Source organism: Peromyscus eremicus, unplaced genomic scaffold, assembly GCF_949786415.1.
Source record: "Peromyscus eremicus unplaced genomic scaffold, PerEre_H2_v1 PerEre#2#unplaced_110, whole genome shotgun sequence".
In the NCBI taxonomy this organism is placed as follows: Eukaryota; Metazoa; Chordata; class Mammalia; order Rodentia; family Cricetidae; genus Peromyscus; species Peromyscus eremicus.
In genome coordinates, this window is record NW_026734349.1 from 504,569 (window position 1) to 648,747 (window position 144,179).

Genomic DNA, 144,179 nt, shown 5'->3' on the forward strand with positions numbered 1-144,179 from the left:
TTCTCAAGAATCTCTATAGTAGAATCGGAGTCCCTCTTCAGGCATGCAAGAATATATGCAGAACACTCATACATAAAATATAAATAAAATTTTAAAAATCGCCATCTTGGGGCTGGAGACTTGGTTCAATGAATAAGAGCACTGGCTGCACTGCCAGAGGACACAGGTTCAATTTCCAGCACCTCCATGTCAGCTCACAGCTGTCTGTAACTCAGTTCCAGACAAGCATGACCTACAGGAGACCCTGTCTCAGGTGAACAAACAAACAAACAAACAAACCAACCAAAGTGGCTTTATCTGGGATTGGGAGGCTTGGACAAGCCCTAGGACCTTTCACACGCTAAGCATTCTTCCAAACTTGGCTGGCTATTTTTAGTTCAGTAAGATCATGAAGCAAATGAAAAGACAAGAGTGAAGTCCTGTTCCTTCTATATTTCTGGCCTGTGAAATCGAGCAAGACGAAATTTTAATGTTACTCACTTCTGGTCAAGGAATGAAATCATGCATCCAGACCTAGTAGGCAAATAATGGTGGTGTTCATTTACCTCTGATTGGCAGTGCTGGGATGGAACCCAGGGCCTCCTGCATGCTAATCTAGTACTCTAGCTACACCTGTTACCCATGCGCCTCTTGAAAAGATTGTCTTGTCTTTGGTTTTGAGACAAGATCTGGCTACATAGCATAGGCAGACTTCTGCTACCTCTGCCTTCTGAGTGCTGGGGTCATGGATGTGGGTCACCAGGTCTACCTCACATAGATTTATCGAAATGATATTAATTAAAAGTTTAACTAAGCACCTAGACAGCTACTTACTGACAAATAAACAGAATAGGAATGTATGCACAGATGATTCAGACCGAACACCACTGGAGTAACTGAGCTAAGGTCTACTTCTGCAAACAACACAAAACACCACGCAGGACCCAGAGGGAAAAGACCAACAGCACTTTCTGGGCCAGAGGGAAGACAAGGAGCTCTCACCATGCAGCAAAGGTGTTAATACAGGTGAGGGGTGGGAACACAGTCACAGCTGTGTAAGAGCCACATATCAGCCTCTCTGGAAATGAACTGGTCCGTTTATAAATGCATTAATTGGGTGGGTATGTGCCAGAAACACTTATATCAAAGCAAGGTTCTCAACTTCCATGTAGTTGCACTATGTAACCCTTTTATTATGGCTGACTACAAATGGCAGTTTCCTGTTAACTGAAGTTCCAAGCTTTGGGCAGTGTGTGTGTGTGTGTGTGTGTGTGTGTGTGTGTGTGTGTGTGTGTGTAAAGCAATGTTAAAGATTCTATGAATCCAATTAGTTTGTTGGAACTTCTGGCATCTTTAGGGGATCCTGAAAAGAAAAATTTTGAATTAATTGTCAAGTCCTGGGGGAGGTAGCTATATCATTTGTTGTCCAGTCTCTGCATAATGCAAACATGCAGGGCTTATCTCAAGTCCTTGTTCAAGGAGTCTGTGAGGCTGGATCATCGCAGATAGCCAGTTTGGAATTGTCCTGAGCAGTTTGGAGTCCAAAGCTGATCTTTGGGTGATGTTTGTCAGCTTAGTGGTATTGTTATTGTCCATGTGGAATAGTCATTGTGGGGCCCCATCATCTTTTTAGAGACTTCAAATTTGCTGTTAGGTGTGGTCGTGATTCCTTGCAGAAAACTGATAGAGACTCAAACACAAAAACATGTACAGGCAGCCCGCTATCTGTGTTAATTTAGATTTTTGGAAGTTGCTTACAATGCACTTCCTGTTTTCTTAGGTAATATATCCTACTGGAGTCATTGATGTAGTTGAAGAAAAGATAATTACAATTATAATTTTCCTTAGTTATGATAAATGATAAATACGAATCTTTAGACTCACAAATATAGGATAGATAAAATATTTTCATTGATTTTTGCCAAATACAAATCGTCTAGATATTATAACTGCAATTCTCTTCTATTATATGCAATTTTACTATGTGAAAGTTAAAACTTTCCTTTTTATTAGATAGAAAAGTGGAAGAGCTGTGGTATATTTCTGTATGCTGTGAATATGTGTTGCTCTGATTGGTTGATAAATAAAGCTGAATTGGCCTATGGCAGGGCCGGAAGGAGCCAGGTGGGAAAATCTATGGGAGATAGGGAAATGAAAAAGAAGAGGCAGGAGAGACACTATCTTGCAGTCTAAGAAGCAGCACATAGTGGCACACAGGTAAAGACATGGAACACGTGGTGACATATTGATTAATAGAAATGGGCTGATTGTAGTTATAAGAGCTACCTAGTAAGAAGCTTGAACCATAGGCCATCACCATACAGTTCATAATTAATATAAGCCTCTGCAAGTTTATTTGGGTCTGAGCAGCTGTGTGACCAGGCAGGACACAAAAAAACTTCAGACTACACACCTCTCTGTATGAACTAATATCCCTGTACTATCAAGTGAAATTCTCTTGGAATAAAGCAACAGATCACTACTTTCTACCCACCTAAAGGCTTAGAATATTATTAAATGATTATTGAGCTTATAATAGATTTTACCCAGCTAGCTTCGATCTCCCATACTTGATGCTCCCATCAATAGAACTGGGGCAGAGAGAGCAAGAGCATACAGGGCAGAGGTGGCAAATGCCATTAGAAATTCATTAATAATAGTTATGCAATAAGCAGGGAATTCTTTTTCTATGTTCTATCTTATGTCAATTGTTCTGGGTGTGCTACAAGCACATATTCATAATCCTATATTGTTAATGGAGCCAAAAGTTTTTGAAAACTCTAAATCAATATATGGCAAGTATATCATAGGATTTTATCATTCCTGGTTTTTCTAATAGAATTTCTAGCCAGGTGGTGGTGGCTCACTTCTTTAATCCCAGCAATTGGGAGCCAGAGGCAGGCAAGTCTCTGTGTTTGAGGACAGTCTGGTCTACAGAGCTTGTTCTAGCACAGTCAGGTCTACATGGTGAAACCCTGACTTGAAAACACACACACACACACACACACACACACACACACACAGAGAGAGAGAGAGAGAGAGAGAGAGAGAGAGAGAGAGAGAGAGAGAGAGCTACTTAAACTTAATACCAAAGATGAGAGGAGAAAGACCACCAACCCAAGTCATCATTGCCAAATTAATTAAAGCAAGCTTTTTTATTTTTATTTGTGTACATGGGCTGCCCTCCCCTAAGTTGGAGTTGAAGAGGCCAACAATGGACATGAGGAAGAAAAAGGTTTTGTAGCTTAGAGGTAGAGGTTTTCCAAAAGGGAGGATTTGGTAGACAAAGTAGGTGGGGTTACAGGAACAGAACAAAAGCATAACAAGTTAATCATAACAGTCTCCTCAAACAAAGATATAGTTGTAAGATGGGCATAACAATTTAGTTATAACAACAGGTAGTCATAACAACTTTTTCAAGCAAAGATATGGTTATCTTTTCTCAGAACAGGCCATAGAGAACCATGTGTAGGTAAGGTTACAGGTGAGATATAGCCCAATCCTTGAGAAGCAAAGGTTTCATCATAAATAGGAATGAACATAGTTTGTCTTTATTATAAGATGATCTTTAAATCTAATATGGAGGAAGGCTGATTCATCAGTAGCCCAGGCTATTCCCAAATTCACTATGTAGCCAAGGATGATCGTGAATTTCTGATCGTCCTAACTCTTCCTGGGGTTATATTCATGCACCACCATGCTTGATTTTTGTGGTGCTGGGAATCAAATCCAGCCAGGACTTCCTGCATACTCTATAAGCAATCTACCAAATGAGCTATCTCTCCACAAAAGCTGTTTTTACATTGACAGAGGAACATCCGGCTTGAACATTGAACTCAATTGTAATTTCTAGCTGGCTATAGAATGCTGTGGAACAATCTCTGTGCACTGTAAATATGTATTGCTCTCATTGTCAATAAAAACCCGATTGTTCGATACCTAGACAGGATTTTTTTGGGCAGACAGAATGCTAGGAGGGACAAGGGCTGAGTCTGAGTGTCATTGGCAAGATACAGAGGGAGCAGGACATGTAGGAAATGAGGTTACAAGCCATGAGCCATATGGCAGCACATAGATTAATAGAAATGGGTTAATTTAAGTTACAAGGCCTAGCTAAAATCAACCCTTAGCAATTGGTTGCACATTTATAATTAATAAGAAGTTTCTTTGTGGTTTTTTGGGGGGGAACTGGCTGGTGAAAAATGTAAGTCTGACTACAATAGACAGACACAGGTCCTCCTAGTAACTTTCTGAAACATGATGTGTTATGCACATCCTTCTTTGAATCAGGCAGTCAAACTGTTGGAGCAAAAAGAGTATTCATCCTGCCCTAATCCAACGCTAAGCCATATGTAGTTCCTTAAATGACATAGTGAAATAATAAAGAAATGTAAAGATATAGGGGCTAATGTAGAGATGTAGGAACTGGGGTATATATTCAGCATGAGGTTAAGTTCTCAGCACAGTCACCCAGAATGGGATGCAAATATTTAATGATATACAAATATGTTGTCAATATTTTTAGAAAATGAACAGAATAACTTACAGACCAACTCGGATAAGATACTTGAATTAAACTATTCCTCACTTGCTTGGCCTGGCGGTGCACACTTGTAACTCCAGCTACTCTGGAGATAAAAGCAGGAGGGTAGGAAGTTCAAAGCTGGCTTGCGCAACTTAGCCAAACCCTGTCTCAAAACAAATTTTTGATTAAAACGAGCTAGGGATGTAGTTCAGCCAGCTCAGGCTACAGTGTGAGTCCTTGTTTCAGAAACAACAAACTGAAAACATTTAAGCATTTTGTTTAAACATTCATCAGTCAATGGACATGTAGCTTGTTTCACACTTGAGGTCATGTGAAAAATGGTATCAGGAACATTCATGGAAGGAATTTTTAGTAGAATGGGCTGCTTTCAACCAAATAGGAGAAGGACTACTTGAGTGGAGGTACAGGACGATCAGATAGAAAGAGGAAATCAGGGGTACAGGGTAGAGTGGAGGAAGGGGGAATGAAAAAATTAAAATGAAACACATCTATAAAAATGTCATTTCATCAATAATGAAAGGCAACAATTTTTCTGCTAATTTAAAAAATTAACACTGGGAGGTGGTAGCACAAATATTTAGTTCCAGTACTTAGGCAGATGCTGGTCGATCTCTGAGTCTGAGACCAGTCTGAATCTACAGAGCGCGGTCCAGGACAGCCAGGGTTACACAGAGAAACTCTGTCTCTAGAAAAATAAAACAACAACAACAACAACAACTAAAACCTTTAGCAAGCACAGAGCACACATAAGAAAGGAATATCTCTTTTGGTTTCTTGGCTCTGTAGTAGAGAACAGGTGCCATGAAGACAGGAAGGGGAAATGGGGAAAAACATAAGTGGGGAGGGCAATGACGGGGGTGGGGGTGGGATTGGGGGGAGGGTAATGTATAGGGTGGGAAACCTAGCAGGAGAGTGAATGGATAAAGAATACTTTGGGTGTTTGAAAAAATCCATAGGCAGATCTATTTCTCATAGGCTTTCTTTAAAATGCATATACAAAATATGTACGTGTAGTTTAATTGAAAATATCCCATCCCGGGGAATAATGCCCTCCCCTGGAAGCACAGACATTAGGAGAAAAACTCTGGTGCCAGGTGTGTGAAACCTCCTTTGAGTTTTGTGGTTTAATGGTCCAAGAGATTTCCTCAGACAATATAAGCTGTTGCCATTGGTTTGGTTGCCTGCCAAAACTTGAGGACATGCCCCTCCTGAAGAGCAAGCAACCACTGCTCTTCCAAAGGACCCAGGCACAGTTCCCAGCACTTCTGCGGCAGCTCACAGCCATCTGTGTCTATAACTCCAGTTCCAAGGGATCCAGTGCCCTCTCAGTTCCTCTTTCTGTCCTCTGTGGGCACAAGGAATGCTTGTGGCACACACACACATATATGCAGGCAAAACATTCAAAGGGGTGTGGTGGCACAACATTTTAATCCTTATTAAAACATATTTAAGTTTGTTTCTCCCGTAAATGCTAATTTCCCGTTATATGGTTCCCTCAGTCACCCTGTGTCTCACTTAATGGAGTCAATGATTTTCTCAGGAAGTAGCAAAGAAACCCTCCCAGCTTTCCCAGGTCCAGAGCTCCCACCTCTTTGAGACTCTGGGATGGATCTAGGATAGATCAGTTATCCGCTGGGCGGGGCCAGCACTCAGAGGGACAGGAATTCCTTTTTTCTCTCCGACCGACCCTCAACCAAGAGTTGGGAGAGTGGGAAGAAGGCCCCAAGTGCCCACTGCTGGCGGTTGCAGCCCCCCAGAGGCCTGAGATCCGACCACAGGACGGCCCTGCCTGGACCACGTAAGATTCTTGCATTATCCCCACCTTCCTGGTAGCTTGAGTGATCTCTCTGGAGCCAGGGCCTCTCCAGTCCCTGAGTGTGTGACCCTGAGCCTGGAGCTTTGGGACTTGGCGCTCACTGGGACGGACCCTCTGGCAGGTGGAGGAGACACCACGTGGGATGGCCTTGTTCATGAGTTTAGGGACACTTGAGTTTGTGCACTGGGCAGCATCCGGAAAGCCTGGTGGAAGGGCCTCGTGGGGGACCCGGAATCACTTCCCTGGTCCAGAGGAGGCTGCGGGAGGCCGGAGAGGGCTCAGGGACTTAGCACTAAGCAGGGCCCCCTACTCTCTGCCTGTGCACCGCCATTTAGGCGCGGGTGCTGTGGTGGTTTGAGCTAAGGAATCGCTAAAGTGTGGCCGCCCTGTGCAAGGCTGTGCGGGTTCCCCAAACTTACTGCAAGAACGGTTACTTTAGTGGATGTTTCAGAAGGAAAAACATCACCAAAAACAGCTGCCTTTCTGAGTGTGCATTGGCAAGTTCTCACAAAATTTCAGGGGCATTTTGTTGATGTTGTTGTTAGAAAGACAAGGTTTCTTTGTGTAGCCCTGGCTGCCCTGGAACTCGCTCTGTAGACCAGGCTGTCCTCCAACTAAGAAATCCTTCTAAGTCTCCCAAATGCTGGGATTAAAGACATGCACCACCGGCCAGTCACATTTTCACTGCTCTAGACTCTAGAGTTTTGTGAACTGGAGAAGACATGAAGTCATGGTTATGAATATTTTACAGCATTGATTGTGGATACCAGTACCTTGCTCATGTGAGGAAAAGCCCTACAACCACTTGCTCCCTGGATTATTAAAGGAATAATGAAACTTAAAATTTAAAATTTTTAAGAAAAATTCTTTCCGATCCCAAAGTCTATAATAATACATAATATGCCTAAGAAGAGCAAGTCCTATTTAAAAAAACAGGTCAAAATGCAAATTATGTACAAATGAGAGCATTGTCTATATTTGTGGGTGTTCCTCTGTATCCTTGTATTTGTTGTTAATCATACTGAAGCATAAGCCTCCAATGCAGCATTATTTAGAACTTAAAGTTTCTGAAGAAATTGATATCATAGTTCCTACTTATTTACCACGATGAATATTATGTTCACATATAGCCACGGGCTATTTTTTTTTTGCTGTGTTTTTACTCAAATGTAGTAATACTTAAGCTTCCACCTCTATAGTCTAGAATGATAAAGGATTGACCTAATACACAAAACAACACAAAAGAAGTTACCTCTCCATTTAGTTTCTGCATCCCTACAAGGTTTATCAAGGTTTATCAGTGAACCAGGCATGGAACTAGGAACTTCCTGTACATAGCCATCGCTCTTTCTCAAGTCTGTGTATACTCCAAGGTGATTTGATACCTGAGAAGCTTCAGGTTCTCTTCCTCTATTATTTTTCAAACTAAGTGTCTTGTCCCCAACATCCTCCTGCTTTCATCACCCAAGGCTAAGATAAGAGGCCTTTTATAACACATTCAGCATGGCAGAATTATTTTTGAAGTTTACTTTATCTTTTAAATTTCTGTGTGTGTGTGTGTGTGTGTGCTAGTGTGTGTGTGTGTGTGTGTGTGTATATATACATATATATATATATATATATATATATATATATATATATATATATATATATATATATATATACACAAAGTGTGTATGTGTAGTGCATGAGGCACGTATACACAGTGGTTAGAACAATTATAACCAGTTGGTTTTCATTGTTAACCTTGTCTGAAACAGAGTCTCTCTTATTTTTGCATTTTCAGCGCACACTCCAAAATGATGGACCTAAAATTTTTGGCTTAATTCTCCTCGCTTCTTTAATTTCTGTCTACCTAAACAAAGGTAGAACAACAGGGGCACTATGGTTGACAGAGGATCTAGACACAGGTTTTCAGGCACACACACAAGGAAATGCTTTTATCTGAAACACCTCTGTGATCTTACAATTCTTCTTTTATGACTTTTACACCTTTTTATATGTCGACATCAATTTTAAGTATATTATTATGTCAAGGAAATTACTCCTTGTTTATATCCTTATAGGAAAGATACAGAGTGGGGTTTAAATGTCATTTGAAACTACAGGGGTCAGGATGGAATAATTAACATAATCACATATATATATATTGTATACACATTAAAAATAAAAAATATATAATATGTATGAATGCTGTATAAGATCACATGTATTTAAATTAAATATTCTCTCAGAAGAATTGCTGTCGCTGTCCCATGGAGAATCATGCCATTCTAGGCGGCATCTGGGTTGATGTGGGGAATTTCTCATGCCCTACTTCACAATATGCAAAAGGCCACATAATGACCCACTAAATATGGTGGAGCCTTCCCAACAGCACCCAGACTTCACTTCTGGAAACCACACACATACTACCAGGTATCTAGAGTGGTTCACAAAAGCTCAGGGACATGTGGTCAGTGTGGCCAAACGTCTGCCATCCATTTGACTCACTCCCTGCCATCCTCTCTAATCTCTGTCTGCCAGGCCTTCTCTCTGGTTTGCCTTTTGTTTCTTTTACAAGGCTTTCCCCTTGAACTGTGCTACAAGAGGAATTCAGGAATTCGGAGCTGTCCGAAAAATTTCCTGCTCCACAGCCACATCCCCACAACACTAAAAAAAGTCTGAACCCCCCCCCCCATCATCATCCTATGCTAGCTGGTTCTGGGTACCCAATAAGGCAGTGTAGAGGTTCCAAGTGAAACCCAGTAGAAGCATCCAGAGCAGGGTTTGAACTCAAGGGTGCTCACAATGTGGCCAGACAGGACTTAGGTACCACGGTGGACAGGTTTCACAGCCCCTGCCTCCCCTGACAAGCCTCCTCTGTGTCATGCAGGATACACATGCAGGCTGCATACTCCTTCCTGTGTTCATCTGCCTAGCTCCCTTTGCATTAAACCCAGGAATAACACCCAGGGTCAAAGATCCAAAAGCCCCTTGTCTTGCACTCCCCTGTCCAAGCATCATCTCAGATGGAAGAATACTTCTAGAAGGCTCTGAAATTAACAGAAAGCTCTATCTAGAGTCCTAGAACTGCTAAGCATGGAGGAGTGCTTGTGTGTTTGTGTGTTTGTGTGTTTGTGTGTGTGTGTGTGTGTGTGTGTGTGTGTGTGTGTGTGTGTGTGTGTGTTGGGTGTTTGTGTATACCTGGGATTTTTGTGGCCTAGTCCTGTGAGAAGCCATAAGCAGTGGCGGAGAAGCACAGTATATAACAGTTATGATGGTCAGCTCTGGGATGTAAGGGAAGGACAGGTTGGCATGTAGGGAAGCCTTTTAGGGCTCCATCCTTCAGCACCAGCTCAGATGAGCACAAGGTTTGGTGCCTCATGTGTGTGGTTTGGGGTCAGGGCTTGCCGGAGCATGATGGATGAGAGCATTGTGTAGGAGCCATTGGGAAGGTGGTGAGACCCTCCTTTGGAGTGGCCTGCCAGGCAGGTCTAGGAAGTCAGGACCTCCACTTTCACCCAGGAACAAGGAAGCTCCCTTTTTAGCCTAAGCAAATGTCTCCAGGAGGCTTTGTAGAGACGGAGATTTAGAAGACCATAGACAGGCTTGTCTCCAGGTGGCAGGGAGAGTGATTTTCTTCTAGGCTCCATCATTGAAGATGTCAGCATTGTGGAGGAGGGCCTCTGGAGTCTTTCAGTGCTCATGGAAGGAAGGCTTCCTGTTGAGGTGTGCAAACCATTTCCCAACTGAACATGGCCTATCTTCCGTGGACACCAGGGATGGGAATGTACATAGGAGCAAAGGATAGAGAAAGACAAAGATAGAGGTGGAGGTGGAGGGAGAGGAGGATAGATAAATGAGAAGCGGAGGGCAAAAGGGAGAGAGAGGGTGGAAGAGCCAATGAGAATCTGCATGTGGGGTGTTGGGTGTTCTCTAGTTTGTGGCTGTTTTTTTTTCATGCAGGCTGGTTTGCAGACCCACTCTGTCTATGGACACTTTTTTCTGTTCCATGGGTCTGGGCCCCTGGAGCGAATTTTGTGTAGGACACCTGGAATGTTGGGGAAGTCCATAAGGACAGACAGGGTGGGTGTGTGCTGCAGGCATCCTGGTGTTAAGAGTGAGAATTTCTTCTTGTCCCTCAGCTTCTATGTTGCCTGTCCTCGGTCCACTTGAATCTCTTGAGAGAGCGGAGTTCTGTGTGTTCCTAGGCCCTGTCACAGGTAGGTGGCTGTCCACAGAGGATACAGAGAGTTCCATGCCTGACAGGGTCTTGGGGAAGTTAGAGAACAGAAAGAGAAGTTTCCTGAGTGGTGCCTGGTAGTTGGTGTAGGGTAGGGTCGGGAGGTGGGAGGTTAGGGGTGGGAGGTGGAGGGCTGTGCAGAGGAGAGGGATTGTGACAGAGGTGGAAGTAGATCACAATGGTTGCCTGGTGCTGCCTAGGAGACGGTTAAGGTGGGGGCCTGGGCCCAGGGTTTGGTAGGCAAGAGGGCAGGTGAGTGCAATGTTTCTTCTTTTGATGTGTCCTTGTCTCCACCTCATCGACCTGGACGGCCTGCCTGTTGAGTTGAGGTTGTGGATGTCCCCGGCCCCTAGTGGTCCCTGCTTCAGATGATTTGGGGCAGCATCCACCTGAATGCACTTCACCACGGAGGCCAAGGTTTTGGAAGGAAGCCCTTCTCTTCTCATATCTCAATATTAGACCGTGGAACCATGGGACATTGGGCTCAGGCCACGACCCTGAAGTCCTGACCAGTTCCCACAGCTGCCTGTCCTTCTGCCAGGTGGGAAGCCCGTGCTGGGCCTAGGGTCCCATTGAGTTGGGTGGTTGTCTCCCTTGTGGTCACACCTTCACCTGCCTCTGGGTTCTGGGACACCAAAAGCCCACTGCCCTAGCAGGACTGGCATCAGCCTGGGAGGCCCCTCTTTCCTGGCACCTTGACTTGAAAGCTTGGGTCAGCAGACCCAAGGCCATCCTGGCAGCTGTACTGGTCACCCTGGTGGGTGGAGTCACGTAGACAACACTAGATCTCTGAAAGCTGCTCTGTGTGTGTGTGTGTGTGTGTGTGTGTGTGTGTGTGTGTGTGTCCGTCCGTCCATCTGTCTGTCTGTCTGTCTGTGTGTCTGTGTGTGTGTGTGTTAGGGGTGAGGGCCGGCAAGGGCTGGGATGCAGCTGTGAGAATACCCTGGTTTGGCAGCTAGGGGGCAACGGTCAGCCCCGGTCCCCAAATCCATGAGTAAGTTTCTGAGGCTCCTTCCCCTAGAAACCAGATGTGGTTTGTGGAGGATTCCCTTAGGGTCTGGCGCAGGCTCTCAAGTGCCTCTGAACCCACATCCACACACTCCCCCCTTGGCCCCCTCCATCACACCCTCTACCACCCACACTCTCTCCAGGTACCATATGATACCCTCAGGCGGGGCCTTCATGGGCTGGCATGCGTCCATAGCCCAGTGTCTCAGGGCAGTGGAGGAACCTGTTAAGGGTGGTAACCTCCATCTGCCCCATGCACCCCCACTTGCTGAACACCCTGGGATCCCTAGCAGCAGCCCTAGAGTCTCCTGTCTGTCCAGTCCCTGCCTACATGGTTGGCCTCCATCTTGAAACTTGGCAGAACTCTGGCTGTTTTTGTTCTAAATTTTTTTTTTTTTTTTTTGCTTTTTTGCTTTGCGAAGGGCGGAGGGAGGAGCATCCTTCCCCTTGGCGGTTGGCATTCTTGGTGCACTGCTGCCATCACGCGGATTCAGTTTGCCGATTCCGCCACCAAGTCCCTGTGCTTCCCTGGAAATGGGGGCGGGCTGGCTAGGGAAGGGCTCCCGCCTGGGTCTCCCAGCACCAAAGAGGTTCTCTTGCCCGCTCCTTGACCCAGGAGAGCTGGAGGAGGAAGCAGGGTCCAGGTGACCAGCTCCGGGCGGGGCCACGAGACTTGGCTTGCCAGTGGCAAGAGCACAGCCTCCCAGGTCCTGTGGCCGCCATGTCTGGCAGCAGCAGAGGACCTCTCCGCAGGGGATTGTGCAGCCTGGGCTGCATCATGGTCGTTTTGGGGAAACATCCTGTGTGCCAGCCTGCCTGCCCTTACCGTGGTGCACCAGGCCACGCAGGACCGCCCATCTTTTGTCTGAGCCTCCCTAGCAGTATCCACAGCTCACTTTGAGAAACCACACAAACTCTGCCCAGCATCTCTGGGAAGTGCTCAGGGTCTCAGGTCTGGTGCTAGCCACTGTGGTTAAATGTCTGTCATCCATTTAACTTCTCCTGAAAGCTCCTCTCCTTTCTGGCTGACAGGCCTTCTCTCTGGATTGCCTTTTGTTCCTTTGACAGGGTTTGCCTTTGAGCTGTGCTACAGGTGGAATTCAGGGACTGGAACCTGTCAGAAAAGCTTCCTGCTCCAAAGCAAAACCCCAGAATCCTACAAGTGGTCTGCGAGGTCCCTCCCCCCCCCATCATCATCCTATGCAAGCTGGTTGTGTGTACCCAGTGATCCAGGAGCTCAAGGCAGTGTGGTGGCTCAAGGGGAATCCCAGTAGAAGCATCCAGACCAGGGTTTGGACTCAGGGGTGCTCACAAAGAGGCCAGGAAGAACTTAGGTACCATGGTGGCCAGGTTTCATGGTCCCTGCCTCCCCTGACAAGCCTCCTCTGTCTCTTGCAGGATACATGCAGGTCGCATACACCTTCTTGTGTTCTCCTGCCTAGCTCCCTTTGCCTTAAACCCAGGGAGAACCTCCAGGGTCAAGTTCAAAAAGCCCGTTGTCCTGCACTGCCCTGTCCAGACATCATTTCAGCAGGAGGAACACTTAAAGAAGGCTCTGATATTAACAGAGGACACTATCTGTAGACCTAGAACTGCTCTGTGTGTGTGTGTGTGTGTGTGTGTGTGTGTGTGTGTGTGTGTGTGTGTATTGGGTGTTTGTGTGTTCCTGGTTTTGTTGTGGCCTAATCCTGTGAGTGTCCATAAGCAGTGCCTGAGAGGCACAGTATGTAAGAGTTATGGTGGTCAGGCCAGGGTTGAGGGAAGGACAGGTTGGCATGTAGTGGAGCCTTCTAAGGCTCCATCCTTCAGCTCCAGTTCTGGTGAGCACAAGGTTTTCAGTGGTGCATCCTGTGTGTGGTTTGGGGCTCAGGGGTGTGCCGGGGCATGGTGGCTGAGAGCATTGTGTCAGAACCATCGGGTAGGTGGCAGGACTGTCCTTTGGAGTGGCCTGCCAGGCAGGTCTAGGAAGTCAGGGCCTCCAACCTCACCCCCTGCACCAGGAAGCTCCCCTTTTAGCCTCACCAAATGTCTCCAGGAGGCTTTGTAGAGATGGAGAGTTGGAAGACCATAGACAAGCTTGTCTCCAGGTGGCAGGGAGAGTGATTTCCTTCTAGGATCCATCAAGAAGATGTCAGCAGTGTGGAGGATCACTTCTGGAGACTTTCAGTGCTCATGGAAGGAAGGCTTCCTGTTGGGGAATACAAAGCATTTCCCAAATGAACATGGCCTAGCTACCTTGGATACCAGGGACGGGACTGTACATGGGAGACAAGGACAGAGGGAGACAGAGATAGAGGTGGAGGTGAAGGTAGAGGAGGATAGATAAATGAGAGGGGTTGGGGGGGCGACAGGGAGAGAGAGGGGGGAGGGACAGGATGAGAGAGTGTGGGAGAGCAAATGAGAATCTGCTTGTGGGGTGTTGGGTGTTCTCTAGTTTGTGGCTGTTTTTCATGCAGGCTGGTGGGCAGACCCACTCTGTCTATGGACACTTTTTTCTGTTCCATGGATCTGTGCCCCTGGAGGGAATTTTGTGTGGACACCTGGAATGTTGTGGGACATCCATAAGGACAGACAGGGTGGGTGGGTGCTGCAGGCATCCTGGTGTTAAGAGTGAGAATTGCTTCTTGTCCCTCAGCTTTTATATTACCTGTCTTCGGTCCATTTGAATCTGTTGAGAGAGCTGAGTCCTGTGTGTGCCTAGGCCCTGCCACAGGTAGGTGGGTGTCCATAGAGGATACAAAGAGTTCCATGCCTGAAAGGGTCTTGGGGAAGTTAGAGAACGGAAAGAGAAGTTTCCTGAGTGGTGCCTGGTATTTGGTGTAGGGTAGGTCGGGAGGTGGGAGGTTAGGGGTGGGAGGTGGAGGACTGTGTAGGGAAGAGGGATTGTGACAGAGCTAAAAGTAGGTCAGAATGGTTGCCTGGTGCTGCCTAGGAGACGGTTAAGGTGGGGGCCTGAGCCCAGGGTTTGGTAGGCAAGAGGGCAGGTGGGTGCAATGTTTCTTCTTTTGATGTGTCCTTGTCTCCACCTCAGGTACCTGGACGGCCTGCCTGTTTAGGCGAGGTTGTGCATGTCCCTGGCCCCTTGTGGTCCCTGCTTTGGATGGTGTGGGGCACATCCATCTGAATGCACATCACTTCCAAGACCAAGGTTTTGGAAGTAAGCCCTTTTCCTCTCCCATTATATATTAGTCAATGGGACCATGGGATATGGGACGATACGGGACTCAGTCCCCCTATCCTGGAGCCCCGACTAGTGCCCACAGCTGCATGTCCTTTTGCCCTGTGTCCATCAGGGAGCAGCCTTTTGCCAGGTGGGAAGCCCGGGGGTGGGCCTAGGGCGCCATTCAGTTGGTTGGATGTCTCCCTTGGTGTGACACCTTCTCCTGTGCTCTGGGTTCTGGGACATCACCACCCCACTGCCCCCAGAAGGAACAGGGTCAGCCTGGGAGGCCCCTCTTGGCTGGAGCCTTGACCTGGAAGCTTCTTGGGTCAGCAGACCCAAGGCCATCCTGGCAGCTGTACTGGTCACCCTGGAGGGTGGAATCATGTAGACAGCGGTTGGACCTCTAAAAGCTACTCTGTGTGTGTGTGTGTGTGTGTGTGTGTGTGTGTGTGTGTGTGTGTGTATTGGGTGTTTTTGTGTTCCTGGTTTTGTTGTGGCCTAATCCTGTGAGTGTCCATAAGCAGTGCCTGAGAGGCACAGTATGTAAGAGTTATGGTGGTCAGGCCAGGGTTGAGGGAAGGACAGGTTGGCATGTAGTGGAGTCTTCTAAGGCTCCATCCTTCAGCTCCAGTTCTGGTGAGCACAAGGTTTTCAGTGGTGCATCCTGTGTGTGGTTTGGGGCTCAGGGGTGTGCCGGGGCATGGTGGCTGAGAGCATTGTGTCAGAACCATCGGGTAGGTGACAGGACTGTCCTTTGGAGTGGCCTGCCAGGCAGGTCTAGGAAGTCAGGGCCTCCAACCTCACCCCCTGCACCAGGAAGCTCCCTTTTTAGCCTCACCAAATGTCTCCAGGAGGCTTTGTAGAGATGGAGAGTTAGAAGACCATAGACAAGCTTGTCTCCAGGTGGCAGGGAGAGTGATTTCCTTCTAGGATCCATCAAGAAGATGTCAGCAATGTGGAGGATGGCTTCTGGAGACTTTCAGTGCTCATGGAAGGAAGGCTTCCTGTTGGGGAATACAAAGCATTTCCCAAATGAACATGGCCTAGCTACCTTGGATACCAGGGATGGGACTGTACATGGGAGACAAGGACAGAGGGAGACAGAGATAGAGGTGGAGGTGGAGGTAGAGGAGGATAGATAAATGAGAGGGGTTGCGGGGGCAACAGGGAGAGAGAGGGGGGAGGGACAGGATGAGAGAGTGTGGGAGAGCAAATGAGAATCTGCTTGTGGGGTGTTGGGTGTTCTCTAGTTTGTGGCTGTTTTTCATGCAGGCTGGTGGGCAGACCCACTCTGTCTATGGACACTTTTTTCTGTGCCATGGATCTGTGCCCCTGGAGGGAATTTTGTATAGGACAGACAGGGTGGGTGGGTGCTGCAGGCATCCTGGAGTTAAGAGTGAGAATTGCTTCTTGTCCCTCAGCTTTTATGTTACCTGTTCTCGGTCTACTTGAATCTGTTAAGAGAGCTGAGTCCTGTGTGTTCCTAGGCTCTGCCACAGGTAGGTGGGTGTCCATAGAGGATACAGAGAGTTCTATGCCTGACAGGGTCTTGGGGAAGTTAGAGAATGGATGTGTCCTTGTCTACACCTCAGGGCCCTGGCTGGCTTGCCTGTTGAGGCAAGGTTGTGGAAGTCCCGGGCCCCCAGTGGTCCCTGCTTCTGGTGATATGGGGCAGCATCCATGACCCAGGTGAGCTGGAAGAGGAAGCAGGGTCCAGGTGACCAGCTCCGGGCGGGCACTACGAGGCTTGGCTTGCAGGTCACGGAAGCACAGCCTCCCGGGTCCTATGGCCGCCATGTCTGGCAGCAGGAGAGGACCTCTCCACAGGGGATTGTGCAGCCTGGGCTGCATAGGGGGCCTTGTGGGGAAATTTCCAACTCTGTGCTGGCCCGCCTGCCCTTACTGTGGTGCACAAGGCCACCCCAGGACCCCCTAGCTTTTGTCTGAGCCTCCCTAGCAGTACCCACAGCTCACTTCCGGAGACCACACAAACTCTGCCCTGCATCTCTGGGAGGTGCTCAGGGTCTCAGGCCTGGTTGCTAGCCACTGTGGCCAAATGTCTGTCATCCATTTAACTTCTCCTGCCATCCCCCCTCCTCTCTGGCTGCCAGGCCTTCTCTCTGGCTTCCCTTTTGTTCCTTTTACAAATAGCTTTCCACTTGAGCTGTGCTACAGGTGGAATTCAGGGACTGGGACCTGTCACAAAATGTTCCTGCTCCAGAGTCACATCCTCAGATCCCTACAAGGGGTCTGAAAGCTCCTCCCGCCCCATTATCATCCTATGGAAGCTGGTTGTGTTTACCCAGTAAGCAGTGTGGTGGCTCAAGGTGAATCCCAGTAGAAGCATCCAGAACAGGCTTTGGACTCAGGGGTGCTCACAAAGAGGCCACGCAGGACTTAGGTGCCATGGAGGCCAGGTTTCACAGCCCCTACCTCCCCTGACAAGCCTCCCTTCTGGGATGCAAGACACATGCAGTCCAAATACTCCTTCCTGTGTTCTCCTGTCTAGCTCCCATTGCCTTAAACCCAAGGAGAACTCTCAGGATAAAGTTAACAAAGCCACTTGTCCTACACTGCCCTGTCCAGACATTATCTCAGCAGGAAGAACACTTAAAGAAGGTTCTGAATTTAACAGAGGACACTATCTGCAGTCCTAGAACTGCTCTGTGTGTGTGTGTGTGTGTGTGTGTGTGTGTGTGTGTGTATTGGTTGTTTGTGTGTGCCTGAGTTTGTTGTGGCCTAACCCTGTGAGCGTCCATAAGCAGTGCCTGACAGGCACAGTATTTAAGAGTTATGATAGTCAGGCCAGGGTTGAAGGTGAAGGACAGGTTGGCATGTAGGGAAACCTTTTAGGGTTCCATCCTTCAGCTCCAGCTCAGGTGAGCACAAGGTTTAGACTGGTGCATCGTGTCTGTGGTTTGGGTCTCATGGACGTGCCAGGGAATGGTGGATGAGAGCATTGTGTAGGAACCATCGGAAAGGTGACAGGACCATGCCTAGGAGACGGTTAAGGTGAGGGCCTGGGCCCAGGGTTTGGTAGGGCAAGAGGGCAGGTGGGTGCAATGTTTCTTCTTTTGATGTGTTCTTGTCTTCACCTCAGGGACCTGGACGCCCTGCCTGTTGAGGCAAGGTTGTGGATGTCCCGGGCCTTATGGTCCCTGCTTCACATGATGTGGGGCAGCATCCATCTGAACGCTCATCACTACCAAGGCCAAGGTTTTGGAAGGAAGTCCTTCTTCTCCCATCTTAGTATTAGACCATCGGATTTGGGCCATGGGACTAAGGCCACTGACTCTGCATCCCTTACAAGCATACACAGCTGCCTGCCCTTTTGCCTTGTGTCCATCCTGGAGCGGCCTTCTGCAAGGTGGGAAGCCCGAGCTGGGTCTAGGGTCCCATTGAGTTGGGTGGTCGTCTCCCTTGGTGTAACACCTTCCATCCCACTGCCTTAGAAGAACCGGGTACAGCCTTGGAGGCCCCCTTGCCGGGCCACCTTGACCTGGAAGCTTGGGTCAGCAGACCCAAGGCCATGCTGGAAGCTGTACTGGTCACCCTGGTGGGTGGAGTCATGTAGACAGCCACTGGATCTCTGAAAGCTGCTGTGTGTGTGTGTGTGTGTGTGTGTGTGTGTGTGTGTGTGTGTGTGTCTGTGTGTCTGGGGTGAAGGCTGGGCTAGGGCAGGGATGCAGCAGTTAGAATACCCTGGTTTGGCAGCTAGGGGGCGATGCTCTGCCCCTGAACCCCAACCCCATTATTATGTTTCTTTGGCTCCTCCCCTATAGTCCAGATGTGGTTTGTGGAGGACTTCCTTAAGGTGTGGCTCAGACTCTCAAGTGAGCCTGCCCCCACATCCACACACTCCCCACTTGGCCCCCTCCATGACACCCTCCACCACCTGCCCTCTCTCCCTGCACCCCACCAAACCCTCAGGCAGGGCCTTCAGGGGCTGGCACAAAGCCGAGTGTGTCAGGGAAGTGCAGTGCATGGAGGTTACAATGGAGGAACCAGTTAAAGTCTGTTACCCCCATCTACACACCACACCCTCACCTTCTGCACACCACTGAATCCCTAGCAGCAGCCCTAGAGTGGCATGTCTGTCCAGTCCTAGCCTAGATGGTTGTCCTCCATCTTGGAGCTTTGGCTTTTTTTTTTCTTTTTTTGCTTTGTGAAGGGCGGAAAGAGAGCGCCCTTCGCCCTTGGCCCTTGGCATTCTCGGTGCCCTGCTGCCATCCCGCAGATTCAGTTTGCCAATTCCGCCAGCAGGTCCCTGTGCTACCCTGGAAAAGGAGGCGTGCCACCTAGGGAAGGGCTCCCGCCTGGGTCCCCCAGGACCAAAGCGGTTCTCTGGCCCGCTCCATGACTCAGGAGAGCTGGAGGAGGAAGCAGGGTCCAGGTGACCGGCTCCGGGCCGGCGACACGTGGCTGGCTTGGGGTTCACGGAAGCACAGCCTCCCGGGTCCTGTGGCCGCCATGTCTGGGAGCAGGAGAGGACCTCTCCACAGGGGATTGTGCAGCCTGGGCTGCATTGGGGTGGTTGTGTGGAACTTTTCCTGCCTCCGTGCCAGCCCGCCTGCCCTTATGGTGGTGCACAAGGCTACCTGGGACCCCCTAGCTTTTGTCTGAGCCTCCCTAGCAATATCCACAGCTCACTTCCGGAGACCACACAAACTCTGCCCTGCATCTCTGGGAGGTGCTCAGGGTCTCAGGCCTGGTTGCTAGCCACCTTGGCCAAATGTCTGTCATCCATTTATCTCCTCCTGCCATCCCCTCTCCTCTCTGGCTGCCTGGACTTCTCTCTGGATTGCCTTTTGTTTCTTTTACAACTGGATTTTCTCTTGAGTTGTGCTACAGGTGGAATTCAGGGACTGGGACCTGTTAGAAAAGTTCCAGCTCCAGAGCCACATCTCCAGATCCCTGTAAGGGGTCTGGACCCCTCAATCCCCCATCATCATCCTATCCAACCTGATTGTTCGTACACAGTATGGCTGTGTGGTGGCTCAAGGTGAATTCCAGTAGAAGCAGACAGAACAGGGTTTGGACTCAGGTGTGCTCACAAAGAGGCCAGGCAGGACTTTAGGTAACATAGTGGCTAGGTTTTATGGCCCCTGCCTCCCCTGACAAGCCTCCTCTGTTTCATGCAGGACACACATAGTCCTCTCTTCTCCTGCCTAGCTGGACTTATCTTATACCCGGGGAGAACCCCCAGAGTGAAAGTCGAAAACCTCTTGTCCTGAACCCACATGTCCAGACATCATCTCAGCAGGAAGAATACTTAGAGAAGGCTCTGAAATTAACAGAGGGCACTATCTGGAGTCCTAGAACTGCTAAGCATGCAGGAGCGCTTTTTTTTTTTTTTGTGTGTGTGTGTGTGTGTGTGTGTGTGTGTGTGTGTTTGTGTGTTTGTGTGTGTGTGTGTGTGTGTGTGTGTGTGTTTGTGTGTGCGTGTATACCTGGGATTATTGTGGCCTAGTCCTGAGAGAAGACATAGCAGTGCCTGAGAGGCTCAGTATGTAAGAGTTGTGGTGGTCAGCTTTGGGACGAAGGGGAAGGACCGGTTTGCATGTAGGGGAAGTCTTTTAGGGCTCTTTCCTTCAGCTGCAGCTCAGGTGAGCACAAGGTTTGAAGTGGTACATCCTGTGTGTAGTTTGGGGCTCAGGGGGGTGCCAGGGCATCGTGGATGAGAGCATTGTGTAGGAACCATCAGAAAGGTGGCAGGACTGTCGTTTGGAGTGGCCTGCCAGGCAGGTCTAGGAATTCAGGGCCTCCACTCCACCACCTGAACATGGCCTAGCTACCCTGGATTCCAGGGATGGGACTGTACATAGGAGTGAGGGATAGAGGGAGACAGATATAGAGATGGAGGTGGAGGTAGAGGAGGATAGATAAATGAGAGAGAGAGAAAGTAAGGCGAGAGCAAATGAGAATCTGCCTGTGGAGTGTTGGGTGTTCTCTAGTTTGTTGGTGTTTTTTTCATGCAGGCTGGTGGGCAGACCCACTCTGTCTGTGGACACTTTTTTCTGTTCAATAGGTCTGGGCTCATGGAGAGAAATTTGTGTGAGGACACCTGGAATGTTTAGGGAAATCGTAAGGACATACAGGGTGGGTGTGTGCTGTAGGCATCCTGGTGTTAAGAGAGAGAATTGCTTCTTGTCCCTCAGATTCTATGATACCTATCCTCGGTCCACTTGGAATCTCTTGAGAGAGCCGAGTCCTGTGTGTTCCTAGGCCCTGCCACAGGTAGGTGGGTGTCCACAGAGGATACAGAGAGTTCCTTGCCTGAAGGTTTTGTGAAAGTTACAGAACAGGAAGAGAAGTTTCCTGAGTGGTGCCTGGTAGTTGGTGTAGGGTAGGGTCAGGAGGTAGGATCATAGGGGTGGGAGGTGGAGGGCTGTGCAGAGGAGAGAGATTGTGACAGAGCTGGGGGTAGGTCACAATAGTTGCCTGGTGCTGCCTAGGAGACGGTTAAGGTGGGGACCAGTCCCAAGTTTTGGTAGGCAAGAGGGCAGGTGGGTGCAATGTTTCTTCTTTTGATGTGTCCTTGTCTCTACCTCAGGGACCTGGACGGCCTGCCTGTTGAGGTGAGGTTGTGGATGTCCCTGGCCCCAGTGTTCCCTGCTTTGGATGATGTGGGGCAGCATCCACTTGAATGCACTTCACCAAGGATGCCAAGGTTTTGGAAGGAAGCCTTTCTCCACTCCCATCTCAATATTAGACCATCGGAGCATGGGACAGGAAGCTCTGGCCCCACCCTGGAGTCCTGATCAGTGTACACAGCTGCCTGTCCCTTTCCCTTGTGTCCATCTGGGAGCAGTCTTCTGCCAGGTGGGAACCCGGTGCTGGGACTAGGGTCCCATTGAGTTGGGCGATAGTCTCCCTTGGTGTCACAACTTCCCCTGTGTTCTTGGTTCTGGGACACCACCATCCCACTGCTCTAGCATGTCAGGGGTCAACCTGGGAGGCCCTTCTTTGCTCGCCGCCTTGACCTGGAAGCTTGGGTCAGCAGACATAAGGCCATCCTGGCAGCTGTACTGCTCACCCTGGTAGGTGGAGTCTTGTAGACTGCTGCTGGATTTCTGAAACGTGCTATTTGTGTGTGTATGTGTGTGTGTGTGTATGTGTGTGTGTGTGTGTGTGTGTGTCTGTGTCTGTGTCTGTGTCTGTGTCTGTATGTGTGTGTGTATCTGTGTGTGTGCGCGCACATGTGTGAAGGACCTCATGTAGAGGTTCAAGGACAGCTTTCAAGAGTCAGTTCTGTCCTTCCACCCTGGGACTTGGCGCTTACACTATGGTTGTTGGGTTAGCACAGCAAACTCCTTTACTTGCTAAGCTTTCTGTTGCCTTCTGTATCTTCATTTTTGTCAGTATTATGGTTTGTGTGGGTCAGGGGTTTTCAAGAGGGGACATACAGGTCAGGGATCATTTTTGAATTTAGTAATATTTTAAAAGTCCATCCCAAAGGTAAATAACTTAGCATCCTTGGTGTAGTAGACGAATGGAACTAAAGACTCCAATTTTCAGTCAAGGATCAAGTCTTCTTTAGATTAATTTTTATGCAGTGTTATTCTAAGTAAAGTTTCCCCTGGGAACAAGTTAGAATTCTCTACTGCAGACCTACCAAGCAGTTTACATTTGAACATCATTCTTCAGGGATTCATGTACGTACTCAGTATTAAAGTACTGATATCTAATTGTTATAGAATGATAGTTGCTGAGGTCATTTGATGGAGAGGAGGGGTACCATAATTGTGACTTTCGTTGTGGCTGATCATCTCTTAAAGGAGAAAAACTGCTAAACCTGATTTGTAAACCCAAATACCATTATTTAGAATAATAGTTACTGGTGATAGAAGGCACCATAAGTTAGTATAAATTCTTTTCATTTTTGTTTATACAGAAAATATTTATACAAAGATCAAGATCGTTAACCATAAAAAGTTCACATTTTAACTGTAAGTTGATCATTAGATCATTTCCTAGGATCCATGTAAGGGTGATGGGAAGTTTGGGGAAGAGTTTCTGTGTAAAAACCACAAGGCGGCGCTTAGGGCTGGTGGTGGGACTTGAGGGCCTATGAGGTTAGGGGGCTCTGAGAACTGCAGAGAGCAGGAAGAGAATGAATGTGAGGTCCAAGGGAGCTGATGGTTGGGATGCTTGGCCCATTGCAACTGGGCAACTTTCTCCATAAACTGGCCAAGAACGATGGTCCTCCTAAACCTAACCTAAGCTGGTTTATAAGGAAAAGACTTCATACTGAGAGGTAAAGAGGAGCCAGGGAGTCTAGGGATGACTTTGTCCTGACACTAAAAGGTACAAGTGGGAGAATAATAGACTTCTGCCTCCATCCACAGAGCAGTAATAAACAATGCCTGCCAATGCTGGGAGTTAGGCTGTTAGAACAGAGAGCTCTATAATGCTTTCTAAGGGGACTAACTGTTCTGAAGCAAGAATGAGAAGACTCAAATGCAAGGACCTATTAAAATGTAGATCTTGCTGGCAAGCAATCAAGAGAAGATTAGCCACAATAGTGCTGGTAGCAAGTGAAAACAATGGATAGTTCCTCTTTACAAACAAGAGCATCAAGCAGCTGAGAAAACCCCTCTTGATGTTAGGAGAAAACCTCAAAGACCATCCCTGCCTTAGAAAGCATCTGATTGAATTTCACTCTGGGGCTCCTGGTTTCAGAGTCAGCACTCAGACCATGACAGAATAGACTAGGTAGAATGATATGGTGGGAGAAGATGTGACAGATGTGTTAAGGTCTTAACGTATCAGAAAGCAGAAAGAGGACCAGAATCTGCACAGGCTCTGTCCTTCAAAACCCACCCCTAGTGATCCATATCCACCAGCTAGGAGACCCGTCTTCCAAATACTCCACAGCAGTACTATATGGGAACCAAGTTCTTAAACATATGAGCCTGTCGGAAGCAACTTAAATCCAAGTCACAGCATTCACATTTATTTATATCAGTGTGGATGCATACATGTTTATTCTATACTTTGTGTTATCATTCAATATGTCTATATTCATTTGATTGTGTATATTGCTGCAATTTGATAGAGACTTTTTTTCTTCCTTTGGCATACCTCCATCCTTGTAGGTGTGTGTGTTGGGGCGTCAATACTTTGGAGAAAGGTATGTCAATGTTTGGCATGGTAAGGGGTTGTCACACCATTTCTAATGTGGCATTCTTATTTTGAATTTCTATTAGAAATGGTTGTGTGTCCCTGTTGCTCTGTGTCTTAACAAGCAACTGACACAATATTTTATAAAAGATGACCATTTCTTTTCATTTTTGTGTCCTAGTACTGGAATTCAAGACCAGACGCTTGTATATGCCAGATATACTGTCTGATTTTTGGTTTTGTTTGTCAAGTTGGGATGAAGGAACATTTGTTTAAGAACTGCCTTTATTAGCTAGCCTTTGGGCATGTGTGTGGGACATCTTCTTGACTGCTGATTGATAGAGGAAAGGTCTAGCCCACTGTGAGTGGTCCCTTGCCTAGGTAGGTGGCCATAGGTTATATAAGAAAGGTAGCATAGTAAGGCAGAGCAGAAGCCAGCAAGCAACATCCATTCATGATTTCTGCTTCAGATTCGGCCTCCAGATTTCTGTGCTCAAGTTCCTGCCTTGACTTCCTTCCACAGTGGACTGTCACCTGTAAGCCAAATAAACCCTTTCCCAGAATTGTTTTGGTCTGTGCTTTGTCACAGCAGTAGAGAAAGAAGCTACCACACCAGGGAACCATTTTGCCACTGTTCTCCAGGCTCTGGATTGGCATTTCGTTTTCTTGTTATACATTTTATTATTTAAGACAATATTTAAATTTATACTTTGATCATGATTTTCCCATCCCACAAGTCCTTCCAAATCCTCTACCCTTCCCTACTTATCCAACTTTAAGTTCTTTCTCAAAACAAACAAACAAACAAATAAATAAACAAAAACCAATTCTTAGAAAGTATGTAGTTATACTTGGTTTCAATTTTATGGCTTTATTTTGAGAAGACATTAATTTTAGTTTGCCACTTTTTCTAACATTTATGCTGTATTTTATCATCATTATTTTCACAAGTATCTTATTTTTAAACTTTTGTTTCAGTAGAGCTAAAGCTTACCAGAAATTTGTTCGTATTTATAAATCCCTTTAATTTGTTAAATGAATCCTCTTCACGTACTTTAAGAAGGAATTGCTTTTTAATGAGAGACAGAAAGTGAGTGGATCAGGATGGGAGGGAGGTTGGGAGAAAAATGGGAGAAGTAGGAGAGGGGAAATCTTAATCAGGATATAATATATGAGAAAAATATTTTCAATAAAATAAAGGAACATAAAAAGAAAAAAAAGACAATACCCACAGATGGGCTGAAACACTTAAGAGGCGATGTTCCTAAAATGAATCCTAATCACTTTAACGTCTGTCTCCAGTACTGTATGGATTCTTAAAAATGGATTGTAGTTGTAAGTTGGCCTTTCCCAGTGGATCCTTCAACATTTAACTACTTCAGAAAAGAAAACAGAGGTACTTGTCTGAAACTGAACGTCCCTTAGGAAGCTTGAGTTCAAAGTGATTGCTACTGTGATGGCGCTGACATGTGGAACTGCAGATAGGGAAACTTCCCTCGCTCCTCCCTTCCTGCTCTTGCCCCCTCACCTGGCCTTTCTGTCCTCATGATGTATCCCAGAATGTTATAGAGCAGCAAGGCAGTGCTACAGCAGCCCGGATTGGGAGGTCAAGTCTCCTATCCTCCAATTCTATGTGTCAATTAATCTTCTGCTCAAGTAGTTTTCTGTGTGTCTGTTTGTTCTTTTGGGGATGCTTTCCCCTTTGTTTGTTGGTCTTATTCTGATGTGTTAGTTGTTTTTTTATATTTCATTTTATTATTATCCCCTAGATGTCTGTTTGTTTTCTAATGAGAGACAAAAAGGGGGTGGATCGGATGAGAAGGAGGTGGAAAGAAACTGGGAGGATTATGTAGACGAATTTCTAAGTGGTCTTATTAAATAAAGAACATGGAGCCAAATATAAGGGTGAAAGCCTTAGAGATCAGGGAAATAGTGAGAGCCACCAACCACCTTACCTCACCAGCTCTGTAGCTTCCAAAATGCCATGACTTCCTGTCTACCCAGGCTTTTATTGCCCTGCTCTTCTGCCCTCTCATTGACTATTAGACCAGCTAGCTCACTTGCCTATTTGTACACACCTCCAGGATCTCTATGGTTGGTACTGGGATTAAAGTTGTGTGTCACCATGCTTGGCTCTGTTCCCTAGCGTGACCTTGAACAAATAGAGACCCTGCCTGCCAAGTGATCGGATTAAGGGAGTGTGCTACCCCTGCCTGACTTTTGTGTCTACTTAAAACTTCATGATATTTCCTGTGATCTCCAGGCAAACTTTATTAACATGCAAATAAAATATCACCACATTTCAGCACAAATAAAATATCACTACAGGATTAGAGGGAGGAGAAACCTTAATCAGGATATATTTTGTGAGAAAAAGATCCATTGTCAATAAATGGGAAATATATAAATATATTTATGGGGAAAAAGAAGGATATTCTTTGGATTCATCTATATCTAAAAATATTTGGCTTTCTATGTAAGCAACACTTGCAACATATTGTCTTTTAAAGATTGCCTTGTTCATTGATGATTAGTGCTTCTAGATGAAGATTTGAAGTCAATATGATCTCCTTCTACATGTATGATTTTGGTCGGTTTCAATATATATCTTTTTGTGCCTTGTAAATCAATAAATTTATTGTTCAATATCATTTTTCATAGCATGCCATGTGTTTTTTGATCAAGTGTTTTAAAACATCAAATGAATCATATATCCTTTGATCCAATTTGATATTCAGTTCAAATAATCAAACATGTTGAAACTAAGGAAACTGTCTAACACAGATTTGAGTAATTTTTGTTCCATTTTGTCCTTGTCCCTTTTTCTGGAAAATCAATATGTATTGGATCTCCAATGTCTATCTTACAAAATTAAGTTCCTACCTCTTTTATATTTTTCTTTAATTTTTATATTGCTTTTCTCCAACCAATCTTCCCCTTTCTCCTTCTCTCCTTCTATAATCCAATCCACCTCTCATGATCTTAGTTATGTCTTTTCTTCTTTATGCTATCTTCATTAATATCTGTTTCTGTTTTTCTCCTTTTCATTTTTTCCTGAGCTCTCTGAAATCATTTCAAAATTTTCTATTGTTTTAACATTTCTTGAGCAATTTAATTTTGTTCTGAGTGTGTGTGTGTGTGTGTGTGTGTGTGTGTGTGTGTGTGTGAGTATGTGCGCGTGCGTGCACAATTTATGGAAATGGATTTTCCCCATTAACTTTTAAAAATTATTAGCACTGTGTTCACTCATTATTTGACTTTATTGCAGTGCAATTTGTTTCTTTGAGTAGGTCCTATCCATTATGCTATTTATTTCCCCCTTTCTTGCCTTTGTTTCTACTTGTAGCATATGTGCATATGCATTGGTTCCTTTTAAATTCTTTAGAGTAGCTCTTCCTAGACCAGTTATCTGTGTGAATATACAGGGTACAGAGGCCAAGATAGAGCTCTAAGCCAGCAGAATTCTCTGGACTCAGAGTGGAGACCTATAGAGTACCAGCCTTTTGTGTCAGGGTGTGTGCTTAACTGCCTTCTAGTACACAGCATCTTTCTCCTCTTTCTTGTCTATTTCTTGTCTCTCTATATTGAAGAGACTGGAAGGTTGGAAGAGCTGCTGCAAACCGCAAAAATACATGAAGTAGGATTCCAGCTGATTATGACAAGCTAATACCTGGAAGAAGCCAAGGGCCTTCCAGAGGTCAAGCTGAGGCTCAAGAGTCTTGGTGATATTGGCTTTTGATTATTTGCTGTTTCCTACTATGAATATCTCATGTGCTATTGTAGCTTTTCCATCATTCTTTTAGCACAATTTCCCCTCTACTAAAGGGATGTTTAGAGAACCTTCTGGGCAGTAACAGCCAGGATTCCTAATTTCAGGCCTTTCTGTACTTATTGTCATAAGCAGCATCTGGCCAGGACCATCCCCAGATGGATGAAAGTCTTATCAGACATACCTCTGTACTCTTTAAGAACAGAATTAAGCATCTAGACTATCTGTTTGAGAAGGCGTCGCAGATGTGCTAATTAAGTTTAACCTTCTCCTTTCCAAAATCTTACCTCTAGTTTTAGATCCACCCTTAACAATTAACTCAGAACTAAAGGGTTCCAACTTACATGTACATCTAGCTGTGATGAAAGTTGCCTAGTCAAGTTGCCTATCGACCGAGCATACTTGCCAGAAACTGTGGGAGCAGAGATATCTTGGAGAGATAAGAGTCAAAGGGATAAAAGGGCAGTTTTATTTTCAGAGAAGGACTAGATTTAAAAGAGAAAAGAGAATGGAAGAACTAGATGGGTAAGAACTGGAGAGGGATGGATTGAGATGGGAAAGAACTGGATTGAAGGGCTAGAAGAGAGTAATAGAGGAACAAGATGGAAGATGAGGAAGAGCCAGATGGGGAAGAACAAGATGAGGAGGAACAAGATGAGAAAGGAGGAGATGGGAGAGGAGCTGAAATGGGGAAGAACTAGATGGATGAGGACCTAGATGGGGCGGAACTAAGATGAGAGAATTAAGAGAGAGCTTAGAGGTTAGCAGGTAAATGTAGAGAGAAATCAGGCAAGAAAGGAGCTAGGCATGAGAGCAGAATTGAAGCTGTGTAGACAGAATTTTATCCCAGAGGAATAAGGTAGACAGACAAAAGAGCTCGATGTACTTAGATTCTTTGCCCCAAAATAATTCTCGCCATTCATAGCTTCTCTTATGGGCTCCTGGGAAGACGATTATTAAGGCTGGTCCTTAGTAATATTCAAGAAAAAGCATTTCCAATCTCGTTGACATTTTGTTAATAAGACAGGGGACATACAAACTAAACAGAAAGCAGAAGTATTTAATTTTTCTTAGTATTGACTGAAATGTTTAGCTTTTAGAGAGGCAACATTCAAATTCTCACATGACTATTCTACTTCAGTGAATGAGCCATTGAAACAACTCTCTCCCTCTGTCCCGCTCACTCTTTTTGGGAATACTGTCATCTGCTTTAAGCTTTCCATCTCTTTAGAAATTCTCTCTTCACTATTTCATAATCTCAGCTACTCTCTGATATTTATTAAACTTAGGAAGTCTTCACTGGATGTGTTGCATACTCTAGACTTGTTATGGACAAGGTGTAGATAGCAATCTATTTGTCCTTTTGTCTATGCTTGTTCTCTGGAGCCAGAGATATCTATATATCTTCTCTTGTTGCAGGATATTTGATCACACTGTGACACTCTTAGACTATGTTAATAGTGTTAATGTTGAATGAGGGGGTGGAACCAGTGGCTAACTGACTGGAATTAGCCATAGAGAAGCCAGGAGTACAGATAGAGAAGTTGGACAGGAAGGAGGAAGGAGGGACTTGGAACTCAAGAGCTCTCTTTGACCTGGGACATGTGGATAGAAGGTGTACTGGGTGGGTCTCTGGTAAGAAAGGGAAGGTCAGCTGGTCACTCCTCCTGTGCTTCTTTGATCTATAAGGTTTTGACCCAATATCTGATCCTCGAGTTTTCATTGGTAATGGACCCATTTAGCAAAACACAACATTCTCTTATCATTTCAAGATTTTTTGTGCTTATGGTAATACATTTTTTATAATCATTTATTCCTTCAACAAAATATTGTAAGTACTCACTATGTGTTCTACTATCTTTAAAATGTTGAGGTTATTTAAATCATCTTAATTTTCCAGAAAGTATATACTTTTCCCTATTTGCCTGGTCTTTACTCATGTGTTTAAACATTTTGTTTTCATTAAGCTATATTTAACTACAGTTTATGTTTCATATCTAATAATTCTAATGTATAATGATCCACTAGCCTAAATTTTCTATTGTCTTTTTCAGTCTTGTTTCCTAAATTAGGTAAGAATTTTTGTATATATAACATTATCATTTCTCAGAAAAATTTCAATGGAATGTTTGAGAGCTGAGAGAAAGGACATTCCTCTAAATGATATTAGTTTTCTTCTGTGAGTCTGGAATCTATATGAATTAAATTCTTGGTTTGAGGTTTTGTGGCACAATTAAGTTAGTGTGAATTAGACTTACTCATATGTACCTCTTTGTGGTTATGAATTCTGAGGCTTTATTTTTGTACTCACTAAAAAGGTTGATACTAGCAAATTTACCTGTAGTTCTCCAGGCTTCTCTCTTGGGGTTGGATTGTCCATGAGTGTTTACTTCTTAGTTTGCCTTATGCTGGAGTAAATTTTCCTGTCCTAGTCTTATGGGGGATCTTCTGTTGGGCTTTGAAGCCCTTGAATTTCCCCATGATTCTGAGAGTTAACTCAATCTCACCCAATTCTCTTGGAAGCAAGTCAGTTGAAGTTCTCAGAGATTTTACCATCATTCATTGCTTAGCCTAAATATTCTTTTGTTTTGTCAGTAAGCAGGTATCGGTGGAGACTTTAGGTTATTTTTTAGTATTTTTATGTTTTGCATTTGAAGGTTTATCCAGGTCATCTAATTCTCTATCAAGACCATTGTTCTTTTTTAATCCATCAGGACACTGTTGGTTTTAGACTGCATCACCATAAGATTCACCTTGTTTGAAGTCTAACTCTGAAATATCCACCCTTAATATGTTCATCAAGAAAGATCTCATTAAAGGGAGAATGATTTAACTCATCCTGTTCTCTGACAAGAGTAATTCAATAGACACAAGTACATTAATAAGTTTTGATTTATTGGCTAAATACCAAATTACCTGACATTGTTGTTCAGCAAACAGGAGTATCATAAACTCATATTAGCAAAGTTTTTTATAGACTCAAAAGAAGACAAATATCAGATTTCAGAAGCTTTCTGGTTGTAGCCACGACCGCGTTACTACCCATTCACCATGTCCGAGCGAGAGGCTGAGGATTAAAAAGAGAGACAAGACAGAGGGTCATTCCTCTCAGTAGAATGCCCCCTATTGAAGGAGGGAGGAGGCCTTAAATACAGACTTACAGTACAGTGGAAGAACCTGGGAGGGCAAAAGTAGGCTACAGGTGTTTTACATTCTAGCATTCCACCAGTATGCAGGAATGAAACCGGCAGGGAATTAGCATAGGGAGGACATCTGATCAAGGTCAGCAAGCAAGGTAATAGCTCCCCAAAAATGGGGGCCAGGGCCCAACATCTGGTTACTGTGTTCCAAATTAATTTCTGTCTTTTCTAGGTAAAACAAAACAAAACAAAACAAAAGCCCCCTATAAAAAACCCAAACCCAAAACAAAACAAAAAATAAGGTCAATGTTGGAAAAATCAGTCTGAATTCTAATCAATGAAAGTATCTGAACTCAACTCTGAACTCTGGATTCCTATTCCATTGTTTATACTACTTTGCATCTGAGGCAGTCTGTGGGAATTGCTTCATCTGCCATGTGGGTCCCAGGGATTGAACTCAGGTCATGAGGCTTGGCAGCAGGTGGGGGATTTGTAGCTTAAGTTTTTCTGCCTGGCCCACAGTCGGGGCAAATCTCTCTCACCTGCCAGTCCCACAGCCACTCAGACCCGACCAAGTAAACACAGAGATTTATATTGGTTACAAACTGTATGGCCGTGGCAGGCTTCTTGCTAACTGTTCTTACAGCTTAAATTAATACATTTCTATAAGTCTATACCTTTCCACATGGCTCGGGGCTTACCGGCATCTTCACATGCTATTTGTCATCGTGGTGGCTGGCAGTGTCTCTCTGACTCAGCCTTCCACTTCCCAGCTTTATTCTCCTCCTTGTCCCGCCTACACTTCCTGCCTAGCCAATGGCCAATCAGTGTTTTATTTATTGACTAATTAGCAACACACTTGACAAACAGACCATCCCACAGCAGGGATTGTGTGCCCAGCTCCCACTTCCATGCTGGGATTTGGTCTGCCTTGGGCTTGCACAGGTTTGTTTTCTTTTTCATGGTGTTGCAATTTGTGTGAGTTCATATGTGCATCTGCCCTACTGTGTCCAGATGTTCCTTGTATTTCTCCACCACCTCAGATTATTATACTCTTTCTTTGTCCTCTTCCTCAATGATCTCTGAACTTTGTGAGGGTAGGATGAGGAACATAGGTTCCCTTTAGGGCTGAGCATTCTTCTGTCTCTTATTCTCTGCACCTTGGCCAGTTGTGGGCCACGATGTTAACCACCATTTACTGTAAATCAAAGCTCCTTAGATGAGGGATAAGAGGTACATTGATCTATGGCTGTAATGATGAGTCACTTTAATACTATGTCCATTTAGCAGCATGATAGTGGTAAGTTCTCCCCTAGGGCCTGTGACTGCTAGCTGTATGTTCTTGGTCTGATAACTGTGCTAGTATGGGTTTCATCTTGTGGAGAGGAACTCAAATCCAATCAAAAATGGTTGGTTACACCAATACTGTTTGAGCTACTATTACACCAATGGACATGTGTCAGGCTGATCATTGTTGTGGCTCATAGGTTTGATAGATAGGTGTGACTGATGATTACTGCTCTCCTTTGGTAGCTTGCATAGCACCTTCCTGCACATAGCCAGCAGGGATGAAACATTTAGGTCATTACCAACTTGATTCTGCCATGTTCTATGACTCAAATATGGGTATCTTCAGCAATAGGGTTAGTGAAAATAAAAGACCACATTGTTATGACATTACGATTTTTTCCTATTATATAAATTAATTTTAATTCATTTTACATTTTCAATATTTTAAATAAATATTTTATAAGCTTGTATTTTAAGGTACTTTAATTTTTTCACTAGTGGAATTTATTAGAATATTATGATTTTTTGCTATTATATAAATTAATTTTAAAAATTCATTTTACATTTGCCTCTATCGTGCGATTAATCTTTCTTAGATGCATCACCTAGAAGTCTAATGGCTTTCAAACATCATTTCCATTTCTAATGATGATGTTGCTGCCTGTGGCTGGAGCAATACAGTAATGCTGAAACAGCCTCTATGCAGTCCTGTTAGTGTTGTAAAGAACCTAAAAGCTGGGGCCAGTAAAATCCACAGAAATTCACTCTTGCCTTTAAGAACTTCTGAAAACTGTTTTTTGTTTTAAAAAAGGGGGAGGGGAGAAAAAAAAGAAAAACAACAGGGCAGGAACCTAAATTCTGAGACCAAATATGAAAGTCAAATTTGCTGGTTCTCAGTGACAATGGGGAACTTCCCAGGGAAGCGGAGGGGAGGGAGGGTGGTCAGAGATGTGTTCTCTTGTTGGCTTTATTGTGTCTCACTGATTTTCACCTTCCACATACTGCAGCACTTCTTTATTCTGCTCTTCACCATCACCCTGCATGTCTGAGGTCCAGAGCGTCAGGTTATCAGGTAGCAGCTGCATGAAAAGCGTAGAGTCCTTATAGCTTCCTTCACTCAGTGTGTCCAGTTCTGCAATGGCGTCATCAAAAGCTGCTTTTGCCAACCTACAGGCATGGTCGGGGGAATTAAGAATTTTATAGTGGAACATGAAAAAGTTGAGAGCAAGACCTAAACAAATGGGGTGCTTTGGAGGGGGTTCTGTCATGGTGATGGCACTAGCAGCTTAGTAACCCACGAGGGTGTTTTCTGCAGCCTCCTTCCTGTCATTTCCTGTGGCAAACTCGGCCAGATACCTGTGGTAGGCCCCTTTCATTTATAATAGAAAACCTTGGACTCACCAGTTTTAGCTGCTGGAATGAGGTGTTTGTCCAGTACATCCAGGATGTCACAACAGATTAACTTGATCTCAGTTTTAACCATTTGCTGGTACTTCCGAATCATCTTTAGTTAGTCCTCTCCTCCCTTGTTTTCTTCCTTCTCTTCAATGCTGCTGATTATTCTCCAGGTTGCTCTTCTGGCTCCAATCACATTTTTATATGCAACAGATATAAGGTTTCATTCTTCAACTGTCAGCTCCACGTCCATCCCTGCTGCTTTCTTCATTGATTCCATCATTTCATCATTTCGCCAGGCCTGCTCTGCCAGCTTTGGCTGGTACACCAGATCCTCCAAATCATCCATAGTGGCAGCAGCTCCAGCAGGGTATGCACAAAGGATGGAAGCAGATAACTTCAACTCTCAGCTTCTCGCTCCTAGACTGAGCAGTAAAAATGGCGGTGCTTCGTATATTTATGTCTTACTTAATTTTTAAAATTTTAGAAGTGAAAATACAATCACATCCTTTCCTTTTCTGTTTAATTTCATTCCATATCTTCTCCTCCTGGGTGCCTCTCAAATTTATGATCTCTATTCCTTAATTTTCACACACACACACACACACGCAAATATATAAATACAATCTTCTGAGTCTATTTAATGTTGCTTGTATATGTATATGATTTCAGAACTGACCATTTGATATTGGGAACCAGTTAAAAGGATCATCCCTGGGGAAGACTAATTCTTTAGCAGCTGTGGTTCTTTTTTTTTTTTCTTTGTTTACAGGGGTTTTTTTTGTTTATTTTTATTTATTTATTTATTTTTGGTTTTTTGAGACAGGGTTTCTCTGTAGCTTTGCGCCTTTCCTGGAACTTACTTTGCAGACCAGGCTGGCCTCGAACTCACAGAGATCCGCCTGCCTCTGCCTCCCGAGTGCTGGGATTAAAGGCTTGTGCCACCACTGCCCGGCAGCCTGTGGTTCTTTGTTTAGGGGTAGAACCTTGTGAGATTTCCCACTTTCAACTTAGCATATTGATTGGTATTGTCCCTGTTCAGTTTTTCTTTAGGCAATCATATTGTTGAAATATCGTGAAGCTTCCCTTTCATTTCTGGTTCCTACAATCTTTCCTCCTCCTCTTAATGATGCTCCCTGCACCTTAGGCACAGGAGTTGTGGAATATATATTGGGGCTAGATGCCCCACAAACACTTGTTCTCTGAATTTGAGTGGTTGTGGTTTACTGCAGTGGTCTCTCTCTGTTGCAAAGAGAAGCATTTTTGGTGAGGGGTGAGAGCGACACTTATTTGTAGTAAGTGGAATTCACTTAGGAATTGTACTGATTTAGTCAAGTAGTAGTACTGCATTCTCCTCTAGGACGCATGACCTCACTAGCTCCAGCTAATTTCCTAGCTTTCAAGCACCTGGCATGATTTCCCTGCTGTTGAGTGGTCCTAAGTCTAATTAGAGAGCTCTGGTGGGGTTTCAGCAGCAGCGGTGGAACGTGCGTGTTGGAGAGTTCCAAGGACGAATTTTTAGACAATAACAGATTCTTGAACTGAGCCATGAGTATGGTTAGAAATTGAAAGTGAACAGGAAGGGAAGTACACATTTCTGTTGGCAGAAGTCCAGTGGCTTCCACGAGATGAGATGTGGTCTGAAGGATGGTGTGACTACAAGCGACTTCCAGGAAATCAAGCACAGGGATGGTATCACTACAAGCGACTACCAAGAAAACAAGCACCTCCTTGGAACCATCCCAGTGATGGCAACCGTTGTGCCAAAGAGACCGCCTCTGGGAGACAAGAGATCGTCTCTGCTAGCCAGACCTGATGAAGGAGGCTACAGTAGATACTACTGTCACGTGGATTACCAAAAATGGGATGAGGGCCGCTGTTTTTCTCAGAATCCAAGAAGTGGTCCACCCTACAAAAGAGGCCCTTATGGCTCCCAATGGTCAAGAAATGAGTATGCCACAAGCCGACAGCCTCAATACAGGGCCATGAGAAACGGCTTTAGAAGAAGACTTTTCTATTCTTCCCATTATTCAAGACAACGATCTCCCCATAAACGGGGCGCTCCTTTTTTGAGAGAATCACATGTGGGCGGGAAGGACTCCCTACCCAGCAGATTTGGCTCCAGTCTCAGCAGTAGAAGCAGGATGTGCTCCTTCCATCAGTCTCGACATCAATGTAAAGAGAGAGCCATCCAGTTTTTGAAAACATCAAGAGATACTGTGCCTTCAGGTTCTTCATCCAAGGTGTTAAAAAGCCCCAGCCGGCTGACTGAGAAGGAACAGGCTGATGCTGCAAGCAAGTGGGCTAATGAAAATCCCAAGAAGTCAGAAGAAAATCACTTGGCTGAAATGTCCGAGGTTGAGACGGGATCCAAGGCACCATTATGTATCAACCAGACAGAAGAACCCGAGTCCAACACAAGAGCTGGCCCAGAATTGTGTGAAGACAGCCAGCTTAGCAGTCGCTCAAAAGCGATTGCATCAAAAATCACGGAGATTGAGAAGGTTTACCGACAAGTCTGTGAAACTTTCCGGATGGTGGTGGAAAGGCTGATTGAAAAGGATCGTTCGTTAGATAAATCTATACAGTTTGCAATGAAGCAGAGTTTGCATGAAATAGGTGAGCAACATGTTGAAGAACTCAAGCATTTCATTATGGAGTATGATAATTCTACTCCAGATTTTGGAGACCCTTTTGAGAAGAATTAGGGCTCAGTTCAAACAAATTTTTAAAGCTTCTAGATTTTTCCCTTTGGACTTTTGAAATCCTTACTATTTTGTGATAAAGAGAAATACTTTATGATAACTGACAACGTTGCTAAGATCAAATAAACATCTACAATAGTTTTTAAAGTCTCTTAACTAGAATGTTTTTCCTATGTGTAGAATCGTCTAATCCATCTTCATACATCTCCTCCCTTCCAAATATAATGTTCAATTAATTTTTTAATGTTTGAAAAGGCAGTTCTGGAGAGCAGCTCGCTGTACTTAACTCATGATCAATAGTCTTCCATGGTGTGCTGGTCTCCGGGGTATAATTTGTAGTTAGAGATCATTCCAGGTTGCATCATAGGCATTGTTAGCATTTTGAGTTGAGTTTGACTTGCTGCCTGCTTTTTTTCTGCTTTGTAACTTTCAGTGATGTCAAAATATGCTATCTTAAGGAAGTAGAACTTAGCTGTCTTGCAATATTTGCTTTGAGAATAATTCTTCTTCTTTTTTTTTTTTTTTTTTTTTTTTTGGTTTTTCAAGACAGGGTTTCTCTGTGTAGCTTTGCGCCTTTCCTGGAACTCACTTGATAGCCCAAGCTGGCCTCCAACTCACAGAGATCCACCTGCCTCTGCCTCCCGAGTGCTGGGATTAAAGGCATGCACCACCACTGCCCGGCTAATTCTTCTTTTGTATAGGAAAGAAGCACTTAAAAAATCTCTAAAGGACACATTAAAACAAAACCTTCTTCTCAAGTCTTTGAACATAGTGTGTCTCTTCTATGAAGTGAGGCTCCTAACTGCTCTCTCTGAACAACATTATATAGATAAGACTGATAGGAGGGGGTAACCTGAGATAAAAATGCATTTTAATTTGAAGTTTCTCAGAAACCCTTCTGGTAGTGATAAAAAATTAGACTATACAACAACCTGGAGTTTTATTTTAGGCCTGTTCTTTATCAAAGAGGGACCTGACAAGGAGCTCATGATTGGGATAAAATGATAGATTTCTTTGTTAATTTCCGTGGTCTTAGTTCTGTAGAGTTAGAGAATCTCCCTCTTCACAAGTGTTATCAAAGAAACAAGGCAGAGTAAGGCATCACACCACAGGGAATGGGCTCTAAAAAGGCAGTTCATAAGCTAGAAAACAAGGAAGACCCTAAGGGGGGCACATGAATCACCTTGGGAAGGAGAAACAGAGGATATCTACATGAGTAAACTGGGGGTGAGGGGGGAAGTGGGGGAAGGGGATGCGGAGTGAGAACATGTTCAAGCTGGGGCAGTTGGATTGGGAGAGTAATGAAAGAGATATCTCAATAGAGGGTGTCATTATGGCGTGAGGGAGAAACCTGGTGCTAGGGGAATTCCCAGGAATCCACAAGAATGACCCCAGGTTAGACTACTAGCAATTGTGGAGAAGGTAGCTGAACTGGCCTACCCTGATAATCAGATCGGTGAATATCCTGTCATAGAGCCTTAATCCAGTAACTGAAGGAAGCAGGTACAGAGATCCACAACCAAGCACCAGGCTGAGCTCCAGGAGCCAGTTGAAGAGAGGGAAAAAGAATGAGGAAGACGGGGTCAGGATCATGATGGGGAAATTTACAGAGGCAACTGGACCAAGTTCGTGGAAACTCACGAACTTTAGACCAACAGCTGTGGAGCCCTCATGGGACTATACTATCCTCTGCATGCGGGAGAAACTTGGTCTCTTTGAGGGGCCCCTGGCAGTGGGATCTATCCCTGGTGTATGATCTGGCTTTCTGGATCCCATTACCTATGGTGGGACACGTTGCTCACCCTTGACGCATGGTGGAGGAGCTTGGTCCTGACTCAACTGAATGTACCAGGCTTTCCTGTTCCCACATGGAGGGACTAACCCTTTTGGAGGAGAGGATGGGGCATTGCAGGGGAAGGAGGAAGGAGATGCAGTAGGGATGAGAGGGGGATCTGAGGTTGGTATGTAAAATGAATTAAAAAATTAAAAAATAAGCCATTTCGTGTACCCAGGATAAGATCTGTTCCCATTGCTAGGGGATAAGATGAGGAGAACTTGGGGGAAGCGGGAGAAGGGGAGGGAGGAAGAACTGGGGTTGGTAAGTAAAATGAATACTAAAACGTATGTAAAAAAATTAAAATAAAAAAAGAAACATGGCAGAAGACAGCAAGGCCAGCAGAGCTCCCCTCACCTTGTAAGTGAGTCAGTGAACAAGCGAAGAGAAAATTAGGACACTCCACTCACTTCTTGATCCTTCCCTGCATAGCACTGAACCACAATATACAATTTGTGACAATAGGTACATTAAAATCACGGTTTTAATTACTTCCCAATTTTTTTATCTCCTTTTTTTGAGTCAAAGTTTTATAGTCTACTCTTAGCTAGACTGAAAACCATTGTGTAGACCAGGCTGGCCTCAGACTCACAGACATCCCCCTGCCTCTGCCTCCTGCATGCTGGGATTAAACACATGTGCTACCATCCTCAGTATTCTGTTCGTTATGGCCAAGATGTAACAGTTGATGGTGCATACTTGTAGGCAGACTTTTTTTTTTCCTTTGGGCCTCCAGCTCACAATTTAAAAAATGGCATGGAGACATACTATTAATTATGAAAAGCTCAGCCTATAGCTTATGCTTGTCCCACTAGCTCCTATAACTTAAATTAACCCATTTATGTCAATCTATGTTTTGCCTCATGGCTTTTTACCTCTCTTCCTTCTTGCACCTCCTGTTTCCTCTCCATGTGCCCTGGTGTCTGTCACACACCTAGATGCATCTCTCTTCCTCACTTTTTGCCCCGAAGTCCTGTCTAACCTCTTTTTGCCTAGCTATTGGCCATTCAGCTCTTTATTAAAGACATCAGAAGGCGCCTTGGCAAAGACACATCTTCACAGTGTACAAAACAATTATTCCACAATATATACTTAGCAATATTTTGCCAAGCTCTTCATTGTGGTACTTTGTTGTCACAGCTGGTTAGGTATATTTGTTGTTTCCTTCCCTTGGCTGCTTGCACAGCACCCAGTACTATGAAAACTAGTCCTCAGGGTGCAGACATTCGGGTCAGATCCAGGTGGATCCTTCCAGTCCTGTGTCTGAAGCACATGGTATTTTCAGCAAGAGAGACTTACCTCCAACTTCTGTGAGATGGTCAAGGGCAATGTCAATACCACATATTGTTTTGGGACTCTCAAACTCCCCTTACCAACAACTCAAAAGGGAGTGTTTCATCCCTGGTACTGGGGATTTTGCTAGACAGTCTATGGCTTTTTGTAGAAACATTGACATCTGAGGTGGGGGAATTTTCATTTGAAGTACAGATGTATTCACACACACACACACACACACACACACACTCATCAACACATACATGTGATTTTAGATAAATAATCATTGTCTTATTTAGGGTTTCTGTTGCTGTGATGAAGCACCACGACCCATAAAACAAGTTGAGGAGGAAAGAGTTTATTTGGCTTACACTTCCATATCGCTGTGCATCATCGAAGGAAGTCAGGACAGGAATCTGGAGGCAAGAGCTGATGCAAAGGCAATGAAGGAATAATGCTTACTTGCTTGCTCCCCATGGCTTACTCAGCCTGCTTTCATATAGAACCCAGAACCATCAGACCAGAGATTGTACCCCCCACAGTTTGCTGGGCTATACCCACCAATCACTAACTAAGAAAATGCCCTACAGGCTTGCCTACAGCCCAATCTTTTGGAGGCATTTTCTCAGTTGAGTCTCCCTCCACTCAGATGATGCTAGTTTGTGTAAAGTTGACACAAAACTAGCCAGCACAATCGCTGTGGCTTTTTTCAAGTATCCTTACTGTTATTTCGACCTCTTCCCCTCCATCCCCATTTGTATTGACCACCTTCTCTCCACTCCAATGAAAACCTCCCCTGTTTTCACTATTTCCCCTCACATCATTTGTGTATTGTTATTCTTCACTCTAGGGCTCCTTCCCATGCCCTCCCCTGTGTGCTACCACTTGACTTTCATAGTATCTGCATTTACTCCAGGTTTCATATTCACATCTGAAGATTTGGAGGTAGGAATCACAGAAGAATGAGAACATGCGCCATTTGACTTTCTGTGTCTGGGTTAATTCACTTAATACAATATTTTCTAGTTCCATCCCTTTGCCTCTAGATTTCATTTTCTTTACAGATGAACAGTATTCCACAGTGTATATGTATTGCATTCTCATTACCTCTTCATTAGTTGAAAGCTATTTAGGTTATTTCCTTTTCCTAGTCTATGTGAATAGAGTGGTAATGAACAAGACTGAACAAGTATCTGGGGTAGGATGTCAAGAACTTTGGACACATGCCAAAGAACTGCATAGTTTGCTTATAAAGTACGTGTTTGCCTGCATGTGTGTTCACACTACATGTATGTCATGCCCACAGAGATCAGAAGAGGTGTCAGTTCTTCTGGAACTGGAGTTAAAGAATGTTGTGAGCCTCTAAGTAGGTTATGGGAATTGAAGCTTGGTCCTCTGCAAGAGTAAAAATGCTATTAACCACTGAGACATGAGCCATTTGTTATTGAGAACCGCTGGAAGCAAAAGTCCGTGAGAGCATACAGCATTGACAAGTAGAGTTGAGAAGGTCAACCTATCAGAACTAAGGGTTCTGTTACAGGAAACCGTCACTCAATGCATTATGAAATTCCTGCCTTTTGAATGAATTGGCTGTCACTTGTTATAAACTTCTTGGGCAATAACAGCTGTGATTCTCCCCATTTACCGTGCATCTCCATGTTATGTGTACATGTAATCTCATGATTCCATCTCAATCTTGGACACAAATTTCCCTATATATTTGGGGTAATTGGATAACTGTCCCCAGCTGTGTTTATTTTCATTAATATATATCTGGCCAGGGCCATTTTCTGGACAAAAGTATTTCAGCAAAGGTTCCTTTTTCCAAAGACAAATGCAGAGAAATAAACATTAGCTCCTCTCACTCACAGATAGAGAAAAACCACTAACAATTAAATCCTAAACACCTTACCTTCACCCCGGGTTACTTACACAAGACCCTAATTTAAGAGATTTACTGCTCACATTCCTGGGATGATGTTTTAGCCATTTGTTAGTTACTGAGTTAAGGCAGTTACTTCCCACTCACCCAAGGAGATTGCCTGCAAGGCAAGAGAGGAGATAGGTGCCAATCTTTTTTTTGTGCAAAATAAGTTTGAATTCCTCCTCAACCAGGTGCTATTCCTAGATTTTCTCCTCAGCAATTACTCTGAGTGAAAGTGCTTTTACTAACCAAATACTACATGCTCTGACATAGGTTGCTTAGCCACCTAGCATATGTCCCCCTTCCTATCAGAAAGCAGCTGCAGCTGGGACGAGCTGGAAAAGTGGCACCAAAGACAGTTTAATTTCTTGTGACTTGTTGACCACTAACAATCTACCTAGCCATTTCTAGATTATAGTTTGAGCACACAAATTCCCTAATTGATCTTAGCCTTTAGTTGACACTACCAGAGAACTCCCCTTTAGCCACTCCCATTTTGGGTTGTAATTGGAAGCTGACAATTATTGCTTTATGTGTGGATCCTTATCTCCTCTCTCTGTGACCCTGAAAACCTCAAGCCTTGCATTGCTTTGCCAAAGAATTACTGTGTGGGTATATATACTGGTTCTCTGAGAGCACTGGGGAGAATTGATTGATTATTGCTCAAGCTAGAACTTCAATTACTATATTGAATAAATATGTGGAGAGTGGACATCCTTGTCTTGTTCTTGCTTTTAGTGAAATCACTTTGAGTTTTTTGATATTAGCTGTTGGCAGCCTTTATTATGCTTAGGTATGTCCCTTGTATTCCTGATCGCTCCAAGAACTTTATCATGAAGTGGTGTTGGATTTTGTCAAAGGTCTTTTCAGCATCTAATGAGATGATTATGTGATATTTTTTCTTTCAGTTTGTTTATATGGTGTATTACATTGACAGACATCAGTATGTTGGACCATGCTTGCATTCCTGGGATGAAGCCTACTTAATCATGGTGGATAATTTTTTTATGTGTTCTTAGATTCGGTTTGCCAATATTTTATTGAATATTTTTTGCATCAATGTTCATGAGGGAGATTGGTCTGTAATTCTCTTTCTTTGTTACATCTATGTATGGCTTGGGAATCAGAGTAACTGTAGCCTCCTAAAAGGAGTTTGGTAATGATCCTTCTGTTTCTATTGTATGGAATTCTTTGCAGAGTATTGGTATTAACTCTTCTTTGAAAATTTGGCAGAATTCTGCATTGAAACCATCTTGTCCTGGGCTTTTTTTGGTTGGGAGACTTTTAATGACTTTCTATTTCCTTAGGGGTTATTGGTCTATTTAAATAGTTTATCTGGTCTTGATTTAACTTTGGTATGTGGTACCTATCTAGAAAATTGTCCATTTCTTTTAGATTTTCCATTTTTGTGGAGTACAGGTGTTTGAAGTATGACCTGATGATTCTCTGGATTTCCTCGTCTGTTTTTATGTTTCCCTTATCATTTCTCATTTTGATAATTTGGATGCTCTCTCTCTACCTTTTGGTTAGTTTGGATAAGGGCTTGTGTATCTTGTTGATTTTCTCAAAGAACCAACTCTTTGTTTCATTTGTTCTCTTTGTTTCTATTTTATTGATTTCAGCTCTCAATTTGATTATTTCCTGGCATCTATTCCTCCTGGGTGACTTTGCTTCTTTTTCTTCTAGAGCTTATAGGTGTGCTGTTAAGTCACTAGTGTGAGATTTTTCCAATTTTTTTATATGGACATTTAGTGCTATGTGTCTAGCCAACACATCAAGTCCAATACAGAGAAACTCAAAGTAACCCCAATAAAACCAGGAACACACAAGGTCGTCCACTCTATATCTATTCAATATAGTACTTGAAGTTCTTGTTATAGCGTAAAACAGCTAAAGAAGATGAAGGGGACACAAATAGGAAATGCAAAAGTCAAAGTATTATTTCCAGATGATATGATTCTACCAGGGAACTCCCACAGCTGATAATCACCTTCAGCAATGTGTATAATACAAAATTAATGAAAAATAATTAGTAGCCCTCCTATTTACAGCTGACAAACTGATTGAGAAAGAAATCAAGGAAACAACAAGCTTCACAATAGCCACAAACAATGTAAAACATATTGGAGTGATACTAACCAAGCAAGTGAAAGACTAGTACGATAAAAATATCAAGCCTTTAAAGAAAGAAATTGAGCAAGGTATCAGAGGATGGGAAGATCTCCCATGGTCATGAATTGATAGAATTAAGGCAGTAAAAATGGCCATCCCACCAAAAGCAATCTACAGGTTCAATGCAATCCCCATCAAAATTCCAACACCAAGCCGGATGGTGGTGGCACATGCCTTTAATCCCAACATTTGGAAGGCAGAGCCAGGCATATCTCTGTGAGTTCGAGGTCAGCCTGGTCTACAGATTAAGATGCAGAACAGGCACCAAAACTACACAGAGAAACCCTGTCTCATAAAAAAAATTTCCAACACCATAATTTACACACCTTGAAAGGACAATAATCAATTTCGTATAAGAACAGAAAAGCCAGACTAGCTAAAAATCCTGATAGCATAGAAGAACTTCCAGGGCTATCACCATCCCTGATTTTAAGCTGTACTACAGAGCCATAGGAATAAAAACCACATGGTATAAGCATAAAACCAGACATGTTAGTCTATGGAATTGAATTGAAAACCCAAACATAAATCCATATACCTGTGGACACCTGCTTTTCAATAAATAAGCCAGAAATATACACTGGAAAAAGAAAACATCTTCAACAAGTGGTGCTGGTCATACTGGATATCTGCATGCAGAAGAATGAAAAGAGATCCAGTGGGAGTGTCTAACTGGAGGCCCAAGACACAGGAGGGAGGCCATGCCAGAAACTTCCTAGATGGCCAGGATCTCTAAGCTGGATGGTTCAGAGACCTAGCATAGAACCAAACACTATTGGTCTAAAATAAAGTCAATGGAATGATTCCTAGTGATATTCCGTTATACTCATAGATTGATGCCTTGCCCAGTCATCATCAGAGAGGCATTTTCCAGCAGCTGATAGGAACAGATAAAGAGATCCAATGACAAACATTAGGGGGAGCTCAGCGAACCCCACAGAAGAGGGGAGGAAGGACTGTAGGAACCAATGGGGTCAAGAACACCAGGAGAGCAAGGCCCACTGGATCAAATGAGCAGGGCTCACAGGAGTTTACAGAGATGGAAGCAGCAATCACAGAGCCTGCATGGGTCTGTGCTAGGTTCTCTGCATACATGCTGTAGGTGTTTAGCTTGGGGTTTTTGTTGTACTCCTAACAGTGTGAGTGTGAGGGAGAGTGTCTCTGACTTTTTTGCCTGCTCATGGGACCCTTTTCATCCTACTGGATTTCCCCATCCTGTCCTACAAACAGCTTTTTTTTTTCTTTTTGCTACAACTCACTGGAATCTAAGTGCTAACTTAAGCTGGAAACCTTCTAAACTGCATGGTTACAGCTGCCCTCATTTAAGTAACAATGCCCTTAAATCACCCAAATATTAGTTATTTTTTAAAAAATCAGGCTTATAGACTGTTATAAGACCTTAAGAAGCCAGGCAGTGGTGGCTCACATTTTTAATCCTAGCACTCGGGAGGCAGAGGCAGGCGGCACCCTGTGAGTTCAAGGCCAGACTGGTCTCCAAAGTGGGTTCTAGGAAAGGCGCAAAGCTACACAGAGAAACCCTGTCTTGAAAAACCAAAAAAAAAAAAAGACCTTAAGAAATTAAATAAAATTTATTGAAGCCAAGGGTAATCTCACAGCCTGACTTGCCATCTCCCACGGCCATCCCTAGAAATCAAAATAGTAATTGTTATAGACTTACAAGATTGCTCCTTTACCATACCTCCTCACCCTAAAGATTGTCAGCATTTTATTTTTCACTTGCCATCTCTCCCTGCCACAATGGAGGCCAAAGCTGACATACAGTGCAGGAGATACAAATTCTGTTTATCCAGAATTCATTTTATTAGGCAGAGTTCCTCATTATGTGTACAGATTAACAATCAGAACTAACTGTCAATTATAGTTTCCTCAAAGTCACCCAACCCAATAATATATATATATATATATATATACATGTGTGTATACATATATATGTATATATATTTATGTACATATATTACAATACATTTATTGCACAGGTGATATTATATTATATTTAACTATGAAATTCATGAGCACATAGATTGGAAGATAACTCTACAGGATATACTGGCACTTTTTCATATGTCTGTCCAAGAACTACAAATTCTCTCCCTATGGGAGCTTACCCAGGAGGCCGATGTCCTTATGATTTAATGGCTATGAAATGAGAAGTAATACAACATTTGTATCACTGCTTTTCAATTTTAGGAATGCCTAGTGCTCATAAATGGACAACGGCCTTACATATACTTCAAAAGCTCTTAAGAACTGGTGTTCAACTTTTCATATCTCCCACTACAGGCATTCCTTATTACCTGCCAGGTCAAGATATGATGGAAGGATCTCATCATACTTTAAAAAGCAAAATATCCTTATTCCAAAGTGGAGATCTTAAATATTCATCTCCCCATATCTTAAATCATCTGCAACCCACAGATCCAGGGAGGCTGCCTAGCAGGGGGAACCCTAGGATGACTGTGGCTTATAATAAGTTTTGGTTTTGCCCAATGACTGGGCAAGGTTTAGTGAAACATTTCACTATTAGGATGAGAATTTGTACTGTATCATGCTGATGAAAGAAAATGCTGGCCATACTTTCAGGAGGGGAGGCTAAAATCTTTTTAGATTATGGATTAGCCTATAGAAAAATGTCTGCCATAAATCAAATAGTGAAGGGGAAGATGAATAGGAATCTCACTTACACAACTTAAATAAAACATAGCTCTCTGAACAGATGAAGATAGGTTTCTTCTGTATCCCAGAATCTAATCAATATTTATATGTATAATTCAGCTATTAATTGGCTTAAATGGGCTTATTGGGAAATGTTATCATTTTTACTATTTTCTACAGAGAAAATATTTTACTGTTTAAAATAACTCTAGACTTTTGAATTATAACCTGATTTTATGTTCAAGCTATCTGTGTATTACTTCTCATGCTCTGTTTGTAATCAATACATTCTGAAGACTATATGAGTTCTTTCCTCAGTCATTTCTCCACAAAGGTACAGCTAAGTCTCTAGGACTTTCTCCCTAGTAATTGGAAAGGTCCAGATTTTTTCATAATATCAGGAAGAAGATATGCTTACATATTTCCACAGGACACTGACTTGCCTTATGGATCCTGGATTGCCTGGTCACACCATATGAGCAGGCCACTGCAGGACAAAGGTGCTCTAAAGCTCTTAGTCTGAATACAGGCTGTTACTTACCTCTAGATTCTTAAATATTGGGATTTGACTTTAGGAATAAAGTGATACAATTCCAGATCCTTCTGATGAACTGTTCATCACTGATATCAAAACTTATAAAAATATTATTAGAAATAATAATTCTGCAAGGATGACTAGACTGCTACTCACATCACAAGGGGGCTACCTGGAAAACAGGACCCCAAGAAAGACAAAGGGATCACCCAATGACAGAGATATGGAATGAGATCTACATGAACAGCCTGGACATGAGTGGGGGTAGTGAAGGGCAAGGGTCGAGGGAAAGAGAGCTTGGGGGAGCAGGAGATCCCAGCTGGATCAACAACAGAGAGGGAGAACAAGGAATAGGAGACCATGGTAAAAGAAGACCACATGAGAATAGGAAGAAGCAAAGTGCTAGAGAGGCCCACAGAAATCCACAAAGATACCCCCACAACAGACTGCTGGCAATGGTTGAGATACAGCCCGAACTGACCTACTCTGGTGATGGGATGGCCAAACACCCTAATTGTCATGCTAGAAACCTCATCCAACTACTGAGGGATCTGGATGCAGAGATCCATGGCTAGGCCCCGGGTGGATCTCTGGGAATCCAATTAGGAAGTATGAGGAGGGTTTATATGAGCGAGAATTGTTGAGACCAAGGTTGGATAAAGCACAGGGACAAATAGCCAAATGAATGGAAACACATGAAATATGAACCAATGGCTGAGGGGTCCCCAACTGGATCAGGTCCTCTGAGTGGATGAGACAGTTGAATGGCTTGGTCTGTTTGGAAGGCATCCAGGCAGTGGGACCAGAGCCTGTGCTCATTGCATGAGTCGGCTGTTTGAAACCTAGGGCCTATGCAGGATCGCTTGGCTCGGCCTGGGAGGATGGGACTGGACTTACCTGGACTGAGTCTACCAGGTTGATCTCAGTCTGCAGGGAAGGCTTTGCCCTGGAGGAGATGGGAATGGGGGCGGGCTGGGGGAAGGTGAGGGGGGTGCGAGGGGGAGAACAAGGGAATCCGTGGCTGATATGTAGAACTGAATTGTATTGCAAAATAAAAATAAAAAAATCCTACTTAAAAAAATAATAATAATTCTGGCCTAAATATATTTTATTAATTTTGATCAAATAGTAAACAAAATTTGATATATGTAAATGACACATTTCAGATTCCATTCTCTGGCTATTCTGCTGTTTTGTTGAGACTCCAAGGATTCATAATTTTGCTTTCACAAAATTCACCACTGTTATCATATTGCTAATATGTCTAAAGATTTTGACTTTTTAAGAAGGTTATTATAAACTTCAGGAGATCAAAACTCACCAGCACTCACAAGCCAAGAAGGACTAGAAGAATTAAAACCTGACTACAGATTATTTCTCCCACATACAAATTTTCTGTGTTTCTTCAGCTGGGGGCCATTTCCTCTCACTCTGGGCTGATGTACTCTTCTCTCATCAGCTAAAACCATGCATTTAATATTCCATAGTTACACCTGTGGTGATATTTTATTTGTACTGAAATGTGATTTTATTTTTATGTTAATAAATAAAGTTGCCTGGGGGTCAGAGCTAATAGCAAGCCATAGCAGAATCCTGGAAGTGGGGGTGAACACCTTTAATCCAGATCACATGACAGACAGATCTCTGTGTGTTCAAGGACACAGGCAGCATGGAGACACATGTCTTTAATCTCAATACCAACCATAGAAGTCCTGGAGGTTTGTATAGACAGGCAGTGAAGAGGAGGTCATACGGTTGGGTTTACAACCAATGAGAAGGCAGAACAGAAAGTCAATAAAAAAACAGATACACAGGAAGTAGGTCTCTTTCTGAGGGGAAGGACAGTAGCAGCAGGAAGGGTAAGAAGGTGGTTTTTTTTTTTTTGGTTTTTCAAGACAGGGTTTCTCTGTGTAGCTTTGCGCCTTTCCTGGAACTCACTTGGTAGCCCAGGTTGGCCTTGAACTCACAGATAGAAGGTGGTTTTAAGTCTCAGCTCTCAGCTACTGCTCTGCCCTCTTAAGCTTTTAACTCTGCATTTGACTCTATGTTTCTTATTAAATAAGACTGTTCATCTACATCTGGTGCCCAGTGTTTGTGATACAAATTCATGAAAAAGCCACTTGCCTGTGGCCTTTCGGGCCCCCGCTCACACCTGAGTTACACATAGCCAGTTGTGGCAGCTTGGCGGCCTGCTAGCTGACTGACTCCCTAGCTGGGGACAGCTCGGCCTAAGCCCCAGGGCTGACCAACTGAATGTAGCTACACCAGTGCTATGAAAAACTCAGGCCTGCCAGAACTACCGCTAATTGCAGTAGCTACACGCAACTGCAGATAGAGCTGCTGTTGGCTGAAATGTCAAAGCACCTGGTCGGAGCTTAAGGAAGCCTGAGCCCAGGCTCGACTGGACTCAAGTGGGAACACATGGCTAGATATAAGCATTTAGACAGAACTCTTGGCTATGCTTTCTTGTTCTCTCTCTCTCTCTCTCTCTCTCTCTCTCTCTCTCTCTCTCTCTCTCTGGAATCACACCTCGGACACTCGGACACTAAGTAGCTGTTTTGAAATTCCCTCAGATTTCTACTGTTCTATGCAGACTTGGTAAGTCAATTAAGGTATCAGATATTTTAAAGGAAAAAACTATTTAAAAGAGAAAATTTTTTCCACATTAAAAAAAATGGGTTTTTTGTGTACATTGGTAGAAAATTGGGCTTTGTTTGATAAAATTTAGGCAGTCTGAAAATGGAACAACTATATGAGCAGATTAATGTTGATGGGATTATGCACATTATTACTTTCCTTATTCTTATTTTACTATTTAAAAAGATAGTCAATTTGAGTGCCAGGATAAAAGCTTCCAAAGACACCAACAGCTCTACCTTTAAAATTATTAACAGACAAGCCTGTATGGGTTCATCAATGGCCTTTAACAACAGAGAAACTGCAGGCTTTAGAAGAGCTGGTAGAAGAACACTTACATGCTCAGCATATTGAAGAATCAACCAGCCCTTGGAATTCTCCTGTATTTGTTATTAAAATACAGGAGAATTAAAATATTCTTAATTATGTTACATTAAATTAAATTATCATATTAATTATAATATTAGTATTATAATTAATATAATTTTGATTATTATAATTATCATAATAATATTAAACTATTATATTAATATTAAAATAATTAAAAATTAATATTAAAAAGAAATCTGGTAAATGGAGAATGGTAACAGACCTTAGAACATTTAACAAAGTAATTCATCCAGTGGGCTCTCTACAACTTGGAACTCCTTTGCCTACTCTGTTACCAAAAGGATGGCCTCTCATAGTAATTGATTTAAAAGACTGTTTTTTTTAATACCCTTACAAGAAAAAGACAGAGAAAGATTTGCCTTCATGGTGCCTACTTACAATAATCCTCAACCAGTTAAGAGGTTTCAATGGAGAGTCCTCCCACAGGGAATGTTGAATACCCCAAACCTGTGCCAATATTTTATACAACAGCCTTTGGAAGTGACACATAAAAAATTTCCTAAATCTCTAATTTATCATTATATGGATGATATTTTACTAGCTGACTCAAATGCAGATACTTTACAAAGAATGTTTGAAGAGGAAAAGAAAATTTCGCCTTACTGGGTATTACAAATTGCTCCTGAAAAGATGCAAAGAGGAGATTCTATTAATTATTTAGGATATAAAATAGGTCTACAAAAAAATTAGACCCCAAAAGGTGCAAATTAAGAGAGATCGACTACAGACTCTTAATGACTTTCAAAGATTATTTGGAGACATTTCTCATCTATGAAATATTGTTGGGGTAAAAAATGATGAACTGAATAATTTGTTCAAAACCTTAGAAGGTGACAAGGACTTAAGTAGTCCAAGAGAATTATCACCTGAGGCTGAGAATAAACTGGCCTTGGTAGAAAAGAAAGTACATGAAGGGCATGTATATCGTATTAACCAAAATGCAATCCAGCTTTGGATCATTTTAAACTCTAGGCATTCTCCTACAGGAATATTAATGCAGAGGGAAGATATTATGTTGGAATGGATATTTTTCCCAAACAAACCAAATAAAAAATTAAAAACTTATGTGGAAAAAAATCTCTGACTTGATTTGGAAAGGAAAATTGAGACTTCATCCATTAGCAGGAATAGACTGAGTAGAAATTATCCTACCTTTAACTAAGGAGGATATTGAAAAATTATGGACAGAAAGTGAACCTTGGCAAAGAGCTTGCAGTAATTTTTTGGGAGAAATTAATAGCAAATATCCAAAACGTGATAGAATTAATCAAATAAAGAGAGATGATTGGATTTTGCCTTGAATTGTATGGGAAATACCCATATATGGAATTCATACATTTTATACAGATGCCAACAAACAAGGAAAGGCAGGTTACAAATCAGAAAATTTAAGTAAAGTGGTTCAAAGTCTTTATAATTCAGTTCAAAAATCGGAATTGTACGCTATTCTGTTGGTATTAATGGATTTTTCAAAACCTCTCAACATAGTTACTGACTCTCAGTATGCTGAAAGAGTGGTATTACCTATTGAGACTGCAGAATTTATCCCTGGTGCTTCAGAACTAACTTCAATATTTATTCAATTACAAGATAGAATCAGGAAAAGGAGTCATCCTTTATATATAACTCAAATCCTATTCCATACTGGTCGGCCAGGCACTCTAGCACAAGGCAATGATAAGATTGATAAATTATTGATAGGAAATGTGCTGGAGGCCTCAGAAATTCATAAAAAAACATCATGTCAATAGTAAAGGTTTAAAAAAGGATTTTTCCATTACCTGGCAACAAGCCAAGGAAATTATAAGGAAATGTCCTACATTTTCCTTTTACAAACAGACACCATTTCCAGAACAATGTAACCCAAAGGGTACTCAGAGGAATGAAATCTGGCAGATGGATGTGTTTCACTTTTCAGAATTTGGAAAATTAAAATATGTACACCATACCATTGATACTAATTCAGGATTTCAATGGGCAACTGCTTTGAGATCTGAAAAAGCTGATTCTGTAATCACTCATTTACAAGAAGTTATGGCCATCATGGGTATACCTGCCCAAATTAAAACTGACAATGCTCCAGCCTAGGTCAATGTTAAAATGAAACAGCTTTTTGCTTATTACAATATAAAGCATATTACAGGTATACCACATAATCCTACAGGCCAAGCAGTTATAGAAATATCAAACAGAACTCTAAAGGATATGCTAAATAAATAGAAAGGAGTAACAAAAACCCCCAGAAATAGACTGCATAATGCTCTATTAACTTTGAATTTTCTCAGTCCTAATGAGAAAGGAACAACAGCTGCAGAGAGGCATTGCATAACAGAAAAAACTACAGAATTAAATCAGCCTATATACTTTAAGGATATGCTGACCTCAGAATGGAAACCAGAATATGTGTTCTGTTGGGGACGAGGTTTTGCTTTTGTTTCTACAGGAGAAGATAAGCTGTGGATACCATCAAAATTGATAAAGGTTTGATTTGAACAAGGGAGACCTCTTAGAGGAGGTGATAGTTCATCAACCAACATGACTATACAATTTAAACTAACTTACATCTTTAACACATACTTTTTCACTTAATCAGACAATAACTTCTCGAAAGGGAACCAGCCCTAAATTAGTCTTGGGGAGAGGTTTTCGTTTTTGTCTTTTAGGAGAATGAAGGCTAAGGAATCTGAAGAACACTGGACAAATGAGACATCTGAAGAAAAAGGACAAATCATCTGTCCCAAGAAAAAGAGTAAAATGGCCTATTGGTATATCATTTATAAAATTTTATAAATCTTCCTAAATATTTGTTTCTGCTCTTCTCTAAAGAAATTTAACACTATTGGTCTTCCTGTACCCCCAGTTCAATTAAAATTTAAAGCTGACATTGGAGTTGGAGAATGACTCTCTCCCTCTTTAAACTCAAGCAGGTTGTTAAAAGGAAAATGCAAACTCCCTGTATCATGCCAGAAGAAAGAGCCATCTTCTGCTATGGGACAGGAGAAAAACCAAATTAATTAAGGGACTATTCTATTACTACTAATCTCAATTCTTTGATTCTATTCTGATTTTAAACTTTTCTTAAAGTATGAATTTTATATCAAAGTTTACAGAATTTATATATATTATGTATATATGTACATTTTAAACTTTGTTAAGACATTAATGGTCATATAGAGTACTAATTCTAGAAAAAAGGCTTCAATTAGCTGCTTATACATGTCTTTGTGTTCGAGTCTCTTATCAGTTTTCTTGCAGGAAATCACAGCTAGGCCTATCATCAACTGAAGTCTCCAGGAAGAAGATGGGGCCCCACAGCAACCACAATTCCACATGGACAATAATAATACCACTAAGCTGACAAACATCATCTACAGTTCAGCTTTGCACTACAAAATGCTAAGAGCAGTTTTGAGAGGGCTAGCTGAGATGATCCACTTTCAAAGACTACTTAAATAGGACTTGAGATAAGTCCTTGACTTGGGCATTATGTTCAAACTGGACAACAAAGGAAATAGCTACCTTTCCTAGAATTTGACAATTAACCCAAAATTTTTCTTTTCAGAACAAAGATACATTCACCCACACCCAGCAGGAAGCAATTTTAAGAATACAATGCCCACATTCCCAAAGAGGTGGTGTGGAGCAGGTGGATTTTTGGTCTTTTAGTGAGTTTCGTGTCTGGGATAATTTTCATTGTTTAGGAGGGTTGGTTACAAGTTGTTGTTAAGGGTTAGGAAAAGGGCTAAACAAAGGAGAATAGATTTAAGGTTCTTGTTTTAAAAAAAAGACAGTTACTAGTTTTAAATACTTTACACTGGATTGAATTTTTTTATTGTATACAAATTATATATATTTAGATTGATATTGTTAGAGAATGATATACATAAATTTCTAATCTTGTTCAAGATATTGTACTTATACTGTTCATTTAACAATGTAATGCAATTTGCTGATCCTTGAATGTCATTTTTACCAACTATCAGGATATAAAGAAATGAAAGTTAGTAGTTAGACATTACAATAGAACTTGTAGTCATATTAGGTATGTTTTCAAGATTGAGCAGATATATTTTAGATAGACAGGTCCTCTTCAAACCCATCAGAGAGCTACAGAATATGGCATTTAAAGTGATTTAATAACTTAGAAAATTTTTCTTTTTTGTTATGACTATGAGACATATCGGCTCCTGACAGTACCAATCTACTTCAGAGAAAGTATAGGCATTGAAGAAACTGCATATGGAGTTAACTTTCATCATGGCAAAAGTTAGCCACTGGACAACAAAGTATCCTCAAATTAACTGCTGACAAATAGGACAAAATGGACAGACAGGACACAAAACAAAGGACTACCAATTCTTGCCAAGACAAGTGTGGTTGTGGCTTTAAAAAAAAGGCATCTTCTGAAGACAGGATAATATGGCACCATCCCTGAAGTGGCCTTTGCAATCGGGAAAAGGTACAGTGCCCTTTTCTCCAAAGACAACTGAACAGGCAGTGGGCCGATGGCTTCTGATGTGCAGTGGAACAGCAGCTGAAACAGTTATTCTTTTTATTTTATTTTACAATATAATTTAATTCTACAAATCCACCATGGATTCCCTTGTTCTCTCCCCTCCTGCCCCCCGTCCCCCCCCCCCACAAAACAGTTATATTTGAAGAGTAACTAAGCTCACACCTCTCAGTGGTAGACTGGCATTTAATAGAGGGATGTGGAGAAGAATGGGATGCTGAGATGAAGTCACACACACACATAGCCAAGAAGAATGGACAGCTGAATTAAAAAAACATCAACAATCTCCAGAATTTAAAATCCTGAATCATGATATGACACTATTGGAATTCAGGTGTTTCTGGTATGTTGACTGCTCTCACCAAATGTGAGGTCGAACTGTTGACGTTGTGTACATCCTAGTTCACAAATGAGTCTGTCAGATATGCTAAGCCTATAGGCTGAAGATGATGTCCCAACACTGTGGAGAAACCTCAGGTGACTGTCCAGGCAGCTGGCTGTTACTGTCAACTCACATGTTTTGGAAGTTGCTTGCATGCACTTCCTGTTTTTATTTTTGTTAGCTAATATTATTTCCTTCTTGGGTCTCGGAGGGAGTTGAAGTTTAGTTAGTTATAACTGAAGATTAGTTAGGATAGAAAGTGAATTAGGTACATTTTGCACTTACCAAAATAGGATAGATAATGGAATTATTTTCTCTGAATTTGTCAAATAAAAATGCACTAGACATTTTTTAGGTATCTATTGCTTGTATATATGGTATATAGTTATTGTACTTTTGTATATAGTTTTCTTATATTATTATATCTGTTTTATTAAAATAGAAAAGGGGAAATATGGTGATATTTTATTTGTACTGAAATGTGATTTTATTTCTATGTTAATAAGTAAATTTGCCTGGGGGTCAGAGCTAATAGCAAGCCATAGCAGAAGCCTGGTGGTGGTGGTGCATGCCTTTAATCCCAGCACTTGGGAGGCAGAGCTAGGTAGATCTCTGTGTGTTCAAGGATACAGCCAGCATGGAGACACTCACCATTAATCTCAATATGAACCATAGAAGACCTGGAGTCCTGTATGGATGGGCAGTCACAAAGAGGTCATGTGGTTGGGTTTACAACCAATGAGAAGGCAGAACAGAAAAAAAGTATATAAAGACAGATACACAGGAAGTAGGGCACTTGCTAAGGAGGACAGCAGCGGCAGTGAAGGTTAAGGTTTTTAGCTCTTAGCTATTGCTCTGACCTCTTGGGCTTTTAACTCTGCAATTGACTCTGTGTTTCTTATTTAACTCGATGGTTACATCTACAAGCTGCAAAGGAAAAAGTTCAAGTAACATATGCAGGAAGACCTATCAGAATTATACCCAGCTTCTCAAAGGAGATTCTGAAAGCAAGAAGGTTTGGACAGACCTTTTGCAAACATGAAGGGATCACAGATGCCAGCCCAGAATACTATACCCAGTAAAGTTTTGAATGACCATAGACAGAAAAGCAAAGTATTCCATGATAAAACCAGATTAAACAATACCTATCCACAAATCCAGCCCTATAGAAAGTACTAGAAGGAAAACTCCAACCCAAGGAAGTTAGCTGCTCCCACAAAAAAAAGGCAATAAATAGCAGCAAATCTCAAAGAAGGAAAATGCATACACACAAACACCACCAACAAAAAAAAAACAGGAATTAACAACCACTAGTCATTAATATCTCTTACTATCAATGGACTCAATTTGCCCATAAAAAGACACAGGCTAACAGAATGGATATGAAAACAGGATCCATCCTTCTGCTGCATACAAGAAACACACCTCAACTGCAAAGAAACACACTACCTCAGAGTAAAAGGCTGGGAAAAGAATTTCCAATCAAATGGACTTAAGAACCAAGCTGGTGTGGCTATCCTAAATTTTAACAACATAGACTTCAAACTAAAATCAATCAAAAGAGATTGGGAAGGCCATTACATACTCATCACAAGAAAGATCCACCAAGATGAAGTCTCAAATCTGAATATTTATTGCCCCAAATACCAACATATGTAAAAGAAACATTAATAAAGCTTAAATCGCACATCAAACTCCACACATTAGTAGTAGGAGACTTCAACATCCCACTCTCAATACTGTACAGATCTGCCACATTGAAACTTAACAGAGAAATAAGGGATCTAACAGATGCTATGACTCAAATGGACTTAATAGGTATCCACAGAATATCCCACCATAACAATAAAGAATATACCTTATCCGTAGCACCCCATGGAACTTTCTCTAAAATCAACCACATCCTCGGTCACAAAACAAATCTCAATAGATACAAAAAAGTTAGAATAACATCCTGTAGTCTATCAGACCACCATGGTTTAATGTTAGATTTCAATAACAACAAAAATTACAGAAGGCCTACAATCTCATGGGAACTGAATAACGCTCAACTGAATCACCAATGGGTAAAGAAAGAAATGAAGAAAGAAATTAAAGACTTCCTACAATTCAATGAAAATGAATGTACTACACACTCAAACTTATGGGACACTATGAAAGCAGTGCTAAGAGGAAAATTCATAGAACTAGATGCCCACATAAAGAAATTGAAGAAATCTCACACTAGTGACTAAATAGCACACCTATAAGCTCTAGAACAAAAAGAAACAAACTCACCCAGGAGGAAGAGATGCCAGGAAATAATCAAATTGAGAGTTGGAGTCAATGAAATACAAACAAAGAGAACAAACCAAAGAATCAATGAAACAAAGAGTTGGTTCTTTGAGAAAATGAATAAGATAGACAAGCCCTTATCCAAACTAACCAAAAGGCAGAGAGAGAGAGAGCGAATCCAAATTAACAAAATCAGAAATGAAAAGGGAGACATAACAACAGACAACGAGGAAATCCAGAGAATCATCAGGTCATACTTCTAACACCTGTACTCTTCAAAATTGGAAACAGACAATTTTTCTAGACAGGTACCACATACCAAAGTTAAATCAAGACCAGATAAACAATTTGAATAGACCAATAACCCCTAAGGAAATAGAAACAGACATTAAAAGTCTCCCAACCAAAAAAATCCCAGGACAAGATGGTTTCAACACAGAATTCTACCAGATTTTTAAAGAAGAGTTAATACCAACACTCTACAAATTATTCCACACAATAGAAACAGAAGGGACATTACCAAACTCCTTTTATGAGGCTACAGTTACTCTGATTCCCAAGCCAAACAAACATTCAACAAAGAAAGAGAATTACAGACCAATCTCCCTCATTAACATTGATGCAAAAATACTCAATAAAATATTGGCAAACCAAATCCAAGAACACATAAAAAAAAAGTATCCACCATAATCAAGTAGGCTTCATCCAAGACATGCAAGGATGGTTGAACATACTACATTTACTGTAAATTTATAATTTACAGCAAGAAAACAGCCAACATCAAAAAGTTCAAAGAGATTCTACTAAAAGCAGTAACAAGACAATGCTGTTCACTCTCTCCATATTTATTCAATATAGTACTTGAAGTTCTCTTGAGTTTCTCTCCATCAAGCTGTTGGCTTGCTGTAAATTGCCTTTATTATGTTTAGGTATGTTCCTTGTATTGCTGAACTCTCTAAAACTTTTATCAAAAAGGGGTGTTGGATTTTGTCAAAGGCCTTCTCAGCATTTAATGTGATGATCATGCGGTTGTTTTCTTTCAGTTTGTTTATATGGTGTATTACATTGACAGACTTTCATATGTTCAACCATCCTTGCATCCCTGGGATGAAGCCTACTTGGTCATGGTGGATAAATTCTTTGATGTGTTCCTGAATTCGGTTGGCCAGTATTCCATTGAGTATTTTTGCATCAATGTTCATGAGGTAGATTGGTCTGTAATTTTCTTACTTTGTTGCATCTTTGTGTGGTTTGGATATCAGGGTAACTGTAGCCTCATAAAAAAATTTGGGCAGGCTTTTGGGAATCTGGTGCCTGTGGTGTGATGCCTTGTGCAGCCTTGGTGCAGTGGGAAGGGGCTTGGACTTGCTCGGGCTTAGTGTGCTGGGCTCTACTGACTCCACATGGGAGACCTTGATTTGGGAGAGGTGGGGATGTCGAGTGGCTTGGAAGAGAGGGCTGGTGGTTGGAGAAGGAAGGAAGTGGGATCTGTGGGTGGTATGTAGAGTGAGTAGACAATTTCTTAATAAAGAAAAATGAAAAAAGAGAAAGAAATGGTTCATGTCTCAGTGGTTAACAGCATTTTTCTCTTGCAGAGGATCAAGCTTCAATTCCCATAACCTACTTAGAGGCTCACAACATTCTTTATCTCCAGTTCCAAAAGAACTGACACCTCTTCTGATCTCCGTGGGCATGACATACATGTAGTGTGCATATATATGCAGGAAAACTCATACCTTATAAGCAAGCTATGAAGTTCTTTGGCATGTGTCCAAAGTTTTTGACATCCTACCCCCAGATACTTGCTCAGTCTTGTTCATTACCACTATATTCACATAGACTAGGAAAGAGAAATAACCTAAATAGCTTTCAACTAATGAAGAGGTAATGAGAATGCAGTACATATACACTGTGGAATACTATTCATCTGTAAAGAAAATTAAATCTAGAGGCAAAGGGATGGAACTAGAAAATATTGTATTAAGTGAAGTAACCCAGACACAGAAAGTCAAATGGCACATGTTCCCATTCTTCTGTGATTCCTAACTCCAAATCTTCAGATGTGAATATTAAACCTGAGTAAATTCAGAAACTATGAAAGTCAAGTGGTAGTACAGAGGGGAGGGCATGGGAAGGAGCCCTAGAATGAAGAATAACAATATACAAATGATGTGAGGGGAAATAGTGAAAACAGGGGCAATTTTCATTGGAGTGGAGAGAAGGTAGTCAATACAAATGGGGATGGAGGGGAAGAGGTGGAAATAACAGTAAGGTTGCTTGAAAAAAGCCACAGCAATTGTGCTGGCTAGTTTTGTGTCAACTTTACACAAACTAGCATCATCTGAGTGGAGGGAGCCTCAACTGAGAAAATGCCTCCAAAAGATTGGGCTGTAGGCAAGCCTGTGGGGCATTTTCTTAGTTAGTGATTGGTGGGTATGGCCCAGCAAACTGTGGTTGGTACAATCTCTGGGCTGGTGGTTCTGGGTTCTATACGAAAGCAGGCTGAGTAAGCCATGGGGAGCAAGCTAGAAAGAAGTATTCCTTCATGGCCTTTGCATCAGCTCCTGCCTCCAGGTTCCTGTACTGACTGATGAACAGTGATATGGAATGTAAGCCAAATAAACCCTTTCCTCCTCAACTCATTTTTGAGTCATGGTGCTTCATCAGAGCAACAGAAACCCTAAATAAGACAATGATTATTTATCTAAAATTACTTGTGTGTGTGTGTGTGTGTGTGTGTGTGTGTGTGTGTGTGTGTGTGCATGTACAGCTGTACTTTAAATGACAATTCCCCCACCTCAGATGTCAATGTTTCTACAAAAAGCCATAGACTGTCTAGCAAAATCTCTAGTAACAGGGATGAAAAACTCACTTTGAGTTGTTGGTAAGGGGAGTTTGAGAGTCCCAAAACAATATGGGGTATTGACATTGCCCTTGACCATCTCACAGAAGTTGGAGGTAAGTCTCTCTTGCTGAAAATACCATGTGCTTCAGACACAGGACTGGAAGGATCCAAGCTGGAACTGACCTAAAAGTCTGCACCCTGAGGACTAGTTTTCACAGTACTGGGTGCTGTTCAATCAGCCAAGGGAAGGAAACAACAAATACACCTAACCAGCTGTGACATCAAAGCACCACAAAGACCAGCTTGGCAAAAAATCACTAAGTATGTACTGTGGAATAATTGTTTTGTACACTGTGAAGATGTGTCTTTGTCAAGGCACCTTCTGATATCTTTAATAAAGAGCTGAATGGCCAATAGCTAGGTGGAAAGAGGTTGGACAGGACTTCCGGGCAGAAAGTAAGAAAGAGAGATGAATCTAGGCATGTGATAGACACCAGGGCACATGGAGAGGAAACAGGAGTTGCAAGACGGAAAAGAGGTAAAAAGTCATGAGGCAAAACATAGATTGATATAAATGGAGTAAGTTATGGGAGCTAGTGGGACAAGCATAAGCTATAGGCTGAGCCTTTCATAATTAATAGTATGTCTCCATGTCATTTCTAAAATTGTGAGCTGAGGGCCCAAAGGAAAAAAACTAGGCCTATAAGTATGCATCATAACTCTTACATCTTGGCCATAACCAACAGAATACTGAGGATGGTAGCACATGTGTTTAATCCCAGCATGCAGGAGGCAGAGGCAGGGCGATTTCTGTGATTTTGAGGCTGGCCTGGTCTACACAATGGTTTCCAATCTAGCTAGGTCCAGACTGCAAAACCTTGACTCAAAAAAAGGAGATAATGAAATTGGGTTGTAATTAAAACCATGATTTTTAATGTATCTATTGTCCCAAATTGTATATTTTGGCTCAGTGCTATGCTGGGAAGGATCAAGAAGTGAGTGGAACATCCTAATTTTCTCTTTGCTTGTTCAGTGACTCACTTACAAGGTGAGGGGACCTCTGCTGGCCTTGCTGTCTTCTTCCACATTTCTTTTTTTATTTTAATTTTTATATACTTTTTTTTTTCATTTTACTTACCAACCCCAGTTCTCCCTCCCTCCCCTTCTCCTGCTTCCTCGCAAGTTCTCCTCATCCCATCCTCTGGCAATGGGACCAGGTCTTATCCTGGGTACACGAAATGGCTTTATTTTTTAATTTTTTTAATTCAATTTACATACCAACTACAGATCACCCTCTCAACGCTCCTCCAATTCCTCCCTCCTTTCCCCCCAACGACCCATGCCCTCCTCCAAAAGGGTTAGTCCTTCCATGGGGGAACAGGAAAGCCTGGTACATTTAGTTGAGTCAGGACCAAGCTCCTCCACCATGCGTCAAGAGTGAGCAAGGTGTCCCACCACAGGTAATGGGATCCAGACAGCCAGATCATGCACCAGGGATAGATCCTGATCACACTGCCAGGGGCCCCTCAAAGAGACCAAATTTCTCCCGCATGTAGAGGGTAGTATAGTCCCATGAGGGCTCCACAGCTGTTGGTCTAAAGTTCGTGAGTTTCCACGAACTTGGTCCAGTTGTCTCTGTAGATTTCCCCATCATGAGCCTGACCCCGTCTTCCTCATTCTTATTCCTTCTCTCAACTGGCTACTGGAGCTCAGCCTGGTTCTTGGTTGTGGATTTCCTTACCTGCTTCCATCAGTTACTGGATGAAGGCTCTATGATGACAGGATATTTATCGATCTGATAACCAGGTTACGCCAGTTCAGGCACCTTCTCCACTATTGCTAGTAGTTTATTCTGGGGTCATCCTTGTGGATTCCTGGAAATTCCCCTAGCACCAGGTTTTTCCCTAGACCCATAATGACACCCTCTATCCAGACATCTCTTTCATTACTCTCCCACTCCAAGTTCCCTAGGTTAACCATGTTCTCAATCCCCAAACCCTTCCCCCACTGCCCCCCTCACCCCCAGTTTACTCATGTAGATATCCTCTGTTTCTCCTTCCCAAGGTGATCCACGTGTCCCTCTAAGGGTCCTCCTTGTTTCCTAGCTCATGAACTGCCTTTTTAGAGAACATTCCCTGTGGTGTGATGCCTTATTCTGCCTTGTTCCTATGATAACACATGTGAAGAGGGAGATTCTCTAAGTCTACAGAACTAAGATCACGGAAACTAACCAAGAAATCTATCATTTTATCCCAATCATGAGCTCCTTGTCAGGTCCCTCTTTAATAAAGAACAGGCCTAAAACAAAACTCCAGGTTGTTGTATAGTCTAATTTTTTATCACTACCAGAAGAGTTTCTGTGAAATTTCAAATTAAAATGCATCTTTGTCTCAAGTTACCCCCTCCTATTGGTCTTATCTATAATGTTTTTCAGAGAGAACAGTTAGGAGCCTCACTTCATAGAAGAGACAAACTAAGTTTAATGACTTGAGAAGAAGGTTTTGTTTTAATGTGTCCTTTAGAGATTTTTCAAGTGCTTCTTTCCTATACAAAAGAAGAATTATTCTCAAAGCAAATATTGCAAGACAGCTAAGTTCTACTTTCTTAAGACAGCATATTTTGACACCACTGAAAGTTGCAAAGCAGAAAAAAAGCAGGCAACAAGTGAAACTCAACTCAAAATGCTAACAATGCCTATGATGCAACCTGGAATGATCTCTAACTACAAATTATACCCCGGAGACCAGTACACCATGGAAGACCATTGATCATGAGTTAAGTACAGAGAGCTGCTCTCCAGAACTGCCTTTTCAAACATTAAAAAATTAATTGAACATTATATTTGGAAGGGAGGAGATGTATGAAGATGGATTAGACGATTCTACACATAGGGAAAACATTCTAATTAAGAGACTTTAAAAACTATTGTAGATGTTTATTTGATACTAGCAACGGGGTCAGTTATCATAAAGTATTTCTCTTCATCACAAAATATTAAGGATTTCAAAAGTCCAAAGGGAAAAATCTAGAAGCTTTAAAAATTTGTTTGAACTGAGCCCTAATTCTTCTCAAAAGGGCTTCCAAAATCTGGAGTAGAATTATCATACTCCATAATAAAATGCTTGAGTTCTTCAACATGTTGCTCACCTATTTCATGCAAACTCTGCTTCATTGCAAACTGTATAGATTTTTCTAAGGAACGATCCTTTTCAACCAGCCTTTCCACCGCCATCCGGAAAGTTTCACAGACTTGTCGGTAAACCTTCTCAATCTCCCTTATTTTTGATGCAATCGCTTTTGAGCAACTGCTAAGCTGCCTGTCTTCATACCATTCTGGGCCAGCTCTTGTGTTTGACTCGGATTCTTCTGTCTGGTTGATACATAACGGTGCCTTGGATCCCGTCTCAAACTCGGACATTTCAGCCAAGTTGTTTTCTTCTGACTTCTTGGGATTTTCATTAGCCCACTTGCTTGCAGCATCAGCCTGTTCCTTCTCAGTCAGCCGGCTGGGGCGTTTTAACACGTTGGATGAAGAACCTGAAGGCACAGTATCTCTTGATGTTTTCAAAAACTGGATGGCTCTCTCTTTACATTGATGTCGAGACTGATGGAAGGAGCGCATCCTGCTTCTACTGCTGAGACTGGAGCCAAATCTGCTGTGTAGGGAGTCCTTCCCGCCCACACGTGATTCTCTCAAAAAAGGAGCGCCCCATTTATGGGGAGATCGTTGTCTTGAATAATGGGAAGAATAAAAACGTCTTCTTCTAAAGCCGTTTCTCATGACTCTGTACTGAGGCTGTTGGCTTGTGGCATACTCATCTCTTGACCATGGGGAGCCATAAGGGCCTCTTTTGTAGGGTGGGCCACTTCTTGGATTCTGAGAAAAACAGCGGCCCTCATCACTTTTTTGGTAATCAACGTGACAGTAGTATCTACTGTAGCCTCCTTCATCGGGTCTGGCTAGCAGAGATGATCTCTTGTCTCCCAGAGGTGGTCTCTTCGGCATGTTAATTAATCCACGGTTGCCATCACTGGGATGGCAACAAGGAGGCGCTTGTTTTCATGGAAGTCGCTTGTAGTCATAGCATCCCTGCGCTTGATTTCCTGGAAGTTGCTTGTAGTCACACCATCCTTCAGACCACATCTCATCTCGTGGAAGCCACTGGACTTCTGTGAAATGTGTACTTCCCTTCCTGTTCACTTTCAATTTCCAACCATACTCATGGCTCAGTTCAAGAATCTGTTATTGTCTAAAAATTTGTTCTTGGAACTCTCCAACACAAACGTTCCACCGCTGCTGCTGAAACCCCACCAACAGCTCTCTAATTAGACTTAGGACCACTCAACAGCAGGGAAATCATGCCCGGTCCTTGAAAGCTAAGAAATTAGCTGGGGCTAGTGAGGTCATGCGTCCTAGAGGAGAATGCAGTACTACTACTTGACTAAATCAGTACAATTCCTAAGTGAATTCCAGTTACTACAAATAAGTGTAGCTCTCACCCCTCACCAAAAAAGCTTCTCTTTGCAAAATAGAGAGACCATTGCACAAAATCACAACCACTCAAATTCAGAGAACCAGTGATTGTGGCATGTCTAGCCCCAAGATACACAGACACAGACACACACACACACACACACACACACACACACACACACACACACACACACATATACATATCAACTCCTTTGCCTAAGGCTCAGGGAGCATTATTAAGAGGAAGACGAAAGTTTGTAGGAACCAGAAATCAAAGGGAAGCTTCATGCATGATATTTCAACAATATGACTGCCTAAACAAGACCTGAATAAAGATAATACCAATCAATATGCTCACTTGAAAGGGGGAAATCTCATAGAGTTCAACCCTAAACAAAGAACTACAGACTGCTAAAGAATTAGTCTTCCCCAGGGATGATCCTTTTAACTGGTTACCAATATCAAGTCGTTGCTCTGAATCATAAACATATACAAGAAACACTAAATAGACTGGGAATGCTGTAATTATATATTTATGGTTGTGTGTGTGTGTGTGTGTGTGTGTGTGTGTGTGTGTGTGATAATTAAGGAAAAGAGATCATAAATTTGAAAGGTAACCAGGAAGAGAGGATATAGAAGGGAAGGAAATAGAAAAGGAAAGAATGTGATTGTATTATCATCTTTAAAAATTTAAAAATTGAATAAAATATAAATAAACATTGAAAACATATAAGGAAAAGAACATAAACACATAAAATATTTATTTAACAGTGAACAAATGTAAAATGATTTAAAATTAATTTATGTAATAGCAAAAAATCATAATATTCTAATAAAATTCACTAGTGAAAAATATAAATTATCTTAAAATACAAGCTTATAAATATTTATTTAACGTATTGAACAAATGTAAAATGAATTAAAATTAATTTATGTAACAGGAAAAAGCATAATGTCATAACATTGTATATAGTTTTTTTTACATTAGTTATAACTTTTGTCATTTTTTCTTTATATTAAAATAGAAAAGGAGAAATATGGTGATATTTTATTTGTACTGAAAAGTGATTTTATTTGTATTTAATAAACAAAATTACCTGGGGATCAGAGCTAATAGCAAGCCATAGGAGAAGCCGGGCAGTGGTGGCAGACACCTTTAATCCAGATCAAATGACAGACAGATCTCTGTGTGTTCAAGGATACAGCCAGCATGGAGACACATGTCTTTAATCTCAATACCAACCATAGAAGACCTGGAGGTCTGTATAGACAGGCAGTGATGAGGAGGTCATGTGGTTGGGTTTACAACCAATGAGAAGGCAGAACAGAAAGTCAATAAAAAGACAGATACACAGGAAGTAGGTCTCTTTCTGTGGGGAAGGACAGTAGCAGCAGGAAGGCTAAGAAGGTGGTTTTAAGTCTCAGCTCTCAGCTACTGCTCTGACCTCTTAAGCTTTTAACTCTCCATTTGACTCTGTTTCTTATTTAATAAGACTGTTCATCTACATCTGGTGCCCAGTGTTTGTGGTACAAATTCATGAAGAAGCCACTTGCCTGTGGCCTTTTGGGTCCCCGCTCACACCTGAGCTACACATAGCCAGTTGTAGCATCTTGGCGGCCTGCCAACTACCCGACTCCCCAGCTTGGGCAAGCTCGGCCTAGGCCCCAGGGCTGACTGACCGGCTGTAGCTACACCGGTGCTATGAAAAACTAAGACCTGCCAGAGCTACTGCTAATTGCAGTAGCTACACTCAACTGCAGATAGAGCTGCTGTTGGCTGAAATGTCAGCACACCTGGTTGGAGCTAAAGAGACTCAAGCAGGAACACATGGCTAGATTTAAGCATTTAGCCAGAACTTGTGGCTGTGTTTTCTTGTGCTCTCTCTCTCTCTCTCTCTCTCTCTCTCTCTCTCTCTCTCTCTCTCTCTCTGTCTTTGGATTCACACCTTGGACACTAGGTAGCTGTTTTGGAATTCCCTCGGATTTCTACTGTTCTATGCAGACTTGGTAAGTCAATTAACATATCAGATATTTTAAAGGAAAAAAATATTTAAAAGAGAAATTTTTTTCCACATTAAAAAAAATGGGTTTTATGTGTACATTGGTAGAAAATTGGGCTTTGTTTGATAAAATTTTAGGCAGTCTGAAAATGGAACAACTATATGAGCAGATTAATGTTGATGGGATTATGCACATTATTACTTTCATTATCCTTATTTTACTATTTAAAAAGATAGTCAATTTGAGTGCCAGGATAAAAGCTTTAGAAAAACCTGTTAAACCTGTTAAAATGAATTGTAGAGAAATTCAGATTCAGACAAAAGAAATTAACAGTGAAATTGTTTCAGGATTGGAATTTAAGGTTACAGAAAGAAAGCCTGTTTTCACACAATCACCCTTAATTTATCTGGTAATCATACAACAGCTACCTTAGGGCACTCGCTAAGGAGGACAGCAGCGGCAGTGAAGGTTAAGGTTTTTAGCTCTTAGCAATTGCTCTGACCTCTTGGGCTTTTAACTCTACAATTGGCTCTGTGTTTGTTATGTAACATGAAGGTTACATCTACAAGCTGCAAAGGAAAAAGTTCAAGTAACATATGCAGGAAGACCTATCAGAATTACACCCAGCTTCTCAAAGGAGAGTCTAAAAGCAAGAAGGTCCTAGACAGACCTTTTGCAAACACTAAGGGATCACAGATGCCAGCCCAGAATACTATGCCCAGTAAAGTTTTCAATGATCATAGACAGAAAAAAAATTATTCCATGATAAAACCAGATTAAACAATACCTATCCACAAATCCAGCCCTATAGAAAGTACTAGAAAAAAAACTCCAACCCAAGGAAGTTAGCTGCTCCCACAAAAACAAACAAAAAAAAAACAGGCAATAGATAGCAGCAAATCTCAAAGAAGGAAAATGCATACACACAAACACCACCACCAACAAAAAAATAACAGGAATTAACAATAACTTGTCATTAATATCTCTTACTATCAATGGACTCAATTTGCCCATAAAAAGACACAAGCTAACAGAATGGGTACGAAAACAGGATCCATCCTTCTGCTGCATAAAACAAACACACTTCAACTGCAAAGACAGACATTACCTCAGAGTAAAAGGCTGGGAAAAGAATTTCCAATCAAATGGACTTAAGAACCAAGCTGGTATGGCTATCCTAAATTCTAACAACATAGACTTCAAACTAAAATCAATCAAAAGAGATTGGGAAGGATATTACATACTCATTACAAGAAAGATCCACCAAGATGAAGTCTCAATTCTGAATGTTTATGCCCCAAATACAAGGGCACCAACATATGTAAAAGAAACATTAATAAAGCTTAAATCGCACATCAAACTCCACACATTAGTAGTAGGAGACTTCAACATCCCACTCTCAATACTGTACAGATCTGCCACATTGAAACTTAACAGAGAAATAAGGGATCTAACAGATGTTATGACTCAAATGGACTTAATAGATATCCACAGAATATTCCACCATAACAATAAAGAATATACCTTATCCGTAGCACCCCATGGAACTTTCTCTAAAATCAACCACATACTCGGTCACAAAGCAAATCTCAATAGATACAAAAAAGTTAGAATAACCTCCTGTAGTCTATCAGACCACCATGGTTTAAATTTAGATTTCAACAACAATAAAAATTACAGAAGGCCTACAAACTCATGGGAACTGAATAATGCTCAACTGAATCACCAATGGGTAAAGGAAGAAATGAAGAAAGAAATTAAAGACTTCCTACAATTCAATGAAAATGAATGTACTACATACTCAAACTTATGGGACACTATGAAAGCAGTGCTAAGAGAAAAATTCATAGCACTAGTTGCCCACATAAAGAAATTGGAGAAATCTCACACTAGTGACTAAAAAGCACACCTATAAGCTCTAGAACAAAAAGAAACAAATCACCCAGGAGGAAGAGATGCCAGGAAATAATCAAATTGAGAGTTGGAGTCAATGAAATACAAACAAAGAGAACAAATCAAAGAATCAGTGAAACAAAGAGTTGGTTCTTTGAGAAAATGAATAAGATAGACAAGCCCTTATCCAAACTAGCCAAAAGGCAGAAAGAGAGAGAGCATCCAAATTAACAAAATCAGAAATGAAAAGGGAGACATAACAACAGACAACGAGGAAATCCAGAGAATCATCAGGTCATACTTCTAACACATGTACTCTTCAAAATTGGAAACAGACAATTTTTCTAGACAGGTACCACATACCAAAGTTAAATCAAGACCAGATAAACAATTTGAATAGAAAAATAAGCCCTAAGGAAACAGAAACAGCCAACATCAAAAAGTTCAAAGAGATTCTACTAAAAGCAGGAACAAGACAATGCTGTTCACTCTCTCCATATTTATTCAATATAGTACTTGAAGTTCTCTTGAGTTTCTCTCCATTAAGCTGTTGGCTTGCTGTACATTGCCTTTATTATGTTTAGGTATGTTCCTTATATTTCAGAACTCTCTAAAACTTTTATCATGAAAGGGTGTTGGATTTTGTCAAAAGCCTTTTCAGCATCTAATGAGATGATCATGCGGTTTTTTTCTTTCAGTTTGTTTATATGGTGTATTACATTGACAGATTTTCATATGTTCAACCATTCTTGCATCCCTGGGATGAAGCCTACTTGGTCATGGTGGATAAATTTTTTGATGTGTTCCTGGATTCGGTTGGGCAGTATTCCATTGAGTATTTTTGCATCAATGTTCATGAGGGAGATTGGTCTGTAATCTTCTTACTTTGTTGCATCTTTCTGTGTTTTCGATATAGGGTAACTGTAGCCTCATAAAAAAATTGGGCAGGCTTTTGGGAATCTGGTGCCTGTGGTGTGATGCCTTGTGCAACCTTGGTGCAGTGGGAAGGGGCTTGGACTTGCTCGGGCTTAGTGTGCTGGGCTCTACTGACTCCACTTGGGAGACCTTGATTTGGGAGAGGTGGGGATGTTGGGTGGCTTGGAAGAGAGGGCTGGGGGTTGGAGAAGGAAGAAGGTGGGATCTGTGGGTGGTATGTAGAGTGAGTAGACAATTTCTTAATAAAGAAAAATGAAAAAAAGAGAAAGAAATGTCTCTTGTCTCAGTGGTTAACAGCATTTTTCTCTTGCAGAGGACCAAGCTTAAATTCCCATTACCTACTTAGAGGCTCACAACATTCTTTATCTCCAGTTCCAGAAGAACTGATAACTCTTCTGATATCTGTGGGCATGACATACATGTAGTGTGTATACATATGCAGGAAAACTCATACCTGATAAGCATGCTATGAAGTTCTTTGGCATGTGTCCAAAGTTCTTGATATCCTACCCCAGATACTTGCTCAGTCTTGTTCATTACCACTCTATTCACAAAGACTAGGAAAAGGAAATAACCTAAATAGCTTTCAACTAATGAATGGGTAATGAGAATGCAGTACATATACACTGTGGAATACTATTTATCTGTAAAGAAAATTAAATCTAGAGGCAAAGGGATGGAACTAGAAAATATTGTATTAAGTGAATTAACACAGACACAGAAAGTCAAATGACACATGTTCTCATTCTTCTGTAATACCTACCTCGAAATCTTCAGATGTGAATATGAAAACTGGTGTATGTGCAGAAACTATGAAAGTCAAGTGGTAGCACAGAGGGGAGGGCATGGGAAAGAGCCCTAGAGTGAAGAATAACAATACACAAATGATGTGAGGGGAAATAGTGAAAACAGGGGAGGTTTTCATTGGAGTGGAGAGAAGGTGGTCAATACCATTGAGGATGGAGGGGAAGTGCTGGAAATAACAGTAAGGATGCCTGAAAAAAGCCACAGCGATTGTCCTGGCTAGTTTTGTGTCAACTTTACACAAACTAGCATCATCTGAGTGGAGGGCGCCTCAACTGAGAAAATGCCTCCATAAGATTGTGCTGTAGGCAACCCAGTAAGGCATTTTCTTAGTTAGTGATTGGTGGGTATGGCCCAGCAAACTGTGGTTGGTACAATCTCTGGGCTGGTGTTTCTGGGTTCTATACAAAAGCAGATTGAGTAAGCCATGGGGAGCAAGCTAGTAAGAAGTATTCCTTCATGGCCTTTGAATAAGCTCCTGCCTCCAGGTTCCTGTCCTGACTGATGAACAGTGATATGGAATGTAAGCCAAATAAACCCTGTCTTCCTCAACTCAATTTTGAGTCATGGTGCTTCATCAGAGCAACAGAAACCCTAAATAAGACAATGATTATTTATCTAAAATTACTTGTGTGTGTGTGTGTGTGTGTGTGTGTGTGTGTGTGTGTACATCTGTACTTTAAATGAAAATTCCCTCAGCTGAGATGTCAATGTTTCTACAAAAAGCCATAAACTGTCTAGCAAAATCCCCAGTACCAGGGATGAAACACTCCCTTTTGAGTTGTTGGTAAGGGGAGTTTGAGAGTCCCAAAACAATATGGGGTATTGACATTGCCCTTGACCATCTCACAGAAGTTGGAGGTAAGTCTCTCTTGCTGAAAATACCATGTGCTTCAGACACAGGACTGGAAGGATCCAAGCTGGAACTGACCTGAAAGTCTGCACCCTGAGGACTAATTATTATAATACTTGGTGCTGTGCAAGCAGCCAAGGGAAGAAAACAACAAATACACCTAACCAGCTGTGACATCAAAGTACCACAAAGACCAGCTTGGCAAAAAAATCAATAAGTATGTACTGTGGTATAATTGTTTTGTACACTGTGAAGATGTGTCTTTGCCAAGGCGCCTTCTGATTGCTTTAATAAAGAGCTGAATGGCCAATAGCTAGGTGGAAAGAGGTTGGACAGGACTTCCAGGCAGAAAGTGAGGAAGAGAGATGCATCTAGGCATGTGATAGACACCAGGGCACATGGAGAGGAAACAGGAGTTGCAAGATGGAAGAGAAGTAAAAAGTCATGAGGCAAAACATAGATTGATATAAGTGGGTTAAGTTATGGGAGCTAGTGGGACAATCATAAGCTATAGGCTGAGCTTTTCATTATTAATAGTATGTCTCCATGTCATTTTTTAAATTGTGAGCTGGAGGCCCAAAGGAAAAAAACTCTGCCTACAAGTATGCATCATAACTCTTACATCTTGGCCATAAGGAAGAGAATACTGAGGATGGTAGCACATGTGTTTAATCCCAGCATGCAGTAGGCAGAGGCAGGGGGATCTCTGTGATTTTGAGGACAGCCTGGTGTACACAATGGTTTCCAGTCTACCTAGGTCCAGACTGTAAAACCTTGACTCAAAAAAAGGAGATAATGAAATTGAGATGTAATTCAAACCATGATTTTTAATGTACCTATTGTCCCATATTGTGTATTTTGGCTCAGTGCTATGCTGGGAAGGATCAAGAAGTGAGTGTAATGTCCAAATTGTCTCCTCTCTGTTCACTGACTCACTTACAAGTTGAGGGGAGCTCTGCTGGCCTTGATGTCTTTTGCCACATTTCTTTTTCCATTTTAATTTTTTATATACTTTTTTTTTAAATTTTACTTACCAACCCCAGTTCTCCCTTCCTCCCCTTCTCCCGCTTCCCTGCAAGTTCTCCTCATGCCACCCCCTGGCAATGGGACCAGGTCTTATCCTGGGTACACGAAATGGCTTTATTTTTTAATTTTTTAATTCAATTTACATACCAACTACAGATCACCCTCTCAACGCTCCTCCATCTCCTCCCCCCTTCACTCCCAATGCCCCATGCCTTCCTCCAAAAGGGTTAGTCCCTCCATGGGGGAACAGGAAAGCCTGGTACATTATTTTTGGAAGAGAGGAGATGTATGAAGATGGATTAGACGATTCTACACATAGGAAAAACATTCTAATTAAGAGACTTTAAAAACTATTGTAGATGTTTATTTGATACTAGCAACGGGGTCAGTTATCATAAAGTATTTCTCTTCATCACAAAATAGTAAGGATTTCAAAAGTCCAAAGGAAAAAATCTAGAAGCTTTAAAAATTTGTTTGAACTGAGCCCTAATTCTTCTCAAAAGGGTCTCCAAAATCTGGAGTAGAATTATCATACTCCATAATGAAATGCTTGAGTTCTTCAACATGTTGCTCACCTATTTCATGCAAACTCTGCTTCATTGCAAACTGTATAGGTTTTCTGAAGGAACGATCCTTTTCAACCAGCCTTTCCACCACTATCCCGAAAGTTTCACAGACTTGTAGGTAAACCTTCTCAATCTCATCTTTTTGATGCAATCACTTTTGAGCGACTGCTAAGCTGGCTGTCTTCACACAATTCTGTGCCAGCTCTTGTGTTGGACTCGGGTTCTTCTGTCTGGTTGATACATAACGGTGCCTTGGATCCCGTCTCAAACTCAGACATTTCAGCCAAGTTGTTTTCTTCTGACTTCTTGGGATTTTCATTAGCCCACTTGCTTGCAGCATCAGCCTGTTCCTTCTCAGTCAGCCGGCTGGGGCTTTTTAACACCTTGGATGAAGAACCTGAAGGCACAGTATCTCTTGATGTTTTCAAAAACTGGATGGCTTTCTCTTTACATCGATGTTGAGACTGATGGAAGGAGCGCATCCTGCTTTTACTGCTGAGACTGGAGCCAAATCTGCTGTGTAGGGAGTCCTTCCCACCCACACGTGATTCTCTCAAAAATGGAGTGCCCTGTTTATGGGGAGATCGTTGTCTTGAATAATGGGAAGAATACAAACGTCTTCTTCTAAAGCCGTTTATCATGGCCCTGTATTCAGGCTGTCGGCTTGTGGCATACTCATCTCTTGACCATGGGGAGCCATAAGGGCCTCTTTTGTAGGGTGGGCCACTTCTTGGATTCTGAGAAAAACAGCGGCCTTCATCCCATTTTTGGTAATCCACGTGACAGTAGTATCTACTGTAGCCTCCTTCAGAGGGTCTGGCTAGGAGAGATGGTCTCTTGTCTCCCAGAGGCGGTCTGTTTGGCACAACGGTTGCTATCACTGGGATGGTTCCAAGGAGGCGCTTGTTTTTGTGGAAGTTGCTTGTAGTCATACCATCCCTTTGCTTGATTTCCTGGAAGTCGCTTGTAGTCACACCATCCTTCAGACCACATCTCATCTCATGGAAGCCACCGGACTTCTGCAAACAGAAATGTGTACTTCCCTTCCTGTTCACTTTCAATTTCTAAGGATACTCATGGCTTAGTTCAAGAATCTGTTATTGTCTAAAAATTCGTCCTTGGAACTCTCCAACACGCACGTTCCACCGCTGCTGCTGAAACCCCACCAACAGCTCTCTAATTAAACTTAGGACCACTCAACAGCAGGGAAATCATGCCAGGTGATTGAAAGCTAGGAAATTAGCTGGGGCTAGTGAGGTCATGCGTTCTAGAGGAGAATGCCGTACTACCACTTGACTAAATCAGTACAATTCCTAAGTGAATTCCACTTACTACAAATAAGTGTAGCTCTCAACCGTCACCATAAAAAGCTTCTCTTTGCAACAGAGAGAGACCATTGCAAAAAACTACAACCACTCAAATTCAGAGAACAAGTGATTGTGGCGTGTCTAGCCCCAAGACACACAGCACACACACACACACACACACACACACACACACACACACACACATATATATATATATATATCAACTCCTGGGCCTAAGGCTCAGGTAGCATCATTAAGAGGAAGAGGAAAGTTTGTAGGAACCAGAAATCAAAGGGAAGCTTCACAGTTGATATTTCAACAATATGACTGCCTGAACAAGACCTGAATAAGGACAATAACAATCAATATGCTAACTTGAAAGGGGGAAATCTCATAGGGTTTACCTCTAAAGAAAGAACTACAGACTGCTAAAGAATTAGTCTTCCCCAGGGATGACCCTTTTAACTGTTTACCAATATCAAGTCGTCAGCACTGAATCATATACATATACAAGAAACACTAAGTAGACTGGGAATGCTGTATTTTATATTTATGGGTGTGTGTGTGTGTGTGTGTGTGTGTGTGTGTGTGTGTGTGTGTTGTGTGTTAATTAAGTAAAAGAGATCATAAATTTGAAAAGTAACCAGGAGGAGAGGATATGGAAGGGAAAGAAATAGAAAAGGAAAGGATGTGATTGTATAATCATTTCTAAAAATTTAAAAATTAAATAATATATAAATAAACATTGAAAACATATAAGGAAAAGAACATAAACACATAAAATATTTATTTAACAGTGAACAAATGTAAAAGGAATTAAAATTAATTTATGTAGTAACAAAAAATCATAATATTCTAATAAAATTCACTAGTGAAAAAAATAAAGTACCTTAAAATACAAGCTTATAAAATATTTATTTAACATGTTGAACAAATGTAAAATGAATTAAAATTAATTTATGTAACAGGGAAAAATCATAATGTCATAACATTGTATATAGTTTTTCTTATATTAGTTATAACTTTTGTCCTTTTTTCTTTTTATTAAAATAGAAAAGGGGAAATATGGTGATATTTTATTTGTACTGAAATGTGATTTTATTTGTATTTAATAAATAAAGTTGCCTGGGGATCAGAGCTAATAGCAAGCCATAGCAGAACCTGGGCCGTGGTGGCAGACACCTTTAATCCAGATCAAATGACAGACAGATCTCTGTGTGTTCAAGGATACAGCCAGCATGGAGACACACGCCTTTAATCTCAATACCAACCACACAAGACCTGGAGGTCTGTATAGACAGGCAGTGATGAGGAGCTCATGTGGTTGGGTTTACAACCAATGAGGAGGCAGAACAAAAAGTCAATAAATAGACACACAGGATGTAGGTCTCTTTCTGAGGGAAAGGACAGTGGCGGCAAGAAGTGTCATAAGTACATGAGGAGAGGCGGCAGGAGGTTTTTAGGTCTCAGCTCTCAGCTACTGCTCTGACCTCTTGGGCTTTGAACTCTGCATTTGGCTCTGTATTTCTTATTTAATAAGACTCCTCATCTACATACTCCTACGAGAAAAAGTTTCTTCCTTAAAACTCCTCAACTGCATGTTCTATCATTAATACAGAAATTCTAATCATTTAGAGAGTTACAGGTTGTCATGCTCTGGACCACAGACATGCTGTCTAGCTGCAGGTCTGCACCCCTTTCTCCAGCCCACACGGATGTGCTACCCAGCTCAGCCCTGCATCCCACCCTCCAGCCCAAGAGACAGGACACTACATGTCTCATAGAGCCTATGCTTCCTGGGCTTCCACAGCATTGTAGCCATCAGGACCCCCAGCTTCACACCCATATCAGCACGAAGCAACCAAGAATGATTTCTACAGCCTTTGTCACTTACCCATCTTTCTATATTGAACTTTCCAGCCTAGGGGTGGAATGTCCCTTTAAAAATGTTCTATTATTGTATAACTTCTGCCCATGATCCTGAAATATATACACTATCAGACATTCTCCTCATGTACTTATGACAATTATTCTGTATACAAGCCTTGCTATGTATACCCTGACACAGGTTATTACTGTCCTCACATAGCTCAATGGTTTAATATTGCCTTGATCACAAATTTAAACTAGGTAAGCTTCAACTGCAGCCTTGGCCGCACAGATGCTCGTGACTAACTCAGGTAACTCCTTATCTAACAATGCCTCTTGAAAATACAATTTAACTCAATTAATACCACCAATCAGAGATTAATAGAGTTAATGTTTCAAACTAATCATTTTTTTATAACAACTGAGACTCATAGTATTCAGACACACTTGACCATATTATATGGTACTAGTTAATGATAGATTTTTTACGTTATTCCGTTGCTCCCTTTTTGGGACAGAGATATTCTAACTTACACAACTAATCCTATTAGATAGTTATACTAATTCTCAGCTTACCATTTACAGAGACTATCAATTATAAATATATATTATTATTGATACAAATATTAAGTATCCATATTAATTAACCATTACTTTTTTTTTTCAAGTCAGTCATCTTCATATTTAAATTTATCCACTTTTTTACTGCCCTAGAGAGAATTAAACATTATCCTTTTTTTTTTTTTTTTACTAAACGCAAAAACCAGAACTTCTATAAGCCACAGGAAAATGTAATGGAATTCACCTACTATCACAAAAGCTACTACCTTGAAAAGTCAAGGACATTTCTAAAGGTCAAGCCGTGGCTTAAGAAATCTTGGTGACATTTTAGCTTTTGTATATATATTAGCTGATTCCTGCAATGATTTCCTTGTATGCTATGTATGCTTCCAAGAACTCATAACAGTGTATCTTATCTGAAACACCTATCAAACATCCAGGGTCAAACAACCTCCTGAATTAAGGTAAATTAAGCTCAGACCTTCCTTTCTTATACAACCTTAGTGGTATTCATACTAACATTTTAGACTCCTAACATTTACCTAACCACCTCTAGGAATGAAGTTTGAGCACATAAATTTCCTTTGTCTGATATATTGACCCATTTTAGCTCTTAGTAGACTTCCTCCTTTACCACTCCCCTTTTGAGTTGTTAAAGAAAGCCTGATGGTCACTGCCTGAGGAAAACTCTTGTCTTCTTTTATGACCCAGTAAGATTTCAAGCCTGGTGACCTGGCTTTAGCTAGAGTAGTACTATTGCATGGGTATATGACTGTAAACCTCAGAGACTTAGAGAGGACTTTTTGAGGATTTTGAATGGAGAGGATTTTGACTGGAGAACTAGATGGAGAACTTGAGGATGAGATGGAAGATGAAGAAGAGCCTCATGGGGAAGAACAAGACGAGTAAGAACAAGATGAGAAAGACCAAGATTGGGGTAAAACTAACATGAGAGAATTAAGAATTCAGAACATAGAGGGGGCAGTAGATAGAGGCAGCGAGAAATCAGGCAAGAAAGGAGCTAGGCATGAGTTTGAACTGAAGCTGTATAGGTAACAGTATAAGGTAAACGGACTAAGAGCGCAGTGTACTTGGATTCTTTCCCCAAAAATAATTCTTGCCATTTGCAGGATCTCTTCTTGGCCCCTGTGAAGAATAGTATTAAGGCTGGTCCTTAATAATATTTGAGAATATTCATTATTAAATTCACTATGCATAGAAGTTATTGTAGTAGAACAAGTTTATCAAAGGGAAAACTTGAAATTTCTTTTAAATATTACCATTTTAGAGCACTCATTCATGTATGTATAAACTACCCTATTTATCTTAAATAGACTACCTGAACTAAACATAGTCATTGTAAGATAAATCGAGAAAGTTATTTTGTGCTGACATTAGAATTGCCAAGCTAATTCTCAAAAAGTGTATATTATCTGTTTTGATATTCATATTTCCTGTCCATTTTACCCTACACCAAGTTCTTCATGCCTAGCAGCATTCATGCTGGTATGCAAATCCAATGTTTTCAAGGACCTCAAATGACCAACATGAAATTCAGATAAGTGAGTCAAAGATACGTGAGAGTTATGATATGTGATAGTATTCAGATAAACACAGGGAACTATAAAATTAGACAAGAAGCCAATTTACCCCAGATTGTAGGAAAGAAATGGGTTTCCTAGAGACAGATATATTTAAAATTGAAAGTAGTGGGATAAATTGGGGCTAAACAATGGAAGGCATTGTGAAGTGTTCAGAAACTCCAAGGAGAAAGCATGTGCCAAATCACTAAGGCAATGGCACAGGAAGATAATTTGAGGACAGGAAAGTGCCCCAGTGCTTCTGAATGATGCAAGCCTGAGTGTCTGTGGAGGCAAAGGGAAACAGAAATCCTTCACAAAAACAAATACAGCACTGAAATAATTAAACAAAACCTTTCACCCAGCAACAACAAAACTGCTCAAAGGAAAACTGGTAAAATGTGCAATAATCAAACCAAGTTTCTCTATCAGTAAGATAACATCTTCATCCATATCCTTAAAAATACACTTTCTCAGTATATTAATGGCTATATAAATCTGACCTCTCAAAGAATCAACTTGACCAAGGGTTTCAAAACTCATTCTATACAACTCTGCCACAGCTGGATCTTTAGAATGAAAGTGAAGGGCCCATGGGTAGCCACTAATTTCAACCATTATTTACTTGGTGCCTTCAGAAGATTGTATGACCTTCCAAAAGCAATCCAAATATGTAAATGTTATAGGACCCAACATGTAAACCGTGACAAACAGAACAATTGTTTAAGGCTGCATTCGGGAGTCTAGCTGTGTCTGTGTTGTGAATCTGTGAACTTAAGCAAAAGCAGATAAGAGTATTGGAAAAACAACTTGCATCTGTACTCTAAGGAGATTATTTTTCTTCTTTTTATTGTCTACACAATAAATATCTATATATAATAGGTACTTCCATAATAAGAGCATTGCAGTAAGTATTATTAAGCAATCTAGGGATGTATTTCAGCATACAGAAAGACATTCACAGATGTTGTCACAAATTTAGCTACAAATCCCAGGACAGGCCATGCTAAAAATGCAGAGTAGCATTTGTAATATCAATTCCAGGCATCCTCTGTTCTATTTAAACAACATTACTTGTTCTTTCCATAACACAATCAGCAGTGATTTCCTGGCCCGCAGGCTCTGAGGAGCAAGGGTCCAGATCACCCTTTCTCACTCAGTTAGGAGGCTCAAGCAGATCTCACTGCAACACTGATGGTAGCCTGACAACAGGTACCGTCCTGTTGCAAGAGGGACCTGAGAGCACAGTCTCCTAAGCACCCCTTGCCTTTCCCAATCATGGTGCCCCTTCCAAAGTCTTTATCATGGCCGCCAACAGTGGGCACCAGACTAGCTAGCACTCTTGACCCAAAGGAAGAGGAGAGGGTCCTCAGCGTCCCTCCTCATTCAGAAAACTTGGATGTTTGCCCTGCAGCTGCATGCAGAACGGCCAGGTGAGGCAGCTCGGGACTGGCCCATGCAGGCCCGAGGACAGTCATTCCAAGGGCCCCTCCTGAGAGCTGCTGGATTGCTGAGGCCAACTGTCACTTGAATTCTGTGTGCTCCTTCCGGACATGTCTGCAGTTCTCGGGAAACGAGAGCCTCTCTGACAAGATACTGCTTAGATGCCGCTTGCCATGAGTCACCATTGCCAAGTATATTCCCTACCCCTTGAGAGGGGTAATTTCCATTTCCCTTTTTCTTGTTCAACTACCTTATTGGCTAAATGGCCAGACGTGTGGAGAGAGGCCAGCGAGCCTCAGTCCAGACGTTGCCCTCTGACCGTAGACTGCAATTTTCCCAGCTTCCCCACCCTGGGACCGCCTTCACTGTCCCCCAAAGAGATGGTGACCATAGACCACAGTTTTCCCAGCCTCCCATGCCCTTCAGTGTCCCCCAAAAGGATGATTGTAGCTAGAGTTTTCCTGCCTGGCCCACAGTCAGGACAAATCTCTCTCACCTGCCAGTCCCACAGCCACTCAGACCCGACCAAGTAAACACAGAGACTTATATTGGTTACAAACTGTATGGCCATGGCAGGCTTCTTGCTATCTGTTCTTACAGCTTAAATTAATCCATTTCTATTAATCTATACCTTGCCACATGGCTCGTGGCTTACCGGCATCTTCACATGCTGTTTGTCATCGTGGCGGCTGGCAGTGTCTCTCTGACTCAGCCTTCCACTTCCCAGCTTTATTCTCCTCCTTGCCCCACCTATACTTCCTGCCTAGCCAACGGCTAATCAGTGTTTTATTCATTAATCAGCAACACATTTGCCATACATCCCACAGCAGATGATGACCATAGACCGAGGTTTTCCCATCCTCCCTGACCTGAGACCCCCTTAGGTGTCCCACAAAGTGATGATGACACCTCACCCCACTGGGGGAAGCACTGGACCAGCATAAAAGACCCAAGGGACTTTGCACCTCCAGGGCGGTTCAACTGACTAGACACAAGTTCAGGAGCCAGAAGCCCTATGAGGACAAAACATTCAAAGTCCCCGACTCGTGGACTGCATATAGTCTGCAGAGTCTTAGGACTTCTATAATGAGTACATCCAATAAGAAGACCCTGGACCCCATAAAAGAGCTGAAAGAGAACAAGGGAGGAAAAGTTCCACTTTTGCGGGAGGTTCCTGAGTGCAGGAGTAACCCACTGAGCAGGAAACCCAGACCATCTGCCTTACAGCCTGCCACCAGGCCCATACCTAGGAAGGTGAAAAGAAGCCTGGCTATGTCTACTGTGTTTGAAAAGCCTATGGACATTGACCAGTTGGACACCAGAGTAAGTGCAACATCTTCAGGACACTGTGCTGGAGATGCTAGTGAAAAGTTCAAAGATGACACAGTGCCTGGACCATCTTTTGCTGACTCTCCCACTGACCAACATGGACTGGTATTCTCCCCACTTATTCAAGGATCTCTGCAAACTTCCCCACATACCCATGGAGCTCTGGCATGTTCCCCTTCTTCCCAAGATGCTCAGGAACTATTCCTCTCCACCCAAGAGGTTCTGGGAGGACTCCAATGTGACCAAGGAGCTATGGGCCATTCCACATCTGCGCAAGAATTCCATAGACCTCCCACTTGTGCTCGAAGGAAAATCAAACATATCTCCTCTTCCAGAAGGGGTTTCAGAAGTCCATCCTCTAACCATGGGGTCACCAATTGTTCCAGTTCTTTCCCAAAGAGTTTTAGACAAGGCCCTTCTGATCAAGGGGGCCTCCAACAGGCCCCATCAGACAAAGAGGCTCCCAAACCTTTTCTAAAAGGGGGCCTCAGTGATTTCTCATTTTCCCAAAATGGATTGAGTCCCACCACCTCTCCCCAGGGGACTTTCACACCTTTGACAGCTGCCAAAGGTGGCTGGAGAGCTACTCCCTCTAATGAAGACAGTCAAGGACTTTTCCACTCTCCCCGAAAGGACCCTAAGCAACCCAATTCTGCTGAAGTGAGTTTGAGTCCTGCCTCCTCTGACCAAGGGAATTTCATAACTTTACCATTAAAGCAAGAGGGCTTTAAATGTCCTGCACTACTAAAAAATGAGCTCAGCTCTTCCCTTACAGCCAAAAGCCTTATGGCAAACACTATTCCCCAAGTGTGCTTCACACCACCCATCTCTGGCCAAGCACAAACAAAACTATCCACATCTATACCAGGAGCTCAAGGACCTTTGCCATCTTCAGAAGGGGTCCTAGAGGGTTCCATATATATGCATGAGGTGTTAGAAACTCCCAAGTCTGCCCAAGGGACTCTTGGGCCTTCTCAACACACACAAAGGGCTCTAGCGTTTTCACCATCTTCCTCAGGGGTTCTGAGTCCTCCCATATCTGTCAAGGGGACTCTAGGATTGTCCACATCTAGAGTAGAGGGTCCAAGACCTATTCTCTCTCACAAAAGGAGATTCAAACCTTCTGTTATGAAACGGGACCCTACACATTGCCACTGTAGCCAAAGGAGATGGAGAGATGCTCCCTTTAAACAAGGGGATTTCACAGTGTCCCTATCAGACCAAGAGGGCTTCAAATATCCCCTGCTGGCCAAAAAGGCCATCCTGTCTCATTATCGGGCCCAACATAACCAAACATATTCCAAGATATTTTAAGTGAGCCACACATTGCCACCTGCCCCAATGGCTCCTGGACATTCCTCATTAACATGAACAAGTCCATCCCCTTCCCCATCTTTGAAAAAAGATGATAAATCTCACCTATATACACAAGCATCTCTGGAACTGAGCACATCAGCACAAGGCTCTCTAGATTTTTTACTCAAGAGCCTGAGCAAGATCCCCTTTATGCAAAACCCACTTTAGAACAGCCCACATCTGCACAGGAGACTGAAGGACATTCAGTTTCTACCTTGTGGACTCTGGGATCTAATCAAAGTGCCCAGAAGGAACTAGGAGATTTTCCAACTGCCCAAGTACCTCTGATAATTTCCTTATCTATGCAAGGAACTCTAGCATTTGGTTCATCTTCACAAGAGGCTTTGGGTCCTTCTCTATCTGCCCAAGGGCCTCTAAAACTCTCCACACCCACACAAGGAACTGTAGAATCTCTTCCATCTTCTCAAATGGCTTTGAAACATCTAACTTCTTCCCAGGAGGTTCCAAGATATTTTCTGTCTGCCCAAAGTACTTTTCAAGGTTCAGGAACTTCCAAAAGAGCTATAGGACCTTTCATACATAGCCATGAAACTCAAGGACCTTTTTTGTCCTTAGCAGAGGATGCAGAACATTCACCATCTGCACCAGATGCTCAGGAATATCCTCTATCAGTTCCAGGGACTCTAGAACATTTGCTGTCTTCTAAAGGGAAGAAAGAACTCACTACAACGGCAGAAAAGACTTTGCCTGTGAAAACCTTCCAAAGGGCTCTGGAACCTTCATTACATTCCTCTCCTTCTGTCCATGGTCCTAGAGAGACTTCACTATATAACAAAATGCCTAGAGGACTTTCCTTACATGCTCCTGGTGATACAGCACTTCTGCTCTCTAATCATTGGCCTCTAGAACTTAGTATATCTGCCCAGGGTCCTCTGAGTCCTTCAGCATCTACCAAAGTAACTCTAGAGTCCTTGTCATCTTCTGGAGACATCCTAGGAACACTCTAATCTACACAGAGTTGTCATGGGCAATTGTCCCATGTAGGAGGTACTTTGGAAACTTCATCTTCTCTAGGGACTTCAGTGTATCGACCTTGTGCTCCAAAGCCTCTGTGACTTTCCTCTTTACAACAAGGGAATCAAGCAACTTCTCATTGAGCACAAGGATCTGTGGGTTCCTGCCTATCTACACAAGGGACTAAAATAATGTCCACATCTACACAAAGGGCCGAAGGACATCCTCCATCTTCTCAAGGGCTTTCAAGCACATCTTCTCACACATAAGGTAGAGTAGCACATTTACCATCTATGCCAGTGTCTTGGGGACCTAGCCACCTTGCCCAAAAGATGGTAGGAACTTTGAAAACTGCACAAGGGTCTCCAAGATTTTCTATAACTGCACAAGAATCTCTAGAACCTTTGCCACCTCCCTGGGAGACTCTAGGATATTCATCATCTGCACCAGGTGCAGGCAAATCTTTGACAGCTATGCCAGGATTTGTGGTATCTGATGAAGGGACTCTGAAGCTTTCCCTATCTGCCCAGGCAACCTTGAGTCCTTTCCTTTCTTCCCAAAGCCTTTGGGAAGCATCCCTGTCTGTAGAAGGGACTTTGAATCTCTCCACACATACACAAAATACTCTAGGACCTTCTGTTTCTTCCCAGAGACCTCTTGAGTCTTTGCAGTCTGCCCAAAAGGGTCAACAAACAGATTCATCAGCTGCAGATTCTTTTGGATCTATGCCTTCTTCAAAAGCGCACATGGTAATTTCTTCATCTGGACAAGAGACTCTAAGATCTACAATATCTTCACTGGGACCTTTGGTAATATCCTTATCTGTTCAAGTGAGTTCAGGACTTTGTTATCTTTACAAGAAGCTGGAGGACCTTGCCTGCCTTCACAGGGAACTCCTGAAGTTTGTACATGTACACATGGAGATCTAAGGATATCCACTTCTTCAATAGGAGATTTGGGGTATTCCCCATCTACTCCTGTGACTATAGGATCTTCTTCACCTGCCCAAGTAAATTTGGGAGTGTCTCCACCAGTATCATTGTCTCTGAGACCTCCCCTCTCTGCACAGGGTGTTCTAGGAACATCCACATCTGCCCAAGGGGCTATGAAATTTTCACCAGCAGGCCAGGGGAATAAAGAGCCTTTGCCATATGCCCAAGACAAGCTGAGACTCGAGTCTCCTTCCCTGAGAACTTGGGAACCTTCCCAATTTTCCCAGGAGAAAGAGTCTCTAGGATATTCACCATTTGCCCAATGGTCTCCAGAAACTTCCACATCTTCCCACAAAGTGCTAGGCCCTTCTTATGATCAAGGGACTGTAGCAAAGTTTCCATATGTCCCAGGAGATGGACTTTCTCCCTCTGCTCAGGGCATACTGCGAACTTTCCCATCTTCCCACATTAGTCTAGACACATCATATGTCCAGAGATCTGTAGAGGCTTCATTAGATGTGCACAGTGCTCTACCACTTCAGCCTCATTTTCCAGGATATGTGGGACTTTCCCAAAATATTCAGAAGACATCACAAAGTTTGCCATCTCCCCAAAAGGTTTCTAAATTTTCTTAGTCTTCATCAGGGACTCTAGGAAACTTGTCACATCTCCCAGGTTCTCTGGAACATTCAGTATCTGCCCAAGGTGCTGTGTGCCTACATGACTCTGACCAACCAATTTAGGCATCTTCAACAACTCTCCATGAAACTTTTAAATTTTCTCCATCTTCTGAAGGTTCAGTTGGACCTACTCCACTTGTATCAGGGACTTTGGAATCTTTATTATTAACCCAATTTTGTCTGAAATTGTCTAGATCTGCCCAAGGAGCTCTAAGACCTTCATCATCTCAGAAAGGGTGTTTAGGAGATTCACTATCAAGCCAAGGCTCACTGAGAAATAACCATAGCAGCACAAGAGTATATATGACATTCAAATCCTGATCAAGGGTCTCCAGAAACTTCCACATCTTCCCAAGAGAATCTTGGCCTTTCTTTAGCCCAAGAGACTTTAGCACATTCATCAAGTGTTTAAGCATATTGTGGACTTTCCCAATCTTCAGAAGGTACTCTAGGAAAATCATCATCCACCAAAAGTGCTAGGGAAACACCATCATCTGCCCAAGAGTCTCCAGAAATGTCCACATCTTCCCAAGAGTGTATAGTCCCTTCTTTAGCCCAAGATGCTTTAGCACATTCACCATCTGCTTCAGGAGGTTGTGGAATTTCTCAGTCTTCAGAAGGTACTCTAGGAATATCACCATCTACTCGAGTTGCTAGGGATACCACCTCATCTGCCAAAGAGCCTCCTGAAATTTCCACATCTTCCCAAGACTATCTTGGACCTTCTTCAGTCAAAGAGGCTTTAGCACATTCCTCATCTCCTCCAGGAGAATGTGGACTTTATCAATCTTCAGAAGGTTCTGTAGGAACATCACCATCTACCCAAGGTGCATGAGAAACACCACCATCCATTCAATGTTATACAGAATCTGCATCGTCTACTCAAAGTGTTTTAGGAATCCAGGCTCCTTTGGAGGGGTCTCTGTGTCCCTCCCAATTGCCACTAGAGACATCAGAAACTTTGCCATCTTACCAAGAGCTTTATAAGACTTTAGAATCTGTCTCCAGGTCTCTGGAAACTTTGGTCTCTGTCCTAGAGTCCATGAGACTTTCCCCTTCTGACCAAGGTGCTTCGGGCCCTTCTCTCCTAGAGACCCTGAGACTTTCCCCATCTGACCAAGGTGCTTTGGGCCCTTCTCTATCTGACAAAGTGATACTGGGATCATGAACAATTCCCCAGGAAACTGTGGAAACTTCTCTATCTGATCAAGGGTCTGTGAAATCTGCCCCATCTCAAATGGGGCCTCTAAGACCTTCACTAACAGACCAAGGTTTACAGGAAGTGTCTTTGGATGAAAGGAATCCTACAAGATTCACCACCTCAGCAAATCTATTTAGGAAATGCGTTGTCTACACAAGGGGCTCTGGGACTATCCACATCAGCACAAAATTCTCTTGGACATTCATCATCTGCTCAAGCATCTCCAGATACTCCCTTGTCATCCCAAGAGTCTCCCGGTCCTTGTTTGGACAAAGGATCTTTAGGACAGTCATCATCTGATTCAGGGGATCTTAGACTTTCTGGATCTACCAAGGGGACACTAGGAACATTGCCATGTACCCAAAGTACTCCAGACATACCATCTTCTACCCATGGGATTATAGAAACTTCACCACCTTCCCATGATTCTCTAGGAATTCTACCTCCTTCGGTGGAGACTCCTCAACCTTCCACCCTTATGCCAGACCCATCAGATATTTTCCCCCCTACCAAAGAGATTTGTAATATGTCAGACCAATCCCCAGGAACTTCAGAAACCTTGCCATCTACCCCAGGGTCTCTGGGACTCTCAATATCCTCCCAACATTCTGTGGGATATTCTGTCTCTGAAAAAGAAATTTTGAAACCATCAATATCTCCTAAGGAAACTCTGGAACCTTCTTCATCTGAACAAGGGTCTCTGAGACCCACTGCATCTGCATCTAGGACTGTACTATCTCTCTCAGAACAAGGTTGTCAGAAAATATCTTCAGGTGTACAAGGAGATTCCGATGTTCTCCTTCTGACCAAAGGGAATTCGGTGATGTGCCCTCTAATCAAGAGTAGGCCAGAACTTCAATTTCTGCCCTAACCAACCCCCGACATACGCCTCCTGCCCATGGTGGCTTCAGTCCTTACAAGCCTGTCAAATTGAAGTTCTGTTGATGTGCATCTCAAAAGGGGAGCCTGGGCCCTACTCTCTCTTACCATGGCATCTTCAGATCTTCTTATCCACAAGCTGGCCTCATATTTTCCCACTTTGTGTCCCACATGAAAATGGGAGTTTAGAATGTTTCCTTGTCATCAATCATCTGTCAAAACTTTGACCTCCATTCCATGCTATATAAAATGAATCTTTTTTAAAAACTTCAAAGGTTCCATGGACAAAGAAAAGTCTCATCTTAGTTTTTGTCTCCTCAAAAAGAAGGTATGCAGCATCAATGGGTAAAAAGAATCGAAGCCAGAGTATATGCTCTTCCCGAAGACCTTGTGGACGTAAAACCCAAGATGGTCATGACCGTGTTTGCCTGTTTGATGGGCCGGGGGATGAAGAGAGTGTAAAATAACCAATCTGAACAGAACCAAACTTACTCACAGGTGCATGATTAGCAAATCAGCTATTCCCAGAGGAAGTGCTCATGGCTTAAGGAATTCTTGGTCATTTAAAGGACTTTTTATTTTCATTAACAAGACTAGCTCATCATGACAGCCGTCGGGGAAAGACTTTTAGTAACAAGCAAATCCTCTTTCCCTTCGAGTGGGATCTGTTCAGGACACCTGAACATGCTCACAGCCGACCACATGCTCTTTCCTCCTAGAATGTTGCCCTTGACATTTCCTGTTGCTGTGTAATATCTCTCTGAGTACCGTTGCACTCTTAGGGTGTCCGTCTCTTGAGACTTCTTAGACAGGCACATTAGGAACAGTATCAGCTTGCCATTTTGCCTTCCTTGCTCAACCAGTTTTTGCTGGAGAACTGTGGGCAGACACCATGTGGAGATGAATGTCCCTTGTTCACTTGTAGTGCTGAAAATCTGCTGAAGTAACTGACTGTGCAGAATGGACTAGAAGTTTTCTCATTCTTTTATTCTTAAAATCAGTATCTTTTTACAGTATTCTTCCTACATGATTATTTTCTATACATTTAAGAATATTTTGATTACAGTCAACAAGACTGCTGATCTGCGACTTAATTTAAAGGGACTTCAAGATAGTAAAAAAAAAAAGAAAAGAAAAGAAAAGCATAAACCATAGACTCAGGAAAATGAACCCCACAGTTGTATTTCCCCCTCACACCCAGGCTTAAATCAGATAAAATATTTGGTCTTCAATGAGTCCATTCGACACATGCTTCTTTAATTTTGTAATCTTTATCACAAAACTCTCTTTCAATCTGAAATGCTGTTGAACATGACACTTTTGAGGAGAGAGTGAGCTCAGAGTTTAGACAGGGATTCAATGAGCAAAGTATGCTAAGTGTACCATAGAATTTTAAAGGTAACACCTGTAACAAGGAGACTTGGTCACACAAAAGGGAAAGTATGTATGTCAGACTTGATGTTCTCTTCCTTTGTCAATCTTTTTTGCTATAGTTCTCAAGGGTGTTATGTTAATCTTACTCTGAAAAGTGATGTAATCTGGTACCAACATAGTAGTCCAAATAAAGGCATTTGCATTGTAATTAGTCTCTCAAGTTTTTTTATTTGTTTTGTTTTAAAGGTTTGTTTTTAGTCCTATTGTGTTTTGGGTAGAGGGGTACCTATGTCCTCCATAGAGGGCATTGGTTTCCCTGGATCTGGAGTTTCAGTTTGTTGCAATCTACTTGATGAGGGTGCAGGCCACCAAACTTGAGTCATCTGAAAGAGCAGCCTGTGCTCTTAATGGCTGAGAGGTGGTAAGATGGGCCATCCTGAGCAATGCAGGGAGTATAGAAGCATCATGTAGCCTCTGTCTACACAACCATGCTCCTGGTTGTGTCCACCAAAAATATCTCAATCATGGCCTATTGTCCCCTGGGATAAAAAAAAATGAACCTCAGCTGACAAGCACAGGGTTAGATGCCCTTTTAAGGTTTTGCGTGATTAATAACATGAAGTCCAGTACTTTTAGAATCTAGTTACATGACAGCATTATAAAATAGTTTGGATAAACATGATGACATACACCTGTTGTTACAACGCTTGGGAGGCTGAGGCAGAAGCATGGCCAGTTCTAAGACAGCCTCAGCAGCTTGGTGAAACCGTGTCAGAAAGAAAGAAAGAAAGAAAGAAAGAAAGAAAGAAAGAAAGAGAGAGACAGAGAGAGAGAGACAGAGAAGGAAAGAAGGAAAGAAAAAGAAAGAAAGAAAGAGGCTTTGTACTGGTGACACATGCCTTAAATAACACCCAGCAATCAGAAGGTAGAGGAAAGTGGATCTTTGTGTGTTTGGAGAGTGCCTAGTCTACAGAGTGAGTTCCAGGACAGTCAGGGTTACACACAGAGATCTTGTCTCAAAAAAGGCAAAGAAAAAGATAAAAAGAAAAGAAAGCGAGAAACTTAGTTATACGTTCTATCTGAAAGTTTGACAAGGACTTTCTAAATACAGCACAATTTCTAAAGACATAGAATATAAGAATGAATCATTTGATAAATCTCCTTTAGGGGTGACAAGGTTTTTCTTTTCTTTATTTTTTATTGTTTTTGAAATTCACTAGTTAGGAATCTTAACAGAATGAGTGAAGGTCAGGGAGAGATTCTGCCTCAAAAAATAAAATAATTTGAAAATCTAGTAAATAGAAAAACTACATTAAGCAGAAGGGCAGCCAGGTATGATGGCATTTGCAGGTGGGGTATAGCCCAATCATTGAGAAACAGATTGAATCATCAACAGGAATGAACCTACTTTGTCTTTACTATAAGATGGCTTTCAAGCCTAAGATGGAGGCAGCCTGGTTCATCAGCTGGGGAGATGGTTCAGCAGTTAATAGCCCTTGACACTCTTGCAGAGGAGCAGCATTCCCTTACCAGCACACAAATGGCAGCTCCTAAGGGCCTAAACCTCCAGTCCCAGGTGAAAGGATGCCCTCTTCTTGTCTCTGTGTGAACTGCATGCCTCTGTTACAATTAGGGCCTACAGGGAAAACATTCAAACTCATAAAACAAATCAGATAGTTTTAAACATACAGAAAAATTAAAAATAATTAGCACATAAATTTTTATAGGGTGAATGTTTTACCATATAAAACATTCTGTATATTAGAGCACGGTGTATGTGCCTGATACCCACAGTAGCCTGAAGAGCTTGTCAGATCCCCAGGGACTAGAGTTACAAACAGCTATGAATCACAATATGGGTGCTGGAAATAGAACCTCAATCATTTGGATGAGCATCCAGAGCTCTTAACCACAAAGCCATCTTCCCAGGGCGCCCCCCATGCACCACATTACTATTTATTTATTTATTTATTTATTTATTTATTTATTTATTTTTGTTTATTTAGACAGAGTTTCTCTGTGTAGTCCTGTCTGTCCTGGACTCACTCTGCAGACCAAGCTGGCCTAGAACACAGAGATCTGCCTGCCTCTGCCTCCTGAATGCTGGGGTTAAAGGCATGCAGCACCCCTGCCCAGCCACATATTATTTTAAATTAATTATTTAGACAAGCTTTTGTGTATGCCAGGCTAGCTTCTGACTCACTGGGGGGTCATTGAAACTTCTGATCTTCCCTGCCTCTACACTCTAAGTGTTGGATTTATAAGCTTGTGTGACCATGCTTTGTTTACTTGGTACCGGGAATCTAACTCCAAGGCTCTGTGCTCCTGCACTATACCAAATGTGCTATTCTCAGCCCTAAGCATTCTCCATACTCTGCTTATGTGTATGGGTGTTTTGCCTGCATATGTCTGTGTACCTGATACTTACAGAGGCCAAATAGGGTGTCAGAGCCCCTGGGACTGCAGTTGCAAATGGTTGTGAACCACCTTGTGATGGCTGGGAATTGAACCTCGGTCCTCTGGAAGAGCAGTCCTTACTCTTAATTGCTGAGCCATTTTTCTAGCTCTACTAAGCATTCTTTTCTAGTAAGGAGAGAGCAAAGGATTTGTGCCACAGGAGACCCACGCAAAGCCATTTAGGTCTATGCCTGTCCAGGTGATCGACAGAGTAAAAGGCTTTTGACTTGTGAATGGCCATTACTCCCTAAGGAAAAAGAGAAGAAAAACTAAGCAAATCAGGAAGGGCTTCTGCAGACCAGTGAAGACCTCTTATCCAAGCCCAGGGGTCTCTGGGGAAATTTCCCTTGAGAAGTGATAGGAATTGAAACCACGGCCCCATGGTCCTGCATGCCTGGCAGGACACTTACTCATTTCCACCTAGTCATTTCTGGGTCATATGTCCTACGTGACCCATGACCCCGTAGTTGTGTAAGCACGTGGCACAGCCACGTGATCTATGGGCATGCGTGGAATAGCCACATGGGCCTGTGTGCACAGGTGGGACTTGGCCTTTAAAAGACAGCCCCTATGTACGCCACCCCGTTCACACATGTGTCCTTTCAGCAGGCCTGATCACACCTATCCTTTTTTCCTTGTCGTATAAAACTCTTGTTAGTGGATTCTGTTGTGTTTTGTCACTTTTCCTCGCAGGGTGAGAGCGCACCTAAAAACCATCAGGAGGAGTCTCAAGCTCCCTTCACTTCCCACTTCCTAAGAGATGTAATTGCACCTGAGTCTTTGCCCCTCCCCCAAGCATCCCTCTCCAGGAGAAGGCAATAGGGATATTGTGAGATTTCTTGCTGCCCTGGAAAGCAAAGAAAGACACCTCCTTGTCCAGGAGAAAGAACCTCATGGGCTCCAATGCTCTCCTTCCCCTCCCCTCTGAGTTATCTATTTCTACCCAAACAGTCAGGAAGTGAGTGAGAGATAAACAAGCCTGTGAAGTCAGGGCCTTTGAGCCAAGGCTGGGCACATCAGCAGGCCCTTGGTCAAAAGGGGAGCCTCAGCTGGGAAAGAATACTGGGGGTTGGGACTGTAGGGAATGGAGGCAGAAAACTCCACACTGATGGAGGCATTTAAAAGCCAGTTGAGGGGCTGCTGGTGTGGCTTGGCATGTCTGAGAACCTGGGTTCCATCCCCAGCTCATTAAGAAAAGGCCATTTTAAACCACTCCTGCCTTGGGATTTCAGTGCCTTTACTCTTTTACTTTCTACCATGGATCTGGTTTCAAAAGGATACTCCTGATTGAGACATCCCTAAGGAAAACAAATGAAGGAAATATTTTACAGAAGCCTGTTTCAAACAGGACTTTCTTTCTGTTGTAATTTTGATGGTGTGACCTCCTAGGCTTTTGCTGGTGCTGGAGACAATGCCCTGCCCAAGGCCTAGAGATAGTAAACACCTGCTTGGGCTACTGCCTTTCACATGTAAAATAACCAGAAGCTAACTCACCTTCCATCCCAACCCTTTAGGAGTATTTCCCTACCCTAATCTCCCTGGGGCCGGTTACTAGGTAAATCTGGCCTCACCCACTGAAACCATTCAAATTAGCCAGTCTTTAACCTGAGGACCTAGCCTAACCCCCTTCTTACCTATAGAAACCACAACAAAGGGGCTTTTCTACAGCCCCCAACCCATTCCTTCTTCATATCAACCCCCATCCCGCCCACCCTAGTGCTTCCCACTGTGGCCAACTTCTCTCTTAGGACCTACGAACTATATAAATGTGTTCTCAAGAATCTCTATAGTAGAATCGGAGTCCCTCTTCAGGCATGTAAGAATATATGCAGAACACTCATACATAAAATATAAATAAAATTTAAAAAATTGCCATCTTGGGGCTGGAGACTTGGTTCAATGGATAAGAGCACTGGCTGCTCTGCCAGAGGACACAGGTTCAATTTCCAGCACCTCCATGTCAGCTCACAGCTGTCTGTAACTCAGTTCCAGGCAAGCATGACCTACAGGAGACCCTGTCTCAGGTGAACAAACAAACAAACAAACAAACAAACCAACCAAAGTGGCTTTATCTGGGATTGGGAGGCTTGGACAAGCCCTAGGACCTTACACACGCTAAGTATTCTTCCAAACTTGGCTGGCTATTTTTAGTTCCGTAAGATCATGAAGCCAATGAAAAGACAAGAGCGAAGTCCTGTTCCTTCTATATTTCTGGCCTGTGAAATCGAGCAAGACGAAATTTTAATGTTACTCACTTCTGGTCAAGGAATGAAATCATGCATCCAGACCTAGTAGGCAAATAATGGTGGTGTTCATTTACCTTTGATTGGCAGTGCTGGGATGGAACCCAGGGCCTCCTGCATGCTAATCTAGTACTCTAGCTACACCTGTTACCCATGCACCTCTTGAAAAGATTGTGTCTTGTCTTTGGTTTTGAGACAAGATCTGGCTACATAGCGTAGGCAGACTTCTGCTACCTCTGCCTTCTGAGTGCTGGGGTCATGGATGTGGGTCACCAGGTCTACCTCACATAGATTTATCAAAATGATATTAGTTAAAAGTTTAACTAAGCACCTAGACAGCTACTTACTGACAAATAAACAGAATAGGAATGTATGCACAGATGATTCAGACCAAACACCACTGGAGTAACTGAGCTAAGGTCTACTTCTGCAAACAACACAAAACACCACGCAGGACCCAGAGGGAAAAGACCAACAGCACTTTCTGGGCCAGAGGGAAGACAAGGAGCTCTCACCATGCAGCAAAGGTGTTAATACAGGTGAGGGGTGGGAACACAGTCACAGCTGTGTAAGAGCCACATATCAGCCTCTCTGGAAATGAACTGGTCCGTTTATAAATGCATTAATTGGGTGGGTATGTGCCAGAAACACTTATATCAAAGCAAGGTTCTCAACTTCCATGTAGTTGCACTATGTAACCCTTTTATTATGGCTGACTACAAATGGCAGTTTCCTGTTAACTGAAGTTCCAAGCTTTGGGCAGTGTGTGTGTGTGTGTGTGTGTGTGTGTGTGTGTGTGTGTGTGTGTGTGTGTGTAAAGCAATGTTAAAGATTCTATGAATCCAATTAGTTTGTTGGAACTTCTGGCATCTTTAGGGGATCCTGAAAAGAAAAATTTTGAATTAATTGTCAAGTCCTGGGGGAGGTAGCTATATCATTTGTTGTCCAGTCTCTGCATAATGCAAACATGCAGGGCTTATCTCAAGTCCTTGTTCAAGGAGTCTGTGAGGCTGGATCATCGCAGATAGCCAGTTTGGAATTGTCCTGAGCAGTTTGGAGTCCAAAGCTGATCTTTGGGTGATGTTTGTCAGCTTAGTGGTATTGTTATTGTCCATGTGGAATAGTCATTGTGGGGCCCCATCATCTTTTTAGAGACTTCAAATTTGCTGTTAGGTGTGGTCGTGATTCCTTGCAGAAAACTGATAGAGACTCAAACACAAAAACATGTACAGGCAGCCCGCTATCTGTGTTAATTTAGATTTTTGGAAGTTGCTTACAATGCACTTCCTGTTTTCTTAGGTAATATATCCTACTGGAGTCATTGATGTAGTTGAAGAAAAGATAATTACAATTATAATTTTCCTTAGTTATGATAAATGATAAATACGAATCTTTAGACTCACAAATATAGGATAGATAAAATATTTTCATTGATTTTTGCCAAATACAAATCGTCTAGATATTATAACTGCAATTCTCTTCTATTATATGCAATTTTACTATGTGAAAGTTAAAACTTTCCTTTTTATTAGATAGAAAAGTGGAAGAGCTGTGGTATATTTCTGTATGCTGTGAATATGTGTTGCTCTGATTGGTTGATAAATAAAGCTGAATTGGCCTATGGCAGGGCCGGAAGGAGCCAGGTGGGAAAATCTATGGGAGATAGGGAAATGAAAAAGAAGAGGCAGGAGAGACACTATCTTGCAGTCTAAGAAGCAGCACATAGTGGCACACAGGTAAAGACATGGAACACGTGGTGACATATTGATTAATAGAAATGGGCTGATTGTAGTTATAAGAGCTACCTAGTAAGAAGCTTGAACCATAGGCCATCACCATACAGTTCATAATTAATATAAGCCTCTGCAAGTTTATTTGGGTCTGAGCAGCTGTGTGACCAGGCAGGACACAAAAAAACTTCAGACTACACACCTCTCTGTATGAACTAATATCCCTGTACTATCAAGTGAAATTCTCTTGGAATAAAGCAACAGATCACTACTTTCTACCCACCTAAAGGCTTAGAATATTATTAAATGATTATTGAGCTTATAATAGATTTTACCCAGCTAGCTTCGATCTCCCATACTTGATGCTCCCATCAATAGAACTGGGGCAGAGAGAGCAAGAGCATACAGGGCAGAGGTGGCAAATGCCATTAGAAATTCATTAATAATAGTTATGCAATAAGCAGGGAATTCTTTTTCTATGTTCTATCTTATGTCAATTGTTCTGGGTGTGCTACAAGCACATATTCATAATCCTATATTGTTAATGGAGCCAAAAGTTTTTGAAAACTCTAAATCAATATATGGCAAGTATATCATAGGATTTTATCATTCCTGGTTTTTCTAATAGAATTTCTAGCCAGGTGGTGGTGGCTCACTTCTTTAATCCCAGCAATTGGGAGCCAGAGGCAGGCAAGTCTCTGTGTTTGAGGACAGTCTGGTCTACAGAGCTTGTTCTAGCACAGTCAGGTCTACATGGTGAAACCCTGACTTGAAAACACACACACACACACACACACACACACACACACACACACACAGAGAGAGAGAGAGAGAGAGAGAGAGAGAGAGAGAGAGAGAGAGAGAGAGCTACTTAAACTTAATACCAAAGATGAGAGGAGAAAGACCACCAACCCAAGTCATCATTGCCAAATTAATTAAAGCAAGCTTTTTTATTTTTATTTGTGTACATGGGCTGCCCTCCCCTAAGTTGGAGTTGAAGAGGCCAACAATGGACATGAGGAAGAAAAAGGTTTTGTAGCTTAGAGGTAGAGGTTTTCCAAAAGGGAGGATTTGGTAGACAAAGTAGGTGGGGTTACAGGAACAGAACAAAAGCATAACAAGTTAATCATAACAGTCTCCTCAAACAAAGATATAGTTGTAAGATGGGCATAACAATTTAGTTATAACAACAGGTAGTCATAACAACTTTTTCAAGCAAAGATATGGTTATCTTTTCTCAGAACAGGCCATAGAGAACCATGTGTAGGTAAGGTTACAGGTGAGATATAGCCCAATCCTTGAGAAGCAAAGGTTTCATCATAAATAGGAATGAACATAGTTTGTCTTTATTATAAGATGATCTTTAAATCTAATATGGAGGAAGGCTGATTCATCAGTAGCCCAGGCTATTCCCAAATTCACTATGTAGCCAAGGATGATCGTGAATTTCTGATCGTCCTAACTCTTCCTGGGGTTATATTCATGCACCACCATGCTTGATTTTTGTGGTGCTGGGAATCAAATCCAGCCAGGACTTCCTGCATACTCTATAAGCAATCTACCAAATGAGCTATCTCTCCACAAAAGCTGTTTTTACATTGACAGAGGAACATCCGGCTTGAACATTGAACTCAATTGTAATTTCTAGCTGGCTATAGAATGCTGTGGAACAATCTCTGTGCACTGTAAATATGTATTGCTCTCATTGTCAATAAAAACCCGATTGTTCGATACCTAGACAGGATTTTTTTGGGCAGACAGAATGCTAGGAGGGACAAGGGCTGAGTCTGAGTGTCATTGGCAAGATACAGAGGGAGCAGGACATGTAGGAAATGAGGTTACAAGCCATGAGCCATATGGCAGCACATAGATTAATAGAAATGGGTTAATTTAAGTTACAAGGCCTAGCTAAAATCAACCCTTAGCAATTGGTTGCACATTTATAATTAATAAGAAGTTTCCTTGTGTTTTTTTTGGGGGGAACTGGCTGGTGAAAAATGTAAGTCTGACTACAATAGACAGACACAGGTCCTCCTAGTAACTTTCTGAAACATGATGTGTTATCCACATCCTTCTTTGAATCAGGCAGTCAAACCGTTGGAGCAAAAAGAGTATTCATCCTGCCCTAATCCAACGCTAAGCCATATGTAGTTCCTTAAATGACATAGTGAAATAATAAAGAAATGTAAAGATATAGGGGCTAATGTAGAGATGTAGGAACTGGGGTATATATTCAGCATGAGGTTCAGTTCTCAACACAGTCACCCAGAATGGGATGCAAATAGTTAATGATATACAAATATGTTGTCAATATTTTTAGAAAATGAACAGAATAACTTACAGACCAACTCGGATAAGATACTTGAATTAAACTATTCCTCACTTGCTTGGCCTGGCGGTGCACACTTGTAACTCCAGCTACTCTGGAGATAAAAGCAGGAGGGTAGGAAGTTCAAAGCTGGCTTGCGCAACTTAGCCAAACCCTGTCTCAAAACAAATTTTTGATTAAAACGAGCTAGGGATGTAGTTCAGCCAGCTCAGGCTACAGTGTGAGTCCTTGTTTCAGAAACAACAAACTGAAAACATTTAAGCATTTTGTTTAAACATTCATCAGTCAATGGACATGTAGCTTGTTTCACACTTGAGGTCATGTGAAAAATGGTATCAGGAACATTCATGGAAGGAATTTTTAGTAGAATGGGCTGCTTTCAACCAAATAGGAAAAGGACTACTTGAGTGGAGGTACAGGACGATCAGATAGAAAGAGGAAATCAGGGGTACAGGGTAGAGTGGGGGAAGGGGGAATGAAAAAATTAAAACGAAACACATCTATAAAAATGTCATTTCATCAATAATGAAAGGCAACAATTTTTCTGCTAATTTAAAAAATTAACACTGGGAGGTGTTAGCACAAATATTTAGTTCCAGTACTTAGGCAGATGCAGGTCGATCTCTGAGTCTGAGGCCAGTCTGAATCTACAGAGCGCGGTCCAGGACAGCCAGGGTTACACAGAGAAACTCTGTCTCTAGAAAAATAAAACAAAAACAACAACAACAACAACAACTAAAACCTTTAGCAAGCACAGAGCACACATAAGAAAGGAATATCTCTTTTGGTTTCTTGGCTCTGTAGTAGAGAACAGGTGCCATGAAGACAGGAAGGGGAAATGGGGAAAAACATAAGTGGGGAGGGCAATGACGGGGGTGGGGGTGGGATTGGGGGGAGGGTAATGTATGGGGTGGGAAATCTAGCAGGAGAGTGAATGGATAAAGAATGCTTTGGGTGTTTGAAAAAATCCATAGGCAGATCTATTTCTCATAGGCTTTCTTTAAAATGCATATACAAAATATGTACATGTAGTTTAATTGGAAATATCCCATCCCGGGGAATAATGCCCTCCCCTGGAAGCACAGACATTAGGAGAAAAACTCTGGTGCCAGGTGTGTGAAACCTCCTTTGAGTTTTGTGGTTTGATGGTCCAAGAGATTTCCTCAGACAATATAAGCTGTTGCCATTGGTTTGGTTGCCTGCCAAAACTTGAGGACATGCCCCTCCTGAAAAGCAAGCAACCACTGCTCTTCCAAAGGACCCAGGCACAGTTCCCAGCACTTCTGCGGCAGCTCACAGCCATCTGTGTCTATAACTCCAGTTCCAAGGGATCCAGTGCCCTCTCAGTTCCTCTTTCTGTCCTCTGTGGGCACAAGGAATGCTTGTGGTACACACACACATATATGCAGGCAAAACACTCAAAGGGGTGTGGTGGCACAACACTTTAATCCTTATTAAAACATATTTAAGTTTGTTTCTCCCGTAAATGCTAATTTCCCGTTATATGGTTCCCTCAGTCACCCTGTGTCTCACTTAATGGAGTCAAAGATTTTCTCAGGAAGTAGCAAAGAAACCCTCCCAGCTTTCCCAGGTCCAGAGCTCCCGCCCCTTTGAGACTCTGGGATGGATCTAGGATAGATCAGTTATCCGCTGGGCAGGGCCAGCAGTCAGAGGGACAGGAATTCCTTTTTTCTTTCCGACCGACCCTCAACCAAGAGTTGGGAGAGTGGGAAGAAGGCCCCAAGTGCCCGCTGCTGGCGGTAGCAGCCCCCCAGAGGCCTGAGATCCGACCACAGGACGGCCCTGCCTGGACCACGTAAGATTCTTGCATTATCCCCACCTTCCTGGTAGCTTGAGTGATCTCTCTGGAGCCAGGGCCTCTCCAGTCCCTGAGTGTGTGACCCTGAGCCTGGAGCCTTGGGACTTGGCGCTCACTGGGACGGACCCTCTGGCAGGTGGAGGAGACACCACGTGGGATGGCCTTGTTCATGAGTTTAGGGACACTTGAGTTTGTGCACTGGGCAGTATCTGGAAAGCCTGGTGGAAGGGCCTCGTGGGGGACCCAGAATCACTTCCCTGGTCCAGAGGAGGCTGCGGGAGGCCGGAGAGGGCTCAGGGACTTAGCACTAAGCAGTGCCCCCTACTCTCTGCCTGTGCACCGCCATTTAGGCGCGGGTGCTGTGGTGGTTTGAGCTAAGGAATCTCTAAAGTGCGGCCGCCCTGTGCAAGGCTGTGCGGGTTCCCCAAACTTACTGCAAGAACGTTTACTTTAGTGGATGTTTCAGAGGGGAAAACATCACCAAAAACAGCTGCCTTTCTGAGTGTGCATTGGCAAGTTCTCACAAAATTTCAGGGGCATTTTGTTGTTGTTGTTGTTGTTGTTAGAAAGACAAGGTTTCTTTGTGTAGCCCTGGCTGCCCTGGAACTCGCTCTGTAGACCAGGCTGTCCTCCAACTAAGAAATCCTTCTAAGTCTCCCAAATGCTGGGATTAAAGACATGCACCACCGGCCAGTCACATTTTCACTGCTCTAGACTCTAGAGTTTTGTGAACTGGAGAAGACATGAAATCATGGTTATGAATATTTTACAGCATTGATTGTGGATACCCGTACCTTGCTCATGTGAGGAAAAGCTCTCTGCCCTAAAACCACTTGCTCCCTGGAATATTAAAGGAATAATGAAACTTAAAATTTAAAATTTTTAAGAAAAAATTCCTTTCGATCCCAAAGTCTATAATAATACATAATATGCCTAAGAAGAGCAAGTCCTATTTAAAAAAACAGGTCAAAATGCAAATTATGTACAAATGAGAGCATTGTCTATATTTGTGGGTGTTCCTCTGTATCCTTGTATTTGTTGTTAATCATACGGAAGCATAAGCCTCCAATGCAGCATTATTTAAAACTTAAAGTTTCTGAAGAGATTGATATCATAGTTCCTACTTATTTACCACGATGAATATTATGTTCACATATAGCCACGGGCTATTTTTTTTTTTTTTGCTGTGTTTTTACTCAAATGTAGGAATACTTAAGCTTCCACCTCTATAGTCTAGAATGATAAAGGAATGACCTAATACACAAAACAACACAAAAGAAGTTACCTCTCCATTTAGTTTCTGCATCCCTACAAGGTTTATCAAGGTTTAACAGTGAACCAGGCATGGAACTAGGAAGTTCCTGTACATAGCCATCGCTCTTTCTCAAGTCTGTGTATACTCCAAGGTGATTTGATACCAGAGAAGCTTTAGGTTCTCTTCCTCTATTATTTTTCAAACTAAGTGTCTTGTCCCCAACATCCTCCTGCTTTCATCACCCAAGGCTAAGATAAGAGGCCTTTTATAACACATTCAGCAAGGCAGAATTATTTTTGAAGTTTACTTTATCTTTTAAATTTCTGTGTGTGTGTGTGAGTGTGTGTGTGTGTGTGCTAGTGTGTGTGTGTGTGTGTGTGTGTGCTAGTGTGTGTGTGTGTGTGTGTGTGTGTGTATATATATATATATATATATAAAGTGTGTATGTGTAGTGCATGAGGCACGTATACACAGTGGTTAGAACAATTGTAACCAGTTGGTTTTCATTGTTAACCTTGTCTGAAACAGGATCTCTCTTATTTTTGCATTTTCAGCGCACACTCCAAAATGATGGACCTAAAATTTTTGGCTTAATTCTGCTCGCTTCTTTAATTTCTGTCTACCTAAATAAAGGTAGAACAACAGGGGCGCTATGGTTGACAGAGGATCTAGACACAGGTTTTCAGGCACACACACAAGGAAATGATTTTATCTGAAACACCACTGTGATCTTACAATTCTTCTTTTATGACTGTTACACCTTTTTATATGTCGACATCAATTTTAAGTATATTATTATGTCAAGGAAATTACTCCTTGTTTATATCCTTATAGGAAAGATACAGAGTGGGGTTTAAATGTCATTTGAAACTACAGGGGTCAGGATGGAATAATTAACATAATCATATATATATATATATATTGTATACACATTAAAAATAAAAAATATATAATATGTATGAATGCTGTATAAGATCACATGTATTTAAATTAAATATTCTCTCAGAAGAATTGCTGTCACTGTCCCATGGAGAATCATGCCATTCTAGGCTGCATCTGGGTTGATGTGGGGAATTTCTCATGCCCTACTTCACAATATGCAAAAGGCCACATAATGACCCACTAAATATGGTGGAGCCTTCCCAACAGCACCCAGACTTCACTTCTGGAAACCACACACATACTACCAGGTATCTAGAGTGGTTCACAAAAGCTCAGGGACATATGGTCAGTGTGGCCAAACGTCTGCCATCCATTTGACTCACTCCCTGCCATCCTCTCTAATCTCTGTCTGCCAGGCCTTCTCTCTGGTTTGCCTTTTGTTTCTTTTACAAGGCTTTCCCCTTGAACTGTGCTACAAGAGGAATTCAGGAATTCGGAGCTGTCCGAAAAATTTCCTGCTCCACAGCCACATCCCCACAACACTAAAAAAAGTCTGAACCTCCACCCCCATCATCATCCTATGCTAGCTGGTTCTGGGTACCCAATAAGGCAGTGTAGAGGTTCTAAGTGAAACCCAGTAGAAGCATCCAGAGCACGGTTTGAACTCAAGGGTGCTCACAATGTGGCCAGGCAGGACTTAGGTACCATGGTGGCCAGGTTTCACAGCCCCTGCCTCCCCTGACAAGCCTCCTCTGTGTCATGCAGGATACACATGCAGGCTGCATACTCCTTCCTGTGTTCATCTGCCTAGCTCCCTTTGCATTAAACCCAGGAAGAACACCTAGGGTCAAAGATCCAAAAGCCCCTTGTCTTGCACGCCCCTGTCCAAGCATCATCTCAGATGGAAGAATACTTCTAGAAGGCTCTGAAATTAACAGAAAGCTCTATCTAGAGTCCTAGAACTGCTAAGCATGGAGGAGTGCTTGTGTGTTTGTGTGTTTGTGTGTGTGGGGGGGGTGTTTGTGTATACCTGGGATTTTTGTGGCCTAGTCCTGTGAGAAGCCATAAGCAGTGGCGGAGAAGCACAGTATGTAACAGTTATGGTGGTCAGCTCTGGGATGTAAGGGAAGGACAGGTTGGCATGTAGGGAAGCCTTTTAGGGCTCCATCCTTCAGCACCAGCTCAGATGAGCACAAGGTTTGGTGCCTCATGTGTGTGGTTTGGTGTCAGGGCTTGCCGGAGCATGATGGATGAGAGCATTGTGTAGGAACCATTGGAAAGGTGGTGAGACCCTCCTTTGGAGTGGCCTGCCAGGCAGGTCTAGGAAGTCAGGACCTCCACCCTCACCCAGGCACAAGGAAGCTCCCTTTTTAGCCTAAGCAAATGTCTCCAGGAGGCTTTGTAGAGACGGAGATTTAGAAGACCATAGACAGGCTTGTCTCCAGGTGGCAGGGAGAGTGATTTTCTTCTAGGCTCCATCATGGAAGATGTCAGCATTGTGGAGAAGAGCCTCTGGAGTCTTTCAGTGCTCATGGAAGGAAGGCTTCCTGTTGAGGTGTGCAAACCATTTCCCAACTGAACATGGCCTATCTTCCGTGGACACCAGGGATGGGAATGTACATAGGAGCAAAGGATAGAGAAAGACAGAGATAGAGGTGGAGGTGGAGGTAGAGGAGGATAGATAAATGAGAAGCGGGGGGGGGGGGGAAGGGAGAGAGAGGGTGGGAGAGCCAATGAGAATCTGCATGTGGGGTGTTGGGTGTTCTCTAGTTTGTGGCTGTTTTTTTTTTTTATGCAGGCTGGTGGGCAGACCCACTCTGTCTATGGACACTTTTTTCTGTTCCATGGGTCTGGGCTCCTGGAGCGAATTTTGTGTAGGACACCTGGAATGTTGGGGAAGTCCATAAGGACAGACAGGGTGGGTGTGTGCTGCAGGCATCCTGGTGTTAAGAGTGAGAATTGCTTCTTGTCCCTCAGCTTTTATGTTGCCTGTCCTTGGTCCACTTGAATCTCTTGAGAGAGCGGAGTCCTGTGTGTCCAGGCCCTGTCACAGGTAGGTAGGTGGCTGTCCACAGAGGATACAGAGAGTTCCATGCCTGACAGGGTCTTGGGGAAGTTAGAGAATGGAAAGAGAAGTTTCCTGAGTGGTGCCTGGTAGTTTGTGTAGAGTAGGGTCGGGAGGTGGGAGGTTAGGGGTGGGAGGTGTAGGGTTGTGCAGAGGAGAGGGATTGTGACAGAGGTGGAAGTAGGTCACAATGGTTGCCTGGTGCTGCCTAGGAGAGGGTTAAGGTGGGGGCCTGGGCTTGGGTTTGGGCCCAGGGTTTGGTAGGCAAGAGGGCAGGTGAGTGCAATGTTTCTTTTTTGATGTGTCCTTGTCTCCACCTCAGCGACCTGGACGGCCTGCCTGTTGAGTTGAGGTTGTGGATGTCCCTGGCCCCTAGTGGTCCTTGCTTCGGATGATGTGGGGCAGCATCCACCTGAATGCACTTCACCACGGAGGCCAAGGTTTTGGAAGGAAGCCCTTCTCTTCTCATATCTCAATATTAGACCATGGAACCATGGGACATTGGGCTCAGGCCACGACCCTGAAGTCCTGACCAGTTCCCACAGCTGCCTGTCCTTCTGCCAGGTGGGAAGCCCGTGCTGGGCCTACGGTCCCATTGAGTTGGGTGGTCGTCTCCCTTGTGGTCTGGGTTCTGGGACACCAAAAGCCCACTGCCCTAGCAGGACTGGCGTCAGCCTGGGAGGCCCCTCTTGGCTGGCACCTTGACTTGAAAGCTTGGGTCAGCAGACCCAAGGCGATGCTGGCAGCTGTACTGGTCACCCTGGTGGGTGGAGTCACGTAGACAACACTAGATCTCTGAAAGCTGCTGTGTGTGTGTGTGTGTGTGTGTGTGTGTGTGTGTGTGTGTGTGTCCGTCTGTCTGTCTGTCTGTCTGTGTGTCTGTGTGTGTGTTAGGGGTGATGGCCAGCAAGGGCAGGGATGCAGCTGTGAGAACACCCTGGTTTGGCAGCTAGGGGGCAACGCTCAGCCCCGGTCCCCAAATCCATGAGTAAGTTTCTGAGGCTCCTTCCCCTAGAATCCAGATGTGGTTTGTGGAGGATTCCCTTAGGGTCTGGCGCAGGCTCTCAAGTGCCTCTGAACCCACACCCACACATTCCCCACTTGGCCCCCTCCATCACAACCTCTACCACCCACACCCTCTCCAGGTACCATATGATACCCTCAGGCGGGGCCTTCATGGGCTGGCATGCGTCCATAGCCCAGTGTCTCAGGGCAGTGGAGGAACCTGTTAAGGGCAGTAACCTCCATCTGCCCACCACACGCCCACACACTGAACACCCTAGGATCCCTAGCAGCAGCCCTAGAGTCTCATGTCTGTCCAGTCCCTGCCTACATGGTTGGCCTCCATCTTGAAACTTGGCAGAACTCTGGCTGTTTTTGTTCTAAATTTATTTATTTATTTTTTTTTTTTTGCTTTTTTGCTTTGCAAAGGGCAGAGGGAGGAGCATCCTTCCCCTTGGCAGTTGGCATTCTTGGTGCACTGCTGCCATCACGCCGATTCAGTTTGCCGATTCCGCCACCAAGTCCCTGTGCATCCCTGGAAATGGGGGCGGGCTGGCTAGGGAAGGGTTCCTGCCTGGGTCTCCCAGCACCAAAGAGGTTCTCTTGCCCGCTCCTTGACCCAAGAGAGCTGGAGGAGGAAGCAGGGTCCAGGTGACCAGCTCCGGGCGGGGACCACGAGACTTGGCTTGCCGGTGGCAAGAGCACAGCCTCCCAGGTCCTGGGGCCGCCTTGTCTGGCAGCAGCAGAGGACCTCTCCGCAGGGGATTGTGCAGCCTGGGCTGCATCATGGTCGTTTTGGGGAAACATCCTGTGTGCCAGCCTGCCTGCCCTTACCGTGGTGCACCAGGCCACGCAGGACCGCCCATCTTTTGTCTGAGCCTCCCTAGCAGTATCCACAGCTCACTTTGAGAAACCACACAAACTCTGCCCAGCATCTCTGGGAGTTGCACAGGGTCTCAGGTCTGGTGCTAGCCACTGTGGCCAAATGTCTGTCATCCATTTAACTTCTCCTGAAAGCCCCTCTCCTTTCTGGCTGCCAGGCCTTCTCTCTGGATTGCCTTTGGTTCCTTTGACAGGGTTTGCCCTTGAGCTGTGCTACAGGTGGAATTCAGGGACTGGAACCTGTCAGAAAAGGTTCCTGCTCCAAAGCAAAACCCCAGAATCCTACAAGTGGTCTGCGAGGTCCTTCCCCCACCCCATCATCATCCTATGCAAGCTGGTTGTGTGTACCCAGTGATCCAGGAGCTCAAGGCAGTGTGGTGGCTCAAGGGGAATCCCAGTAGAAGCATCCAGACCAGGATTTGGACTCAGGGGTGCTCACAAAGAGGCCAGGAAGAACTTAGGTACCATTGTGGCCAGGTTTCATGGTCCCTGCCTCCCCTGACAAGCCTCCTCTGTGTCATGCAGGATACATGCAGGCCGCATACTCCTTCTTGTGTTCTCCTGCCTAGCTCCCTTTGCCTTAAACCCAGGAAGAACTCGCAGGGTCAAGTTCAAAAAGCCCGTTGTCCTGCACTGCCCTGTCCAGACATCATTTCAGCAGGAGGAACACTTAAAGAAGGCTCTGATATTAACAGAGGACACTATCTGTAGACCTAGAACTGCTCTGTGTGTGTGTGTGTGTGTGTGTGTGTGTGTGTGTGTGTGTATGTGTGTGTATTGGATGATTGTGTGTTCCTGGTTTTGTTGTGGCCTAATCCTGTGAGTGTCCATAAGCAGTGCCTGAGAGGCACAGTATGTAAGAGTTATGGTGGTCAGGCCAGGGTTGAGGGAAGGACAGGTTAGCATGTAGTGGAGCCTTCTAAGGCTCCATCCTTCAGCTCCAGTTCTGGTGAGCACAAGGTTTTCAGTGGTGCATCCTGTGTGTTTTTTGGGGCTCAGGGGTGTGCCGGGGCATGGTGGCTGAGAGCATTGTGTCAGAACCATCGGGTAGGTGGCAGGACTGTCCTTTAGAGTGGCCTACCAGGCAGGTCTAGGAAGTCAGGGCCTCCAACCTCACCCCATGCACCAGGAAGCTCCCCTTTTAGCCTCACCAAATGTCTCCAGGAGGCTTTGTAGAGATGGAGAGATGGAAGACCATAGACAAGCTTGTCTCCAGGTGGCAGGGAGAGTAATTTCCTTCTAGGCTCCATCAAGAAGATGTCAGCAGTGTGGAGGATGGCTTCTGGAGACTTTCAGTGCTCATGGAAGGAAGGCTTCCCGTTGGGGAATACAAAGCATTTCCCAAATAAACATGGCCTAGCTACCTTGGATACCAGGGATGGGACTGTACATGGGAGACAGGGACAGAGGGAGACAGAGATAGAGGTGGAGGTGGAGGAGGAGGATAGATAAATGAGATGAAGGGGTGACAGGGAGAGAGAGAGGGGAGGGACAGGATGAGAGAGTGTGGGAGAGCAAATGACAATCTGCTTGTGGGGTGTTGGGTGTTCTCTAGTTTGTGGCTGTTTTTCATGCAGGCTGGTGGGCAGACCCACTCTGTCTATGGACACTTTTTTCTGTTCCACGGATCTGTGCCCCTGGAGGGAATTTTGTGTAGGATACCTGGAATGTTGTGGTACATCCATAAGGACAGACAGGGTGGGTGGGTGCTGCAGGCATAATGGAGTTAAGAGTGAGAATTGCTTCTTGTCCCTCCGCTTTTATGTTACCTGTCCTCGGTCCACTTGAATCTGTTGATAGAGTTGAGTCCTGTGTGTGCCTAGGCCCTGCCACAGGTAGGTGGGTGTCCATAGAGGATACAGAGAGTTCCATGCCTGACAGGGTCTTGGGGAAGTTAGAGAATGGAAAGAGAAGTTTCCTGAGTGGAGCCTGGTAGTTGGTATAGGGTAGGGTCGGGAGGTGGGAGGTTAGGGGTGGGAGGTGGAGGGTTGTGCAGAGGAGAGGGACTGTGACAGAGCTGGAGGTAGGTCAGAATGGTTGCCTGGTGCTGCCTAGGAGACGGTTAAGATGGGGGCCTGAGCCCAGGGTTTGGTAGGCAAGAGGGCAGGTGGGTGCAATGTTTCTTCTTTTGATGTGTCCTTGTCTCCACCTCAGGTACCTGGACGGCCTGCCTGTTTAGTCGAGGTCGTGCATGTCCCTGGCCCCTTTTGGTCCCTGCTTTGGATGTTGTGGGGCACATCCATCTGAATGCACACAACTTCCGAGACCAAGGTTTTGGAAGTAAGCCCTTTTCCTCTCCCATTATATATTAGTCAATGGGACCATGGGATATGGGACGATACGGGACTCAGTCCCCCTATCCTGGAGCCCCAACTAGTGCCCACAGCTGCATGTCCTTTTGCCCTGTGTCCATCAGGGAGCAGCCTTTTGCCAGGTGGGAAGCCCGGGGTTGGGCCTAGGGCCCCATTCAGTTGGTTGGATGTCTCCCTTGGTGTGACACCTTCTCCTGTGCTCTGGGTTCTGGGACATCACCACCCCACTGCCCCCAGAAGGAACAGGGTCAGCCTGGGAGGCCCCTCTTGGCTGGAGCCTTGACCTGGAAGCTTGGGTCAGCAGACCCAAGGCCATCCTGGCAGCTGTACTGGACACCCTGGTGGGTGGAATCATGTAGACAGCGGCTGGATCTCTGAAAGCTACTCTGTGTGTGTGTGTGTGTGTGTGTGTGTGTGTGTGTGTGTGTGTGTGTGTGTATGTGTGTGATTGGAGTTCTAGCAGGGCAAGGGAAGGGATGCAGCTGTGAGAATACCCTGGTCTGGCAGCTAGGGGGCGACGCTCAGCCCTTGGTCCCCAAATCCATGAGTATGTTTCTGAGGCTCCTCCCCTATAGTCCAGATTGGCATGTGGTTTGTGGAGGATTCCCTTAGGGTCTGGTGCGGGCTCTCAAGAGCTTCTATGCCCACATCCACACACTCCCCACTTGGCTCCCTCCATCACACCCTCCACCACCTGGCCCCTCTCCAGGTACCACATGATACTCTCAGGCGGGGCCTTCTGGGCTGGAAAGCGCCCAAAGCTGATTGTCTCAGAGCAGTGCAGGGAATGGAGGAACCTGTTAAGGTTTGTAACCGCAATCTGCCCCACGCACCCCCACTTGCTGATCAACCTGGGGTCCCTAGCAGCAGCACTAGAGCCTCATGTCTGTCCAGTCCCGGCCTACATGGTTGGCCTCCATCTTGGAGCTTGGGAGGAGATCTCTGGCTTTTTTTAATTTTTATTTTTTTATTTATTTTTTTTTTTTTTTTTTTGCTGTGCGAAGGGCAGAGGGAGAACACCTGTCGTCCTTGACCCTTGGCATTCTTGGTGCACTGCTGCCATCACGCGAATTCAGTTTGCCGATTCCGCCACCAAGTCCCTGTACTTCCCTGGAAATGGGGGCGGGCTGGCTAGGGAAGGGCTCCTGCCTGGGTCTCCCAGCACCAAAGAGGTTCTCTTGCCTGCTCCTTGACCCAGGAGAGCTGGAGGAGGAAGCAGGGTCCAGGTGACCAGCTCCGGGCGGGGGCCACGAGACTTGGCTTGCCCGTGGCAAGAGCACAGCCTCCCAGGTCCTGGGGCCGCCATGTCTGGCAGCAGCAGAGGACCTCTCCGCAGGGGATTGTGCAGCCTGGGCTGCATCATGGTCGTTTTGGGGAAACATCCTGTGTGCCAGCCTGCCTGCCCTTACCGTGGTGCACCAGGCCACGCAGGACCGCCCATCTTTTGTCTGAGCCTCCCTAGCAGTATCCACAGCTCACTTTGAGAAACCACACAAACTCTGCCCAGCATCTCTGGGAGTTGCACAGGGTCTCAGGTCTGGTGCTAGCCACTGTGGCCAAATGTCTGTCATCCATTTAACTTCTCCTGAAAGCCCCTCTCCTTTCTGGCTGCCAGGCCTTCTCTCTAGATTGCCTTTGGTTCCTTTGACAGGGTTTGCCCTTGAGCTGTGCTACAGGTGGAATTCAGGGACTGGAACCTTTCAGAAAAGGTTCCTGCTCCAAAGCAAAACCCCAGAATCCTACAAGTGGTCTGCGAGCCCCCCCCCCCATCATCATCCTATGCAGCTGGTTGTGTGTACCCAGTGATCCAGGAGCTCAAGGCAGTGTGGTGGCTCAAGGGGAATCCCAGTAGAAGCATCCAGACCAGGGTTTGGACTCAGGGGTGCTCACAAAGAGGCCAGGAAGAACTTAGGTACCATTGTGGCCAGGTTTCATGGTCCCTGCCTCCCCTGACAAGACTCCTCTGTGTCATGCAGGATACATGCAGGCCGCATACTCCTTCTTGTGTTCTCCTGCCTAGCTCCCTTTGCCTTAAACCCAGGGAGAGCTCCCAGGATCAAGTTCAAAAAGCCCGTTGTCCTGCACTGCCCTGTCCAGACATCATTTCAGCAGGAGGAACACTTAAAGGAGGCTCTGATATTAACAGAGGACACTATCTGTAGACCTAGAACTGCTGTGTGTGTGTGTGTGTGTGTGTGTGTGTGTGTGTGTGTGTGTGTGTATTGGGTGTTTGTGTGTTCCTGGTTTTGTTTTGGCCTAATCCTGTGAGTGTCCATAAGCAGTGCCTGAGAGGCACAGTATGTAAGAGTTATGGTGGTCAGGCCAGGTTTGAGGGAAGGACAGGTTGGCATGTAGTGGAGCCTTCTAAGGCTCCATCCTTCAGCTCCAGTTCTGGTGAGCACAAGGTTTTCAGTGGTGCATCCTGTGTGTGGTTTGGGGCTCAGGGGTGTGCCGGGGCATGGTGGCTGAGAGCATTGTGTCAGAACCATGGGGTAGGTGGCAGGACTGTCCTTTGGAGTGGCCTACCAGGCAGGTCTAGGAAGTCAGGGCCTCCAACCTCACCCCCTGCACCAGGAAGCTCCCCTTTTAGCCTCACCAAATGTCTCCAGGAGGCTTTGTAGAGATGGAGAGTTGGAAGACCATAGACAAGCTTGTCTCCAGGTAGCAGGGAGAGTGATTTCCTTCTAGGCTCCATCAAGAAGATGTCAGCAATGTGGAGGATGGCTTCTGGAGACTTTCAGTGCTCATGGAAGGAAGGCTTCCCGTTGGGGAATACAAAGCATTTCCCAAATGAACATGGCCTAGCTACCTTGGATACCAGGGATGGGACTGTACATGGGAGACAGGGACAGAGGGAGACAGAGATGGAGGTGGAGGTGGAGGTAGAGGAGGATAGATAAATGAGAGGGTTTGGGGTGCGACAGGGAGAGAGAGGGGGGAGGGACAGGATGAGAGAGTGTGGGAGAGCAAATGAGAATCTGCTTGTGGTGTGTTGGGTGTTCTCTAGTTTGTAGCTGTTTTTCATGCAGATTGGTGGGGAGACCCACTCTGTCTATGGACACTTTTTTCTGTTCCATGGATCTGTGCCCCTGGAGGGAATTTTGTGTAGGACACCTGGAATGTTGTGGGACATCCATAAGGACAGACAGGGTGGGTGGGTGCTGCAGGCATCCTGGAGTTAAGAGTGAGAATTGCTTCTTATCCCTCAGCTTTGATGTTACCTGTCCTCGGTCCACTTGAATCTGTTGAGAGAGATGAGTCCTGTGTGTGCTTAGGCCCTGCCACAGGTAGGTGGGTGTCCATAGAGGATACAGAGAGTTCCATGCCTGACAGGGTCTTGGGGAAGTTAGAGAATGGAAAGAGAAGTTTCCTGAGTGGTGCCTGGTAGTTGGTGTAGGGTAGGGTTTCTTTTACAACTGGATTTTCTCTTGAGTTGTGCTACAGGTTGAATTTAGGCACTGGGACCTGTTAGAAAAGGGTCCAGCTCCAGAGTCACATCCCCAGATCCCTGTAAGGGATCTGGAACCCTCAACTCCCCAATCATCATCCTATCCAACCTGATTGTTCGTACCCACTATGGCAGTGTGGTGGCTCAAGATGAATTCCAGTAGAAGCATGCAGAACAAGGTTTGGACTCAGGGGTGCTCACAAAGAGGCCAGGCAGGACTTAGGTACCATAGTGGCCAGGTTTCACAGCCCGTGCTTCCCCTGACAAGCCTCCTCTGTGTCATTCAGGACACACATAGTCCTGTCTTCTCCTGCCTAGCTTCATTTGCATTAAACCCAGGAAGAACTCCCACCATCAAAGGTCCAAAAGCCCCTTGTCCTGCACTCTCATGTCCAGACATCATCTCAGCAGGAAGGATACTTAGAGAAGGCTCTGAAATTAACAGAGGGCACTATCTGGAGTCCTACAACTGCTAAGCATGCAGGAGCGGTTTTGTGTATGTGTTTGTGTGTGTTTGTGTGTGTGTGTGTGTGTGTGTGTGTGTGTGTGTGTGTATACCTGGGATTATTGTGGCCCAGTACTGTGAGAAGTCATAGCAGTGCCTGAGAGGCACAGTATGTACGAGTTATGGTCGTCAGCTCTGGGATGTAGAGGAAGGACAGGTTTGCATGTAGGGAAGCCTTTTAGGGCTCCATCCTTCAGATCCATCTCAGGTGAGTACAAGGTTTGGAGTGGTGCTTCGTGTGTGTGGATTAGGGCTCAGGGGCATGCCAGAGCGTGGTTGGTAAGAGCATTGTGTAGGAACCATTGGGAAGGTGGCAGTACCGTCCTTTAAAGTGGCCTGACAGGCAGGTCCATGAAGTCAGGTCCTCCACACCCACCCCCATCACCAGGAAGCTCCCTTTTTAGCCACAGCAAAAGTCTCCAGGAAGCTTTGTAGAGAGGGAGATTTGGAAGAGCATAGACAGGCTTGTCTCCAGGTGGCAGGGAGAGTGATTTTCTTCTAGGCTTCATCATGGAAGATGTCAGCAGTGTGGAGGAGAGCCTCTGGAGACTTTCAGTGCTCATTGAAGGAAGGCCTCCTGTTGAAGAGTGAAAAGCATTTCCCTACGGAACATGGCCTAGCTAACCTGGATCCCAGGGATGGGACTGTACATAGGAGCGAGGGACAGAGAAAGACAGAGATAGAGGTGGAGGTGGAGGTAGAGGAGGATAGATAAATGAGAGAGAGAGAAAGTAAGGCGAGAGCAAATGAGAATCTGCCTGTGGGGTGTTGGGTGTTCTCTAGTTTGTTGGTGTTTTTTTTTTTTTTTTTTTCATGCAGGCTGGTGGGCAGACCCACTCTGTCTGTGGACACTTTTTTCTGTTCCATGGGTCTGGGCCCGTGGAGAGAAATTTGTGTGAGGACACCTGGAATGATTAGGGAAATCCATAAGGACACACAGGTTGGGTGTGTGCTGTAGGCATCCTGGTGTTAAGAGTGAGAATTGCTTCTTGTCCCTCAGATTCTATGTTACCTGTCCTCGGTCCACTTGGAATCTCTTGAGAGAGCCGAGTCCTGTGTGTTCCTAGGCCCTGCCACAGGTAGGTGGGTGTCCACAGAGGATACAGAGAGTTCCATGCCTGACAGGGTCTTGGGGAAGTTAGAGAACGGAAAGAGAAGTTTCCGGAGTGGTGCCTCATATTTGGTGTAGGGTAGGGTCGGGAGGTGGGAGGTTAGGGGTGGGAGGTGGAGGGCTGTGCAGACGAGAGAGATTGTGACAGAGGTGGACTTAGGTCAGAATGGTTGCCTGGTGCTGCCTAGGAGACGGTTATGTTGGGGCCCTGGTCCAGGGTTTGGTAGGGCAAGAGGGCAGGTGGGTGCAATGTTTCTTCTTTTGATATGTTCTTGTCTTCACCTCAGGGACCTGGACGCCCTGCCTGTTGAGGCAAGGTTGTGGATGTCCTGGGCCTTATGGTCCCTGCTTCGCAGGATGTGGGGCAGCATCCATATGAACGCTCATCACTACCAAGGCCAAGGTATTGGAAGGAAGTCCTTCTTCTCCCATCTTAGTATTAGACCATCGGATTTGTGACACGGGACTAAGGCCGCTGACTCTGCATCCCTTACAAGCATACACAGCTGCCTGCCCTTTTGCCTTGTGTCCATCCTGGAGCGGCCTTCTGCAAGGTGGGAAGCCCAAGCTGGGTGTAGGGTCCCATTGAGTTGGGTGGTCGTCTTCCTTGGTGTAACACCTTCCATCCCACTGCCTTAGAAGAACCGGGTACAGCCTTGAAGGCCCCTCTTGCCGGGCCACCTTGACCTGGAAACTTGGGTCAGCAGACCCAAGGCCATGCTGGAAGCTGTACTGGTCACCCTGGTGGGTGGAGTCATGTAGACAGCCACTGGATCTCTGAAAGCTGCTGTGTGTGTGTGTGTGTGTGTGTGTGTGTGTGTGTGTGTGTGTGTGAGTCTGTGTGTGTGTCTGTGTGTCTGGGGTGAAGGTGGGCTAGGGCTGGGATGCAGCTGTTAGAATACCCTGGTTTGGCAGCTAGGGGGCGATGCTCTGCCCCTGAACCCCAACCCCATTATTATGTTTCTTTGGCTCCTCCCCTATAGTCCAGATGTGGTTTGTGGAGGACTTCCTTAGGGTGTGGCTCAGACTCTCAAGTGAGCCTGCCCCCACATCCACACACTCCCCACTTGGCCCCCTCCATGACACCCTCCACCACCTGCCCTCTCTCCCTGCACCCCACCATACCCTCAGGCAGGGCCTTCAGGGGCTGGCACAAAGCCGAGTGTGTCAGGGCAGTGCAGTGCATGGAGGTTACAATGGAGGAACCAGTTAAAGTCTGTTACCCCCATCTACACTCCACACCCTCACCTTCTGCACACCACTGAATCCCTAGCAGCAGCCCTAGAGTGGCATGTCTCCAGTCCTAGCCTAGATGCTTGTCCTCCATCTTGGAGCTTTGGCTTTTTTTTTTTTTTTTTTTTTTTTTGCTTTGTGAAGGTCGGAGAGAGAGCACCCTTCGCCCTTGGCCCTTGGCATTCTCGGTGCCCTGCTGCCATCCCGCGGATTCAGTTTTCCAATTCCGGCAGCAGGTCCCTGTGCTACTCTGGAAATGGAGGCGTGCCACCTAGGGAAGGGCTCCCGCCTGGGTCCCCCAGGACCAAAGCGGTTCTCTGGCCCGCTCCATGACCCAAAAGAGCTGGAGGAGGAAGCAGGGTCCAGATGACTGGCTCCGGGCGGGCGACATGTGGCTGGCTTGGGGTTCACGGAAGCACAGCCTCCCGGATCCTGTGGTCGCCATGTCTGGGAGCAGGAGAGGACCTCTCTGCAGGGGATAGTGCAGCCTGGGCTGCGTGGGGGTGGCTGTGTGGAACTTTTCCTGCCTCCTTGCCAGCCCGCCTGCCCTTAAGGTGGTGCACAAGGCCACCCCGGGATCCCCTAGCTTTTGTCTGAGCCTCCCTAGCAGGATCCATAGCTCACTTCTGGAGACCACACAAACTCTGCCCTGCATCTCTGGGAGGTGCTCAGGGTCTCAGGCCTGGTTGCTAGCCACCTTGGCCAAATATCTGTCATCCATTTATCTCCTCCTGCCATCCCCTCTCCTCTCTGGCTGCCTGGACTTCTCTCTGGCTTGCCTTTTGTTTCTTTTACAACTGGATTTTCTCTTGAGTTGTGCTACAGGTTGAATTGAGGCACTGGGACCTGTTAGAAAAGGTTCCAGCTCCAGAGCCACATCCCCAGATCCCTGTAAGGGATCTGGAACCCTCAACCCCCCAATCATCATCCTATCCAACCTGATTGTTCCTACCCAGTATGGCAGTGTGGTGGCTCAAGGTGAATTCCAGTAGAAGCATCCAGAACAGGGTTTGGACTCAGGGGTGCTCACAAAGAGGCCAGGCAGGACTTAGGTACCATAGTGGCCAGGTTTCACAGCCCGTGTTTCCCTGACAAGCCTCCTTTCTGTCATTCAGGACACACATAGTCCTGTCTTCTCCTGCCTAGCTTCATTTACATTAAACCCAGGAAGAACTCCCACCATCAAAGGTCCAAAAGCCCCTTGTCCTGCATTCTCATGTCCAGACATCATCTCAGCAGGAAGAATACTTAGAGAAGGCTCTGAAATTAACAGAGGGCACTATCTGGAGTCCTACAACTGCTAAGCATGCAGGAGCGCTTTTGTGTATGTGTGTGTGTGTGTGTGTGTGTGTGTGTGTGTGTGTGTGTGTGTATACCTGGGATTATTGTGGCCCAGTACTGTGAGAAGTCATAGCAGTGCCTGAGAGGCACAGTATGTACGAGTTATGGTCGTAAGATCTGAGATGTAGAGGAAGGACAGGTTTGCATGTAGGGAAGCCTTTTAGGGCTCCATCCTTCAGATCCAGCTCAGGTGAGTACAAGGTTTGAAGTGGTGCTTCGTGTGTGTGGATTAGGGCTCAGGGGCATGCCAGAGCGTGGTTGGTAAGAGCATTGTGTAGGAACCATTGGGAAGGTGGCAGTACCGTCCTTTAAAGTGGCCTGACAGGCAGGTCCATGAAGTCAGGTCCTCCACACCCACCCCCATCACCAGGAAGCTCCCTTTTTAGCCACAGCAAAGATCTCCAGGAAGCTTTGTAGAGAGGGAGATTTGGAAGAGCATAGACAGGCTTGTCTCCAGGTGGCAGGGAGAGTGATTTTCTTCTAGGCTTCATCATGGAAGATGTCAGCAGTGTGGAGGAGAGCCTCTGGAGACTTTCAGTGCTCATTGAAGGAAGGCTTCCTGTTGAGGAGTGAAAAGCATTTCCCTACGGAACATGGCCTAGCTAACCTGGATACCAGGGATGGGACTGTACATAGGAGCGAGGGACAGAGAAAGACAGAGATAGAGGTGGAGGTGGAGGTAGAGGAGGATAGATAAATGAGAGAGAGAAAAAGTAAGGCGAGAGCAAGTGAGAATCTGCCTGTGGGGTGTTGGGTGTTCTCTAGTTTGTTGGTGTTTTTTTTTTTTTTTTCATGCAGGCTGGTGGGCAGACCCACTGTGTCTGTGGACACTTTTTTCTGTTCCACGGGTCTGGGCCCGTGGAGAGAAATTTGTGTGAGGACACCTGGAATGTTTAGGGAAATCCATAAGGACACACAGGGTGGGTGTGTGCTGTAGGCATCCTGGTGTTAAGAGTGAGAATTGCTTCTTGTCCCTCAGATTCTGTGTTACCTGTCCTCGGTCCACTTGGAATCTCTTGAGAGAGCCGAGTCCTGTGTGTTCCTAGGCCCTGCCACAGGTAGGTGGGTGTCCACAGAGGATACAGAGAGTTCCATGCCTGACAGGGTCTTGGGGAAGTTAAAGAACGGAAAGAGAAGTTTCCTGAGTGGTGCCTGGTAGTTGGTGTAGGGTAGGGTCGGGAGGTGGGAGGTTAGGGGTGGGAGGTGGAGGGCTGTGCAGAGGAGAGAGATTGTGACAGAGGTGGACTTAGGTCAGAATGGTTGCCTGGTGCTGCCTAGGAGACGGTTAAGGTGGGGGCCTGGGCCCAGGGTTTGGTAGGGCAAGAGGGCAGGTGGGTGCAATGTTTCTTCTTTTGATGTGTTCTTGTCTTCACCTCAGGGACCTGGACGCCCTGCCCGTTGAGGCAAGGTTGTGGATGTCCCGGGCCTTATGGTCCCTGCTTCGCATGATGTGGGGCAGCATCCATCTGAACGCTCATCACTACCAAGGCCAAGGTTTTGGAAGGAAGTCCTTCTTCTCCCATCTTAGTAGTAGACCATCGGATTTGGGACACGGGCCTAAGGCCGCTGACTCTGCATCCCTTACAAGCATACACAGCTGCCTGCCCTTTTGCCTTGTGTCCATCCTGGAGCAGCCTTCTGCAAGGTGGGAAGCCCGAGCTGGGTCTAGGGTCCCATTGAGTTGGGTGGTCGTCTCCCTTGGTGTAACACTTTGATCCCACTGCCTTAGAAGAACTGGGTACAGCCTTGAAGGCCCCTCTTGCCGGGCCACCTTGACCTGGAAACTTGGGTCAGCAGACCCAAGGCCATGCTGGAAGCTGTACTGGTCACCCTGGTGGGTGGAGTCATGTAGACAGCCACTGGATCTCTGAAAGCTGCTGTGTGTGTGTGTGTGTGTGTGTGTGTGTGTGTGTGTCTGTGTGTCTGTGTGTCTGTGTGTGTCTGGGGTGAAGGCTGGGCTAGGGCAGGGATGCAGCTGTTAGAATACCCTGGTTTGGCAGCTAGGGGGCGATGCTCTGCCCCTGAACCCCAACCCCATTATTATGTTTGTTTGGCTCCTCCCCTATAGTCCAGATGTGGTTTGTGGAGGACTTCCTTAGGGTGTGGCTCAGACTCTGAAGTGAGCCTGCCCCCACATCCACACACTCCCCACTTGGCCCCCTCCATGACACCCTCCACCACCTGCCCTCTCTCCCTGCACCCCACCATACCCTCAGGCAGGGCCTTCAGGGGCTGGCACAAAGCCGGGTGTGTCAGGGAAGTGCAGTGCATGGAGGTTACAATGGAGGAACCAGTTAAAGTCTGTTACCCCCATCTACACACCACACCCTCACCTTCTGCACACCACTGAATCCCTAGCAGCAGCCCTAGAGTGGCATGTCTCCAGTCCTAGCCTAGATGCTTGTCCTCCATCTTGGAGCTTTGGCTTTTTTTTTTTTTTTTTTTGCTTTGTGAAGGTCGGAGAGAGAGCACCCTTCGCCCTTGGCCCTTGGCATTCTCGGTGCCCTGCTGCCATCCCGCGGATTCAGTTTTCCAATTCCGCCAGCAGGTCCCTGTGCTACTCTGGAAATGGAGGCGTGCCACCTAGGGAAGGGCTCCCGCCTGGGTCCCCCAGGACCAAAGCGGTTCTCTGGCCCGCTCCATGACCCAAAAGAGCTGGAGGAGGAAGCAGGGTCCAGATGACTGGCTCTGGGCGGGCGACATGTGGCTGGCTTGGGGTTCACGGAAGCACAGCCTCCCGGATCCTGTGGTCGCCATGTCTGGGAGCAGGAGAGGACCTCTCTGCAGGGGATAGTGCAGCCTGGGCTGCATGGGGGTGGCTGTGTGGAACTTTTCCTGCCTCCTTGCCAGCCCGCCTGCCCTTAAGGTGGTGCACAAGGCCACCCCGGGATCCCCTAGCTTTTGTCTGAGCCTCCCTAGCAGGATCCATAGCTCACTTCTGGAGACCACACAAACTCTGCCCTGCATCTCTGGGAGGTGCTCAGGGTCTCAGGCCTGGTTGCTAGCCACCTTGGCCAAATATCTGTCATCCATTTATCTCCTCCTGCCATCCCCTCTCCTCTCTGGCTGCCTGGACTTCTCTCTGGCTTGCCTTTTGTTTCTTTTACAACTGGATTTTCTCTTGAGTTGTGCTACAGGTTGAATTGAGGCACTGGGACCTGTTAGAAAAGGTTCCAGCTCCAGAGCCACATCCCCAGATCCCTGTAAGGGATCTGGAACCCTCAACCCCCCAATCATCATCCTATCCAACCTGATTGTTCCTACCCAGTATGGCAGTGTGGTGGCTCAAGGTGAATTCCAGTAGAAGCATCCAGAACAGGGTTTGGACTCAGGGGTGCTCACAAAGAGGCCAGGCAGGACTTAGGTACCATAGTGGCCAGGTTTCACAGCCCGTGTTTCCCTGACAAGCCTCCTTTCTGTCATTCAGGACACACATAGTCCTGTCTTCTCCTGCCTAGCTTCATTTACATTAAACCCAGGAAGAACTCCCACCATCAAAGGTCCAAAAGCCCCTTGTCCTGCATTCTCATGTCCAGACATCATCTCAGCAGGAAGAATACTTAGAGAAGGCTCTGAAATTAACAGAGGGCACTATCTGGAGTCCTACATCTGCTAAGCATGCAGGAGCGCTTTTGTGCATGTGTGCATGTGCGTGTGTGTGTGTGTGTGTGTGTGTGTGTGTGTGTGTGTGTGTGTGTATACCTGGGATTATTGTGGCCCAGTACTGTGAGAAGTCATAGCAGTGCCTGAGAGGCACAGTATGTACGAGTTATGGTCGTAAGATCTGAGATGTAGAGGAAGGACAGGTTTGCATGTAGGGAAGCCTTTTAGGGCTCCATCCTTCAGATCCAGCTCAGGTGAGTACAAGGTTTGAAGTGGTGCTTCGTGTGTGTGGATTAGGGCTCAGGGGCATGCCAGAGCGTGGTTGGTAAGAGCATTGTGTAGGAACCATTGGGAAGGTGGCAGTACCGTCCTTTAAAGTGGCCTGACAGGCAGGTCCATGAAGTCAGGTCCTCTACACCCACCCCCATCACCAGGAAGCTCCCTTTTTAGCCACAGCAAAGGTCTCCAGGAAGCTTTGTAGAGAGGGAGATTTGGAAGAGCATAGACAGGCTTGTCTCCAGGTGGCAGGGAGAGTGATTTTCTTCTAGGCTTCATCATGGAAGATGTCAGCAGTGTGGAGGAGAGCCTCTGGAGACTTTCAGTGCTCATTGAAGGAAGGCCTCCTGTTGAGGAGTGAAAAGCATTTCCCTACGGAACATGGCCTAGCTAACCTGGATCCCAGGGATGGGAATGTACATAGGAGCGAGGGACAGAGAAAGACAGAGATAGAGGTGGAGGTGGAGGTAGAGGAGGATAGATAAATGAGAGAGAGAAAAAGTAAGGCGAGAGCAAGTGAGAATCTGCCTGTGGGGTGTTGGGTGTTCTCTAGTTTGTTGGTGTTTTTTTTTTTTTTTTTCATGCAGGCTGGTGGGCAGACCCACTGTGTCTGTGGACACTTTTTTCTGTTCCACGGGTCTGGGCCCGTGGAGAGAAATTTGTGTGAGGACACCTGGAATGTTTAGGGAAATCCATAAGGACACACAGGGTGGGTGTGTGCTGTAGGCATCCTGGTGTTAAGAGTGAGAATTGCTTCTTGTCCCTCAGATTCTGTGTTACCTGTCCTCGGTCCACTTGGAATCTCTTGAGAGAGCCGAGTCCTGTGTGTTCCTAGGCCCTGCCACAGGTAGGTGGGTGTCCACAGAGGATACAGAGAGTTCCATGCCTGACAGGGTCTTGGGGAAGTTAAAGAACGGAAAGAGAAGTTTCCTGAGTGGTGCCTGGTAGTTGGTGTAGGGTAGGGTCGGGAGGTGGGAGGTTAGGGGTGGGAGGTGGAGGGCTGTGCAGAGGAGAGAGATTGTGACAGAGGTGGACTTAGGTCAGAATGGTTGCCTGGTGCTGCCTAGGAGACGGTTAAGGTGGGGGCCTGGGCCCAGGGTTTGGTAGGTCAAGAGGGCAGGTGGGTGCAATGTTTCTTCTTTTGATGTGTTCTTGTCTTCACCTCAGGGACCTGGACGCCCTGCCCGTTGAGGCAAGGTTGTGGATGTCCCGGGCCTTATGGTCCCTGCTTCGCATGATGTGGGGCAGCATCCATCTGAACGCTCATCACTACCAAGGCCAAGGTTTTGGAAGGAAGTCCTTCTTCTCCCATCTTAGTAGTAGACCATCGGATTTGGGACACGGGCCTAAGGCCGCTGACTCTGCATCCCTTACAAGCATACACAGCTGCCTGCCCTTTTGCCTTGTGTCCATCCTGGAGCAGCCTTCTGCAAGGTGGGAAGCCCGAGCTGGGTCTAGGGTCCCATTGAGTTGGGTGGTCGTCTCCCTTGGTGTAACACCTTGATCCCACTGCCTTAGAAGAACCGGGTACAGCCTTGAAGGCCCCTCTTGCCGGGCCACCTTGACCTGGAAACTTGGGTCAGCAGACCCAAGGCCATGCTGGAAGCTGTACTGGTCACCCTGGTGGGTGGAGTCATGTAGACAGCCACTGGATCTCTGAAAGCTGCTGTGTGTGTGTGTGTGTGTGTGTGTGTGTGTGTGTGTCTGTGTCTGTGTGTCTGTGTGTCTGTGTGTGTCTGGGGTGAAGGCTGGGCTACGGCAGGGATGCAGCTGTTAGAATACCCTGGTTTGGCAGCTAGGGGGCGATGCTCTGCCCCTGAACCCCAACCCCATTATTATGTTTCTTTGGCTCCTCCCCTATAGTCCAGATGTGGTTTGTGGAGGACTTCCTTAGGGTGTGGCTCAGACTCTGAAGTGAGCCTGCCCCCACATCCACACACTCCCCACTTGGCCCCCTCCATGACACCCTCCACCACCTGCCCTCTCTCCCTGCACCCCACCATACCCTCAGGCAGGGCCTTCAGGGGCTGGCACAAAGCCGAGTGTGTCAGGGAAGTGCAGTGCATGGAGGTTACAATGGAGGAACCAGTTAAAGTCTGTTACCCCCATCTACACTCCACACCCTCACCTTCTGCACACCACTGAATCCCTTGCAGCAGCCCTAGAGTGGCATGTCTGTCCAGTCCTAGCCTAGATGGTTGTCCTCCATCTTGGAGCTTTGGCTTTTTTTTTTTTTTTTTTTTTTTTTTTTGCTTTGTGAAGGTCGGAGAGAGAGCACCCTTCGCCCTTGGCCCTTGGCATTCTAGGTGCCCTGCTGCCATCCCGCGGATTCAGTTTTCCAATTCCGCCAGCAGGTCCCTGTGCTACCCTGGAAATGGAGGCGTGCCACCTAGGGAAGTGCTCCCGCCTGGGTCCCCCAGGAACAAAGCGGTTCTCTGGCCCAGTCCATGACCCAAAATAGCTGGAGGAGGAAGCAGGGTCCAGATGACCGGCTCCGGGCGGGCGACACGTGGCTGGCTTGGGGTTCACGGAAGCACAGCCTCCGGGGTCCTGTGGTCGCCATGTCTGGGAGCAGGAGAGGACCTCTCCGCAGGGGATTGTGCAGCCTGGGCTGCGTGGGGGTGGCTGTGTGGAACTTTTCCTGCCTCCTTGCCAGCCCGCCTGCCCTTAAGGTGGTGCACAAGGCCACCCCGGGATCCCCTAGCTTTTGTCTGAGCCTCCCTAGCAGTATCCACAGCTCACTTCCGTAGACCACACAAACTCTGCCCTGCATCTCTGGGAGGTGCTCAGGGTCTCAGGCCTGGTTGCTAGCCACCTTGGCCAAATATCTGTCATCCATTTATCTCCTCCTGCCATCCCCTCTCCTCTCTGGCTGCCTGGACTTCTCTCTGGCTTGCCTTTTGTTTCTTTTACAACTGGATTTTCTCTTGAGTTGTGCTACAGGTTGAATTTAGGCACTGGGACCTGTTAGAAAAGGTTCCAGCTCCAGAGCCACATCCCCAGATCCCTGTAAGGGATCTGGAACCCTCAACTCCCCAATCATCATCCTATCCAACCTGATTGTTCCTACGCAGTATGGAAGTGTGGTGGCTCAAGGTGAATTCCAGTAGAAGCATCCAGAACAGGGTTTGGACTCAGGGGTGCTCACAAAGAGGCCAGGCAGGACTTAGGTACCATAGTGGCCAGGATTCACAGCCCGTGCTTCCCCTGACAAGCCTCCTCTGTGTCATTCAGGACACACATAGTCCTGTCTTCTCCTGCCTAGCTTCATTTGCATTAAACCCAGGAAGAACTCCCACCATCAAAGGTCCAAAAGCCCCTTGTCCTGCATTCTCATGTCCAGACATCATCTCAGCAGGAAGAATACTTAGAGAAGGCTCTGAAATTAACAGAGGGCACTATCTGGAGTCCTACATCTGCTAAGCATGCAGGAGCGCTTTTGTGCATGTGTGCATGTGCGTGTGTGTGTGTGTGTGTGTGTGTGTGTGTGTGTGTGTATACCTGGGATTATTGTGGCCCAGTACTGTGAGAAGTCATAGCAGTGCCTGAGAGGCACAGTATGTACGAGTTATGGTCGTCAGCTCTGAGATGTAGAGGAAGGACAGGTTTGCATGTAGGGAAGCCTTTTAGGGCTCCATCCTTCAGATCCAGCTCAGGTGAGTACAAGGTTTGAAGTGGTGCTTCGTGTGTGTGGATTAGGGCTCAGGGGCATGCCAGAGCGTGGTTGGTAAGAGCATTGTGTAGGAACCATTGGGAAGGTGGCAGTACCGTCCTTTAAAGTGGCCTGACAGGCAGGTCCATGAAGTCAGGTCCTCCACACCCACCCCCATCACCAGGAAGCTCCCTTTTTAGCCACAGCAAAGGTCTCCAGGAAGCTTTGTAGAGAGGGAGATTTGGAAGAGCATAGACAGGCTTGTCTCCAGGTGGCAGGGAGAGTGATTTTCTTCTAGGCTTCATCATGGAAGATGTCAGCAGTGTGGAGGAGAGCCTCTGGAGACTTTCAGTGCTCATTGAAGGAAGGCCTCCTGTTGAAGAGTGAAAAGCATTTCCCTACGGAACATGGCCTAGCTAACCTGGATCCCAGGGATGGGACTGTACATAGGAGCGAGGGACAGAGAAAGACAGAGATAGAGGTGGAGGTGGAGGTAGAGGAGGATAGATAAATGAGAGAGAGAAAAAGTAAGGCGAGAGCAAATGAGAATCTGCCTGTGGGGTGTTGGGTGTTCTCTAGTTTGTTGGTGTTTTTTTTTTTTTTTCATGCAGGCTGGTGGGCAGACCCACTGTGTCTGTGGACACTTTTTTCTGTTCCACGGGTCTGGGCCCGTGGAGAGAAATTTGTGTGAGGACACCTGGAATGTTTAGGGAAATCCATAAGGACACACAGGGTGGGTGTGTGCTGTAGGCATCCTGGTGTTAAGTGTGAGAATTGCTTCTTGTCCCTCAGATTCTGTGTTACCTGTCCTCGGTCCACTTGGAATCTCTTGAGAGAGCCGAGTCCTGTGTGTTCCTAGGCCCTGCCACAGGTAGGTGGGTGTCCACAGAGGATACAGAGAGTTCCATGCCTGACAGGGTCTTGGGGAAGTTAGAGAACGTAAAGAGAAGTTTCCTGAGTGGTGCCTGGTAGTTGGTGTAGGGTAGGGTCGGGAGGTGGGAGGTTAGGGGTGGGAGGTGGAGGGCTGTGCAGAGGAGAGAGATTGTGACAGAGGTGGACGTAGGTCAGAATGGTTGCCTGGTGCTGCCTAGGAGATGGTTAAGGTGGGGGCCTGGGCCCAGGGTTTGGTAGGGCAAGAGGGCAGGTGGGTGCAATGTTTCTTCTTTTGATGTGTTCTTGTCTTCACCTCAGGGACCTGGACGCCCTGCCTGTTGAGGCAAGGTTGTGGATGTCCCGGGCCTTATGGTCCCTGCTTCGCATGATGTGGGGCAGCATCCATCTGAACGCTCATCACTACCAAGGCCAAGGTTTTGGAAGGAAGTCCTTCTTCTCCCATCTTAGTAGTAGACCATCGGATTTGGGACACGGGCCTAAGGCCGCTGACTCTGCATCCCTTACAAGCATACACAGCTGCCTGCCCTTTTGCCTTGTGTCCATCCTGGAGCGGCCTTCTGTAAGGTGGGAAGCCGGAGCTGGGTGTAGGGTCCCATTGAGTTGGGTGGTCGTCTCCCTTGGTGTAACACCTTGATCCCACTGCCTTAGAAGAACCGGGTACAGCCTTGAAGGCCCCTCTTGCCGGGCCACCTTGACCTGGAAACTTGGGTCAGCAGACCCAAGGCCATGCTGGAAGCTGTACTGGTCACCCTGGTGGGTGGAGTCATGTAGACAGCCACTGGATCTCTGAAAGCTGCTGTGTGTGTGTGTGTGTGTGTGTGTGTGTGTGTGTGTGTGTGTGTGTGTCTGTGTGTGTCTGTGTGTCTGGGGTGAAGGCTGGGCTAGGGCAGGGATGCAGCTGTTAGAATACCCTGGTTTGGCAGCTAGGGGGCGATGCTCTGCCCCTGAACCCCAACCCCATTATTATGTTTGTTTGGCTCCTCCCCTATAGTCCAGATGTGGTTTGTGGAGGACTTCCTTAGGGTGTGGCTCAGACTCTCAAGTGAGCCTGCCCCCACATCCACACACTCCCCACTTGGCCCCCTCCATGACACCCTCCACCACCTGCCCTCTCTCCCTGCACCCCACCATACCCTCAGGCAGGGCCTTCAGGGGCTGGCACAAAGCCGAGTGTGTCAGGGCAGTGCAGTGCATGGAGGTTACAATGGAGGAACCAGTTAAAGTCTGTTACCCCATCTACACACCACACCCTCACCTTCTGCACACCACTGAATCCCTAGCAGCAGCCCTAGAGTGGCATGTCTGTCCAGTCCTAGCCTAGATGCTTGTCCTCCATCTTGGAGCTTTGGCTTTTTTTTTTTTTTTTTTTTTTTTTTTTTGCTTTGTGAAGGGCGGAGAGAGAGCACCCTTCGCCCTTGGCCCTTGGCATTCTAGGTGCCCTGCTGCCATCCCGCGGATTCAGTTTGCCAATTCCGCCAGCAGGTCCCTGTGCTACCCTGGAAATGGAGGCGTGCTGCCTAGGGAAGGGCTCCCGCCTGGGTCCCCCAGGACCAAAGCGGTTCTCTGGCCCACTCCATGACCCAGGAGAGCTGGAGGAGGAAGCAGGGTCCAGATGAGTGGCTCCGGGCGGGCGACACGTGGCTGGCTTGGGGTTCATGGAAGCACAGCCTCCCAGGTCCTGTGGCTGCCATGTCTGGGAGCAGGGAAGGACCTCTCTGCAGGGGATTGTGCAGCCTGAGCTGCATGAGGGTGGCTGTGTGGAACTTTTCCTGCCTCCTTGCAAGCCCGCCTGCCCTTAAGGTGGTGCTCAAGGCCACCCCGGGACCCCCTAGCTTTTGTCTGAGCCTCCCTAGCAGGATCCACAGCTCACTTCTGGAGACCACACAAACTCTGCCCTGCATCTCTGGGAGGTGCTCAGGGTCTCAGGCCTGGTTGCTAGCCACCTTGGCCAAATGTCTGTCATCCATTTATCTCCTCCTGCCATCCCCTCTCCTCTCTGGCTGCCTGGACTTCCCTCTGGCTTGCCTTTTGTTTCTTTTACAACTGGATTTTCTCTTGAGTTGTGCTACAGGTTGAATTTAGGCACTGGGACCTGTTAGAAAAGGTTCCAGCTCCAGAGCCACATCCCCAGATCCCTGTAAGGGATCTGGAACCCTCAACTCCCCAATCATCATCCTATCCAACCTGATTGTTTGTACCCACTATGGCAGTGTGGTGGCTCAAGATGAATTCCAGTAGAAGCATCCAGAACAGGGTTTGGACTCAGGGGTGCTCACAAAGAGGCCAGGCAGGACTTAGGTACCATAGTGGCCAGGTTTCACCGCCCGTGCTTCCCCTGACAAGCCTCCTCTGTGTCATTCAGGACACACATAGTCCTGTCTTTTTCTGCCTAGCTTCATTTGCATTAAACCCAGAAAGAACTCCCACCATCAAAGGTCCAAAAGCCCCTTGTCCTGCATTCTCATGTCCAGACATCATCTCAGCAGGAAGAATACTTAGAGAAGGCTCTGAAATTAACAGAGGGCACTATCTGGAGTCCTACAACTGCTAAGCATGCAGGAGCGCTTTTGTGTATGTGTGCGTGTGCGTGTGCGTGTGTGTGTGTGTGTGTGTGTGTGTGTGTGTGTGTGTGTATACCTGGGATTATTGTGGCCCAGTACTGTGAGAAGTCATAGCAGTGCCTGAGAGGCACAGTATGTACGAGTTATGGTCGTCAGCTCTGGGATGTAGAGGAAGGACAGGTTTGCATGTAGGGAAGCCTTTTAGGGCTCCATCCTTCAGATCCAGCTCAGGTGAGTACAAGGTTTGGAGTGGTGCTTCGTCTGTGTGGATTAGGGCTCAGGGGCATGCCAGAGCGTGGTTGGTAAGAGCATTGTGTAGGAACCATTGGGAAGGTGGCAGTACCGTCCTTTAAAGTGGCCTGACAGGCAGGTCCATGAAGTCAGGTCCTCTACACCCACCCCCATCACCAGGAAGCTCCCTTTTTAGCCACAGCAAAAGTCTCCAGGAAGCTTTGTAGAGAGGGAGATTTGGAAGAGCATAGGTAGGCTTGTCTCCAGGTGGCAGGGAGAGTGATTTTCTTCTAGGCTTCATCATGGAAGATGTCAGCAGTGTGGAGGAGAGCCTCTGGAGACTTTCAGTGCTCATTGAAGGAAGGCTTCCTGTTGAGGAGTGAAAAGCATTTCCCTACTGAACATGGCCTAGCTAACCTGGATACCAGGGATGGGACTGTACATAGGAGTGAGGGACAGAGAAAGACAGAGATAGAGGTGGAGGTGGAGGTAGAGGAGGATAGATAAATGAGAGAGAGAGAAAGTAAGGAGAGAGCAAATGAGAATCTGCCTGTGGGGTGTTGGGTGTTCTCTAGTTTGTTGGTGTTTTTTTTTTTTTTTTTTCATGCAGGCTGGTGGGCATATCCACTCTGTCTGTGGACACTTTTTTCTGTTCCATGGGTCTGGGCCCGTGGAGAGAAATTTGTGTGAGGACATCTGGAATGTTTAGGGAAATCCATAAGGACACACAAGGTGGGTGTGTGCTGTAGGCATCCTGGTGTTAAGAGTGAGAATTGCTTCTTGTCCCTCAGATTCTATGTTACCTGTCCTCGGTCCACTTGGAATCTCTTGAGAGAGCCGAGTCCTGTGTGTTCCTAGGCCCTGCCACAGGTAGGTGGGTGTCCACAGAGGATACAGAGAGTTCCATGCCTGACAGGGTCTTGGGGAAGTTAGAGAACGGAAAGAGAAGTTTCCTGAGTGGTGCCTGGTATTTGGTGTAGGGTAGGGTCGGGAGGTGGGAGGTTAGGGGTGGGAGGTGGAGGGCTGTGCAGAGGAGAGAGATTGTGACAGAGGTGGAAGTAGGTCAGAATGGTTGCCTGGTGCTGCCTAGGAGACGGTTAATGCTGTGGGATGGTCTGTATGTCAAGTGTGTTGCTGATTGGTCAGTAAATAAATCACTGATTGGCCATTGGCTAGGCAGGAAGTATAGGCGGGACAAGGAAAAGAATTCTGGGAGGTGGAAGGCTGAGAGAGAGACACTGCCAGCCGCCATCAGGACAAGGAAGATGTAAGGTACCAGTAAGCCATGAGCCATGTGGCAAAGTAAAGATTAATAGAAATGGGCTAAATATAAGAGTAAGAGCTAGACAGTGACAGGCCTGAGCTAATGGCCAAGCAGTTTAAATAATATAAGAGTCTGTGTGTTTATTTTATAAGTGGGCTCTGGGACTGGCGGGACTTGGTGGCGGGAGCTGGAGAGAAATTCTCTAGCTACAAATGGCGTCCAACGTGGTGGCAAGAGTTTCCACATAAAAACTTAGAAAAAAGATTCTAAAACGGAACTAAAAACAGCTTCCTAATTGTCTCTCTCAAATGAGCGACAGCTGCCGGTTTGAGCTACTGGCGGGTTCCTAGTGTGCACTCTCGACCTGCAGTATGGTAGGAATGAGGCCTCTGCAAGTAACACATTAAGCTATGTGGTGGATTTAGCCTTTGCTAGTACAAAACAAAAAAAAAAAAAAAGAAGTTTCTGGGCTATACGCTGCTTGGATAAAAGCATAGACCCACAATAGCTCTCAGAGCTGGCGGTAAACGTAGCCATGTTGGGAAGCTGAGGTGGGCGGAGCCAGCAGCCACAGCTGCTGCAGTTTAAGGCAAGAGATTCACAATAAGACAGATTCAGATGTAATAGTTTACAATGTATGTAAAAGATACATAGGCTTGAAAGAGACAAAAAAAGTGATATATAGAGTTATAGAAACAAATACATAGTTTTAAAAAATAAAGTCTTTAAAGAGACAGTAAAGGTAGTATAAAAAAATAAGCCACGTAAAGATGGCTACCACACAAAGAATCTGGATTATGTTCTCTTTGATATTCGTAACTGCAGAAAAACATTTGATTGTAAAAGCTGTTGAGTTATGCCAAAACGTATATTTTAAAGGTACCTTGACTTCAAAATTTGGATATAAGGATATGTTGCTTTGGAAAAGAGTCTCTGCTTTTGTTTCCACAGAAAGCCAGAGACTATGGATTTGTTCCAGATTAAGATACATCAGGTTTGACCAGCCAAGACCCCCTGAAAGGTCTCCAATGACACCATGGCCCAGATGACTCAACATCCAGAATGGTTTCAAGTCAACTGGCTCAGACGATACAGCCTCACGGACTACTCCATGATCCTAAAATTTTCTTTCTGTCTCCAGAAGATACAGCGCCCCCCTCCAGCAGGAAGTAGTAAGAGAAGCTACGCCCAAATTCCCAAATATACCAAGCTGGCTTTAGAGATGGAATTGGCTCACTCCCCCTCTAAACCCAGACATATTGCTCAAAAAAAAAAAATGGTTAAGAGATTCTTGTGTCCCAAATCAGAAGAGCCCTCTGGTGTGGGACAGAGAAAAAACAATATTTTTATTTAAATCAGGTTGATTATAAATACAATCTCTTTCTAAAACAAAAAAGGGGATAGTTTAGATATGATAGGATGAAAGGGTAGATTAATGAACCTACTTTTAAAGAGTAACAACTTGTTTAAAATGTTTTACATTGCTATAGATTTTAGTTTATTGATACAAGTTTAAACTTAATTTTGTTATACTGTATATATATTTCTATTCTTGTTTGAGGTATTATGTTTATGTAACTCATTTAAAATTATAATGGATAATTAAAAAATAGATTAATAATTAGTCATCTATGATAATCATATTTGTAGCCATGTTAATTAAGTCTTTTAGGTATACATAGTTATATTTCAGATAGATAGGTAGTCTTCAAACACTTCAAAGACCTACAGAATATGGCATTTAAAATGTTTTAAAAATTTAGACTTTCTGGACAGTGAGACATGTCTGCTCCTGACAGCACCGATTTACTTCAGAGAGGAGGATGGGCATCGAAGACACTGCATACGGAGTTTATCTTCACCTTGACAAAAATAGCCATTTGGGCAAGAAACTGTTCTTGCCTGGACTGCCTGATCAACTGGACATGCAGGACCCATACAAAGGTGACCACTGAACTTTGCTTGACAAAATGGTCCTTCAGGTTCCTGCTTTGCAGAGAAAACTGCCAGACATTCTACAGGACACAGAGAAAAATGAATAAAAGACTCTAGGCCTGTGGGCTGAAGACAGATGCCCCAATTTTACAAGACAACTTTGGATGACTGTCTAAGCTCAGCTGTCTCTGTCTACCCTACAAGACTCCCAAAAGTTGCTTGCATCCTTCTCCCATTTCTCAGGCAGTGTTATATCCTTCTGAGGTCTTTGATGTGGTTAAAGACTAGATACTTACAATTTTCCTTAGTTATAATAAAAGATAAGTTAGATATAAAACCTTAAACTCACAAATATAAGATAGATAGGATCTCTTCTTTAATATTGTATCTGTAATTCTTGCTTGATAATTGTTTTGTTATATGTAATTTTACTATGTTAAAGTTAAAACCTTCCTTTTTAAGAAAAGAAAAGGGGAAGTGCTGTGGGATGGTCTGTATGTCAAGTGTGTTGCTGATTGGTCAGTAAATAAATCACTGATTGGCCATTGGCTAGGCAGGAAGTATAGGCGGGACAAGGAAAAGAATTCTGGGAGGTGGAAGGCTGAGAGAGAGACACTGCCAGCCGCCATCAGGACAAGGAAGATGTAAGGTACCAGTAAGCCATGAGCCATGTGGCAAAGTAAAGATTAATAGAAATGGGCTAAATATAAGAGTAAGAGCTAGACAGTGACAGGCCTGAGCTAATGGCCAAGCAGTTTAAATAATGTAAGAGTCTGTGTGTTTATTTTATTTTATTTTATTTTTTTATTTATTTATTTTTTTTTTTTTGGTTTTTCGAGACAGGGTTTCTCTGTGTAGCTTTGCGCCTTTCCTGGAACTCGCTTTGGAGACCAGGCTGGCCTCGAACTCACAGAGATCCGCCTGGCTCTGCCTCCCGAGTGCTGGGATTAAAGGCGTGCGCCACCACCGCCCGGCTATGTGTGTTTATTTTATAAGTGGGCTCTGGGACTGGCGGGACTTGGTGGCGGGAGCTGGAGAGAAATTCTCTAGCTACAGGTTAAGGTGGGGGCCTGGGCCCAGGGTTTGGTAGGGCAAGAGGGCAGGTGGGTGCAATGTTTCTTCTTTTGATGTGTTCTTGTCTTCACCTCAGGGACCTGGACGCCCTGCCTGTTGAGGCAAGGTTGTGGATGTCCCGGGCCTTATGGTCCCTGCTTCGCATGATGTGGGGCAGCATCCATCTGAACGCTCATCACTACCAAGGCCAAGGTTTTGGAAGGAAGTCCTTCTTCTCCCATCTTAGTATTAGACCATCGGATTTGGGACACGGGACTAAGGCCGCTGACTCTGCATCCCTTACAAGCATACACAGCTGCCTGCCCTTTTGCCTTGTGTCCATCCTGGAGAGTCCTTCTGCAAGGTGGGAAGCCCGAGCTGGGTCTAGGGTCCCATTGAGTTGGGTGGTCGTCTCTCTTGGTGTAACACCTTCCATCCCACTGCCTTAGAAGAACCGGGTACAGCCTTGGAGGCCCCTCTTGCCGGGCCACCTTGACCTGGAAGCTTGGGTCAGCAGACCCAAGGCCATGCTGGAAGCTGTACTGGTCACCCTGGTGGGTGGAGTCATGTAGACAGCCACTGGACCTCTGAAAGCTGCTGTGTGTGTGTGTGTGTGTGTGTGTGTGTGTGTGTGTGTGTGTGTGTCTGTGTCTGTGTGTGTGTCTGTGTCTGTGTGTGAGTCTGTGTGTCTGGGGTGAAGGCTGGGCTAGGGTAGGGATGCAGCTGTTAGAATACCCTGGTTTGGCAGCTAGGGGGCGATGCTCTGCCCCTGAACCCCAACCCCATTATTATGTTTCTTTGGCTCCTCCCCTATAGTCCAGATGTGGTTTGTGGAGGACTTCCTTAGGGTGTGGCTCAGACTCTCAAGTGAGCCTGCCCCCACATCCACACACTCCCCACTTGGCCCCCTCCATGACACCCTCCACCACCTGCCCTCTCTCCCTGCACCCCACCATACCCTCAGGCAGGGCCTTCAGGGGCTGGCACACAGCCGAGTGTGTCAGGGAAGTGCAGTGCATAGAGGTTACAATGGAGGAACCAGTTAAAGTCTGTTACCCCCATCTACACACCACACCCTCACCTTCTGCACACCACTGAATCCCTAGCAGCAGCCCTAGAGTGGCATGTCTGTCCAGTCCTAGCCTAGATGGTTGTCCTCCATCTTGGAGCTTTGGCTTTATTTTTTTATTTTTTATTTTTTTTTTGCTTTGTGAAGGGCGAAGAGAGAGCACCCTTCGCCCTTGGCCCTTGGCATTCTCGGTGCCCTGCTGCCATCCCGCGGATTCAGTTTGCCAATTCAGCCAGCAGGTCCCTGTGCTACCCTGGAAATGGAGCCATGCTGCCTAGAGACGGGCTCCCGCCTGGGTCCCCCAGGACCAAAGCGGTTCTCTGGCTGCTCTATGACCCAGGAGAGCTGGAGGAGGAAGCAGGGCCAGATGACCGGCACCGGGCAGGCGAAACGTGGCTGGCTTGGGGTTCACGGAAGCACAGCCTCCCGGGTCCTGTGGCCGCCATGTCTGGGAGCAGGAGAGGACCTCTCTGCAGGGGATTGTGCAGCCTGGGCTGCATGGAGGTGGTTATGTGGAACTTTTCCTGCCTCCGTGCCAGCCTGCCTGCCCTTAAGGTGGTACACAAGGCCACCCCCGACGCCCTAGCTTTTGTCTGAGCCTCCCTAGCAGTATCCACAGCTCACTTCCGGAGACCACACAAACTCTGCCCTGCATCTCTGGGAGGTGCTCAGGGTCTCAGGCCTGGTTGCTAGCCACCTTGGCCAAATGTCTGTCATCCATTTATCTCCTCCTGCCATCCCCTCTCCTCTCTGGCTGCCTGGACTTCTCTCTGGCTTGCCTTTTGTTTCTTTTACAACTGGATTTTCTCTTGAGTTGTACTACAGGTTGAATTTAGGCACTGGGACCTGTTAGAAAAGGTTCCAGCTCCAGAGCCACATCCCCAGATCCCTGTAAGGGATCTGGAACCCTCAACTCCCCAATCATTATCCTATCCAACCTGATTGTTCATACCCAGTATGGCAGTGTGGTGGCTCAAGGTGAATTCCAGTAGAAGCATCCAGAACAGGGTTTGTACTCAGGGGTGCTCACAAAGAGGCCAGGCAGGACTTAGGTACCATAGTGGCCAGGTTTCACAGCCCGTGCTTCCCCTGACAAGCCTCCTCTGTGTCATTCAGGACACACATAGTCCTGTCTTCTCCTGCCTAGCTTCATTTGCATTAAACCCAGGAAGAACTCCCACCATCAAAGTTCCAAAAGCCCCTTGTCCTGCATTCTCATGTCCAGACATCATCTCAGCAGGAAGAATACTTAGAGAAGGCTCTGAAATTAACAGAGGGCACTATCTGGAGTCCTACAACTGCTAAGCATGCAGGAGCGCTTTTGTGTATGTGTGTGTGTGTGTGTGTGTGTGTGTGTGTGTATACCTGGGATTATTGTGGCCCAGTACTGTGAGAAGTCATAGCAGTGCCTGAGAGGCACAGTATGTACGAGTTATCATCGTCAGCTCTGGGATGTAGAGGAAGGACAGGTTTGCATGTAGGGAAGCCTTTTAGGACTCCATCCTTCAGATCCAGCTCAGGTGAGTACAAGGTTTGGAGTGGTGTTTCGTGTGTGTGGATTAGGGCTCAGGGGTATGCCAGAGCGTGGTTGGTAAGAGCATTGTGTAGGAACCATTGGGAAGGTGGCAGTACCATCCTTTAAAGTGGCCTGACAGGCAGGTCCATGAAGTCAGGTCCTCCACACCCACCCCCATCACCAGGAAGCTCCCTTTTTAGCCACAGCAAAAGTCTCCAGGAAGCTTTGTAGAGAGGGAGATTTGGAAGAGCATAGACAGGCTTGTCTCCAGGTGGCAGGGAGAGTGATTTTCTTCTAGGCTTCATGATGGAAGATGTCAGCAGTGTGGAGGAGATCCTCTGGAGTCTTTCAGTGCTCATTGAAGGAAGGCTTCCTGTTGAAGAGTGAAAAGCATTTCCCTACTGAACATGGCCTAGCTAACCTGGATACCAGGGATGGGACTGTACATAGGAGCGAGGGACAGAGAAAGACAGAGATAGAGGTGGAGGTGGAGGTAGAGGAGGATAGATAAATGAGAGAGAGAGAAAGTAAGGCGATAGCAAATGAGAATCTGCCTGTGGGGTGTTGGGTGTTCTCTAGTTTGTTGGTGTTTTTTTTTTTTTTTTTTTTTTTTTTTTTTTTTTTTTTTTTTTTTTTTTTTTTTTATGCATGCTGGTGGGCGGACCCACTCTGTCTGTGGACACTTTTTTCTGTTCCATGGGTCTGGGCCTGTGGAGAGAAATTTGTGTGAGGACACCTGGAATGTTTAGGGAAATCCATAAGGACACACAGGGTGGGTGTGTGCTGTAGGCATCCTGGTGTTAAGAGTCAGAATTGCTTCTTGTCCCTCAGATTCTATGTTACCTGTCCTCGGTCCACTTGGAATCTCTTGAGAGAGCCGAGTCCTGTGTGTTCCTAGGCCCTGCCACAGGTAGGTGGGTGTCCACAGAGGATACAGAGAGTTCCATGCCTGACAGGGTCTTGGGGAAGTTAGAGAACGGAAAGAGAAGTTTCCTGAGTGGTGCCTGGTATTTGGTGTAGGGTAGGGTCGGGAGGTGTGAGGTTAGGGGTGGGAGGTGGAGGGCTGTGCAGAGGAGAGAGATTGTGACAGAGGTGGACATAGGTCAGAATGGTTGCCTGGTGCTGCCTAGGAGACGGTTAAGGTGGGGGCCTGGGCCCAGGGTTTGGTAGGGCAAGAGGGCATGTGGGTGCAATGTTTCTTCTTTTGATGTGTTCTTGTCTTCACCTCAGGGACCTGGACGCCCTGCCTGTTGAGGCAAGGTTGTGGATGTCCCGGGCCTTATGGTCCCTGCTTCGCATGATGTGGGGCAGCATCCATCTGAACGCTCATCACTACCAAGGCCAAGGTATTGGAAGGAAGTCCTTCTTCTCCCATCTTAGTATTAGACCATTGGATTTGGGACATGGGACTAAGGCCACTGACTCTGCATCCCTTACAAGCATACACAGCAGCCTGCCCTTTTGCCTTGTGTCCATCCTGGAGCGGCCTTCTGCAAGGTGGGAAGCCCGAGCTGGGTCTAGGGTCCCATTGAGTTGGGTGGTCGTCTCCCTTGGTGTAACACCTTGATCCCACTGCCTTAGAAGAACCGGGTACAGCCTTGGAGGCCCCTCTTGCCGGGCCACCTTGACCTGGAAGCTTGGGTCAGCAGACCCAAGGCCATGCTGGAAGCTGTACTGGTCACCCTGGTGGGTGGAGTCATGTAGACAGCCACTGGATCTCTGAAAGCTGCTGTGTGTGTGTGTGTGTGTGTGTGTGTGTGTGTGTGTGTGTGTGTCTGTGTGTGTGTCTGTGTGTGTCTGTGTGTCTGGGGTGAAGGCTGGGCTAGGGCAGGGATGCAGCTGTTAGAATGCCCTGGTTTGGCAGCTAGGGGGCGATGCTCTGCCCCTGAACCCCAACCCCATTATTATGTTTCTTTGGCTCCTCCCCTATAGTCCAGATGTGGTTTGTGGAGGACTTCCTTAGGGTGTGGCTCAGACTCTCAAGTGAGCTTGCCCCCACATCCACACACTCCCCACTTGGCCCCCTCCATGACACCCTCCACCACCTGCCCTCTCTCCCTGCACCCCACCATACCCTCAGGCAGGGCCTTCAGGGGCTGGCACAAAGCCGGGTGTGTCAGGGAAGTGCAGTGCATGGAGGTTACAATGGAGGAACCAGTTAAAGTCTGTTACCCCCATCTACACACCACACCCTCACCTTCTGCACACCACTGAATCCCTAGCAGCAGCCCTAGAGTGGCATGTCTGTCCAGTCCTAGCCTAGATGGTTGTCCTCCATCTTGGAGCTTTGGCTTTTTTTTTTTTTTTTTTTTTTTTGTTTTGTGAAGGGCGGAGAGAGAGCACCCTTCGCCCTTGGCCCTTGGCATTCTCGGTGCCCTGCTGCCATCCTGCGGATTCAGTTTGCCAATTCCGCCAGCAGGTCCCTGTGCTACCCTGGAAATGGAGGCGTGCCGCCTAGGGAAGGGCTCTCGCCTGGGTCCCCCAGGACCAAAGCGGTTCTCTGGCCCACTCCATGACCCAGGAGAGCTGGAGGAGGAAGCAGGGTCCAGATGACCGGTTCTGGGCGGGCGACACGTGGCTGGCTTGGGGTTCATGGAAGCACAGCCTCCCGGGTCCTGTGGCCGCCATGTCTGGGAGCAGGAGAGGACCTCTCCGCAGGGGATTGTGCAGCCTGGGCTGCCTGGGGGTGGTTGTGTGGAACTTTTCCTACCTGCTTGCCAGCCTGCCTGCCCTTACAGTGGTGCACAATGCCACCCCGGGACACCCTGGCTTTTTTCTGAGCCTCCCTAGCAGTATAAACAGCACACTTCCGGAGACCACACAAACTCTTCCCTGCATCTCTGGGAGGTGCTCAGGGTCTCAGGCCTGGTTGCTAGCCACCTTGGCCAAATGTCTGTCATCCATTTATCTCCTCCTGCCTTCCCCTCTCCTCTCTGGCTGCCTGGACTTCTCTCTGGCTTGCCTTTTGTTTCTTTTACAACTGGATTTTCTCTTGAGTTGTGCTACAGGTTGAATTTAGGCACTGGGACCTGTTAGAAAAGGTTCCAGCTGCAGAGCCACATCCCCAGATCCCTGTAAGGGATCTGGATCCCTCAACTCCCCAATCATCATCCTGTCCAACCTGATTGTTCGTACCCAGTATGGAAGTGTGGTGGCTCAAGGTGAATTCCAGTAGAAGCATCCAGAACAGGGTTTGGACTCAGGGGTGCTCACAAAGAGGCCAGGCAGGACTTAGGTACCATAGTGGCCAGGTTTCACAGCCTGTGCTTCCCCTGACAAGCCTCCTCTGTGTCATTCAGGACACATGTAGTCCTGTCTTCTCCTGCCTAGCTTCATTTGCATTAAACCCAGGAAGAACTCCTACTATCAAAGGTCCAAAAGCCCATTGTCCTGCATTCTCATGTCCAGACATCATCTCAGCAGGAAGAATACTTAGAGAAGGCTCTGAAATTAACAGAGGGCACTATCTGGAGTCCTACAACTGCTAAGCATGCAGGAGCGCTTTTGTGTATGTGTGTGTGTGTGTGTGTGTGTGTGTGTGTGTGTGTATACCTGGGATTATTGTGGCCCAGTAATGTGAGAAGTCATAGCAGTGCCTGAGAGGCAGATTATGTACGAGTTATGGTCGTCAGCTCTGGGATGTAGAGGAAGGACAGGTTTGCATGTAGGAAAGCCTTTTAGGGCTCCATCCTTCAGATCCAGCTCAGGTGAGTACAAGGTTTGGAGTGGTGTTTCGTGTGTGTGGATTAGGGCTCAGGGGTATGCCAGAGCGTGGTTGGTAAGAGCATTGTGTAGGAACCATTGGGAAGGTGGCAGTACCATCCTTTAAAGTGGCCTGACAGGCAGGTCCATGAAGTTAGGTCCTCCACACCCACCCCCATCACCAGGAAGCTCCCTTTTTAGCCACAGCAAAAGTCTCCAGGAAGCTTTGTAGAGAGGGAGATTTGGAAGAGCATAGACCGGCTTGTCTCCAGGTGGCAGGGAGAGTGATTTTCTTCTAGGCTTCATCATGGAAGATGTCGGCAGTGTGGAGGAGAGCCTCTGGAGACTTTCAGTGCTCATTGAAGGAAGGCTTCCTGTTGAAGAGTGAAAAGCATTTCCCTACTGAACATGGCCTAGCTAACCTGGATACCAGGGATGGGACTGTACATAGGAGCAAGGGACAGAGAAAGACAGAGATAGAGGTGGAGGTGGAGGTAGAGGAGGATAGATAAATGAGAGAGAGAGAAAGTAAGGCGAGAGCAAATGAGAATCTGCCTGTGGGGTGTTGGGTGTTCTCTAGTTTGTTGGTGTTTTTTTTTTTTTTTTCATGCATGCTGGTGGGCGGACCCACTCTGTCTGTGGACACTTTTTTCTGTTCCGTGGGTCTGGGCCTGTGGAGAGAAATTTGTGTGAGGACACCTGGAATGTTTAGGGAAATGCATAAGGACACACAGGGTGGGTGTGTGCTGTAGGCATCCTGGTGTTAAGAGTCAGAATTGCTTCTTGTCCCTCAGATTCTATGTTACCTGTCCTCAGTCCACTTGGAATCTCTTGAGAGAGCCGAGTCGTGTGTGTTCCTAGGCCCTGCCACAGGTAGGTGGGTGTCCACAGAGGATACAGAGAGTTCCATGCCTGACAGGGTCTTGGGGAAGTTAGAGAACGGAAAGAGAAGTTTCCTGAGTGGTGCCTGGTATTTGGTGTAGGGTAGGGTCGGGAGGTGTGAGGTTAGGGGTGGGAGGTGGAGGGCTGTGCAGAGGAGAGAGATTGTGACAGAGGTGGACGTAGGTCAGAATGGTTGCCTGGTGCTGCCTAGGAGACGGTTAAGGTCGAGTCCTGGGCCCAGAGTTTGGTATGGCAAAAGGGCAGGTGGGTGCAATGTTTCTTCTTTTGATGTGTTCTTGTCTTCACCTCAGGGACCTGGACGCCCTGCCTGTTGAGGCAAGGTTGTGGATGTCCCGGGCCTTATGGTCTCTGCTTCGCATGATGTGGGGCAGCATCCATCTGAACGCTCATCACTACCAAGGCCAAGGTATTGGAAGGAAGTCCTTCTTCTCCCATCTTAGTATTAGACCATCGGATTTGGGACACGGGACTAAGGCCGCTGACTCTGCATCCCTTACAAGCATACACAGCTGACTGCCCTTTTGCCTTGTGTCCATTGTGGAGCAGCCTTCTGCAAGGTGGGAAGCCCGAGCTGGGTCTAGGGTCCCATTAAGTTGGGTGGTCGTCTCCCTTGGTGTAACACCTTCCATCCCACTGCCTTAGAAGAACCGGGTACAGCCTTGGAGGCCCCTCTTGCCGGGCCACCTTGACCTGGAAGCTTGGGTCAGCAGACCCAAGGCCATGCTGGAAGCTGTACTGGTCACCCTGGTGGGTGGAGTCATGTAGACAGCCACTGGATCTCTGAAAGCTGCTGTGTGTGTGTGTGTGTGTGTGTGTGTGTGTGTGTGTGTCTGTGTGTGTCTGTGTGTGTCTCTGTGTCTGGGGTGAAAGCTGGGCTAGGGCAGGGATGCAGCTGTTAGAATACCCTGATTTGGCAGCTAGGGGGCGATGCTCTGCCCCTGAACCCCAACCCCATTATTATGTTTCTTTGGCTCCTCCCCTATAGTCCAGATGTGGTTTGTGGAGGACTTCCTTAGGGTGTGGCTCAGACTCTCAAGTGAGCCTGCCCCCACATCCACACACTCCCCACTTGGCCCCCTCTATGACACCCTCCACCACCTGCCTTCTCTCCCTGCACCCCACCATACCCTCAGGCAGGGCCTTCAGGGGCTGGCACAAAGCTGAGTGTGTCAGGGAAGTGCAGTGCATGGAGGTTACAATGGAGGAACCAGTTAAAGTCTGTTACCCCCATCTACACACCACACCCTCACCTTTTGCGCACCACTGAATCCCTAGCAGCAGCCCTAGAGTGGCATGTCTGTCCAGTCCTAGCCTAGATGCTTGTCCATCTTGGAGCTTTGGCTTTTTTTTTCTTTTTTTTTTTTTTTTTTTGCTTTGTGAAGGTCGGAGAGAGAGCACCCTTCGCCCTTGGCCCTTGGCATTCTCGGTGCCCTGCTGCCATCCTGCGGATTCAGTTTGCCAATTCCGCCAGCAGGTCCCAGTTCTACCCTGGAAATGGAGGCCTGCCGCCTAGGGAAGTGCTCCCGCCTGGTTCCCCCGGCACCAAAGCGGTTCTCTGGCCCGCTCCATGACCCAGGAGAGCTGGAGGAGGAAGCAGGGTCCAGATGACCGGCTCCGGACGGGCGACACGTGGCTGGCTTGGGGTTCATGGAAGCACAGCCTCCCGGGTCCTGTGGCCTCCATGTCTGGGAGCAGGAGAGGACCTCTCCACAGGGGATTGTGCAGTCTGGGCTGCATCATGGTCGTTTTGGGCAAATTTCCTACCCGTGTGCCGTCCCACCTGCCTTTATTGTGGTGCACAAGGCCATGCAGGGACCCCCTAGCTTTTGTCTGAACCTCCCCAGCAGTATCCACAGCTCACTTCCGTAGACCACACAAACTCTGCCCTGCATCTCTGGGAGGTGCTCAGGGTCTCAGGCCTGGTTGCTAGCCATCTTGGCCAAATGTCTGTCATCCATTTAACTTCTCCTGACATCCCTCTCGTCTCTGGCTCCCTGGACTTCTCTCTGGCTTGCCTTTTGTTCCTTTGACAGGGTTTCCCTTTGAGCTGTGCTACAGGTGGAATTCGGGGACAGGGACCTGTCAGAAAAGATTCCTGCTACAGAGACCCATCCCCAGATCCCTACATGTGGTGTGCCAGCCCCGCCCCCCCATCCTCATCCTATGCAAGCTGGTTGTGTGTACCCAGTAAGGCAGTGTGCTGGCTCAAAGTGAATCCCAGTAGAAGCATCGACATTGGTGTGCTCACAAAGAGGCCAGGCAGAACTTAGGTACCATGGTGGCCAGGTTTCATGGTCCCTGCCTCCCCTGACAAGCCTCCTCTGTGTCATGCAGGATACATGCAGGCCGCATACTCCTTCCTGTGTTCTCCTGCCTAGCTCCCTTTGCCTTAAACCCAGGGAGAACTCCCAGGGTCAAAGGTCAGAAAGCCTCTTGTCCTGCACTCACATGTCCAGGCATCATCTCAGCAGGAAAAATACTTAGAGAAGGCTCTGAAAATAACAGGGCACTATCTGAAGTCCTAGAACTGTGATGTCTCTATGTGTGTGTGTGTGTGTGTGTGTGTGTGTGTGTGTGTGTGTGTGTACACCTGGCATCATTGTGTTCTAGTCCTGTGAGAAGCCATAAGCAGTGCCTGAGAGGCTCAGTGTATAACAGTTCTCATGGTCAGCTATGGGATGTAGGGGAAGGACAGGTTGGCATGTAGGGAAGCCTTTTAGGGCTTCATTCTTCAGCACCAGCTCAGGTGAGCACAAGGTTTGGAGTGGTGCATTTTGTGTGTGGTTTGGGCCTCAGGGGCGTCCCGGAGCATGGTGGATGAGAGCATTGTGTAGGAACCATCAGGAAGGTGGAAGGACCATTCTTTGAAGTGGCCTGCCAGGCAGGTCTAGGAAGTCAGGGCCTCCACCCTCACCCAGGCACCAGGAAGATTCCCTTTTAGCCTCAGCAAATGTCTCCAGGAGGCTTTGTAGAGAGGGAGATTTGGAAGAGCATAGACAGGCTTGTCTTCAGGTGGCAGGGAGAGTTATTTTCTTCTAGGCTCCATCATGGAAGATGTCAGCAGTTTGGAGGAGAGCCTCTGAAGACTTTCACTGGTCATTGAAGGAAGACTTCCTGTTGGGAGTGCAAAGCATTTCCCAACTGAACATGGCCTAGCTAACCTGGATACCAGGGATGGGAATGTACATAGGAGCGATCGATAGAGAAAGACAGAGATGGAGGTGGAGGTAGAGGAGGATAGATAAATGAGCGAGAGACAGACAGACAGAGAGAGAGACAGAGACAGAGAGACACAGAGAGAGAAAGAGAGAGAGAGAGAGAGAGAGAGAGAGAGAGAGAGAAAGAAGTGGGGGGGGAGGAGGAGAGAGAGAAAGTGAGGCCAGAGCAAATGAGAATCTACCTGTGGGGTGTTGGGTGTTCTATAGTTTGTGGCTGTTTTTCATGCAGGATGGTGGGCAGATCCACTCTGTCTATGGAGACTTGTTTCTGTTCCATGGGTCTGTGCCCCTGGAGGGAATTTTGTGTAGGACACCTGGAATGTTGTGGGACATCCATAAGGACAGACAGGGTGGGTGGGTGCTGCAGGCATCCTGGAGTTAAGAGTGAGAATTGCTTCTTGTCCCTCAGCTTTGATGTTACCTGTCCTCGGTCCACTTGAATCTGTTGAGAGAGCTGAGTCCTGTGTGTGCCTAGGCCCTGCCACAGGTAGGTGGGTGTCCATAGAGGATACAGAGAGTTCCATGCCTGACAGGGTCTTGGGGAAGTTAGAGATCGGAAAGAGAAGTTTCCTGAGTGGTGCCTGGTAGTTGGTGTAGGGTAGGGTGGGGAGGTGGGAGGTTAGGGGTGGGAGGTGAAGGGCTGTGCAGGGGAGAGGGATTGTGAGAGAGCTGGAAGTAGGTCAGAATGGTTGCCTGGTGCTCCCTAGGAGACGATTAAGGTGGGGGCCTGGGCCCAGGGTTTGGTAGGGCAAGAGGGCAGGTGGGTGCAATGTTTCTTCTTTTGATGTGTTCTTGTCTCCACCTCAGGGCCCTGGCTGGCCTGCCTGTTGAGGCAAGGTTGTGGAAGTCCCGGGCCCCCAGTGGTCCCTGCTTCTGGTGATATGGGGCAGCATCCACCTGAATTCACTTCACCATGAAGGCCAAGGTTTTGGAAGGAAGCCCTTCTCTTCTCGTATCTCAATATCAGACCATCGGAGCATGGTACACGGGACTCAAGCCCCCGACCCTGGAGTCTTGACCAGTGCACACAGCTGCCTGCCATTTTGCCTTGTGTCCATACAGGAGCAGCCTTCTGCCAGGTGGGACTTCCGTGCTGGACCTAGCATCTCATGGAGTTGGGTGGTCGTCTCACTTGGTTTGAAATCTTCCCGTGTGCTCAGGGTTCTGCGTCACCACCAAGGCACTGCCCTAGCGGGACCAGAGTCAGCCTGGGAGGCCCCTTTTTGGGTGGCCGGCTTGACCTGGAAGGGTGGGCCAGAAGACCCAAGGCCATCCTGGCAGCTGTACTGGTCACCCTGGTGGGTGGAGTCATGTACATAGCCACTGGATCTCTGAAAGCTACTCTGTGTGTGTGTGTGTGTGTGTGTGTGTCTGTGTGTCTGTGTGTGTGTCTGTGTGTGTGTGTGTGTGTGTGTGTGTCTGTGTCTGTCTGTGTGTGTGTGTGTCTATGTCTGTGTGTGTGTGTGTCTATGTGTCTGGGGTGAAGGCTTGGCAAAGGGCAGGGATGCAGCTGTGAGAATACCCTGGTTTGGCAGCTAGGGGGCGACGTTCAGCCCTTGGTCCCCAAATCCATGAGTATGTTTCTGAGGCTCCTCCCCTATAGTCCAGATTGGCATGTGGTTTTTGGAGGATTCCCTTAGGGTCTGGTGCGGGCTCTAAAGAGCTTCTATGCCCACATCCACACACTCCCCACTTGGCCCCCTCCATCACACCGTCCACCACCCGGCCCCTCTCCAGGTACCACGTGATACCCTCAGGGGGGGCCTTCATGGGCTGCCATAGGCCCAAAGCCCGGTGTCTCAGGGCAGTGCAGGGCATGGAGGAACCTGTTATGGTCGGTAACCTCCATTGCCCACCACACCCTCACTCACTGAACACCCTGGGATCCCTAGCAGCAGCACTAGAGCCTCATGTCTGTCCAGTCCTGATCTACATGGTTGGCCTCCATCTTGGAGCTTGGCAGGAGAATGCTGACTTTTTTTTTTTAATTTTTTAATTTTTTTTTTGCTTTGCGAAGGACAGAGGGAGAGCACCCTTTGCCCTTGGCCCTTGGCATTCTCGGTGCACTGCTGCCATCACGCGGATTAAGTTTGCCAATTCCGCCAGCAAGTCCCTGTGCGTCCCAGGAAATGGAGTCAGGCTGGCTAGGGCAGGGCTCCCGCCTGGGTCCCCCAGGACCAAAGCGGTTCTCTTGCCCACTCCATGACCCAGGAGAGCTGGAGGAGGAAGCAGGGTCCAGGTGACCAGCTCCAGGCAGGCGACAGGAGGCTTGGCTTGCAGGTCACGGAAGCACAGCCTCCCGGATCCTACCGCCGCCATGTCTGGCAGCAGCATAGGACCTCTCCGAAGGGGATTGTGCAGCCTGGGCTGCATTGGTGTCCTTGTGGGGAAATTTTGCCCCAGAGTGCCAACCCGCCTGCCCTTACCTTGGTGCACAAGGCCACCCAGGGAGCCCCTAACTTTTTTTGAGCCTCCCTAGCAGTATCCACAGCTCACTTCCGGAGACCACACAAACTCTGCTCTGCCTCTTTGGGAGGTTTTCAGGGTCTCAGGCCTGGTTGCTGGTAGCCACTGTGGCCAAATGTCTGTCATCCACTTAATTCCTCCTGCCATCCCCTTTCCTCTCTGGCCGCCAGGCCTTCTCTCTGGCTTGCCTTTTGTTCCTTTTACAAATGGCCTTCCACTTGAGGTGTGCTACAGGTGGAATTCAGGGACTGGGACCTGTCAGAAAAGGTTCCTGCTCCAGAGCCACATCCCCAGAATCCAACAATTGGTCCGGGACCCCCCCTCCCCAATCATCATCCTATGCAAGCTCTTTGTGTGTGATCCCAGAGCTCAAGGCAGTGTGGTGGCTCAAGGTGAATCCCAGTAGAAGCATCCAGAGCAGGGTTTGGTCTCAGGGGTGCTCACAAACAGGCCAGGCAGGACTTAGGTACCATGGAGGCCAGGTTTCACGGCCCTTGCCTCCCCTGAGAAGCTTCTTCTCTGTCATGCAGGACACACATGCAGGCTGAATACTCCTTTCTGTGTTCTCCTGCTTAGCTCACTTTTGCCTTAAACCAGGTAGAACCCCCAGGGTCAAAGGTCGGAAAGCCCCTTGTCCTTCTCTGCCCTGTCCAGACACCATCTCAACAGGAAGAATACTTGGAGAAGGCTCTGAAATTAACAGAGGGCAGTATGTGGAGTCCTAGACCTGCTGTGTGTGTGTGTGTGTGTGTGTGTGTGTGTGTGTGTGTGTGTGTGTATTTGGTGTTTGTGAGTGCCTGGGTTTATTGTGGTATAGTCCTGTTTGGGTCCATAAGAGGTGGCTGAGAGGCACAGTATATAAAAGTTATTGTGTTCAGGTCCGTGTTGAAGGGGAAGGACAGGTGGGCATGTAGGGGAAGCCTTTTAGGTCTCCATCCTTCATCTCCAGCTCCCGTGAGCACAAGGTTTGGAGTGGTTCATCCTGTGTTAGGTTTGGGTCTCAGGTGCATGTTGTGGCATGGTGGCTGAGAGCATTGTGTAGGAATCATCAAAGGTGTCAGGACAGTTCTTTGGAGTGGCGTGGCAAGCATGTATGGGAAGTCAGGGCCTCCACCCAAACCCCCAGCAACAGGAAGCTCCCCTTTTAGCCTCAGGACATGTCTTCAGGAAACTTTGTAGAGAGGGAGAGTTGGAAGAGCATAGACTGGCTTGTCTCCAGGTGCTAGGGAGAGTGATTTTCTTCTAGGCTCAATGATGGAAGATGTCAGCCATGAACAGGAGGTCCTCTGGAGAGTTTCAGTGCTCATGGAAGGAAGGCTTCCTGTTGGGGAGTGCAAAGCATTTCCCAACTCATCATGGCCTAGCTACCCTGGATACCAGGGATGGGACTGTACATAGGAGCGAGGGATAGAGGGACACAGAGATAGAGGTGGAGGCGGAGGTACAGGAGGATAGATAAATGAGAGAGAGAGAAAGTGAGGCGAGAGCAAATGAGAATCTGCCTGTGGGGTGTTGGGTGTTTGTGGTGGTGTTTTACTTGTACTGAAATGTGATTTTAATTGTATGTTAA

The 144,179-nt window shown here is 45.3% G+C and overlaps 1 protein-coding gene, 1 long non-coding RNA gene and 1 pseudogene across 12 annotated transcripts; 2 read left to right on the forward strand and 1 right to left on the reverse strand.

The window, feature by feature from the left end:
* The first annotated feature begins 14,236 nt into the window (after positions 1-14,236).
* Positions 14,237-115,332, forward strand: LOC131901546 (periphilin-1-like). Of its 11 annotated transcripts, XR_009376773.1 has the most exons (4): positions 17,788-18,104; positions 111,582-111,660; positions 111,980-112,246; positions 115,246-115,332. XR_009376773.1 is itself a non-coding variant. In XM_059252664.1 (3 exons), exons 2-3 carry the CDS (start codon positions 14,699-14,701, stop codon positions 36,160-36,162), a joined length of 1,134 nt encoding a protein of 377 aa, XP_059108647.1. In that variant the 5' UTR covers positions 14,237-14,287; positions 14,606-14,698; the 3' UTR covers positions 36,163-36,300. The 11 variants fall into 11 exon arrangements, 6 of the variants coding, with proteins under 6 accessions (XP_059108647.1, XP_059108651.1, XP_059108648.1 ...); XM_059252664.1 differs by lacking the exons at positions 17,788-18,104; positions 111,582-111,660; positions 111,980-112,246; positions 115,246-115,332 and adding exons at positions 14,237-14,287; positions 14,606-14,731; positions 35,062-36,300; XM_059252665.1 differs by lacking the exons at positions 17,788-18,104; positions 111,582-111,660; positions 111,980-112,246; positions 115,246-115,332 and adding exons at positions 21,306-21,777; positions 22,632-22,686; positions 35,062-36,300.
* Positions 33,304-33,907, reverse strand: LOC131901551 (14-3-3 protein epsilon-like; annotated as a pseudogene).
* Positions 115,333-122,589: 7,257 nt separating the features above from the next.
* On the forward strand, positions 122,590-130,308 carry LOC131901554 (uncharacterized). The gene is made up of 5 exons (XR_009376776.1): positions 122,590-122,668; positions 122,989-123,255; positions 126,275-126,353; positions 129,833-130,099; positions 130,185-130,308. It is a non-coding gene; the product is annotated as an uncharacterized LOC131901554 (long non-coding RNA).
* Positions 130,309-144,179: the final 13,871 nt, after the last annotated feature.

What these genes read in the sequence shown, in the direction of transcription:
- LOC131901546 (XM_059252663.1), top strand. Translation starts at nt 21,359, where the DNA reads ATGATGTGGGGCAGCATCCACTTGAATGCACTTCACCAAGGATGCCAA. An exon ending in TGGGAGCAGTCTTCTGCCAG is followed by an intron (nt 21,560 to 35,061) that starts GTGGGAACCCGG and finishes TTCTGTTGGCAG; the next exon opens with AAGTCCAGTGGCTTCCACGA.